This window comes from Micromys minutus, assembly GCF_963924665.1.
Source record: "Micromys minutus genome assembly, chromosome: 22".
Lineage (NCBI taxonomy): Eukaryota > Metazoa > Chordata > Mammalia > Rodentia > Muridae > Micromys > Micromys minutus.
The window spans coordinates 9,516,939-9,661,117 of NC_137957.1; positions in this window are offsets into that span (position 1 = coordinate 9,516,939).

Sequence of the window (144,179 nt, forward strand, 5' to 3'; positions counted from 1 at the left end):
AAACTCTAAAATGTTAAGTGAGACATTTTCAGGGCTGGAGAGATGGGTCAGCCATTAAAGGCTAGGTTGACAATAAAAAATATAAAAAATATACATCCACATAGACAATGAAGAGCTCACATAGGAAGCATCAAATTCCTGTGGTGAAGATTCTCCTATATGAACATTCTCAGAAATCTAACATCTCTTTGACTCTCATGGTTATGTGCAGTAATATAAGCTCAAAATATCAGTTCATGTAACAACAATGACCCTTAACACTGTGCCTGTGGCCAATCACAGTTGTACAGAGTGGGCCGGGATCTGCAGAAGGTTCTGATGGGAAGTAGGGCATACGGTCAACAGGGACAGATGGGTGAGAACCCATATTCTAGGGCTGACACTATATTAATCTTTCAGCTGCCATATCAACTTAACTGCTTTACCCTTTGGTTTTATTATATGAAGTGCATAGTGCTTATAAATTCAGATGAATCAGTAATTGAAAATATTTGAAACATTATTAAATGTATTATAATCAAGATTACTCCCACTGTATTTTGCCTACCATGTACCTCATCTCCCTTTTAACACCCCATATAGAATGCTAGATTCAGACTATACTTTCTAGGAGAGTCACACATGTTGTTGATGATTTTGCCAGATCATCTAGAAACTTTCTTTTGACATCTAGGTCTTTGTATCATGTAGTAATGTCAACACCCTGTCCATAAATTATTTTGTTTTATCAGTATATATCTGGCACAGATTTCTTATGGTGAATTACTCCCTGTAATTTCTTTGCCCTATGGACTGCTCATGCTTCTAGCTGAGACCTTTGCCATTTATCCATTCCTTGTTGAATGTTTCCAATCATGCACCTTGAGAAAAGACAGTTGACATTTGTGTTGAGGCCTGTTTCATGCCATTTAGTAAATTGTAATGTTGAAATGCTCACACTTGGAGAGGGTTGGTTAGAAAGATAAAGATCTTTCTACTAACCTTAACTGTCTTTTCTCTAAGCAGTCACAAGAGCTGGTAGAGGTCTAAGTTACATGATTGTTTGTAGGAATCACAATTGCATTGTTTGTAGAGCTCTACATTCCAATATTTACTGTTCCAAGTTTCATTCTGAGAACTAGTTGCACAGAAATGATTTGTGAGGCTCATCCCTCTACCACAGCCTCTGGTTTAAGGTTTCTGTGTCCTTGTTCACCAGTGTTGCTTTACTAATGTGAGGTTCTGTCAAATGAGTTCTCAGTTCACTAGAGATAAATATTAAAAGATAATGGGAGAGAATAGGAGGATTGTGTTAACTGAGGGGAGGATTATACCCAAATACATATAACGTTACAAGAGATAGTTAAACTGAGGGAAGGATTATACCCAAATACATATAACGTTACAAGAGATTGTTAAACTGAGGGAAGGATTATACCCAAATACATATAAACGTTACAAGAGATAGTTAAACTGAGGGAAGGATTATACCCAAATACATATAAACGTTACAAGAGATAGTTAAACTGAGGGAAAGATTATACCCAAATACATATAATGTTACAAGAGATAGTTAATGATAACAAGTTAAAGAACTTTTAATGCTGATATAGACAAAAATATCAATCAAACAAACAGACCCAGAGCATTGAACTTGAGTTCTTTTAAATCTATTGAGGCTTTAACTAAGAAATTAGAGGGTGAGCTAGTATGTTAGTAATATATTAGAATATTTTTAATGGGGTCTGCTCAGCTAGAAGGGTGCATGGGGAGAATAGAGAAGTAGCAAACAGTCTGAGGATCTTACAGCTAAACTTGGCTATAGATCATCAAAATATTTATTTCTCATTTATTTCTCATTTATGTATTAGTTGAAGTAGAGTTAACATCACATTTTCTCCCATTGTCTTCCTTTTTGTTCCTCCCAGGTGTGTGTGTGTGTGTGTGTGTGTGTGTGTGTGTGTGTGTGTGTGTGTAAAATCAACTCTTTGTTTGCAGAGTATTTTGTTTTATTGGTATAACCCTGGCATAGATTTCTTATGGTAAATTATTCCCTGTAATTTTTCTGCATACATACCAAAAGTCAGTAAAACAGGCAACTTCACTCTCAATACTGATCCCACCAGAACCTCTTTGGAACATTGAAAATGTGATGAGTCACCCGCAGGGACAGGGATAACTTCAAGTTACTTATTCTATGATTAAGACAACCCCTGGCCAGGGAATGTTGCCCTTTCTACAAAATGCTGAAGAATCTCTTTGGAGATCTTTTCTCTGTAAACAGGAAGCTACACAATATAGTTACTGACATTCTTCTTAACTCTTAAACCATTGTTCATTCAGCACCACCATGACCAGAGAGGGTAGTCAGAGCACTCCTCAGGAGAACCAATAGTAGTGATGGGTTAGACAGTATTTGCAGGGTGAGACAATGCAAGAGCTTTCCGGAAAGGGCACACTCCCGTGGGCAGGCACAGTAAACAGGAGCCTGCTTCTTTGGAGCCTCTTACACCATCCCTATCCCCAGCCCGAACACAGCAGTCCTGAGGATGCCTAGGTGGGAACATCCTGGGAACAGAGAACTTTAACACAAGAGAGAAGGAGAAAATGAGGATCTGCAAAACCACGCATGCCACCACCCTGATGACCCAAGTTCAGTCTACACAATGGTGGAAGGAGGGAACTGACTCCCCACCCTTATCCTCGACACCCACACATACCTGTTCCAAAATGAATAAATAATCATAAAAATTAAAAAAGAAGAAGCTGAAGTTCTAGAGTGAAAACTCACATAAGATGTGGCCCCAGGTCTTCATTTTAAAAGTCAAATTCAGTAGTATGTAAAGATTCAGACTTACCATGTAACCTTCAGGCTACAAGTGAAATAAATATTTGAAACTCAGGCATCAACCCATTCCCAAATGGCGTGAAATGCAAGATGACGCAAGCATATTTGGAAAGTATTCTGTGCTATTTAATTACAGCACACAAGTCTCAAACAGTTTCTACGAGACTGATAGGTGATAAGGAACGTGCATTTCCTGTTCAAGCTTTGGTACTTTACCATGAGACCAACACCGAAGTTAATATAATAAGCATACTCATGGCTCCTAGTGCTTTAACTTGGCTCTGTGCACCCCCTTCTCTTGCTCTCAGTCCATCAGCCACACAATTACTGCTGGGCTGTCCATGTATGCAGCCAGCCGGTGTTTTGCCATGTTATATAAATAAAGTCACATGCTATTTATCCCTGACCATGTCTGCATTCAGCATAATTTTTTTTGAGTTGTGTGTTTCTTCTCCCCATTTTTCTTTCCTTTTCCCAATTTTTCTTTCTTACATCCTATTCTAATACCCCAGTTTAAATGTATTTTGTAACCACTAATCTGATGTTTATTTGTGTCATGTCCAATCTTAAATGAAATGAAACTGCTGTGAAGACTCATGTAAATTTGCTACAGGTAGAATTCTTGTGTTTTAAACTGTAGATCCTAGAGATAAAAAACTTGAAGGTAATTCTTGAGAACTTATAGACCATGTGCTCCTCTATGGGAGCTTCTCTGGTGTTTTTTCTCTGTGACTGTATCTTTGGCCTAAGGAAGGTATTCACATAGTTCTCACCGGCTGAGAGTAAATAGAAGCCTACATTGGACCCTCTTGTGTGTAAAAATGAACCTAAATTCTAGTAGTCACAGTTAGAAGAACACTGTGATATTCCCTATGCTCAGAGCCTCTTCTAAGCGTTTATAATAAAGATTCCCAAGCCTGGTATGAAAAAAAAATGTTGGAAAGTAATCATGTCCAAATTATTTCCAATCAAATTTTAAAGTCCCATATGTTCACATTTATAAGATGTTCTGAAGGACCTGCTTGAAATGCATAAGGTTTAAAACATTGAAGATTCATTATATACTATTTTCTGAAACAATAGTACTGGGAAACAAACAGACCATCAGAACCACATCTTAGGGAATCAGTGAACTTTTTACAAGAGGGAATTGCAGAGTCAGGATTCCCTGAAAGCTTAATTGTCATCCACTCCTTGTGGCTGGCTCATTGGTCCCCACGGAGTTCACTCTGCTGAGTAGTTTTCTAGCAGGTCCCCTGCCAGTCAGAGGCTGGAACAAACAGTGTGATTGAAGCTTCGGTCCCAATGCAAATCATCTCTACAGGTTTTCAAATGGCTTGTAGATTCAGAAAGCCATCGAACAGTTTCATGATATATTTGTTACTCGTGATGATAAATGCAGGGTCTTTAGTTCATAGACTGATCAGGATCCCAAAGGTACGTACAAACAAGGATTAGTCCTTAGCATGGTGCTATTGGGAGGTAGGGATATCTTCAAGAGTTCCAGCCTAGTGTGTGTGTGTGGGGGGGGGGTCATCTGTCTCTAGATCATTGAGGATAAAAGGTCCTTGGGGATTCTAACCCTTTATTTCTCTCCTTTTGCCTTTCTGGCTATTTGATGAACAGTTTTGCTCTGACAAACCCCCCTGCTGTGATGGGCAACCTCAGTTCAGGCTTTAAAACGGGGCCACCTGATATGGACTGAAACATCTGAATGGATGTGACCAAATAAACCTCCCTGCTTTATAATTTGATTACCTTGTCATTTGTTATAGTAACAGAAAATCTGACTAAGAGGCAATTTCAGCTAGAAGGACTCATTTTATCAAAACAAACCAGGAACCTGTAAAAATGAGAAATATCTGTCTTTGGAGAAATCCAAAATCACATCTTTGGCTTTTCTCTAACTAAACCATTGTGTTTATTTACTTTAGCTTAGAGCTGCTCTTTCGGGCAGACAGAGCAACAGTTTGCTTTAGATTAAGTGTTCTTTGGGAAAGTCATTGATCTCTTTTCTCCTGCCCCACTACAGCCTTTCATCTAAGGCGTTTGCTCAGTATAAGAGTTCCACTACATTTTTTAATGTTAAGGAAAGAGAAGGAAGTTTTTTTTAATGATATAGTGATAAAGTATAAGCTTTGAAATCTGAATGTTGTGTACTTCCTGAACAAGCAGGCATATATGAATTTATTCTTTAAGGCTCTAGTTTCCCGGCAGATTACATAAGGGGTTCTCTACTGTGTTCAGTCTAAAGGGATGTTTATGAAGAAAATTATGCATTGTGTGTGGCAAACAGTTCTTCCAGGCATATTATTATTTTCAGGTTCATTGTGTGTGTGTGTGTGTGTGTGTGTGTGTGTGTGTGTGTGTGTGTGTGTATTAGATAAAGGGAATGCACCATAGGGTCAAATATGTTCACAGTATGTATCTCTGTACCTCATTTACTTATCAAATGTATATACAGGGGCTGTGGGAAAATGGGACTATTGCATAGTAACTTATAAATGTGTGTGGGGCAGTGGTGGGCAGTGAACAGTGCCCTGGTTCTCAGTCCAGATAAGCGAAGCCCCAGGAACATTAAGTGAGACCGTAGGTGCTTCCTAGTCTCCTGAGAATCAGGCCTCTTTGTGCCATAAGCACCGAACTGCCACTTGGGGCACTGACCACACCTCAAATCCCTCCTCTGCAGGTGAAAAGGAGGCCACAGGTCATGTAAGCTGCAGGCAGAAGCAGGACCACACCCCCAATTATGTAGACAAGGTTTTCCCAAGCCTCTGGCCAAGCCAATGGGAAGCACCTGTTGTCAGACTTTGAACCATTTCAAAAACTGTATATATAGGTGCGGGGGTGGGGGGCTACTCAAGAGTAAAAGTGTGCAAGAATCATTCCGTAGTCTGAGAGCTTCTGTCATAAGAGTTGTTAACACTGCCATTCCGGAAGAGATCTCTCCAGAAGCTTTTTGCGCCCCTGCGCCAGAGCCTCCTGCTGGCTCTGTTGAGCCTGGCTGGGTGCCTCATGGCCCCGGTGGAATACCCACCCAGCCAGACCTAGCAGCAGAGGCCGCAGAAGCCATTGCTGTCTGTGTGAGTTTTCTGGTACCCAGCCTGGCCCAAAGTCCCACAAGCATGCCGTCAGCAGAGTGTGTTTCAGAAACTCTCTAGAATAGGCATTGCGGATCTCCATATGTGCACAGATAGAGGAGGCCGGCAAAGGTGCTGGCGTCAGCAATTTATGATTGGATGCACAAAACTCTGTTGTCTTGCTCAAGTTTGCTAACCCATTGGTGAAGGCACATGGTGCTGTAGAGATCAACTTATACATGCATGTCACATGGTTAGAGAAAAGGGCACGGATCGTTGCAACTTTATCGGACATTTTACTTCTGATTCATGCTCACATTTGCACAGCTGCCCGGGCATGAGTCTCCACATAGCAGCCCCAGAGTCAGAAACAAAACTCTGTAGTCAGTGCTGACGGACTCAGCATGTTGGACCTTTTGGGGGTGGTTATGGTATTATGGGGAACTCCTTGTGCAGAGTTAGCAACCCTGATAAAAGTGAGCCAGAGGGTTCTGGCCTTTCAACAAATAAATGCCACAGAGAAGCACCGTCTGCCAGTCAGAGTTGACCTCCCTGGATAGGGTGAGTGGCTACTTTGACTTTTGACAACTTTTGTGATGCGCATCATACTTTGTGGAAACTGTAGAAAACTTGGTTAACTCAGCGGCGCCCTCATGGGCACGATGCCGAGTCCACTTAGCCAGGCTGAGCCAAGCTTTGCAGGCTCCGGAAGTGTTTGTGTGTATGTCCTTATATACAACTGGTTCTCCACCTCCTGTCCATATAATTTAAGATGGTGGCTTACAGGTTGAAAACAATTCCAGACTCTTCACTACACATGGGAAATACCACCACTCAAATCTCTGCTTTTAAAAAGCTGTAAAGCTTATGGTGTTTGTGATGCCAATATATAGCAGATATAACCCATGACTATTGAAAATGTAATAGTCCCTATTTTAAAAGTACAACATTATTTCACATTTCAACAATTAGTAGTGAAAATATATTCATAGTTAGCACCTTTGACAAATTTTAGATGTTTTGTGATAAAACTAATTTGCAATTTTACATCATAGGTCTCTCATATTGAGATTAATAGATGGTACTGGCAAAAGTTAAAAATCTGGTACTCAAAGAATGGGACATTGGTTATGTGTAAGTATAATCTTAGAATATCATGAACGTTTAGATTTTACATTCAAAATGTCCCTAAACACTTCACTTCATGGTGCATAATTTTAAATTTAGTTTGTAACTGAATTTTAGAATGCCTAAGAGTTCAAATTGTTTCTTGCATGACTGTCTTTCGTTTTACATGTAAAATTTAACTAAAACAAAATACCTATTTCAATGTTAAATAATTAGAAAAGAAATGAAAATATGTCTGTGTTCATAAATAATCTTTTTAACTTGATTCTCAAGTGTCGGGTAAATTCCATTTTATCCTTTATTGGGAAGCTTTTAATAGACTTTTATTGAAAAAGCTTCAGATGCTTGGTGACTTACAATTTCAGTTTTTCTGTGAGAGATTCAGCTCAGAGAAGCTTAAACAACACGGACAGAAGTCACACACAAACCACAGCAAGGGCTCCACCACCTCAGTCAGTCTGAGCGTGAAACAAACACACAAATACTGAGTCCCAAATATGGTGACATTGCTAAAGAAATCCAGCCCGGCCTTTGCCAGACAATTCTATCTAGTGTATCAGAATTCTTTCACTATGGAGGTGACATTTCCTCCTATATTACTGAACATTATATATTCTGATAAAATGACTTCATTGGCTATAAAACTAAAGCCCAATTATTTATGGTTATTTATTCAAACCAAGATCACTGATAGAGAATTGTTTGTAAAAATGCCTTTGGATCTATGATGTGTCTGTGAAGAAGGATTACTAAGTAAAGCTTGTGTCCTCTGACAAACCGATAATGCCTTTGGCACATTTTCCCAATAGCTACATTGTGTCGCTTAAGGAGGGAAAGGAGAAGTAATTCTCAGCCCAGCTTCATCTGTTCAGATCTAGGCTTTGAGGGAAGTCTTTACCAATAGCAGTGGAGTCTGCCTTAGGAAGGCTTCACTGGGAGGAATCTAACCATGCTTTCTAGCCTACACAGAGGCCTCCATGTGGACAACTGGAGAAAGAATTAGGCAGTGAGAACAACCTGGTTCACTTTTTGCTTAATCCTAGTGATGGCTTTCTGTGGAATACAGAGATTTTCCTGGATATCTCTTTGAATACTCATCCCCTTGTGTAAACACTGCACAGAGAGCTGCTTTGATCTAGTCTATGAGTCCTAAATGCACCAAACCCAAAGACTTTCCAGGAATGAACCTGGGGATGACCTGACTGGACAGTGACTTGCACAAGCAAGCCATGAAGAAGAGTGACAATGACCAGCTGCAAATGGGGAGTTGAGCATCTTTTCTTCTTCTGCAGAACAGACACCTTACCTGCTTCAGTTTCAAGGGCCACATTAAAGAACGACCAACAGATGTGGCTTAGATTTGAGCAATTCAGTAATGGCACACCTGGATTATGTACTGTGTTAAATTTTACCCTACTTAAATCCTGCAGAGCTGTTTTGAACTGTTCATCCCTTCGCTTGGTTTGATGGCCATGTCAAATGCATGCTGTTCAGCCATACTCCACTTTGGTGCCTTACATGTTTCTCTTCAGTTGCAGAACGCAGAATGCTACAATCTCATACTTCAAATTGCAATAGTCTCTTTTAGGCACAGAGGATCTGTTCCAATTATCCATGAAATGCTTGAAAACACCATCGAACCTTCAAAAATAATATTTTTTCCTATACACATTTATTAAAGACAGTTTAAGTTGGTACAGTAAATAAGAGATTAAATCCAAACTCTAACAGAGCAATCAGAAACAATATACTGTTTACCAATCCTGGGTGTTTGTCTTTCCAAAGTGTATCTTAATCCCCCATTGCACTACACAAATAGTTTGTAACCCCATTGACCAGGAGAAACCAAAACCAGAGGGCAGGGCAGGGCAGGGCAGGGCGGGGCTGGGATTGAAACTCCAGTAAAACAACCAACGTTCTTCCCTAGTAAATAAGGAACATGACTTGGTAGTACATTGAGCCACCTCCTTTCTTGTGAGGAAAGTCATTTTTGAGGTTATGTGTTGCAGTATCTCAGTTTTCTTCATAAGACTGAGCCCCAATTTTCCCTGGAGGCCACAGTTAATCCACATCATTTATGGGTCCATCTGCCTTCCATGTTTCATGATATCCTCTCAAAATTTTAACAGTTGTTCAAATTTCGGAGAACTAAAGAGCGATTGGCTAAGCTTACAGACTTGTTATGATATGAAGGACCACATGCTGACTGGAGTTGCGTGGTGTCTCCTGGGAATATTCAGGAGGTACATTTCATCCCATAGGATCTTGGCTTGGAACAAGTAGTTCATAATCGGTCATCTTTATCCTTGGTCGTGGTGCTTTTCTGTGTGGTTCCTATTCCTGAGCCACAAATCATTTTTTTTCTATAAACTTTAGATTTGGCTTCCTTAACTTAAGTATGCATCCCTTTTGTCTCCAGATTATGGTGATGCTGAAAAATGTAACGGATGCTGTAACAAAATGAATTGACACCAGGGAGTAAGAAAAAGAATGTGCCTGTGTCTGTGGGCATCTTTCAATCTAAATTCAAAATATTAAATAGTGTTTGTGCCGCTGAAGAAGGCCGAATGGAAGGAGATCAGCTGGGTAGCTATCTTATTTAGAACTGGCAATTTTATTCCTACTAGAATAGCGAATTTCAAACCTTCATTTTCACTCTGCTTCAGCGTGGTTTATGGTCAGTGGACTTTACACTCATTTATTTGAAAACTCTCCCTTAGAATGAGATTAAAAGAAATTTATGATGTGTTTCACAATTCCACTTGGGGTACTAGGGGACTCAAGAAACAGTAAAAAATGGAAACTGTTTCTGAATATTTTTTTCTAAGTACCACCACAGGAAGACTTCTCCAATAACTTCAGTTTTTTTCTGGTCAGTCTTGAAGCCAGAAAAAGCCTATTGATTTTGGAAATACTGCATACAAATACTGTGAATTTTATTTGTCAATAGGTTTTGTTCTACCCTATTTAATGGCAAAAAATACTTCTTCAAATAATTGTTTTAAAGGAAAATATATAATATTGCATCAACCATGAAATTAACCCAATAACAGAACATTTCCTTCAAAGACAATTTTATTTAACACGTAATTAAGGACTTACTAAGTGCATGACGCTGAAGTAAACTTTAATGTGCTGGGTTAATGAAGGCAGTTTGCATCTTTTCGATTTGACATTTGCTGACACTGTACTATAAAAGGCTTAGTACTAACTCCTTTGCCATTTAAAAGGAAATATGCCTACCTGTCCGACAAGCTTGATGCCAGCTTTGAATGGAACAATCCATGAAATGTCAAGTAATGCCTTGGGTAACAGGCTCAGTGAATATTAGATATATTTGGATTCTTGGGATTCAAGGTTGAACAAATAAGACATGACTTATTTTTTTAACTTTAATTTTTTTTGTGGTAGTGGGGATTGAGCACAGGACCCTGCTCAATGCTCAGCAGAGGTTCTGTCTCTGTGGTACAACTGCAGCCACTTCTGTGTTTTTAAATTTTGAGAGACAGTCTAACTAGGTCACTCAGTCTGGCCTTGAATTCCCCAGACAGACCTTGAACTTATGATCTTCTTTCATCAGCCTCCAAGTACTCAGAATGTCAGACCAGTACCACCAGATCCATCTCAGTTATAAAATCTCACAGGGATATAGGTGGTTAAGCAAGCAATGGTTTAAAGCAGTGTGAGAGATGCTATCATAACCAAAAGGGGATGTTTTGTAATAACAAAGGGCCATCTAGAAGAACAGACTGTGTTGCACTGAGGATCAGAAAGTTAACGCAGGTTGGGTAGGGGAACAAAGGATTTGAGGATACAGAATCAGGAAAGAAAGAGAAGAACAGCCTCAAGAAACTGACGTCATCTAAAGGTTGGGTGTAAGGTGGAGTCAGGTTCACACTGGTGGCTATGTCAGGGCTGCTGCTATTAGGGCCCTTGGTCTGTTTCACACTTTGAAGGAAACGTGTAACAGACTGATGGGCACAGCCTTGCACAATCAGTCATTCGGCCATTTGTAACACTTCCCATTCGCTATGCTGTTTCATATTGGCCTCTTCGGAGAACCATGTAAGTGCTGACAGGAAACAGTTTCCTTCTGGCAAACATTACTTTCCAGTGTTCACCTGGAAGCAAGATACTCTATTATGGGCAAAAATGCAATCATTTTGGAAAAAAAAACCAATTTATTTTCTTTGAGAAAAATGCCTTCAAATATTCATTTCTGAGCCTGTTTGGCTTTTCAGTCGAGTCTTATAAGTACTACTGGTGTTGCTTCAGCCATGTCTCCAAAAGTCTTGTTTCAGGAACATCAAATGATTTCCTTTGAGCCATTTTGAAATAAATAAAGAAATTATAAGTTACTCTATCATCTATCAAATATTAGAGGATATTATTCTTGTCTAATGATATTTTTGAGACCAGTAATCACTGTCCTTCAGAGTCTTCCCTAAACACTATTTCTTTCCCTACCTCCAGAACTTAACAAATTCAACTAAGAATTATGAAAACAAATCAGCGTCCAATCTCATGCTGTTTTCTCAAATGGGGTAGATGGCCGCCCAATCTTGTTTTGCCCCCTGTGTCCTAAAAGAGAAATTTTGTGAACAAAGAGAAATCTGAAGGAGTTTTAGAAATCTTGTGACACCTGTTTTCTAGAGATAATTGTATCACTAATCCAATGGTATCCAGAACCAGGAACATAGGCATAAAAATAATATGTAGTTATGTGGTTACATGTGATTTTTCAAGCTCCATATGTGTGATATATTGTTAAATCCAGGACAAACAGACAAACATATCTACCTGCTACAGTGTCTGTCCTGTAATTGAAGTACAGGCATGGTAAGCCTTTTCTTCTAGCTTTGTGAACACACATTATTTCATCTCTAATCACTCAACTGTGCAGTAAAATGTGCATCTTCTCTCTCTGACCTCACCGTAAGCAAGATGACATCGACCAATCTCTATCTTTTCTTTCCCTTTGCTCTCTTCCAGCTTATGTAACTGTCATTTTACTTCTGAGACCATGATTATTAGATTCCATATGAGTGAAGTCATACGGTATTTTTATTTCATTTCTGGCTTATTTTACTTAGCATAACCTCTTCTAGAATCTTTAAAGATCTCAAACCTCAATAACAATAACGAAAACCATCCTATTTGAGACAGACAAGAAATATGTGCAAATGCTGCTCAAAAGAGGACACACAAATCACATATAGGCACCTGATAAAAACTCTAGAAAATGTGCATCAAAGTCTAGTGCAATATTCCCTTAACTAGTAAGAATGACTGTCATTGAACAAAACAAAAGTAACAGGTTTTATAAGGATGCGGCTAAAGGGATCACCTGCATACTATTGGCTGAAGTGCAAATGACCACAGAGGTTAGAAACTTCATGACAGTTCTCAAAAATGACAAGAAAGGCAATTAAAATGCAGTCCTGTATATATCTCAAAAAAATCCCGGTAAAACTGGCATGTTTAAAAGAAATTTACATCTACTTTTATTTATGAAACACTATTTGTAATATACAGTCTGAAGAATGGGTAAGGAAATGTGCCATAGGCTAATAAATTGAAGTAGTATTCATTCATACAAAGGATGTTATTCTGACACCTGTTACAATGTGGGTGTGGCTAGAAATGTATATTTTAAATGGTTATCTTTAAAAATTATATTTATTTTATGCTAATGATCTTTCTAAAATGCTACAGGATTTGTCACATAGAATATGGATTCCTGTGTTCTACATTGAGTTTTTGTGGGAAGAATTGAACTTTATAGTACAAAGGCAATCCTAAGGGTGAAGAGGCAGCCCACACCCAAACTCTTCAGGCACCTCAGCTTTCTTGAGAAGCAAAGTAGCTTGAAAGCTACATTTCCAGTAGCTCACCCGAAGTCAGTTTAAGTTTTGAAGTGATTGTTAGACACAATGATTCATTAATCCCCTTTAAATGCTGTGATTTTATGATTAGAAAGTTAATTTGATTGTTTAAAATATAAAGGCCTCTACGCAAGTCCAACACATTGAAGTGTTTCTGGCACATGAAGACGGACCTTGAGCATTATGCTCACACAGTGGAGCTCAGAGCCCCGGCCAAGGCTGTTCTCGGGGATTTTTGTTGTATTTTCCACTCTAATCCCACAGATTCTGACAGAACAACTGATTCTGGAAGGAATTTTTATTGGAAGTTGATCTGGGGAAAAGCATGTCTCCAAATAGAATCTGATCAGGCTTAAATGGTGATCAAAGCTGCGCACAAAACAGAAACGAGTTGTCGAACTTTGCAAGTTCGTTATGTGATAGAAATTTGTGTTTTGAATTGTTTTTGAAAATGAATTCATGGGGTGGAGAGATGGCTCAGTGGTTAAGAGCACTGACTGCTTTTCCAGAGGTCCTGTGTTCAATTCCCAGCAACCACATGGTGGCTCACAGCCATCTGTGATGGAATCTGATGCCCTTTTGTGGTGTGTCTGAAGACAGCTATAGGGTACTCATACACATAAAATAAATAAATTCTCTTAAGAAAGGGAAGTAAATTTTGTTTTATTGGTCTAGATAGCAGGACATGTTTATGCTTCATCAATTCTTTCCCCCTTTTGTCAGCTTAAAGTGTGTGAGAGACAACATATTCTAACAGAGATCTTACTTAAGATAAACTGAGGGCTTAGCCACCTGGGGATTAAAGTACATCCTAGTAGCTGGGTGTAAATGCTCCTGATACACTATTGGAGGGCATGGTTTTACACATTGCCCCATGAACCAGAAGGAGATAAAGAAGACTGACAGTCACAACTCTCCTTGCTCAGGTGCAACGTCATCATGCCTGGTTGTGATGTCCCTGTGTTACATGTGCTGATTGAAAGTACATCAAAGGAAGACTCACTAAGGTGACATATTTACATCTGTTTGGCAGTGAGGTGAGAGTGGACACAGACCTCTGCAAGGTCAGACCTGAGCAACCACGGGCTTATGGCTTGCATGTCCCCAGGCTCAAGTGGACTATGAGCTTCTTCTTCCTGGTTTTGAATCACTTCCGATTTTTTATTTTGTAAGTGGGGAATAGAATATATCGCCAACCTAAAAAAATATAAAAATGTAAGGTAGATATGTGTTCATTTCAATATAACTTCACCTACAGTTAAATTAATATGGAACCATTTGATTTACCCATTAGTCTAGAAACAAACGCACACAAGTGTGGGATGATCATTGATTTCATCATCATCATCTTCTTCTCCTTCTCCTCCTCCTCCTCCTTCTCGTCCTTCTCCTCCTCCTGCTTCTCTTCCTTCTCCTCCTCCTCTGCCTCCTTCTTCTTCCTCATTTGGCTCTTTAATTGAAAATATCATTTTAATTACATAAAGTATCCTGAGTATAGTTTTCACACCCTCAACTCCTCCCAGAACCTGTCCATTCCTTCCACACACACACACTTTCTCTCTCTCATTAGAGGACAAACAGGGCCATAAGTGATAATAATAAAATATAATAAGATAAAACAATAATTAATACATTGGAATTGGACAAAACAAACCAGAAGAAGGAAAAGAGCCCAAGAGAAGGCATTAAGAACCACCTCCCACTCATTTGCACACTCAGGAGTCCCATAACTCTCTATACCAGAGGCCATGACATATACACAACGCACCTGTGCAGGCCTTGAGCATGCTGGCTTAGTCTCTGGGAGCTCAGATAAGCAATGGCCATGTTGAATTTGAGGGTCTTCTTTTTTCTTGGCGTCCTCCACCCCTCCTGGCTCTTACATGTTTTCTATGTCCTCTTCTACAAGGTACTCTGAACTCTGAGGGGAGGGATTAGATGGAGAAATCCCATGTAAGCTTGATCATTTTAAGAACTCTCATTCTATGAGCATTTCCTTGCTACAGGTCCTGTATTTGTGCTGAGGAAGGAATCTTCTCTAATGATGACAGATCAAGGCATTCATCTATGAGCATAGCAGAGTGTCATTTGGAGTTATTCTATTGCTACTTTCTTTTCTTTTCCCTTCTGTCCTTCCTTTCTCCCTTTCTCCCCCTTCCTTTTTTTCTTTCTTGTATTCATCTTTGTAGAAAAGTAGTAGTTGGTTTTATCCTACATTCCCTACATAGCCTTTGTATCTATGTTGCCAAGCAATATTGGATATAGGGTCCATCATGTGTTATGGGTCCTTAGTCACTGCAGGTGTTGGTTGGTTACCCCCACAGGCTTTCTGTCACCATTGTACTAGCATATCTTGCAGACAAGACACTTTTGCCATCCAAAGTTTTTCTTTTTTTTTCTTTTCTTTTTTTTTTTTTTTTTTTGGTTGAGTTGGTGTTTTATAGTGTGGAAAGTGCCTTCCTGCACCAAAGAGCAGGTAGAGATGAAGGCTCTATTTAGTCTCCATCTTGACTTTTCAATGTTCAGTGACTTCTGCAGGTGCCTTCAGCAGTGAAGACTTTCTGTCACTTTCTAGAGAGCAACCTATAGCCTTATCAATCACTAGTGTGGGCTCTTTTGGTGACTATCACGGGATACCTATAGCCAGCAACTCAATTAGATGTTACCCAATTCTGATACTGACGTTTCATTTAGTGGCAAGAGATGGCTATTTGGAACTGTCTCTCTCATGATTTGATGATATCCATAAGGTCACCTTTATATGTGTGTATATTTTAGGAAGCTTGACCAGTATTAGGTTTTCATATGATCCATCAAATAGCCATTAACTTCAGTTGTCTCTCCCCAGCTTTCCATCTCACACAGAACTAAGCTTATAATATTTTGATGTTGAGTAGACAAAGCAAAATCTATTTAAACCTGAAATAAAACTGTGTTTTATTAACTAATAGAAACATATAAAAACACATAAGAGGACATACATTTCTGGACAAGAAAGAGGTATAAAGAGAGGGAAGGATCTGAGAGATAAAACGATGCCCACCGGTTCTATGAAATACATGGAGGTGAACTCATTAGGGATTTAGAAAACAATTCTATAAAGAAACCAAGGGCTTCTTTTATTCTCTGTTCTCATCATTTCTCCCCAACATTTCAGATCATTTCAAGCTCAGCAAACCCGCCTGAAGTGGCTATTGTGTCTCTGTGTTTTCAATCCTTTCTCCTTTTCTTTCATCTTTAGCTGTGTAGAGAGAAGTCGAACTATTGTTTAAAGAACAAACAAACTGATGTGAAGTTCAAAACCACTAACGACTGTCACATTTAAGGGATCACACCTAAGATCAGCGTATTACCCGTTCCCATTAGTGGGCGCCATTAGTGGGTGCCTCTGTTTTAAGACTCCCTCTTTTGATCTTTGTTATATACACAATACCTGGGCCTCAGTCTAAGCATCGTCTAGCTTTGCCTTCAGACCAGACATTTCTGGGTTTTCTCACTTGGGCTTTTAGTAATTCTCTACAAATCAATACTTGCCTGTTTTATTAAAATACAAGTCCTTACATGCAAGATACTTTTTGTTATGGCTTCTAAATGAACAGCCTGTCAGCTCAGAGTAGAGGTAATTCGAATGCTAAGAATTAAAGAAAAAAGTTGTAACGATAAGGTGGTATTTTCCTGATGTAGAAATTAATCCAAAAGTATTTAATATTTGATGTAACTAAAGCCCCACTAGAATGCTTATGGAGATCAGTTCTGAGCACGTTAATTTGTGCACAACTGCATTAATAAGATCTTGAGAGTTTGCTTTATAAAGCCCAAATGAGCAAATTGGATATGTCCTGTTTATAGTCACCTTGCTCTCAGTCCTTGAAGCAAAAATTGTACAGGGAAAGTTAAACCACAGGGAAGACTTTATTTAGGTTATTACAATAGGAGACCCAATTTCACTTCTAATGAAACCTAAGGCGAGAATAGTTTGTAAAGAGTGAGGTGTGTGTGTTCCTGAAACACTTCCACTGGCTAATGTTATGTACTCTAGTAGATTCTCTAGTATGTTTGCAACAGGAACTAACCATACAGGTGGCAGCTAGATGCCCAGGAATGGATATGCTGTCCTCCTCACTCTTATGTCTTTAAGTAATGGTTCCTAGCTCCTTAAGAAAGGAATCCCTGTGTTAAAAGACCATCACTAAGAGCATGAAGGGCGTTTAGATACAGGTGTGAAGGGGTTCTAGAGGTGTGGTTTTAAAGCAGATGCTCTGAGGCAATGGCCTAACACTGCAGCTCTCAATACAGTTCCTCACATTGTGGTGGCCCACCAGCCATACAGTTCCTCACATGGTGGTGGCCCACCAGCCATACAGTTCCTCACATGGTGGTGGCCCACCAGCCATACAGTTCCTCACATGGTGGTGACCCACCAGCCATACAGTTCCTCACATGGTGGTGGCCCACCAGCCATACAGTTTTTCACATGGTGGTGGCCCACCAGCCATACAGTTCCTCACATGGTGGTGGCCCACCAGCCATACAGTTCCTCACATGGTGGTGGCCCACCAGCCATACAGTTCCTCACATGGTGGTGGCCCACCAGCCATACAGTTCCTCACATGGTGGTGGCCCACCAGCCATACAGTTCCTCACATGGTGGTGGCTCACCAGCCATACAGTTCCTCACATGGTGGTGGCCCACCAGCCATACAGTTCCTCACATGGTGGTGACCCACCAGCCATACAGTTCCTCACATGGTGGTGGCCCACCAGCCATACAGTTCCTCACATGGTGGTGGCCCACCAGCCATACAGTTCCTCACATGGTGGTGGCCCACCAGCCATACAGTTCCTCACATGGTGGTGACCCACCAGCCATACAGTTCCTCACATGGTGGTGACCCACCAGCCATACAGTTCTTTTCATTGTTGCTTGATAACCATATTGTGCTTCTATCATGAATCTTAGGGCAGACATCTGTGTGTTTTGACGGTCTTACACAACCCTGTGTTAGGGACGCTTGATACCCCCAAAGGGTCATGACCACAACTTAACCAGAATTTGAAACAGAGGGAGACAGAACAAGGGCAGAACTCTGACTTCACAACTTGTATGCATCCATGTTTACTTTTTCTATTGAGTCCAGGGTGATGTTTTTCTTTCACTCTGTGAAAATCATTCTGATTACTCACAAGGAGAAAAGAGTCATTTCTCTAAGATTTGCAAGGGTAATTATTGTTTTATCATCTTTTATAGGAAAGATAGTCCCAATTAGAAATAATAAGTCCAAGGGTTGAATTGTTTAATATCACCACCATAATTAGCAATATGCCATACAACAATTAGTGAAGATATTTGTTAACTTTTCAGTAGTATCTGTGGCATATGCTTTCGTAGGTGAGGTACAGGGTGTGAATTAAAGATGGGATGATGTTAAGCATTTCAATAACACTACAAAAGGCTGAAGCTCAAATAACTAAAATCTGTCTTAGGTGTTACTATGTCCTTGGTTAGAACAATTTCTTGGGAATAGGGTGGCCATCCGTCAGAAACAATGTGGAGAAAACACTTGGACATATGTTTAAGTAGATATTCAACATAGAGTTGAGAAATTTGTAGATCACAATTATTTTTAAATTAAAAATTGTACATTGGGCTAATTGTGGTACATCTTACACTTACCAAACACTGAAAAGTGTACTTTGTCTATACCTTTACAAGTTTAAAATTCTGCAACTATAGCTGACAACTGCCCAAATGTATATAAAATGGAAATTCTAATCTTGAAGAAAAGGAGTTTATAGAACCATTTTAGAAAAAAAAAAAAAAAGAAGCCACTTTGAGTGACCCTTTTCTCTATAGATCTAGACTGCTCTTAATTTGAATTGAATGGATAATTAGCAGGCAGAATTACCTAGAGAAAACAACTTACCTTCAATTCTCACATGGGAATTAGCTCATAAGGGCTCATCCTAGTGTGCAGAACATCTCATTCAGATCATTGTCACCTAGAAACATCTCATGTCTGAGCCTAAAACTGCGCTGTAGATGTGTTTAGGGGTGTGGATGAAGTGAAGTGTTTGTATGAGAGAAAGACAGTAGAGTGAAGTGCTCTGGATATAAACCTACACAATGTCACAATGTCCCAGCCGTGTGCTTAGTGCTGTTTCTGACCTCTGCCTTTCCGCTTCCTAAGTGCATCATAGGGACATCAGTAGCAAGTCTACAGCTGGGCACTGTTCTAACTGAGCTGAGGGCCGCGCGCATCATCAAGTTACCTTCACATGAGACCTAGGAAATCCATCCCAAGGTAACACTGATCTCGTTAAAAGCAGACGAGTGTGGATGGAACAAAGACATCACTCCTGTATTACTCCTGTGACAATAATGTCATTGCCCTGGCTGCCTACTGTCACAAAGAGAGACAATATTGCAAGACTTCAGAGGCCAAGGAGGAGAGAGCCGATGTTATTCATAATTTTCAAGTTCTTTATGGGTATGTGAAGATTGTGATGGGAACCCTAATAGAAGATAGAGATTGGATGGTAGGTAGATGTACATAGGTCACTATTAAATAATTTGAATAAATGTCTGAAGAGACAGACCCACCTCCCATAGCCTCACCTCACATCGCAGTTACACACACTTTCTGCACAACTATGTTGTGATACCATATTCTCTAGGGAAAGGGTTTTGTTGTCTTGACTTTGTGGAATTTTAAGTATTTCACCCTACATTGACAGATTGTGTGGTAAGCTATTTCAGTTGTCTCAGAAGGGGACATTTTATAATGACCAGTGGCACTGGTTCTCCCTGAGCCAATGTTCTGCTGAAAACATCACCTCAAAGTCTTAAGAAGCTTACAGAGCCTTCTGAATAACATTTAAAATCCCCCTGTGAAAGTTGCCCTTGAAGAGCTAAATCCTCGAAGTTTATCATTACTGTCTGCTTTTCAGAATTCATTGTATGTACCCTCTAACAATTTATCTTTGTCATCGTCATTCTCACATGAAGAGATTCGTGCTGCTAACAGGAGTTGGAGTATTAAGGACAATGCTGACAACACACATATTAGCATGCAATCATGTGACATTACTTCCATGTATTTCCTTACATATTTTTTTTGCATTTTATTGGATATTTTATGTATTTACCTTTCAAATGTTATCCCTTTTCCCTGTTCCCCCTCCCACTCCCATTCTCCCTCCCCCACTCACCCTGCTTCTATAAAGGTCCTCCCCCTCCATTTACCCCCTTCCATCGGACCACCCTCGAATTTCCCTCTACTGGGGAAACAACAGAACCAAGAGCTTCCCTTCTATTAATGCCAGACAAGGCCATCCTCTGCTACACATGTGGCTGGAGCCATGGGTCCCTTCATGTGTACTCTTTGGTTGGTGGTTTAGTCCCTGGGAGCTCTGGAGGATATGGTTATTTGATATTGTTGTTCTTCCTGTGACATTGAAAACCCCTTCAGCTCCTTCAGTCTTTTATCCAACTACATTTTTAAGTAAAAGCCATAAAAATCGAAACTTGTTCAGACCTAGGCTGAGGAGATGGAGCAGTGGTTAAAACCTTTCTGTACAAGCAAGTTGAACTAGGTTCAGATCCTGGGTTTGGTGGCAGTGGTCACAGGCCTGTAATTCCCGCCCTCAGGAGGTGTCCTTACAACGCAAGACAGCAAACTCTGTGTTTGGCTGAGAGATCCTTCGTCAGTGAACAATGCAGAAGAGTGAAAATGATGCCCAAGTCCTCACAGGTTTGCTCACAATGTACACCCAAAAGCGTGTGAGTCCGCATGTATGGAGACCAACAGTGTACACCCATCAACATGTGAGTCCGCATGTATGGACACCAACAGTGTACACCCATAAATGTCTGAGTCCGCATGTATGGAGACCAACAGTGTACACCCATAAATGTCTGAGTCCGCATGTATGGAGACCACAAATGCATACTCACAAAGAAGGAAAGAAATTATCTGAATAACATCATCACATAACATAAATTAAAACCTCAGCATTTCCTCACGTGATTTTCTTTAATATGTTTTTATGGTTATGTGTTATTGACTATTGGTTCTTCACGCCATTTAAAAATCATTATATTGAGGGATGAGTTGCAAGAAAGCAAAAGCAGTTCATAATTGGTGGGGCCATTTCAGCCAGGTTACCTTTCTTTATATCACTTCAAGCACGGCAATATTGATACTAAAATAGAAAGAGCTCATATTTCCTTGAAAGACACTTTATACGAAACTCATCTCAAAAAAATTGGCATGCACTTGTATTATAAAATATTTAATAAACATGATTGAAGAATCAAGAATGACTAGTATCTATTCCTTAAAAAATAAATGGTTACTAATTGAAAATAAAATCTTCTCTATTGACTTTTTCCTTGAGTTATGAACAACAGCAGAAATCTCTAAGAGGCTTAGAGAAATTATATTTTATCTATACTTAAAAATAAGTCTCCATGGGCCAAGAAAGACAGATTTTTTTCCCCGCATTCTCATTTTTATACATGGTCGGCTCATCCTAAATTATAGCAATGTTTCATTACCAACAAAATCTCCAGATAAAATCCGTAGCACAAGTGCTTGCTAAGCAAAAGGGAGAAACATAAATTGTATCTGTGCTGAGCAAATGGATCTGGAGGCTGACTTTTATTTGGCTCAAAGCTTCGGTTGCAGAACAAAGTTTTGCTGATTCTGTCAGGATCTGGCTAAGGCCAAGGAAATCGAGTGATGGACACTCCACTGGTCTGCAGCACAGCTTTGCCCAAATAGACTCTTTGTGTATTGTAAAAAATGGAAGAAAGAAGAGCCATCTGATTTTCAAGTGAAATACGACACTTTTATCAGCTAAAGACAAACCTTCTGTAACTGACATTATTTAGTATTATTGCAGACACACAGGGAAACTACTTGTGGGGTGTTCCCTATTTGTAACTAAGTAGTTTCTTAAACTTCTCCAGGCTTGATCTGTAAAACCTAACTGCATATATCAATTCTTTTTGAAAATATATTTGATTATTTATGCATATTGCCAGCATGATTTTATGCACAGCAAATGCGTGAGGATGATTGTGGGGACCAGAGCAGCCGCTGGGGGGCCCAAGAAACCAGAGTTAAAGGTGGTATGAGCTGTATGATGTGGATGCTGGGAACCAAACACAGATCCTCTGCCAGATCAGCGAGTGTACTCAACCACTAACCGTTGTCCAGCTTGTACCCCAAACACACTGAGTGTTTTATCAAAGGAACACTCTCTGTTTATAGTGCCATGGGTCCTGACTATCGTTACACTGGTTCTAGCTTTTTAACAAGATCCCTTCTGGATGGATGATGACAGGAAACAGAACGCGTGAGAGAAAACAGAAAAAGAACATGTCACATACACATTTAACCATCAACATGATCCCTGTGTTCCCCTCACAGGACACATTTTCAGTCTCTCAGTTTGTGTGTGTGTGTGTGTGTGTGTGTGTGTGTGTGTGTGTGTGTGTGTGTAGTGTGCAAGAAGACAGGTGATCTGTAGTTACTTTTGTGCAGTTATGTCCAATCTTGAATTATTTCTCATGTGTTAATTGCTGATTCAAGCAAAAGCAGTTTTGACACAATAGCATTACCTCAATGCTTTTTATTGTTGTTACTTATTCAGTGTGCAGGTTTCTAAATCCTACTGCAAATAATCTTATGTCACCTATTGTCAGCTAAAGGGACCGAAAGCAGATGCTATTGGCTGCTCTTACATGAACTGGAGTCTTCCTTTACCTCTTGTGTATGAACAAAATATCTCACTGATCAGATTCACTGTTCACATTTATCTAGGGTCTGTTACTTCCTCTCATTTAATAGAAAAAGGGATAGTATCCAATGACCAGTGCAAATGTTGGCAGCTTGCTATACACACTCATCAGTCAGTGACAAGTATGGTGACTTTATGTTATAAACACATTTCTATGGGAGTAGTGCAAACTCAACATGGAGGATAGAATGTGTGTTTATTTCAAGTCCTTGGAACTCCACTGAAATATAAATAAAGAGGTTTTTAAATGGCATGAAATGTCAAGGGCAAACTGAGTAGATGTGACAAAGACAGCCATGACATTTGAGGCTGGAATGCAAAAACAGTAAGTGACACAAATCAGCTTCACACACACTTCAATTTCTCCTTCCTCCTTTTCTCTCCCTCCCTATTCTTACTCTGCCATCCCCCAACTCTAGTCTCTGTCAGAACACGATTTAATTGACAGGGCATGATTTCCCAGGAGAACATAGAACATATGTTTTCTGTTTTAGGATCTGAGTTCCCTATTTGCCCATCTGGCAGATGCTCACTCTGAATATTGGTGCATTTATCCATCCCATGTACTGTATAGAATTCTCAACTTTGTTCCTGTTATTCTCCGTCTTCTTATTGCAAAACACAGGAAAGAAAAACTGTGCGTGTGTGTGTGTATTCATGTGTGTTTACATGCCTGTATGTATGCGTATGTGAGTGAGAGTGTGTGTGTGTGTGTGTGTCTATGAGTATGTGAAGATGTGTGTGTTTGAGTTCATGATATGTAATCAGAAAGAAGCTAAGACTTTTTCCTGTTTTTTTAATTCAGAGTTTCTTGTCTATATGCTACACCATATCTAAAGGAAAGCATTTTTTTTTCTTGGTCAAGCAATCATAAGATTTTCTAAAGGTCTTTATGTTGCCTACAACCTTAACTTTGAGCCCAGTGTAGAGGCGCGTAAGAACAAGAATGTGTGGGTTACCTAAAGGCACACCATGGCTGCAACTGCCATTTAATCCTTGGCAATCCATTTCTATATGTTCTCTCTCTCTCTCTCTCTCTCTCTCTCTCTCTCTCTCTCTCTCTCTCTCTCTCTCTCTCTCTCTCTGTGTGTGTGTGTGTGTGTGATAAACACAATCTTCTCAGTCCAGCATATTCCTTATACATAAGTATTTTCAGGTCTGACCTTCTGACATTTAGTTTTGAAGGAGCAATGTGCTCCCAGAATTCTAGATTCCTGTAGTTCTTCACCCAGGGTGATGCCCCCTAGAGCTTTGTGTTGAATGACAGAGTGCTCCCAGCATCCTCACTTCCTGTTTTCCTTGCCCAGGTGAGCTTTCCTCCCTCTATTGTCTTTCCTACATCTACTATCCTTGCTCAGGCTTAGTTTAGACCATATGTTGGTGAGACTCTGGGTAAAGGGTCTGACATTTCTAGGATATGCAATCTCGGAGCAAACTTCTTATAGCCTGACTCTGGTAATCACTCCACCTGCAATGCTCTCTGAGCCCCTGGTGCAGGTGCATGGACTGTAGCTGTAATCAGCTGGGGATGGATGCAGAACTCTGCTCTTTAATTAGTTGTGGTTTTCAGAACTGATCTCTGTTGCAGAAAGCAGATTTTTGGATGACTGATGGGGACTACACTTACCAGTGTGTATAAGGACACACTAGAAGGCATTCTACCTCAAATGGTTTCTCAAAAGAGCCCTTTGTTAATGCTCACTATTCTTCCACAAAAAGGTTATGGAGAGCCTGAGTTTGTCATTTCTTGTAGAAATCACAGACCCAAACCAGAAGACTACTTATTTATCTGTATGTGCATGAATAAAAGCATTTTCCTGTGTTCAGTAGAATTGGTTTCAGTTTTGCTTTGCTTACGACTTATGTCAAATGTATTTGGCAAAAAGGTAAAATGATAGTAAATTATTGCATTCATCCAAATTGATTTTGAGCAATCATTAAGACAAATGTTATCTTAAAAATGCTAGACCCATTCTTAATAAGTCCTCAAAGCCCTAAGCACACAACCTCAAAAGACAAAAGAAAATCCTGTACTCTCTTAAGAGATGACACTTATGAACTTGTAGAGTTTGTGTCTTTTTGTTTTTTCCTTTCTTTTCTCTTTATTGCATGTGAATAGATATGTGGTATTCATGTGTAGATATAGGTAAATGTATATGCATATTCGTATAAGCATAGGCTTAATATGTGGACATGTGTATACTCATGAGTATAAATGCCTAAATTTGCTATTGAGTGTCTTTCTTAATAACTCTTCAGTTTTCTCCCCGAACCTGGAGCTTTCTAGTTCCAGATAGCCTATCTATCTAGCTTGCTCAGAGCATCCATTCTTCCTGCTTCCTACATATTAGGATTAAAAGCAGCTTACAGCTTTCCTAACTATAACATAATTTCAAAGATCAGAACTCTTGTCTCTGCTAATGCAGCAGATGCTTTGTCCACAGACCCACCTCCTCAGCGTTTGCATCTTACTTTTAATTGACAAGTAATAACTGCGTGATAATGGAGCAGGACCCAAATCTTGTGCAAAGGCACACATTTTGGAATGAGTAAACCAAGTGACTTAGCATAGGTATTAGCTTCCATATCTATCAGTTCCTTGGACTGAGAACATTTAAAATGTTCTTTGTCAGTAATATTGTAATGCCTTATAGAATACATTATCACATTATAATTAATTGCAATCGTGTGTGACATGAAGCACAGCACGTGCTATTCTCATCCAGGTAATAGTCAACCCTTTGGTCAGTGTTTCTCCTTCTTCAGGCAAATTCACATGAGCTGCCCATCAATAGTCTGCTCCCTACTCCCGAGAGTTTCACTTCTCCGAATGCTTCAGTGGCCTGTTAAAATTCACAAGAACCAGTGTGAAAATGTGTTGTTGATCACTACGAGGAAGCACAAAGGCAGCCTCACATGAAGTTTTGTAGTGACATTTCTGTGGATGCTGTAAGAAAAAGACTTAACATAAGGTTTGCTTTTACTTATGTATTTATACTTGATAATATGAGCTGATAGATGAATAATATTTAAAAATAAAGAATCAATAGTTGCTCATTCACATGTAAGTGATTGGATTTAATTACTCCTTTTCCCTATTTCTATATTATTAATCAATCTATAACAAACTTTTTCTAACATTTTCATTCTATTTATCTTGGCACCAAAGCACACTGTTAATTTAGAATTAATTTTTCTGTTCCAAAAAACTTTGGTGATAGAATTTATGAGGTTCAGTTTTGTAGAGGGATTTTTAACCTAGCAAATGGCTGTTTCGGGAAGGGAATATATCCAAAGTTCTGGTTGGATTGACATACCTTTAATCCCTCTGTACGGAGCACATACACACTCTTAGTACACACATTTAATCCCAAACAATGCAGGTAAGGTTAGTGTGTTAAACGAAGTAGCCATGTTTGAAAGTGACTTCTAATTGCTGGGCAGAGTGATGAATCAGAGACAGACTTGAAAGAAGGAGTCAAGGACAGGACATGCCCAAATCTCAGGTTGTGTCAGTGATATCAGCTTAGCCCCATGTGGTTAAGCTCAATTCACTTGAGAGCAGTTCATTGTGGAGTAGTTCAGTTCCTGCAGTTAAGTGTGTAGACTTCAGAGGCAGTATTCCCAAGTAGAACAATTCACTCAGAAGCTGAGAGAGGCCATGAGCTTAGAGAGGAGATTGAGCTGTGTTGAACAAGCCAGCCAAAGTTCAGCAAGGATGAGCTTACTCAGCAGTAAGCCTCTGAGATGATGATTACATCTGATGGATAGAAGAGTAGTTTAAACAATTCAGGCACATATTAGCACACATTTCTCAATCTTTTCTGCATTCTTTTTCCTCCATACTCTGACCTGTTGGTTGTCTCATAATTAGAATGGTCCTAGCTGTCTAGACAAAATGTCTGTAGTTCATGATCATGTTAGAATTTACAATATAAATATTTTGCTGCATTAAATATAACATGCAGTGTATCTATAAATTGTCATCTGTTGACTGAGCTCACTGAGAACTGCCTTCCACTTAAAACCTAAGCATGCCAAAACAACCAGGGGATGAAAAATGCCAAATAGAGGAGCGGTAATTGAAGAATAATCCAGAGACTGCCTCACCTGGGGATCCATCCCATATGCAGCCACCAAACCCAGGCACTATTTATGATTCCAAGAAGTGCTTACTGGCAGGACTCTGATACGAATGCTTCTTCAGAGGCTTTGCCAGAGTCATACAGATACAGTTTAGGATGCTTGCAACTAACCATTGGGCTGAGCACAGGGATCCCAATGAGGGAGCTGGAGAAAAGATTGAAGGTGCAGAAAAGGTTTGCAGTCCTATGGGAAGAACAACATTATCAACCAACCAACCCTCCAGAGCTCCCAGGGACTAAAACACTAACCACTGAGCATACATGGAGAGACCCATGGCTCTAGTTTCACATGCAGCAGATGGTATCTTTGTCTGGTATCAATGGGAGAAGAGGCCTTTGGTCCAGTGAAGGCTTGTTTTCCCAATGTAGGGGAACGCCAGGGAGCTGAGGTAGAAGAGGGGTTGGAAGCAGGAAAGCACCTTCATGGAAAGAAGTGGAGGGGGAGGAGACAGGGGAGTGGGGAGAAAGGGGATAACATTTGAAACGTAAATACAGAGAATATCCAATAAAAACCAAAACAATAACAACAAAACAAAACAACAAATAAAACCCCAAACCTAAGCATGTTTGTTTCAATGTTTCCTCCTAGGTCTCTTGTGTAGGGATGGGTTTGTCCTCCTAACTTTGAGTTAAAGGGGGAAAGAAAACTTTGATGTTAGCCTAAGAGTAAAACATTGTGTCCTTAAAAGCATCTGTAGAGTAAACCATCCTCAGTACATTATTGTTTTTCCCATGATATACAGTTGCCTAGAATGGAAAATATGGACGTTTGGCCATGAAGTATTCATTCATGAGACATCTCAGTTCAGGGCTATGACTGGCCGACACAACTTCCCAGTCACTGTCTGTAGGCTGTTTGTAAGCAACTAACTTGAAGTTTTCTTTCAGTCATTATTTTCTCTCTTACTTGGAATCCTCCTTGAGGGGATGAATATTCTGCCATGTCCTAAACTCTTGATTAGGAAGCACAGTTAACCTAGCCAGTTTCTGAAGATTCATTACACTTTATTTGATTATATTTTGTTCATCTATCTTTTATCTATTTGTATCAATGGTTCTCAACCTTCCTAATGCCATGATTTTTTAAAATACAGTTCCTCAAATTGTGGGGACCCCCAACCATAAAATTATTTGGGTGCTACTTTACAAGTGTGATTTTAGTTAGGGGTTACTATTGCTGTAATGAAACACCATGACCCAAAACAAGTTGGGAAGATATGGGTTTATTGAACTTATGCTTTTACTTTGCTGATTATCACTGAAGGAAGTCAGGACAAAAACTCAGGGCATGATCCTGGAGGCAAAAAAAGATGTCCAGGCCATGGAGGGGCACTGCTTACTGGCTTGATCATCATGGTTTTCTGAGGCTTATTTCTTAAAAAATCCAGACCACCATACCATTTTCTCCTTTCATATGACTTAGTTTGTGTCAACTTGACTAATACAGAAAAGAAAATCAAAAGCAAAACAACAACAAGAGCAGCAAAACAGCTAGTACACTAGGTAAGTCCAGGTACCAGTCCCTAGAAGTGCCATTTCCCAGCATTGTAACCCTAATAACCAAGCTCTACCACATAAGCTTTGTGAGAAGAACACACAGGCAATCCACAGTAGTAATGTGTGCTCAATATTAAGCAACAGAAGATAGTGGGCAAATGAAATATACGTTGATTTAAAATTCCAATTTCAACCAAATTTTCCACTTCTTTACTTTTAGATTTTTTGCAATGCTACCATTAGAACATTTTGACAGGGGAATGTGTATAAACCCGAGACTCCAGCAATGTGGTATGGCAGAATGAATATATTATGTCGTGTGCTTGATTTTAACACTGTGTTAAAATAATGTAGTGGGAGGATTTGACTTTGCCAGTAAGCATAAACTGAATAATTTATTTTGCAATATGAATTTATCCATTGAATCAGTGTGTAGTATTTAATCACTTTTTCTGTATTTAGTTTCCATTCGTGGCATAAATTTTAATGGACTTTTTAGAGCAGTTAGATTATAAACTGTAAATTCACATGAATGATAGATAATGCATACTCATATGTAAAAATTGATCAGAGGAGTTGTAGAGTGAGAATTTTTCTTAAGGGACATTTTGCACCTGCTAATTAATTCTAAATCTTCAATTGAATATATTAGTTATTTAAGACTAATTAACAGAAGGTTTAAGAATAGAATAATACATTTACTACCTAAAACTACTGGATATGTACAAAACCAGCAACTTTCCTGCTACAAGTATAGTCTGTGGGTCAAGGAATTTACTAGGATATACTATGAAAATTTTATGTATAAATTGACAAATTTCATGGTAATTTTAGCTTTTTGAACTGAATATAAACATGTATAAACTTTTTTTATAACTCAAGGCATTTCATGTTGACATTAAAACTTTCAAAATCTTCTGTAGGGAGAAAACCACATTCAAAGTCCAAAAGTAAGAGCTCACTGGCAACTACCCAAAATTATCATTTTTTATTTCTTGAGAATAATAGACGTGCATGTAATACATTGATGAAATCTACTCTAATCTAAAGCCTATGTAAACATGGATGTTAGACTGTCTACTTGATCATAGATTGCCTCCCTTGAGTTTATCACTGATAGAACCAACTGTCCTGCCTACTGTGTTGAGTTGCTAATAATTCCCTACTTAAAGATATGACTTCATGGGAGCTCTGTTGGGAATTTGACTGGCTGGATCTTGTGTAAGTCTTGTGCATGAATTTCCTGGCTCGATGATCTCATACTGTGGCAAGGTGAAAGGCTTTCTGCTACTGATGTTTACTGCCTCTGGAACTTATAATCTTTAAAGCCCTCTTCCCTGATGATTCCTGAGTCTTGAGGTTGAGCACTACCGAGTCTGTTATTCTTTGACAGAAGGATGGATCAGCATGATATAAATGAATAAATATATTTAAGCTGTGATAAATGTAATAGGAGAATTTAACTTAGCCAGAAAGCATGAAATATATATTTGTATTTTTTCAATATGAATTTAACCATTGAATCAATGTGTTTAGTTCTTATTTCGCTACTTGGTTTCCATTCATATCATAGATTTTCAAAGATTTCCACAATTCTCCATATGCTCTCTCTGCTTGGTTGAGCAATCAAGATGTCTTCTACCACATCTTCCCTCTACCATCATAGTCTGTAACTTTCTGAAACTATGATACAATTAGATATTTTGTTTCATGGGCTCCTTTGGTCTTCATGTTTGTCACTATAATATAAAAGTATCTAAGGCAGGAGGTATACAAAGAAGTAAACTATTGCTGTGAAAAATGTGATTGTGCTGATCCTGAACAGGATATAGCCTTAGAAATGTAGACTGAAAAGAGTAGGTGACAGTATAAAGGGAGTTTAATGGACCATTCTAGTAGAACCTTCAAAGATGGAGTTATTTGTCATAAGAATATACTTGTGACTAAATTGAAAGGCAATAGATTTAGGGGGAGGTGGAGGAGATTTTGAGACAGCCAAGTACTCACTCTGTAATATATATGATTATTAATAATTGCTCTTAGATAGGTCTACAATGAAAAAGAGCAAGTAAGGAAAAAAAGTAGTACAAAATATACAATTTAAAGAGAAAAGGAGCACCAGAAAATTTAATGTTAGAATCAAGCGAAGAGAAATTTTAATCCAGCAACATGGCTTATAATTATGATCTACTTTTATGATCAAGCCAGAATGTAGACATGTCCTGGATTATGGTATAAACTGGGTAGAATATAGGCATGCCCTAAGTACACACCTCTAATCAATAACAATGAGGATATAGTTAGTTTTTAGGAGAAAACAGGCCATGTTTGAAAGTCACATCTAATTGAGGGGCAGACAAAGTGATAAATTAATAAAAGATTTGACAGAATCATTAAGAGATGACATGCCCACTCACATGGGAACAGTACAGGAAGATCAGCAAGAGAAAGAAAGGGGTGTTCTGCTGTGTGTGTGTGTGTGTGTGTGTGTGTGTGTGTGTGTGTGTGTATGTGTGTATGTGTGTGTGTGTATGTGTGTGTGTATGTGTGTGTATGTTTGTGTGTATGTGTGTGTGTAGATGTGTGTGTGTCTGTGTGTGTATGTGTGTGTGTATGTGTGTGTGTGTGTAAGTGAGTGTGTGTTTGTATGTTCACATGCACATGCATGACAGTTTTATTAGAAGAGTTTTACAGAGACAGGTTGTAGAAACAAGACACAAGTGAATACAGAACCAGCCAGAGAATGAGAAGGATCCAGAACATTAGAACCTATTGCCAAAATTAGTATGCGTGAAAACAGAGAAATTCACCCAGAAGCATAGAACATCTTGCTTGACTCTGTCAGTTTGGAAGATTAGATCGTATGGAAGCTAAAAGTCTTCTAGGCCTAGGCCTAGGTATAGCTAGAGCAGAGAAGAAAACGCTCTAGGCTTAGCCTAAATGAAGTATTCACACAACTTGGATAGGGCTCTCATTTTATTCTATCATCTGAGAAAATAAAAGCGACATTTACAATCAAGTTTTGAATGGAGAGCTGAGAGAGACAAGGAGATGAAGGACAGACCTGATCTAAGATGGAATAAACAAAATAGGTCTGATCCCAGGGAAAGACACAACCTAGCTAAGCCAACTCATGAAAGAAAAGGGTCTAAGTGATTTTCTACTCCTACAAAGCAACTCCAAATCAAAACCATTATACAAGTGATGTTGAGGTTGCCTCTGTTGAGGTTCAGGAATCACTACACAAATCATATGAACATCAATCCCAGTTGAGCAAGAATAGTTTATTGAATACTGCCTCCCACCTCCACCACCCCCCGAAAAAACCTGAAAAGTCAGGTTCACAAGAAGGACTCAGGAGCCTAAATTTGGTATCAGTCTGTCCTTAAAACAGGCTTTTACAGAGAAAAATAAGGTTCAAAAGCTTACAAAGCCAGGAGTGGAGCAATACAACATTTTGGTTTACTGGACTTAGTCTTACCAGTCAACTTTTAAGCTGATTGGTCCTGAATGAGGCTAGAAAGGTGATGGACAGGTGGAGAACAGAAATTTCAGAACACTGAGATAGCAGAGCCTTTTTAAAAATAAAATCTCAGTGCCAGCTATGGATAATTGATTCTGACAAGTAGAGTGTGAGAACCTGAACTTAATTTCACCTTATGAGGAAATTGGAGATTGAATACAAAATGGCTGCCGTTATGTTAGAAGGAACAGGCCTCAACAGAATCATGAAGGATACTCTAATAAAGGTATTATGAATCTCTCCTCTGTGGCTGAGAATTGAAGAGGCAGGCATGGGGCAGGAGAATGGACATCATTGGAAGTCATTTCATGAAGATATGAAGAGAAAGTTTGGGTTGCAGTGAAGACCCTGAAACCTTAGAAGTATTTGAATGTGGGATATCTTCAAAAAGATTTGCATAGAGTGGAACCAGTCCAAGAGGGAGAACCATGTTTCAGGCAGGATAGAACCTTCTAAGCATTTGTAAGTTGAACTTGGCTCTATAGGACTTGGATCTTTCTCTGCTGTGTTTGGTATTGTTTGGGCTAGTATTTCCTCACTATGATTCATTCCTTCTGGAGTGGTAAGACATAATCTGTGTCACTCTGTTAGAAGTATGTAGTTTGTGTTTTGACATTACAGAGAACTCAACTAATTGATTTGAATATCATTAAGAGTTCAGATTTTAGAATCTTAAACAGTGCTGAGATTTAAAAAATGAAAACCTTTGAAGTTGCACATATGTGATATATTCACAAAGTTATAGGGGCCAGCTTGTGAAATTTGTGGTTTGTTGTTAAATTCTTACTCTTTTTTGTTGAATCCTAAAGCTCTTTTGGAAATATTAGGAGATGTGGTTGTATTGAAGGACAAGGATCACTAGTATATTCTTTGAGGTTTCAATAGACGATACCATTCCCAGTGTGTTCCCTCTGCCTCCTGCTAGTGGATCAAAATGTAACCTTTGAGGTGTTGCAGGTGCAGTGCTTTTGAACTGCCACCATAGACTGTCATCTTCTGAAACCATAATGTTCAATGAAACCCTTCCTATTGCAAATCGCCTGGACCATAGTGTTTTCTTCTGGTCACTAAGGAACAAAGGCACCAATATTTTCTTAAATGGACAAAAACTCAAAGTAACCCCATTAAAATTAGAAACATGTCAGGACTGTCCAGGATTTTCATGCTCTGTCTTTTAGAATAAGGCCTAAAGAATTAGCTGAAGCTGTACGATCTGTAAACCAGTAAGAAAAGAAGCCAAATTTCCATTATTTGTAGGAGACCTGATGTTATATACATGAGAAAACACGAATTGCACAAGAAAAGTAAATTCAATAATTTTAGCAAAGTTGCAAGGGGCACAAAACCAACTTACAAAACATGAGTAAATTTTCTATACATGAAATTAAACACATTTAGAAAGAGATTATGGACATACTCCCATTTGAAATAGTACCAAAATTAATAAGGTAGCATGGAATGGAATAGACAAAACCCTCATTTAGTTGTGCTATAAATATATTAAAATATGGAGATTTTAAATTAATTTTTATAAAATATTAATATATATCAGTTTTCACATGTTCTTTCTATGGATATTTAGATTAATTTGTATGCTTGTTTCTGTCTTTTTAAATTGTTAAGATTAAAATGGAACAATTTTTGGTAAATAACATATTTCATTCATCCACCATATGATATAGCATATATATGATATACTTAATTTTTCCTGCAGGATATACAGTAGATAGAAAGAAGCCTATATAGTTTTTGTTTTATTACTTTTACAGTCTGTCCTGACCTGTAATGTTAGATTTAGTTCTATGCTCTACAATTTGAAGGGTATTGATGAACTTTAATGGATTCTGGTAAGAATATAAAATGTGATAAAAGTGAAAAGAAAGGTAAGAAGAAAAGGACATTGACAATAAAGAAAAGAGCATTTCCAGTCTTAGGCTACTTATCTCAAAGAGTTGAAGGTTTGTCATATGGTAGAGAGATTAAATTTACATTTCTAGCTCTATTTAGTAGAACTAGCAATAATATGACTTCAGAAAGACATATTTTTGTTCAGCAAATGACATTATCACTGTATTTTTAATGATCAGATTTCCATAAAAGAAATTTCTTTTCTCTCCCCAAGTTTTTTCAAAATTTATTTATTGATTTTTGGTGTTTATATTTATTTTTCATAAAATCTTTACAATGTATTAATCTTTCCAATAAGGCCTGGAAGCAGTGTGTATGCTTGAACATGTGTGTGTTTTATGTGACAAATTTTCTACGGTAGTTTTAAAGGGTAAAATTCAATATTTTGAGGAACTATAGAACAATAAACATTTCTCAGGAACTGTGGAGAGTGGGAAGTATAACGAGAAAGGAGAATATTATATATAATCATGACTAAGATCTTTGCAAAATTAATTGCAGTAAACAAGCTGAAGATCAAATTAACCAGGAGTAGAGTGAATAAAACACAAGCACCTACTTTTATAAATATTATATTTAAGAGGCAAAAATAAACCCCATTCAAGGGAATTTTCTCAAAGAAGGAGGAGAAGGGCTGAATAGTTGATATGATTCTAATAAAACACAGAATAAGATTGCTGTCACTACTTTATCACTCAGCAAATTCCTGAGAAAATTAACCTAAAGGGAAAATATGAGCCAGACTTAAATGGGTCTAGTATGAAATATCTTGGGAAAAGAAACTTACAGAGGCAGGGCGCTGTCCATTTGAAATCCCCCGTCTACAGACTCATCAACAGATATGTAGACTTTTGGAACTGTAAAGTCCAAATAAACCTTTTCCCTTTAGATGTATGCTTTTTATAATGAACTATCCCCCCAATTCTTACTCCCACACAACACTTAAAAACTGAGAGCAGGGGAGGTTTCATGCTCTGGTGGGTTGTAAAATCATAAAGATTTCAGTTTGAGTTTGGCCTTTGAGATGCCCGAGAACTTACATGGCCATTCACTTTCCTGCAGGGCACTTTCTTCTTGTATTAAAAGGGACTAATGATTCTAACTTTTGAAGGACTGTGCTCCAGTCTTCTGGACAGTGATACTTTGGATATTTTTAAACGTGGTGAATTAGCATTAGTACTGACTCTGAAAGCTGGCTTCAGGTTTGAAGTCTGGGTAGGTCATGGAATAGCCAGGAGATCTAATTAGCTTCTTTGAAGTCAATCTCCTGATCTATAGAATGGGAAAAAAAATAGAAACCTCGTTTTATAGATTGAAGTATCAAATAAGAAATCACAATCGAGGCTCTTTAAAACGAAACTTAGTCAGCACTGCTGCTACAATTATTCTGATCACAAAACCCACACACAACTCTTCCTTGGGCTCTACTATTAATTTACTATTTTTCTCTTGTGAAATCCAGGATCCAACCAAGGGCCTAGCACATACTTGGAAAGGTTCTACTATAAAGAACTACTCTTAGACACCAATTCCATTAGTTCTTCTCATGCCTACATGTATGTTTTACACACACACACACACACACACACACACACACACACACTCACACACACACACAAACACACTTCACTTTGATGAGCTTTATCACACCCCTTTTCCAACAAATCAACTACCATTTGGTTTCACCCTTCCAGCACAGAGCAGAAAGCTTTGTCCCGGGTGACCATGTGAATTTCCTTCATTGTGCTAGTTTTAGTCCCCTCCCATTACATACAACAGCCTCCCCCACACATGTTCAATAGCAAACAATAAGCTTCCTCCGTGAGCTTATCAGAGCTCACAGCACCTAGTCTCTGCCTAGACTTTCTTCTCTGCCCTTCTTAATTTTTTATTTTTGTTTGGGCTCTAACCTTTTGTTTAGAGGCATTAAACCCACATCGAACCTGAGCTTGAAATATACTCAGCATCGCATTCTTTAGGTCTTTGAGGTTTTCTCCCCATCAATGAAGTAGAATCATTCTAGTGACAGTAACTGTCTTCACATAATGCATCCCTTATACTTTTACATTATAAATCTAATTTACATTTAAATTTACAATGTAAAAATGTAAATTAAAATTTATGCTGTAAAATATTTTCTGACTTTACCAGATCAGATTTGCAAATCCATGCAATCGAGAGACTACCCAGTGCATTTGTTTACAGAATTTGGACTTCCTTCTCAAGATTGTACGTGATGTCCGCATGGTGGTTCCCTTTTCATGACTCTTGTCTAAATTTTCCTCACAATCAATCTCATCCTCAAAGTGTTCTCTTAGTTTTAGAAAATAAATAAAAGTTACAACTCCTAGTAACAAACTATAGCATTTATTAATCTCTGTGTGAATAGTGGTTTTGGAAATTACCTCATTAATTTTGATTATTGTTATCATTTTTTAAAGATTTTATTATTTGTTTATATATGAAAACACTCATTGTATCTGTCTTCAGACACACCAGAGAGGGCAGTGGATCCCATTCCAGATGGTTGTGAGCCACTATATGGTTGCTGGGAATTGAACTCAGGACCTCTAGAAGAGCAGTCAGTGCTCTTAACCTCTGAGCCATCTCTCCAGCCCAATACTTATTACTTTTGTTTTATGCACTGAACAGAGGTGGTATTTGGAACAGAAACTAAGAAATGCAAGAAAAAAAAGTAGAGACCTAAGTCAGAAGATTTATGTTTTGTAGATATATCTTGGCTTTATCATGCCCTAAATATATGAATATTAGTGAAAACACGCACTCCCTGAGACTTTTGCACTTTTTATAAAAGACAGAAAACAATCCTACCAAAAAGTGCAAACCCTCTGGAGATGTTATTCTCCCTACTATAGAATTCCTAATAGTGCCTGTCATACAATAAATACTTACAACTTTTATTAAATAGTGTTTGTCAGGATGAAAAATGTTAGGGCTTATGAATGTGTTCTGACCAGGCATTGTCTATATTTGTAGAAAATTGTGTGTGGGCTCCTTGAGGACAATCATTTACAAACATGTCCCTAGAGCTTGCTCATGGGAGGTATACCACTGTGCTGACTCCTTAGACTTGTTTGCCACTGGCTGCCTATACCATTTCTTCTTATAATGCTGTGCCTGCCACAATTGATGTGTGTTGGAGAGATTACTTGCGCCTCTGTGTGAGAGTTAAGTGCCATGGAAGTAGAACAGAGACAGACAAGGTGTGTGTGTGTGTGTGTGTGTGTGTGTGTGTGTGTGCTTTGCACATACATATTTAAGTAGTTAAAGATATTAAAGTTCCAGAGGCAAATACATACATTTGTCCCCTTTATAAAACCCAATGCATTTATCATTCTTAAATGTGATAAATTTATTGTACTCTTACTGTTGGAAAATAAGTGGACATGGACATTTACATTCATTTTTTACACTAATTGAAGGACTTGCTACGGAATTATATAAATGATCCAACAACAGAAGCCCACTACCACAATTCCCATTCAACTGCAATATCAGGCCATCTACAAGTACTTAGGATACCTTGCCTGGCCCGCCTCCCTCTAGAGCTATAAGAAAATTTATTTTGCCAACTTAAATATTATTTTACATTTTATTTGCCATTAAAGTATTCTTTCAATGGTTTAAATCATACAGGAAACCATGTTTATAGTACTTGGTAGCTGAGTAGATAAATAGGGTAATATATTGTTGGAACAGAGAATATACATTCTGGGAAGTAATTAGACAGTAAAATGAAAAATACGTAAGAAGTTGTAGGTCCCTGAGACATTTCTCAAAACTAGGGAAACTCAGAAGCAAGTCAGAGTCAACACAGAGATAAATAATCAATAAAATTATTAATAGATATAAATGAGTAAGAACAGCCATGATGCTATCATAAGAATAGCAACTATGAGGCTTAAACATTTTAACAGCTGTGGATTGATCAGCACCATGAGCACTAGCTTCTTCAGTCTGAGAGTCAGGCTTCCTGCTGCACTCCTGAAGCCTGTGGTGTATGTCTCCTGCATTACCACTTAAATGCTGCATTGTTGCAGTATCCCTGTTGTTTGCAGTAAAATGTTACTAAGTCACAGTTCTCAGCCACCTTCTGTCCTGTTTACTCACAGTGGCAGAGTTGCTCCTCAGTGAGTGTCTGGGGAAGGAAACATTTACTTTCCCTGTTTGTTGGCATTTTATCTTCTACATATTACTGCCTCAAATCCTGTAATTGGAATGGATTCAAGAGTTTCTGGTTCCTCTAACATAGCTATCAAAATCTGTGGACTCTCAGCTCTGACACTTAGGAAAATTGTCCTGCTCTTTGTGTCTGATGTGTCCTTCCAGTACATCCCCATGAAGCAAGAGAGGAACTCGATAACCTTGGGCAGAAGTTCACCATCAAAGTACTGTTAAATTCATCTCATCTTCAGAGCAATAACTTCACCCCTCTATAAGACATTCTTCAGAAAGATCTATATGTGATATGAGTCATCTTTCCATTAGCAAGTCGGTAGGTTAAAATCTGTGCATATGTGAACAGTGCTGAGGGGAATTAGAGCTCCAGGGGCCAATTAACTCCATTCCACCTTAAGAATACCAAGCACGATCTTTATCTTAATGAATCATTTTGTCAGCCTAGACTTGTGGTCATAGAGGTAATTAACTACAAAATTGTAAATCTGATTTTTTTTTTAAGAGGAACGAGAGGACAAAGTAATAGAGCACAGGTATGCTGATTTGTGATTTAGGGTCCATAGTTTGAAGCTAAGTGAGTCTGTCAGAGGAAGGGATGTGTACATTGTTGCATTGGAAGAAATATGTACATTGTTAAATTTCAAGAATGTGCACATTATAACACTGGAAGAGAGTATACATTGTTGCACTGTGAAGATTTAGTATTATTTCGCCCAGCCAGACTTAAAAGATGGGAATATGAACATTAAGTCAGTGTCTTTCAAGTATCAGAATGGGATAGTATGTTTGGTAATACAAACTACCAAGATACTTTCTAATGTATGAGATCATGTGCTCTGGCTGCATAAATATATCATTTGGAGAACTTCACAGGAATAAGGGTAAATGGGAATGGGCAGGTTACATCAAATATCCATGTCCCTTTTCCAAAATTTTGGTTTCATTGCTCTGTGTTTGACTCGCCCTTCAATACAAAATCATAACTCCAGTGAGATAGCTTCTTCCTTCCAGGTGATTGGAGTATGAGAATCTGAGAACAGGAGAAACATTGAGGGACTCCAATGACATCATGCCTCTCAGCAGCCAGCCTCCTCCTTCATCAGGAAAACAGAATCTGCTTTCAAAGCCAGAGAACATAGCAAAGGAAGAGAACAGAACAATTTCCATTTCCAAATGAGAGCTGAGGATGGACAAATGTGCAGGGAAAGTATTCGCCTTCATAGAGAATTTCTTCAGCTTAGAGCTTGGTAGGGCTTTTCTCCTGCAGTTTGAAACTAAAAGTTAAAAGCTAAACTTATCCTGGGAAATGGTTTATTATCTGATGCAAAACTGTTTGCTGGGGCACTAGTAAGCACAGGAAGACTGCAACTCACAACTGGAGAATAAAAAAGCTGGGGTATAAGAAATAATTATTCAGCAACCAATACTCTGTAGAGCAGGGACTGGAATAGGCCCAGCTTATCTTTTGACACACAACTTGAGAATAAAGCCAGATTTGAAAATTTCTGCTTTTTAAATCCAACTTTAAAAATTTTTAAATTTTAATGTTTTAAATATTTAAAAATTGTAAAATGAAGAGTTTTTATTTGCAGGAAAAATCTGTATGCATGGTGGGTTTCCCAAATGAAAATGTACAAAGCAGCTGTCAGAGATAATCAATGGATCATGAAGAAGAATGAAGAATTAGAGAGGAATACCATATTCCTAAAATATAATGTCAACAAACCAAAGATGCCTGTGAAACAAATTTATGATGTTAATATCCTAAAAATTTCAAACTTTCTGATTGACTCCTGTGTACAAGACTTTGATAAACAAATCCAAGTCCTTGTAAACAAATGTTTGCTGATGTTTACTTTCTATAGTTTAGTAGTTAGTTTCCAGTTAGTTTTCAATGGTTCTTTGTTATTAGAACAACATAACATACAGGTTACATGTCACCTTTTCAAGTCCCCTTTATTAGAAAACATTACTCCGGATTTAATTGCGTTGGGGGATAGAGAAGTAAGGATGGATTTGAGAGGAGTTAAGAGGAGTGTAGATCAAAATAACTTGTGTGAATTTATAATGTGGTGCATTAAATTATCAAATACTTGATAATATGTATTGAAGTTACATTTTCACTTTACCTCCCAGGATCAGCCTCCATCTCTTTCCCCACAACCCCCATCTCATAGCTCCTCCCCTAACTGTCCTCTCTCATTTTCCTCTGAGAAGGGGAACCCCCTCACCGACCCCCAGTATCACTTCCTCCCACCTCTCCACAATCAGTCACTGCAGGACTAGGCATATTCTCTCTCACAGAGGCCACACAAAGTAGCTACGTTAGAGGAATGGGATCCACAGGCAGGCATCGAATTATCTAACTCAAGTTGTTAGAAGACATGCATGAAGACCAAGCTGAACGTCTTCTACCTATGTGCAGGTGGAAGTGGGAGGGGATGCTAGCCCGTGCTCACTCCTTGGTGGCTGGTTCAGTCTCTGTGAGCCCTTAAGTGTATGTGTATACTTGTGTGTATGTGTGCATATAAAATTATTTTGTTTTTATTTTAAAGATATATTTATGTGTGAGATCTCAGAAAATAAACTCTTTTGAGTGATTTTTTTTTATCCAGGCAATTAATTTAGTGCCTGTACAGACAAAAGTTACAGTAGTCAGCTCTTCTAGACTGTTTGGAACTCTTCTAAACTCTCTTTACAACCCAGAAAGAGAGTGTCAAAGGAGAAGGAAAGAAGCAAGGGAAGACTGGAAGTAACAGCCTGGAGGGAGTTGGTAAGGCAGGAGGGAAAGAAGCTGAGAAAATGCCTGCTCATTTTGTTGTGAGCATGGAATGGTTTGAGTGGTTTCTTGGATTTGGGCAGGTAAAAGGACTTCTGAGTTCATTGATAAAATGCCCGCATTGCATGTCTTCAGGTCAATGAATGAATGAAACCTCTTTGACCTGGACATTTTCATTGTATCTTGATAGTGTACAGTTGAAGTCAGGTAGGAACCTCTCCACACACACAAAGGGCCGCTAGTCTTTCTGAGAAGAGAATGAGGACATTAAGCTTTCAGGCACTTCAAATATGTAATGCCATCCTTTTCTAGGTCCTTTCTAAATGCTTTTTCTAGAAGAAATCACTTCCTGTACTCTTCAGCAGACAGTGTTATCATATCACTTCCAGGAGTAAAGCCACAGTCTTGGCTGCAAGAGTTACTTATTTTTGTCAAAACCAAGCGCTCACCTGCTTTGTCTGAAAGGTGCACATTTTTGTTTATAATTCTATCATTCAATTATCCATCACCTTTTTTATTTTATCAATCTGACTCCTCATTATAGTTTCAAGAGGAGTCTAAGATGACATTTTCAGAAAATGAGATGTTCAGTTCCTAGCTGGATACATGTTTCATTCAGTCCTAAATGCTGTTTTAATAACATGAAGTAGAGCTGTCATCGCCTAATTTATTTCCGTGCCAAGCCGTTTAAAGTCTCCAGAGAAACTTCTGTTTAAGCAAGAAGTGCTTGACCAAGAAAGGTTGTCATGTATTAACTGTCTCTGTGGGGAGTCGATGTTAAAGGAATAATTAGATCAGTGGAGGGAACAGGAAATAAACTCAGCCGTGCTCAGTCATAAGGTCAGTTGCTTGTCTCTGCTATGAACACACGCAGTCACTTTTTACTAAGAGAGTGCCACCACACACAATTAGTGAACAGAAACTTTCAGCATATTTTCTACCCTGAGGATAATTTTTTTTTTTCAAAATAAGCTTTCTGATAGGAGCCCAATGCTTAGCCTGCAAACAAATGTGTGGCCAACTCTCATTTTCTCTGTCACCAAATAATCAGGTTTTCTCATTTATTTATTTATTTTTAATTTCCCAATACCCGAGTACACTGTCTCATGGTTCTGGCTAATTCAGAAGGAGCACTTATGCCACAAGATTTCGGTGACATCCCTGGCTGTTTACGGAGGCAGAGTGTCCATACTGCTGACCTAAATCCAGTTATATAAAGGGAGAGACACAAAAGGAAACCTTAATTTATGTGCAAATAAAAACTCCTGCAAGCTTGTGGCCCAAAGTTGCAGTGAGGCTCTGATTTCCCGTGGAAAGACTACTGCATCCCGTCTGAAGTGTCCTCTCTTCTTTCTCACACAGCCTCTCTGAGCAGCCATAGCTCCAAACGGGAAAGAGCCCTTCAAGCAGTTCTGTCTTATTACCCAGGGCTGATACTGTGAACTGTGAGCATTTGTGACCTATTTACTTTAGAAAATGTTACATTTTGTCCCTGACAGTGTAATTTAGTGTTCCTACTGCTTTCCCAACAACACTGGAACTTAGTAACTTTTCAGATTTTGGAAATGATTATTTGTGCCAGACCTGTACTCTTGCATAATTTTCAAAAGGAAAATTTTAGTTGTAGTGATTGATTGGATCCTTTGACTTTTGAAAGGATATATAGACTGTACACTATTCCTTTAAATTACATAGGTTTAAGAGTAGCCCAACATGCAAGAAGTTATTTATTTATTTATTTATTTATTTATTTATTTATTTATTTATTTATTTTTGTTTTAAATTTGTTTTAGAGACAGGGTCTCATTCTTAGCCAAGTATGTCTTGGAATTCACTCTACAGTTTTTAGGTTGTTTGTAGATGATATTGTACTTGTGACATAGGAATGTCACTGGAAAATAATTTCTTGAATAAAGGAAAAGACTTCAAATATCTTGCTTTTCTCAGTAATGATTAATTTTTTCAATTAAGAAAATTATGAGAATTTTATAATATAAAATATGAATTTTTTAAATGCTATTGTAAAATTATTCTACTGATTTAATTATTAAATATTTTGTTGCATTATATAATGTTATTTTGCTTATGAGCATTTAAAATATATGCTTAGAAATCCTTAAAATGTAACAAACTGTTACTATTATCACCATGTTACATAATATATTTACAGACCTTAGGCTTCTCTGATTCCAATTTTATAAATATTGAAAAAGTTCTCCTCTCCTTGGACACAGGGTCCCACTCTGCTTCTCTGGGTTCAACTCTTGGATTTCACATACAAGGGTGGAAAATCATATGGCACCTGGTTTTCTGTGCTTGGCACCTGGGCCCAAAAGATTGGTATTGGTACCCCAGTAAGCAAATGGAGACCTGGAGCCCATATCCAGTGACTGGCCTAAAAGTTGGGTCCATGGGAGCTAACACCACACTAAAGCATTGTTATACTTTATGATAGAATATTTGGGTTAAAAGCCGTCTAGAGGATGATATGATTTCTGTGGGCTATGCTTCTAGATCACAGCCTCTCATTAAGAGAAATCACAGGAGAAACTTTGAGGACTAGTGCTTGATTTCTAGCTCACGGGCCCACACCCATTCAGTATGTTATAAAGCCCACGATGTCAGTGGTAATGCCCACAGTAGACTGTGTTCTCCTTTCTCAGTTAACAATTAGACCTGTAGCATAAACCTTCCCCTATGAATATAGATTTTGGGGGACCAATCACTGGGTGAGGAGTAGGCAGGACTTCTGGGTCAGCGGAGGGAAGAGAGGAGGAGAAAATGGACTTGAGGCCTTTGGGGGGAAGGATTTGGGGGTACAAGATGTAATGAACTGAGGCTCCTGGTGAGATGGCAGTCTCAGGGGAAAAGAAAGACAATGGAGGAAGAGAAGGGCAACCCAGATCCATGTGACAATCTCATAAAGGATGGATTATTACAGGACACGTTGTCCTATCTAGGTGGCCAGTTTCTATCAATAGCTATTGGCTCTGAGTTTATTGTGTGGATGAGAATTTACTGATATAGATCTGATTCATAAATTTCAAGCCTCTAAAGTTTTGATTTTACTGGGTAAAATTTAAGACAGCAAACCATGAGATGGGTAGTTACTGCATAGGGTTATCTATCTACAGAGGCAGCAAGACTCCTGGGGCCAAAGAGTAGGTGTCTCTTGCATGGCTTGATGCCTTTTAAAATTATTTATTATTTAACGCAATAAAATCCCCTCCAACAGACATGCCTACCAGCTTGATCAGATGATCAAGAAAATTTCTCAGTTGAGGTTGTCCTCTTAGATGAATCTAGGCTGTGTCAATTTGACAATCAATAATACATTGAACTATTATGTCTCTAAGAGCTAGCTGGATCCTGAAATGACTGTGACTGAGTTTGTATTGATGAGTTTGGAGTCTGACTCTGTGGGGGCTTTACCTGTGCTCAAAGAGACTGGTCTGTGTCTTGGATCAGTGAACATTTTCCCAAAGCTTAATCTGTTGAAACAGGTCTGATATTGAGGGCCACTGATACGGAACATAGCCCCGTGTCTGTGGGACTGTGAGGCCATATGGGTTCTCTTCAAGCATGGGGCTTAGATGCTCATCTTGACAAGATAGTTTCTAAGCACAGGTGACAGACAAGTGCCTAAAGCCCTAAAGCCAGATCTTGTGTTTGAGTGGAAAAGATTGTCCTGTTTCATGTGGATTTAGCTGATCTAAATTCCCAATAGTTTTAGAGTGAAAGTAGACAAGAGCTACTTGCCTGGCAGGGGAAGTAATAGAGGTCATAATGAAGGTGGCTGCTTGGGCTCATACTCCACATGTCTTGTGGGCTGGTGACTTTGGCTTTCATAGCAGTATACTGTAAGGGCAGGGCCAAATCAGACTACAGGGCCCACTTAGTACTAGAGGTAATCTGATATAGACTGTGCTAGAATTATTCTGACCCTGAATTGTGTCTGGGCTTATGTCTACAGTTACTGGCCTGAAAGTCATGACCACTAGTATCAACATGATGATTCTAAGAGGTCTTTTCAAATTGGCAGCTATGGAGGCTGAAGTCATTCTATCTAACCTGAACCAAGCTAGGTACGAAAGTTCAAGTTACAGATATTGCTTTCAAAGTTGTATCTGCAGTTAACTAGGGACGTGCTTCTTGCTGTGATGCACCTAGAGTTTAAGACTCATGGGGTCAACTTAGTGGTTAGAAAAACATAGTGATCTTGCTGGCTCCTGTGTGTTAGAGCCAGGCTCCACTGGCAGTGTGTCTGACACTGCTTTGACAGGGAAAGACAAGCTTGTGAGACAATTTAAATATCTCTGTCTTCTCTTCACATGTGGGTAAACATCTCTTTTCATGGTATGCTTCCTGGAGTTGTTGAATAATCCATGCTGGTAATATAAATCGTTCATTCCTGACTTAATCAATGCATTTTTATAAAAAACTTTCTGTGCTGTGCCCAGACATTATGATATCTCACTGGGTTTCCTTTGCTCATAGGCACTTATTTATGTGCACAAAAGTTGTTCAAAGCAATGTCTCTGTAGGAGGTGTTCTTTCCTGCTACCTTGATGCTCTATGGGGAAAACCAGCTCCGTCTCTGCTGTACGTCTTAGCCTTGCAGACTCTCAGGATCAGAGCTGAAACCCATTACAATCCCTCAGCACTACCTCGCCCATCTCTCTGCTTCATGCTTCTTACTGTGGCAGTTTCACTCGGAATACTTGATCCCCAGTTGGTGACGTTTAGGGAAGTTTTTAAAGGTTTAGGAGGTAGAACATTCCTGGAGGAAGAAGGCCACTGGGTGCTGGGCTATGAGGATTGGCAGTCTTGCCTCAATACCTGCTTCCTATACTTCCTCTGTGTGGACAAAAATGTGGTCAGCTAGCCCCTGTTCCTGCCCACCATGCTATATCTGCCCTGCCATGAAGGAGTCCAGCCTCCTAGAATTCTAAGGCAAGAATGACTCTGTTCTTTATTTGTGTTTGTTTGTTTGTTTTGTCCTTTGGCTTGGCGTTTTAGCAGAAGAGCAGCTAATACATTACCAGCTGATTTTAAGTAAGAGGCTCTGAGGCTAGGGGTTAAAGAACATGGATTTTCCAATCGTTATGAAATGTCACTTGCAATTGAAATGCTTTCCTGATTTTGTCTATGGAAAACCCGAGAGCTTCATTATTCACTGAAACAAGTTATCATATGTTCTTTTATAAAATAATTCTGAAATTAAGCTTGGCTGCTAATTGAAAGGTGAATACTGTTTCTGGATGACTTTTACATAGGCTCCCCATTACACATTTATTTCATTAGAAAACCTTAAATTTACTATCACGTCAAAAGAAATGAGTCTCAATTATTATTCATATTTTCCTAGTCTGAAGAATGCCCCACATATGTGTAGTTAAAGAAGAGATAGTGAGATTTTACTTTTACTATCTCAATATCTTTATCCAATTGCTGACCTTCTTCCAGGATAAATGACAAAAAAAATTATGAATTAAGATTCTGAGTTACTTCACTCTGGTTATTTTCTAGTTCCATTGACTTTTGTGAAAATTTTATGAAGTCATTGTTTTTAATAATTGACTAGTACTCCATTGTGTAAATGTACCACATTTTCTATATTCTTTCTTTGTTGAGGAACATCTGGGTTGTTTCCAGTTTCTGGCTATTATGAATAAGGCTGCTGATGCCAAGAAGTGCTTGCTGACAGGAGCCTAATATGGCTGTCCTCTGAGAGGTTGTGCCAGAGCCTGAGCAATTCAGATGCAAATGCCTGCAGCCAACCATCAGACAGGAACCCAGATGGAGGAGTTAGGGGAAGGACTAAAGGAGCTGAAGGGTTGTAACAGTCTCAACCAACCAGACGCCCCAGAGCTCCCAGGGACTAAACCACCAACCAAAGAGTACACATGGAGGGACCCATCACTTCAACTACATTTGCAGCACAGGAAAACCTTGTTGGGCATCAATGGGAGGGGGAGCCCTTGGTCCTGTGGAGACTGGATACCCTGACATAGAGGAATGCTAGGGTGACAGGGGTGGGTTGGTGGGTGGGATAGAGGGTTTGTGGAGGGGAAGCCAAGAAGGGGGATAAAATTTAAAATGTATATAAAATAACCAATAAAACAAAGAATTGTAATCAGCTACCAGAACAGAACTTGGATTTGGACTTTAAAACTGATTTACAGATCATAACTAGGAAACTTGCTGTTCCTTATTGTGTGAGTCAAGCAACTAATTCAAACTTGATGTTTAAATTAAATTTTAACTTGGTATCATTTTTAACTAATGATGCCCTTTAGTTTAAGTGTAAAATGAAGAGAAACTTACTAATAAACTTGGGCTTATGAGGAACTGAAATACAAGTGGCCACTATTGGCATAGGAGAAAGGAACCTTCTGATGGATCAGAATAGTTGAATTTTCAGTTTGTTGGGAATTAAGATATAGTGATCTTTAAGATTCTATTTATCATGTTAAAAAAGTATGTATGTGTGATATATGTGAATGTATATATGTATGTATGTATGTATTTGTCTGTGCATATATTATGTGAGAGTGTGAATATGTATGTGTGATTGTGGGAATGTATGTGTTTGCATGTGAGTATGTTGGATTGCCTTTGTGTGTGTGCTTGTGTGTGAGTTTATGTGTGTGCATGTGAGTATGTATGAATATGCCTGTGAGTATGTGAGTATGTGTGTGTGAGTGCATGCACATGTGCATATGTGTGCATGTGTGTTGTGTTTATGTGTTAGCACACATGTGTCACAACATTCATGCATGGGGAAGTAAGAGATCAACTTTGCGGATGAGGTTCTTTCCTTCTAACTTTGTGTAGATTCCAGAATCAAACTCAAATCATTTGGCTTGGCTGCCAGTGCTTTGCCTGCTGAACCACCTTGAAGTCCAAGGTGTCATGTAACATTTTGTAATGTAAGAAGCTGGCCATTCACTTAACTCTCCTAGATTCATAGCACATTTGCATGGGTGTACACGGTACATTCCACACTTACTATAAGACATTCCAACTTCCTTTAGAAATCGAGTTCAACTTGAAATAGAATGCTATGTAATACAAATGGAAGAAATCAGAATGGTAAAATGCTCCTAAATATTATCAGACAGAAAGATACCAACACTTTTAATGTCAAGCACGGACTGGCACTAAAATGAGGGTTGGATTCCCTTGCCTCACTGATGCTGTCCTCCATTACTGAAATGCTTCTTCCTTTCAATCAAGTTAGGATTCTCTGCTTGGCAGATTGCAGCTTTACTATTTCTGCCACTAAGTTATGACTTAATGGCCAGTCACCCTGATCATTAAGTAAAAAACACAATTAAGGTAGTTTAAAGGGCCTGCTTCTTTGTCATAGTAACTACACAATAGTTTGGAATGTTAATAAGTCTCATTTGTATTTAACAAATGAACTTTAACTGGCTTAAAATCTCATGGCCAAATATGATTAATTGTAAGTAACTTTGCGTCCAACAATGGATGCACAGGCGTTACTGAAAAGTGTTGAAAGTAACATGGGTTGAAAATGCACATCAATCAGGTGCGCATGGGCAGTCACACATTAAAATACAGAAATGTACATCGGTGAGACATGCATGGACATTTACACATTTAAGCACAGATAAGGAAGAGAGGCAGAGAGTGCACTGAAGTGCTTTGTGTGCTTCTGCAGATGCTCAAACTCTCAGTGGGGCTGAGGTTCCTCAGAAAATTAGACATAGTACTACCTAAAGACACAGTTATTCCACTTCTGGGCATATACTCCAGAGACACTCCAACATACAACAAAGATACATTCACCATAATGTTCATTGCATCTCTAATTATAATAGCCAGAAACTGGAAAGAACCCAGATGTCCTTCAGTAGATGAGTGGATACAAAAATTGTGGTACATTTACACAATGGAGTACTACTCAGCTATCAGAAACAATGACTTTATGAAATTCTTAAGAAAATTGATGCATATAGAGAATATCATCCTAAGTGAGGTAACACAGTCACAAAAGAACAGACATAATATGCTGTCACTGATAATTGAATACTAAACCCAGAAAGCTCTGAACACCCCAGAAACAACTCACAGACTATATGAAGTTCAAGAAAAACAAAGGCCAAAAAAAAAAAAAAATTGAAAAATCATTATGCTTAATCTTTACACACCAAGAAAACCTTGACTATTTTCAGGTTATATTTTGTTTTACGTGCACTTTATGCTCATTGTAACTAGTAAGATTTTAAGGCATACTATCAAAACTTTAAAAAAATCAAAGTACTGACAAAAATGTATTCATATACTTTTATGCAAAAATGCTTTTTAAAATCTATACCTTTATCTCTGTTTTTTAAAATAAAGTTGTTCAATTAAAAAAAAAGAAGCCTGTCTTACAGTACAATTGTGATTCGCAAATGAACAAGCCCTGTTTATATATGTGAGAAAGCTGTAGGTGATGTTTAGATCCAATACATAATGCACCTGTAAATGTGAGAATAGATCCAGAAATATTCACAATTTCAGAAGAAGAGAGAAAGGAAGTCAAGAATAAATGCTATTTTTCATAATAGTTTACTCACTTCATGGATGCAGATAGGAAATGCCTTACTCTAGAGCAGCTTCTCCAGGACACTGATCCTGTGAATTGAACATATATTATAGAAGTTATTAGTGACTGCAAGTCTGAACCTCCAGGTAGAGAGCTTATTAGATAAATGGTATATTTAAATCTATAGGATAACTTATAGTCTTTCTAGCATGGGCATCATGGGAATTTTGTGTTGATTTCCTGGCATGACAGATTAGAGAGGCTTAAAGCTAGACTCATACAGTGAGTTAGTTTACTTTACCTATTTTGGACTGTTTTAGTTTTCAAAATGGGTGTGATTTTGAGTCTTGTGGTTATATTATTTCTCTGGGAGAAAATGCCAGATACAAGCTTTTCTGGTGGCAGACTAAAAGACATGCTATTTCGGAGAAAAGAGGGGGATTAGACTCTGGACACCTTCTAGAGGTATATGGATGAGATCTGATAGAGGGAAACCTCCTGAAAAACTAGATTCAAAAGAATAAAACAAGAAGATATCTTGATGACACTAAAGTTTTGTTATGAGGTTTATATATTACAGGATGTTCAGTTGTCATGAGTCACACCATCAGACATGCTGAACTGGCCTGATTGATGTCCTGATCAGGAACTTTCAGCCTGGATCTAGTCAGGACAGACATCAGAGAGTACAACAATTGTTGGTGTGGCCTTCTTAAGGCGAAAATGGCTTCTTCATTTTTTCCTACCCACCCTCAAGATATGTCAATGCCATATTCAACCTGAAGAAGTTTATGAAGAGTTGTAGAACCAATGTTCTTGTGGGCTCAAGGTGGTTATTCTAAGGTTGTCTCTCTGGGGAAATTAGAAGTGGTCATGATTTAATAGGTGGGAATTAGCTAAAATTTACAGCCATAATCTCATTTAGTAAAATTCTCTTATAATCTTTCATATTGGTACAGAATTTGATACAAATTTAAGATTTTTATTGGTATGAATTTTTTATTGATATAAAATTGAGCTTAATACTGTTACTCTCAGGCTGTTTAACTTTGAGAGAGCACATTTAATTGGATGGTTTTCAGATAGTATATAAGCTAGCCAGGACATAACCTATACATTTTAAGCCTTTCTTAAGCTGAACTTGATAACAAAATATTCCATTTAATTGACAAATTGTTGGACAGGGTGTTAGGTATATTTTATACTTTATAAATTGCAAAATGGTAATAGTTGTGCTCAGTTTATATTTGAGAGAAAAGTTTTTTAAAAGTTATACAGAATAGATAAATTGTGGTTGATATGCAGGGGAAGGCAGACACAAGATAAAGCAAGTTTGGTGATTGGGCAGTGAAACAGTAAGATAGGTACAGTGTTTTGGTAAGGAAGGAGAGAGAAGAACCCAGGAGGAAAGAAACCAAGATGGGGGAAGAAGAAAATGATTCATTTCTGTGTTGCTATGAATATCTTATATAAATATCTTATAATGGATGGCTTATTTATAGGGCAGTTTGTCTCCTCCAGGTAGGCAGTTCATACCAATATCAATTGGCTCTGAGCATATTGTGTGGACACTTTGTGTTGTGAGAATTTATTGATATAAATCTGATAAATTACAAGCCTCCAGAGTTTTGATTTTGTTGGGCTATTGGGAATTATGGCAATAATCACAGGGGGAGGACTTAGAATGTGAGCAGAGTTTAAGTCAGGGGGTGGCAATTGCCAGGAACAGAGAGAACAAGGTGGGAGCGTGCTGTGGTGCACTAGAACAGATATCCACTTTTAAAATATTTATCACTAAAAACAATAAACAACTCACTTTATTATTTTGGCTACAAATGTAGACAAGATTCATATTCATCATTTAATTGCCAAAATTTTGAGAAAATTTTAGTAAAACAGAAAAAGAATGTTATAAAGCCTCTGTATCTTTCTTCCAATCTCCCAATCTTAACAGTTCAGTTTTTGATCCTTAACTAAGTGCAATGTACCTTTCTTTAAATGATTTTAAATGATCTGCTTAGCTATTCAACAGGGTCTTTTGTCTATTGATCATAAGAGAAGTTTCAATAAACAAAACAATCTTAACAGTAATTCAGCTGCAGATACAGTGGCAAAAGAGAGAGACTACAAATTAGGGGGAGGCACAACTGCTTATTGGTATTAGCAAGCATTTGAATTTCATAACAGTACTGATTGCACAAAGCCTAAGCCTGTGCTCCTCAGAAAGACGGGTTATTTTAGGAGGCAGAAATAACTGTCTCTGGTATATACTTGTAGTCTACACTTAAGGGTAAATTAATATTACAAAACAAGTGTCCTATGAAAATATGTTAGCAAGGTAGGATGGTTACCATTAAAGTTCAACCTCAGAAAATGTACTCTTTCTGTACATTTTAGTTCCAAATCACTTGATTATTTTACATGTTTAAAATATTATCAAATAAAAAGAATCAATTACTTAGATCATGTAGGAATTATAATTGAGATGTTTTAACTCAACTGCACAGAGACAAATGTTTTTAAATCTGTTTAAACTGCTATGTATGCCAGAAAACAAACTCTAAAAACTGAAAAAAAGAGCAGGAAAATATGGAAGACAAATCTTTCCATTCTTTTAATCCCTTCAGCATATGCATGCATACAGTGTGGTAGTTACATAGACCAAAAAGTGACCATATGATGTCTTTCACATACAATAAGTAAAACACAACTAATTATGTACAACCTCTTCTACTGTTTGATGTGCTCCAGTGGAAAGGAGAGAATAGAATAAATGTGTATTAAACCGGGATTTGATTGTTAGCTTATACAATAGGTAAATGTCTTAGTTAGGGTTTCACTGCTGTGAACACACACCATGACCAAGGCAAGTTTTATAAAAGAATATTTAACTGAGCCTGCTGGCTTACAGGTTCAGAGGTTCAGTCCATTATAATCAAGGTGGAATCAGCATCCAGGCAGGCATGGTGCAGGAGGAGCTGAGAGTTCTACATCTTCATCTGAAGGCTGCTAGCAGAATACTGACTTCCAGGCATCTAAGATGAGGGTCTTCAAGCTGACACCCACAGCATAATGCCTTTTACAACAATGCCACACCTACTCCAACAGGTCCACACCTTCTAATAGCACTGTTCCCTGAGCTGAGCATATATACACCATCACAGTAAGGTAGTTCAACAATGTCTGACTTACCACTACAGAAGCTGACAGCCTGCTCACTTCTCTACCATCTCTACCATGAGGCTACATGTCTCAGAATTTCCAACCTTGCAATGAAGAACTATGAGGTTACTGGAGAGCCCCTTGTCTTCCATCTGCTCTGGGAGGCTGAAGAACCTGGTCTCTAATGTCTCTGAAGAAGGGCTGCAGTGGCAGCAGCAAGATACCATTAGAGTGGATAAACTGGCCAGTGCCTGTGAATGCAGATAGACAAAGAGCAGGATCTTCCCATCTGAAAACTTCTTTTGTCCTCTGGACCATGACATCCATATTTAGAGCACGTTGTTTTCCTACTCCAATTAAACTGATCAAGACAACTCGTCACAGGTGTGCCTGAAGGACCATCTGTCAGTTCTACATCCTGTCAATTGACCACCAGAATGGACCATCACCCAGTGTCATAGCCCCTCGAATTTAATCACAGCTTATGTTTTCATTTATTCATTTTTAAAGTAAATATATTCCCTTTGCAGCTTGAAACTTATTAAACACTAATATGACTAATTTGCCAGTCTAGTGGGGTTGTGTATTTCCTGTATGATAATCTGTGACTTCTGTTCCCAGGAAAATAAGGGAAATATTGGGCAGATACAGAATTATTTGTGCCTGTAGAAAATTCTTTGCAGTTATGGTACCTCGTTTTGGAAAGAGAGGATGATGGATAAATTAGAATCTTGACACAAGCAACTATTTCTCAAGATATCGATGATGATAGAATTGTAAGTTATAAGAATAGTTAATGCTGTTGAACCAAATCAAATATATAGGGATTTAAAATTCACATACCTTCTTAGATGCATTTAGGTGTCAGCTGAGGCAGTAACCCATTGTTCTAGAAAATTAAGAATAAAGAGAAAGGTGTGGGGACAGCTTTTGGTGTTGGGTAGTCAACAGTTAACAAGACAAAGTTTTCTTTATAAAAATGCTCACGGGTAATACGCGGAGGTGGAATGATAGAATTTCTAAATTACCATTTCACAATCTCTAATGGAATAATGGATCTGGGCAGTGATCAATAGTGAATGCTAACAGCGTTTGGTGAGAGCCTGATGGGGAATTTGTAAACGAGAACAAATCTGATGAATTTGATTTCTACTGCTGCCATAATAAATTACCACAAAGCGAGTGGCTTAAAACAACACAAATTTATTATCTCAGCAATAGGTGGGTCATTATCAGAGCACTGTGTGGCTTAGCTACTTCTTTGGTCTGGTTTTTTTCAGGTATCAACCCAGTTAGCAAGACTTTGTGTCTGGAGGCTCTGAAGATGAATCCCCAATGAAGCTTGCTTAAGCTCCTGGCAGGACTTAGCCCCAAGTCTACTTCATGGCTGAAGTCCACTAACTTACAGGCTTATAGCTGAGGGTGCACTGGGCTTCCTGATGCTGTGTTCATTGTTTTGGTATAGGTTGATGTCAAGGTGATGATACATGACTGAACAGTAGAGTGTGGGCTAGGGACAACGTTTCTGTAAAGGAGAGGAAGAAGGGGAGAATCAACGTGGAAGACAAAGATGACCCATCTCCATCAACATGGCTCTGAGTGACCACAGGTAGATATGTATACTTTATAAGGATGGATTTCTACAGGTCACTTTATCTTAGCCAAGTAGGCAGTTTATAACTTTGTCACGTGGTAGAGAAATAGACCAGGCTCAGATCCACACTGGTGTGGCTCCAATGGAGTGGGAACACCATGCAGAGTGAGGGCGCATGAGACCGGTAGCAACAGATTCTTTTTAATACTCACCACAACATTTTGGTGCAGCTTTTCTTAGTCTATATAGTGAGTAATGCTGTGTGATCTCTTCTTGGATTCAGCATAACCCAACTCCTCCTTCATCACTCTGTTTCCTCTTCTTCCTCTGTATTTAAGGACGGGATCAGTTGTTTAGCATTGTTTAGTCATATGCACAATCCCTTCACAGCAGTACCAAATTAGCAAAAAATACTGAGGCAACAATCTTGAGTGGGAATCTCTAGAAGTCTACCAAGTATAGCCGATAATAAAATTCCATTGTTACCATTTTGTTTAAAGTGGGGGAAACAGGCTGACACAGGAAAAGACACTGACAATGTCAACAGTTTCAGCTGGGGATAAATTTCTGACCTTTATTTGTTACTATAAATATATTAAATATAATTATATATTTATTTGTTTGTGTGCACTGCCTTCCTGAAGAAAGAATAAAGGTATATGTAACCATTCTAACATTATAGTATGATCCCCCTCCTTTATCCAAGAGACACAGATCATATTCCATTCAAACTTCTGTATTCTTTCTTATCCCTCCTTGGTACAGTGTTATACAGTGTTAGTGACAGGTTAAACACTAATCTAAACTTTGGGACCAGGAGAAGAGGACTCATCTCCTAGTATTTAATTAGTGATTAAAGGTCATTCTCACCTATTGTATGTGGCCCAATGACTGGTAATGCTCAATGTATAATGCTGTAGCTACAGCAAACTAAGAACATTGCTTGTGCCTGTGAATAAACTGTTGCACTGAAGAAGAAGCACACACTGAGGGAGAAGCACACACTGAGGGAGAAGCACACACTGAGGGAGAAGCACACACTGAGAGAGAAGCGCACACTAAGGGACAAGCACACATATGTCATGATCTGTTGCTTCTTGACTTGTTCACATTTGCCAAATAGGTCATCTTTTATTTTAGTCGTATTTATATTTATTTATTTATTTATTTATTTATTTATTTATTTAGTCATTCATTCATTCATTCATTTAGTGTGTGTGTGGTGCAATAATGTCTTATCATATAACTTTAGTTTGTCTGGATCCCCACTATGTAGAATGGAATTGCCTTAAATTTACAGCGCTCTGCCTACCTCTGACCCTCAACCGCTCCCATTAAAGCATGTGCCTATAATATAATTTTTTTCTATCACAAATAGAGGGTGATTAATATGTTAAAAAGTTAATTTTCTTAATAAATATTTATGTTCATGCTCATAGACCTGGCTGGGGAGCTTTGACTGTTTGTCAGAGAAGCACCCCACTCAAGTGGATAGCCATTAGCAGAGAGGTACACAATTAATCAGCCACATGAATTAAGGCTCAATTCTACTGGAGAGCTCCTACTACCACTACCACCAGAGCTCCAGGAATGCTGAAGAGGAGGCAGAGGAAATGTAGGAACCAGAAGCTGGGGAGAAGGGGTGTTCAAGGCTGTTGTCTAGATGTGCCACATCTATGACAGCATTTATTTCATAGCAGCTGTGGTGAAGTCCCGGCACAGGACCTATATGGAATCAGTGTAGACAAGATCCTAGAACAGACATGATGGATGATCCTTTGCCCCATCACTTGCTGCGGAGTTGCTGACATTGGATAGTTTCCTGGGAAGAAAGAATATTTCTGTTTGGAAGGTGTGGCCACTTGTGGGGCAAGTGGGCTGTGTTTGAAACCCTGATAATTGTTTGAGATGGTAGAAGCCCAAGGAATGATAAATGAGACAACAGGAAGCTTCCTAATGTTTTGAGATTCAGGAATCTTCACACTTCCCTAAGCAGGGCATGGCTCCTCAGGGTGGTGGCCATGCCCCTAAGTCATCAGGAAGATATGACTTAGACTCTAGTCAGATCAACCACACCCAAGTCCCTCCCCTGCAAGTAGACAAAAAATGCAGGTCACATAAGCTCTAGGCAGAAGCAGGACCACCCTCAAATATGTAGACAAGGTCTTCCCCAGCCCTCAGGCCAAGCCAATGGGAAGTACCTGTTGTCAGACTCCAAACCATTTCAAAACTGTATATATACAGGAGCTTGGTCAAAAGTAGAGACACCTGCAAAAATCATTCATACTCCTGAGATACTTTGTTCTAAAGTGCTGATGATACCACTGATTGGGAAGAGATGTTCTCTCCCTGCGCTTCTTGCATCCTGTGCCAAAGCCTCTCTCTGGCTTTGTTTAGCTTGGCCTGGTGCTATATACCATGGCTGCTGCATCCTGCTGAGACCATCATCAGAAGCAGCAAAGTATGTCTCCTGATCCCAGCAGGGAAGCTGTTTGCCTGAGCTCTAGAGTATCAGCTGAACCCTATCTCTATCTTTAGCCAGAGCTGTGTGGGATGTCTGGTACCAGGTCCCATAGCCACTGGTGGGCCTCCAGTGTTCTAATGAATCAATAGATTTGCCTTTGCACATGGGCAGTCCTAGCTTGACATAGTGGGTTATCATAGGAAGTAAAACATACAAAGTTGGGAGGGAATTGTACTTGGAAGGATATGGGAAGAGTTGAAGGGTATGAGATATATGAGATCTATCTATCATCTATCTATCTGTTTATCTATCATCTATATCGATAGAGATTCGATATAGATGTAGAGATAGAGATAGATATAGAATAGAAGTAGATATGATATATAATATATAAATATATATTATAACAACATGTAACTAAATATATATCAATATATAATATTTATATCTGTATATATATCTGTATATATATATATATATATATATATATATAGAGAGAGAGAGAGAGAGAGAGAGAGAGAGAGAGAGAGGGGGGGGGGGGAGGGAGAGAGAGATGATAGTTTGTATATGATTGGCCCAGGGAATGACACTGTTAGGATGTGTGTCCCTGTTGGAGTGGGTGTGTCACTGTGGGTGTGGGCTTTAATTGCCTTATCCTAGCTGACTGGAAGTCAGTATTCTGTTAGCAGCCTTCAGATGAAGATGTAGACCTCTCATTGTCTGTATTTTAACATCATGTGGTAGAAAAGCCCTAACCACTGTAATTTATCTCTTCCTCAAGTCTGAATATTTCTCATGCTTTTTTGTTGCTTATTTGTGATTTCTTACCATCTTTCCTTATAAACTGGAACCATTGCCACCAAATATTCTGCAGAGATTTAGTCATTGGGCTACTATAAACAAAGACAATGACACACAGTAAATTAAAAAAAAATAGCTGGTTTTCTGTATCAAGTTGCTTCACATCTCAGCAGACCCTATGGAAATAATCTGGTGTGTCAGTCCTGCTGTTATAGTTCACTGTCTGTCAAGTTTGTGTTCACAATTGACCAAGAAGAGCCTATGTTAGTAAATTGCACCTTTTCAAGCTTGGATCCGGTATGCCTTGTCAGAATTCCCTGAAAAAAGTAATTTAGCTGAGTATTAAATAATGTGGTCAGAATGAAATGCAAACAAAACAAAACAGCAACAACAAAGAAACAAAAAACAAAAAAAAAACTGATTTAAAAATATTCAAAATAAAAGTAATCTGCAGTCCTTTACTTTAAAAGTGGAGGAAGGATCAGATAGTTTTCAGAGTCCTATTAGAACCTTGGGTTGCCCTGTCCTTTATCTTTCTCTTTGCCCCAAGACAAAGGCAGAATTACTGCTCAGCTGTGCACCTGGATGTATTTCCATAGCAGCCAGCAATTTTATAGTAGGAGGGAAGGGGTGATCTGCTGAGCCCTGAGAAAGTACAGGAAAATATTCCCCCATTTTAGCTGGAAATAGGAACAGGCTAATGAAGCCAGGAGGAAAAGCAGAAGTCAGGTGCGAGCATTGCTGTTAGGAAGCAAATATCTGAGATTGACATATTAGCAGTGTAGTCCTGGAGGACAAGTTTTGACACTGATATTGTATCATCTGTTTATACAATGGGTACAACAAAAAAAGGTAGCTTGTTTCCATTCCCCATAGTATCTTTTTAGTTTTATTCTTACTCCTTTAGCTTGGTGATATGTACCAACACAAAAGGAACTCAACACTTCACATTCCACTAACTATTCATACATCTAAAGTATTTGGAATTTGCTTCTTTTGAGTATATATATCATACCATGACCTTGTACACTTTCTGTTATAATATCCCTACAATTAAGATAGGCTATACTTTATTTCCTCTGTGAAATTATCATAGAACAAGGGCTTCCAAGAAGTCAGGGAAGCCAGTCTTCTCAGGTTAGTTCTACAGGTGGAGGTACCGAAAGGGCCAGGCAGGTGAGAAGGCCTATGGGACCAGATTAGAAGGCTTGACATTGATTTTTGAGCAAGAAAAGATGCCATGTGTGCTGTTCCTGAAAATTTACTACATTGGATGGGAAGGATAAATTATATTCTGAGAATCAGAAAAGAAATATGTTCAATTCTCACATCAGCACTATTGAAATGCAAACTAAGAACGTCAGCTCTGTCCCTGTTTGCTGGACTGATTCTCCATGGGCATGGTTCTCTTTAGGAGTGAGAACTGAATTTTGAAGAAATACTTAGCACCAATTCTAATTTAAATGTACAAACCACCCATTTTAACCCATAAAAGTTACGTCTTTAGTGCATTTCGATGTTTTGAATTATCCACTAAGCAATTCAATTTTTGTTTTGAATGTTTGAGTAATTCTTATAATGAATCAAAGGAAAAAAATTAATTTGATTTTCACATGTTATTTGACAAATGAAGAAAATAGGGGGAAATTAACAGCAAGCAGACTGATTATCTCTGGTGTGAAGCTTGTGTGAAAACAGTGGTGTCTTTAAGAGTGCTAATATTCCTGTTTTATAGTATTTGATTGATCTAATTTAAGACTGCAGGCATTCTTTCTTTTCTTCCAGCATCCTTTGCTCTAGGAAAGATATATGATATTATACCCTTTCCCAGTGTGATTCCTTGTGGCATACTGTGAAATTCACTGTGAGATCCACCTTCTCGCCCTGCCCCCAGGCCCTGCCTTGTACTTTGTAATGCTTCTGTCCTTTACATTGTTTTAATGGTATATGGTCCAATCTCCTAATTTAGCTACCTTACCTCATCTCTAAGATATAAATGTCTTCATAAAATGTGAATGTTCATTTGCTAGGTGAAAACATTAATCACAGGAAAAAAAATCAGACTCATAATTATGGCATAAAAGTTGACTCCAATTTGACTAAAGCTGAGTTTTTACCCTCAGCCCCTTGTATTCTATTCCATCTCAATGTGCTTCAAAGCATCTAAGAGCTTGTGAGCTTTTTACTGTAGGTCTGCACACACATCTGTATCTCTATCTATCTCTATCTGTATCTCTGTATCATATCTATCTATCTATCTATCTGTCTATCTATCTATCCATATATTATCTATCAGTCTATCATCTACCTAAGTATCTATTATCTATGTTTATCTATCATCTATTTATATATCTGTCTATCCTCTGTCCATCTGTCTATCTATCTATCCATATATTATCTATCAGTCTATTATCTACCTAAATATCTATTATCTATGTTTATCTATCATCTATCTATATATCTGTCTATCCTCTCTGGCTCTGTCTGTCTGTCTGTCTATCTATCTATCTATCTATCTATCTATCTATCTATCTATCTATCTATTCCAAATTCAGCACAACTTATTCCATGTTGTGATAAATATTAAAAAATTGACGACTGGTTCCAATGTGTCATTGCTCCATGCTGCCCCTAGGTACTCTGACACAGGAGGTCTGACCCATGTTAGTTCGGCACCAGAGATCCATATAGAACTAACATTAATTCATCTCACCAGCTTCATGCTGCCCCAGGTACTCTCTGGTCTGCACACTCTGTGAGCAGTTCTGGCGTGGCATCTCATCACACTGCTCCCTGGTGTTAATTCAGATACCTTAGGGCCATATAGAACTAACACATATTTATCTCAGCAGTGGCCTATCCCAGCAGAGGGCTAGCTTTGAACTCTACACATACTCCAACCAGACTGACAAATTCAAAGCTGCAGACACTTGTAATTTTAACAATGGTTATAACTCAGAATTTCTCAGTAAATTTTATACTCAGCAAAACATCCACACTATAAACTCATCTAGACAAGACAAAGCATTATATACAAATTCATCCCTTATAAAATATTCATAACAACCTGTATCTATGTAGAAACACACAAAGGGGATCATCTGCATCCTTCACCACCTTCTCCTCTTTCATTCTGGCTTCTGGCCCTGGCTTCTCCCTCTCTTTCTCAAACTTTCTTCTTGCCTACCTTTCTTCTCATCCAATGATAGGCCTCATTTTTTTTCTTGTGCCTGTCCTTGCTCAAATAAAGACAGCAACTTACAACTCCATACTTATTCTGATGTAAATTCTTTCATATTATCGATGGTAATGATCTCCTACATTTTAATTTTATTAAACCATTTTATTAATAATTTTCTCATCAGAGAGGAAGGCAAAATAACCTTAACCTCATGCATGTGAAATGTATTACATTGTTTCCCTATTTTGTTTTGTAAACATGTCTTTAGATAGCTGTGAAGACATTTTAGAACTGGCATGTTTCAGATTCATGTAGAGACTGTTGTAATTACAATTAAAAATCTAAAAATATAAGGGATTAAAAAAATCTGTATGAACACTCTTTTGTAATAGATGCATATTTCATAGAGGCTGTTGCTCTGTCCATGAGGCTGTAGCTGCCTGGGTTCCTCCCTTATCTTCTTTTCTAGGCTGCTGTATCTAGTTTTGTTTATGCTGCTGTTTTGTTCCTAGACCTCTGTGGTATGTTAAGGATGGTGATGCTGCAAGAGTCGTTTGTGCTCAATCCCTTTGCTTATTATGAGATTCGGTTCTTACTGTATGTATAGATAATGAGTTTCTGTTTCTGTGAGGACCAACATTCACATTTCTATTGGGACTGTGTTGAATCTGTAGATTGGTTTTGATTGTGTACTCATATCAAAAATATTCAGTTCATTTAATTCATGAGCATAGGAGATATTTTCATCTTATAAAATCTTATTTAATTTCTTATTTCTGAGTGTTCTGAGATTTTGATGGTTTCTTTGGTTAAGCTCACCAGGCTTCCAGATAACAGCTTAGATATGCACCTTCTTCAGAGAACTCTGTTGCTCAAAGATAATGCCAACCATCGACAAGTGGGATTTCATGAAATTATTAAGTGTCAGCACAGTAGCAGAAAAAAATATTTGAGTGAAGAAATAGCCTACAGAATGGGATTAAAACATTTTTAGTTGTATTTCACAGAGGACTGGTATCTAGACAGTGCAAATTACTGAAAAAAAAAGCAACTAAATAAGGGTATGGTAAACAATCCAATTAATGAAAACTCTGCAGGAATTGACATAGAGCCCTTAAAGAAAGTACCAATGGCCAGTAGGCACAGAGAAATGGTCTAATTACTATGTATTCTAATCATCTTAGTATTTCTGTAATTAAAAATAATCCTCACAGAAACAACTAAAGGGAGGAAATATATATGCTGCGTCCCATTTCAGGCTTTGGTTTTTTATGGTTTGGAAAGGTAATTAGAGCTTGAAACTGCTCACATTGGACCAATAGTGAAGAAACAGAGAACAGCTAGTGCAGCCTGCTGCCCAGCTGCCCCTTCCACCCATATCATGTGGAAGTTATTTTAGGGAACAGTACTGCTCTCAGAGATTGTGCATCCAACTCATGTGATTAAAATAATTTCTACATAACTGGAGGCCATCTTCCATGTGATTCTAGATTCTGCTGGTTTGATAACACCAACCACCATACTAGCCCCCAAGGAAAGACAAAAGATTACATTATGATTGTTTTCTTGCATATGTCATAATGACAGTCATCAGAAACAAAGAAACAAATATGAGAGAGGAGGGATATATAATGAATAAATTATGTAGGAGAAATAAATGAATATCTGTACACAACTCATGGGAAGGGAAACTAGAAGAGCCACTACAGAAACAAACACTGGTTCCTCAAAAACCTGAAAATACAACTAACCACTGTAGGATTGAACTATAGCATTTTTGGATATTTGTTCAGGATCCAACTCAACATAAATAGAAACACTTGCACATCAAATGTTTGATGGAGTACTATTAACAACAGCTAAGACATGAAACCAATTTTGATGTCCAAACACATAGGGGTAGATGAAGAAAATATGGCTTGACATATATAGATTGTTATTCAACCATAGGTAACTTGCATTGTTATCTGCCCAAAAGTAGACAATACTGGACGTAGACATATTAAGTGAACTTTTACTCCTAGAAACAAAATGCTGTTGTTTTCTAATTTGTGGATCATATTTTATATAAATAGATAAAATCATGTATGTTCAGATGTCATAGTAAAACCATCTAATAAAACATTAAAGTTTAGGAGGTAAGAGGTGAGAAATAGGAGAGTTATAGATGTAGTGTTTGTTTCTGTAAAGCTGGTCAATGCCCATCAATAAGGAGATCCTATGTCTTTGAGAGAACTTACTGTGTTCTTTTGCTAAACTACCTGGTCATGCTGTCATGTAAGGTAAATCTTACGCATTTTTTCAATATTAATGTATCTCTCATCATTGTCTGTATGCGTGCATCTGAGTGTGGTCATGTGCACGTTAGTGCAGGTGCCTGTGGGGGACGTGGGTATTACATTTCCCCGGAGCCAGAGTTACGGGCAGCTGTGGGCTGCTTGATGTTGGTGATGGGAATTAGACTGTGGTTCTCTGTAAGAGAAGTATGTGTCCTTACCCACTGATCAATCTCTCTAGCATAACATTTATGGGTACATGCCCATGGATTTATATTGCTGTCAGCTTTGGTCAGAGAAGCTGTTTTTGCACTGAGCAGTGGTTAATAAAAGAATCATAAGTGGTCAAAATACTAAAGCAGAGTGAGTTCCCTGTTGTGTGAGTCCTTTATATCAACACAACCCATCCCCTGCCCAGGGAACATCATGGAAGATGGCTCCACAAGACTAGTAGGAAAAGGAGATCTGTAAAACACTTTCCTCCTGAAATAGGGCCATAGAACCCACTCATGCAGAGCAGCTGTCTGCCTGCCCAAAACCTGCACAGGACCAATCCAGGCCAGCATGGATGAGAAGAGGCTTCCAGCACCACACTTCTGGCAGGGGAGATGCAAGCGATGGGTGGATAACGAGGAACACAGGACCCTCTTCTTTGGTAATGTGGCCATTGAGAAATTTCCTACACCCCAATGGATGGCCCACACGGATGGATATATGGTCAGTACTATTTGAATTTATGGGGTAATTAATGATGATGATAATGACACTGATGATGAGGACAATGACAACAGAGCAGGGACATAAAGCCAGAGTAAGACTAGTGTCCTAGGGAAAGATGGATCAAGGATGAATATGACCAAAATTCATTATATATGCATAAATTCTCTCTAAATATATATATTTATATATTGTGCATATATGTCCCTTTGTCTCTCTCTAAACACACACACACACACACACACACACACATATATAATTTTGTGATTCCTAATGGAAAACAGAAGCAAGAGGGAGTTGGAGGGAGTTGATCTTGATATTTAACCACATGTAAAAATGGAAAAAAAAATCATAGCTTCACAACTACACTGACGTGAAAGGAGAGAAGATACACATTGTCAAGCTTTAGCAATTGACTTTTTTAACTAGAAAAAAAAAAGGTAAGTACCCTCAATTACTATAAAGACAAGTATCTGCTCCTGAGGTTCATATACAGTTCTGTGTGCTTGCTCTTTCTATGAGTTGAGTGTACAAAGATGGGTGTACAAACCCAGGTGTCAAAGCCAACAGAGCCAGTTGAAGTTGAGCAAAACCACCATGGGCAAAAGGGAGCTGGCTTCTGAAACGGCTAAGTGTTGCTGCTCAAATGCTCACGTGACTATCGAGGCAAGGAAATCACTTGTTCCCCTCATGATCGCAAATGAAAGCAGTGAGGAAAAATTAGTGCGTTTGATCATCTGCGTATCTTCTGTTAACTACACAAGCTTGACTATGCTCTTCACCGTCTTCAATCATCTTTCTACAACGTCCCTCAACATTCTTGACTCTGAGAAAACCTGGGGCAGAAAGGTATTCACATCGGTCCAAACTTCCGTTGTCATTTCTTTTCACTATCAGTTTGCTATAGTGGTGACAGAGATATTCAGCCGAATATAGAAATTCAAATGATTTTACCCAATAGAAAGGCAGAGGCGGTTCAGTGCATCAGATGAAAAATAATATATAAATGAGAGCCCATGGGGGGGAGGCTGCATCCTCACGACTTCATCCAATTCTAACCACGTTAATTAGCTCAGCTCCAAACACTACTCAGTGTCAGTTTGGGGAATTAGGTTTTTCATGATTTTTGGAGACATATCCTGAACCAAACAAAATACAGCTTTGTGAAGTTGTGAATTCTTTTAATGAGGCAAAGCAAATTTGCCTTCAGTGTACAAAAATGTGTGTGGTAGGACTTATGTTATTGGATTACATTTGAAACTCAGTGATACAATCACTAGACACAGGTAACACAAGTGAGGATAAAGAATCTCCGGGCTTCAGAGAGATTTCAGTCCCTCACCAGGAGAAAGCCATAGCAGAGGGGCCTAGTCTGTGTACAGCGAGCCAGGTAGGGACAGAAAACAGGCTGGTCCGTGACCTTCAGAGTTCCACACCGACGGCCGACTTTCTAAGTAGGTCTAATCTCCCAAAGGTTTCTCGGCCTCTCCGTGTCGCTTCACACTCTGGCTAATAAGCCAAGGTAGTTTGAACCTCCCGAGAATATTGCAGATTCAAAGCAGAAAATGTCTTGTGGCGGTTAATCTGTTTTGTCAACTCGGTGGGATTTGAAATCATGTAAGGGACGCACTGCCGGGTTTATTTGCGAGCACATGTCCAGAGTGGTTTAATTGGAGGTGAAGACCCATCCTAGAGTTGGGTCCTAGGTTGAATACAAAATAAAACACTTAAAAAAATCGAGCTGAGCACCACTTCCTGTCTCTTTCTGTTTCCTATTGGTAGATGCGAGGTGATCAATCAGCTTGAAGATGTGAGGTGACCAATCAGCTCATGCCTCTCCCCCCACCCTGCAACCCCCTGTGCCCTCCCACTGCCCGCCTGCCTTTCCTGAGGTGACCAATCAGCTTCTGCCACCGTGCCTTTCTCAGCATGATAGAGGATCTCTCCTCAAACTGTGAGTTCAAATTAACCCTCTCTTCCTTACTTTTATCCTTGCAGCAAAACGTTAGTTAACAAAGAAAAACAATGTGCCAAGATGTGTGGCTATTCCTTTAAAATGTGACCGAGTCTTGTAAAAGTCTTTGAAACTTGATGTGAGCGCGTTTGGATCTGCAAACTGGGAGCCGAACTGGATGGGCTAATTTGTGAATACCTGAATTGCAGAGAACTGTGGATGATAGAATCCCGTATGGTGATGTTTCAGACGGGGACATGGGGTGTCTTATGAAACACTGAAGAAGCCTCTCTGATTGCTTTACTTCTGTGCCCTGAAAGTTTTCCGATTCCCCACTTTTTTAAAAAAAATTAAACAACTTTATTTTAAAAACAGAGATAAATGTACAGATTTTTAAAAGCATTTTTGCATAAAACTATATGAATATATATTTCATCAGTTCTTGATTTTTTAAAAGGTTTGATAGTATGCATTGAAAACTTACTAGTTATAATGAGCATAAAGTACATATAAAACAAAATGTAACATAGAAATAGTGTTTTCTTGGTGTGTTAAGATTAAACATAATGATTTTTAAATACCAAGGATTACCACAAGGCTGCATTCTTAGCTTCTGAATTATTAATGATTTAAGGTCTAGGTGTACCACACTCTGAGAGGGTGCTATACACTTTTTTTTTTCTAAAAAGGACCGAGGCTTCCACATTTTGCCCTTCCTTCTTTCTGAGCTTCATATGGTCTGAGAGTTGTTTTTTGGATATTTGGAGTTTTGTGGGGCTAGTACCCAATTATCAGTGACTGCATATCATGTCTGTTCTTTTGTGACTGGGTCACCTCACTCAGGATAATAGTTTCTAGTTCCATCCATTTGCCTAGGGATTTTGTAAACTCATTGTTTCTAATAGCTGAGTAGTACTCCATTGTGTAAATGTACCACAATTGCTGTATCTATTCTGAGGCTTAACTCTAATGTGATGAACTATGCTGTTCCGTGGGAAATTGTTATGGCACAATTGCATACCGGCCGTGACATAGACAGATATATGTGAATGTGTATTTTCACTGTAAATGAACTCTGAGGAAGTTTAAGATTTCAGCTCTGTCTAGTAACGAGATGTAAAACCTACCTTGAGCTTTGTCCTGGGACCATAGCAAAGATACCTCAAAGAAAATGATCCACTTATTAAAGACCCCAACTCATGAAAATGAAAATGAAAATTCACTCTAAAGGTGAGTGTAACTGAAAATGTCTGTGAATTGAGTTCCATGCTCAAAGCCAACCCCTAGAAAAGTTCTTTCTCAGATTAGCTACCTAAGCACATAGACAACTATGAGAAGCTAACAGCAGTATCACTTGCATGGTGCTGGGTTTGCAGGCATTTCAGAGTACTGGAGACTCTCAACAAGTTCTGGAACATACTGAAGGTGGCAAATGTGCCCTGTTTGTTACCCCAAAATAACTGGGGTGGAAGAGATACAGTTGCATGCCATTATGTGGGGCTGTGAACATATAGTCCAAATTGCAACAGATCCCCAGGTGTTTAAATGCTAGGATGATGAGGACATTGAATCAGGAAGATTCAGGCATGGCTTGCATTAGGTTTAGTTCTCCTTGATGTGCCTCATTTCTGTTATTCTGGAAATGGAACAATTATTCTTTTATTATTCTTTATTCTCGAGAATTTAAGTTTTTAAAATTTTTATTGGATAATTTATATATTTACAGTTCAAATGTTATCCTCCTTTTCCCCTATCCCATCCCCCTCCCCTCCCCTTGCTTCCATGGAGATGTTCCCACTGCCAACCCCCCACTCCCACCTCATCACCCTGGCATACATGTGTGTAATAAAATGTAGACCTATTTATGTCCCACTTTTCATTTCTAACTTTCCCCTTATATTCTACAAAAAAGCGTTATATCCCTCTTGCAGTTTGGATAACTCACAAACTCGAATTTGTGCTGGCTGTATGTACCTCAATTTAGGTCACCCACTGTTGCATGGGAAATCCACAGGCAAACATATTCTCCATGAAAGGATAATTATTTCTTCCCCAGCAGAGTCACATTTAGAAGCTCTCCAGCAAGGCCTAGGACCCAGAGCGCAGCTCTTTCTCTATGCCAGAAGTTTGAATGATTTGATTTTGTCCAAGTGTTGTGTCATTTCATAGACCTTCTCACAGTCTCTGTCCCATACATACATCATTTCCTTATCCTCCTCTGTAATGTTCTCTGAACCTCAGTGGGGCTCAGAAGAACGATATTGATAAACATGTTTCATTTAGGGCTGAGCTTTTCTGGCGCTTGTAAATGCTATACAGACATTCAATGCCGGGCGCTGCATATTACAATCAAAACCTGCCTGGCAAAAGATGAACCTATTGTTACAGTAGTGATGAGAGTATTATGGGTAACTGATTTCTGGTTGGAATATGAGGTCAGCCTCACAGAAGATAATTTCATGTCTGGTACTGTTATCCTAGCCAACATTTTACGACAATGGGGACCATAGATCTTAGGCTAGAAATTGTAATTGTTACTTTGTTCAGTGTTCATATTATCAAATTGAGTTCTAGGTATTTATATTTATACTCATAAACCTGGGATATTTTCAGGTCAAAACAACCCCCTTTCCCTGGACAGCAACCAATAGAGATGCTTAACTGGCCAAAGAGCAGAGAAGAAAAGGATGTTTATTCTGTGCCACTATAAATCAAAAGTCTCTATTTTGAACAAGTGTTCATAATTAAAAAATTTATTCAAATCCCAGTATAGATTCCACACATTTCTGAACAGTGCTGGTACTGGTAAGATTTTTATGGACTTTTAGAGACCAATAACTTTTGCATGTGAAATGAACATATGAACTTAAGGGCGAAGAATGGTCTGCATTGACTTAAAATAGTATGTTTGGGTATCAAGTTGAAATCAAATGGGTTTGTGATGACTGATCATTTGCTAATTTTTGTTGCTGACCTAACAGGACTCAGAGTCACCTAAGACGTGACTTTGGGCATTTCTGACCCACTTTGAATGGGAGTGGCTTCGTCACATGAGCTGAGGGTCCAGCACTGGGGAAATAAAACAGGAAACAAGCCTCAGTTCCGTGGATGGACCGGCTTAGAATAGGTTATCTCATTTCTTGAATGCTCGGTTTTATGAGTTTGTTATTCTGGTTATGTATGATTTTCAGGGATAGCCAGCAAAGGTCTCCTCCCATGTTCTGGCTCTGTTCCCATAGCTGGACAGAAGCACTTTACTTTCACAAGACCCCATTGTCATTTGTTCCCGTGATAGAGTCCTACTGAGAAGTCCTCCTATGTACACGTGTATGGAAACGTTTTTAATCCTATCCATCTCCAAATTTGTGGTCTTGTGTCTAGGGTTGTAATCCATCCAGTGTACTGTTGTTCAGAGTGAGAGACAAATGCCTGTCAGCTGTCTACATGTTGATTTCTCTGCACTATTTGTTAAGGGTGTTACCTTTTCTCCCATGTATGTCATGGGAGGGACCAGGGCAAAGGCATCCAATACTTATCACACCATTCAGAACTCCGTCAAGGGCCGTATATATTTAATTGTTGGTTTTGAAAGTTTATATAGGATCGGAGCAAGACCAGCAGTTTGGATGCTGGTGAGGTTGTCAAGACCATGGTGGGACTCACCTGAGTTGGTGCTAGAACTGGCCCAAGAAAGTTTAAAAAACTTCGATGAATGGTGGGATAGGGAATTGCTGCAGTCTGGGGATTGTCACTTTGACTCCTACTGTTATTACAGTTGGAGCTGCTCTTCAAAAAGAAGAGCAGGCTGCTGAATGTGGTAAAGACTGGCATATTTATTCCTATCAACTGTGGACCCAACAAATGCAGACTGATAGGGCAATGGTTGATGAAACCTCTGAATTCAGACAAGATGTACTACTCATTGGTAAACAATTAGAATTATTGAGAGAACAAATAAAATTGATATGTGACTGGAATTATGCCTTGAAGATTCGTATCATAGGGAAAAGTTAAAATGCATTTGTCTGGTCCTCCTAATTCTTCGGAAATGATTTGTGATTTGTAGCAAGAAATAGAAACATTTTCAAAGAAGCTCACTAATGTAACAGGGTTGGATGACATAGGACATTGTGAAAATGTTGTAATTTCATTTCATCCCATGGCTCATATTGATAAGTTTCTTGCTCTTGAGATCTTGATAATTCTCTTTGGGGTGATAACTTTGATTGGCTTTGAAATTTATGCTGATTTATTTCCAAAAAAAAAAAAAAAAAAAAAAAAAAAAACTGTTGACAACTAAATAGACAGCAGACCATATTTACTGTACAACTCCAGAATTCAACAATAGTTCTTAGCCTATCAGATCTGCTTAAAACAAAAGGGGGAAGCTGTAGAAAAATGTATAATAAAGACTTTGTGCCTGCCTTTGAGTGAAATGTTTCAGCAAAGACTTTGCTATGTTTGGGTCAATCAGTAGAGACTGAGAAATTGCTATGAGACTATTTGATCCTTGAAGAGATTCTCTCTGGGTGGTCTGTATTTGGTGCCACATCAGAGCTTGAAGTTGCATTGGCTTTGCTCCTAAAACACTGCTGGGAAACCTGGAGTTCTTACATTTGATTATGACTAGCCATGGGCAAATGAGACTGAGATATGAGTGGCTCGTCTGTTCTCATGAACAGCAAAGGGCAAAACCTCTCCAAGCCCCGGTTAAACCAGTTAAACCAGTGTAACGTTTGAACAGTGTAACTGGAGTGAACTAGCTAGGTGTCAATATCCCTCTGCTCCTATGGAGAATGAAGACTTGGCATCTTGGTGAGCTTCTTGCTCTACTGTAGCACCTGCAACCAACATCAATCAATAGATACACATTGGAGGAGGGAAAATAAAGACACGGACATGTGTGATATATAAACATAGGAGCAAAATGTGCTGGGCTAGAAGTTCTGTAAGGATGAGGTAGGGAAGCAAAATTGAAAATGGTGGAAGGTTATAGCTTCAAAATATACAGGATACACACATAAAAGTGTCAAAGAACAAATCAAGTAAGGGAAAAAATCTCACTGTATTATTCTATTTTTATGTATTTGAAAAATTTCACAAGATTATAGTATTTTCATTAGGTGAAAAAGCTGTAACATAGTAAATAATGTGCAGAAAGTTAAAAAGCAACTGAAATTTAGGAGTAAAAAGACTGCAACTTTAAGAGAAAATTATTACTGCCCAATAACATTGATATTGCCTATAAACAAATAAAACACAAACCAAGACAAAACCAAACAAAACAAAAACAGCCAAATAATACTACAAGCCATTTCACAGAGAATATTGTAATACCTGGCTGAAATGGCTATGGAAATAATTTCAAAATCAAGATGAAGTGCAGTTTGATTGACCCACTGAGGTTGTTTTTTTAACTGAATGAATGTTGTGCACATGGGCAATGAACACCTTGTCTGTTTACTATGAGTTTTCTTTGTTGTGTAGGTTGTCCATAGACATCATTGCTAGTTTTAAAGTTCTAGTCTCATACATGACGATTACTGCCTCTTAGTCTCTGTCTGGTAGTTATAAACACTGACAATGCAGAGGAAATGGATATTCACATTCAGCCACAAAGTGCATCGTATATTTTGAAGCATAGCATGTAAGTGGAGTAACTTAATTGTAGTTTCAATAATCTAATTTACAAAAAAATCAATTTGGAGATGCTTCCTGTGTTCATCTTCTAAGAGGAAAGTTCTCAGAACTAGTTAAGATAGAGTTAGAAGCTCAGCATAGAAAGTCTTCCTGATGAGTAAGAGGCTCTTGTCTGAGGGCATGTTCTAGAATTCCATTTTAACTTTCAAAAATTCAATGCAATGCCTTTGGACGTATCTGCATATATTTAACTTTGGGTATATAAGCAGTTATTCTGTGTTTATTATGTATACATGGTAATGCATGTATCAGTACATATCTGTATATTGCACACATGTAGATATAAGTTGCATAGATTATTGGAAAAAAAAGGGATACCATGAGAGCCTGTCAGAATAATTACAACCAGCATGGACAATATGGAGGTAGTATTGAGGGTTTCTTTCACTAGATGTGTGTTATTTGAAGTACTCACCAAAACTGCTCAACTGTCACTCATTAAATGGAAAAAGAATTCCTATGGGGCTAGGTAAACTTGAAAATGTCCTAACCTTTTAGAATTTCTGCACCAATCCAGTTTTAAAGCCATTCATATACTTTGAAAATTGCCAATTTGGACTAGATGTAAGAGATTATTATATTTCTACAGCTCGTGAAAAGAAACTCCTTGAGGGAGTATAACATTCTCTATAGGAACGAATAAGTGTGTCTAGCATTCTAGTTAAGCACTATCCGTACAAGCAAGCCCACAGATACACAGAAGACAGAATCTTTGTTCAGAAGCTGAATTATGGGACAATGAATAGTGGCTTAGGTTACATAAGTGAATGACCTAGTACTGGGGTTTAACTACCTGGTTGTATATTTTTGTTTGATAAGAGTTTGTGGTTCCAATTAAGTGGCCAGCATCCAAATCAAAAATAAAACCCAAAATTAAATGACACCATTGTTGGCTTAATTTTAATGATGGTATCATGACTACATATGTCTGAAGTCATTATATTATATATATCTAGTATATACATTTACATATATCCATTATATCAAAATATAGCTATCTAAGTTACATTTCAGGATAAAATATGATTTTATTTATCTTTGTTATTTCCAGCCTTTACTTTAAGTGGAAAATATAGCCACACTATTATTAGGACACGTCCAGCTAAATAATTGTGTTTTAGCAAATTTTTTATTGGGTTCCTAGACTACCTTCAGTGTGGTACAGAGGTATGTCTGGAGGAGTCTCCAATTCAAATGATGATTTGTTCTCAATCCTTCTTGCTATACATGTATCTACAAGTGGAGTAGTTAGTTCTTTTGATAACAATTCTGTTCACTAGAGTAACAGTCCTATTTAGACTTCATATATGTTTTAAAATCCTATGCAAAGAATGATGAAAGATGTCTTTGGCTCCAGTTCTGTTTCATTGCCAATCTCGGGGCATTGGAATAACATGTATATGTCTCTGAAAATGAGAACATGAGCTATCCCAATCATCAAAATGACGTGCCTTGTCCTCTGTATTAGCCAGAGTTTCCTTGAGGCACAGAACTGATAGAATTAATCTACAGGTAAGGGGGTTTATTTGAGTGGCTTGCACGCTGGGGGTAGCTTGTTCAACAATGACTTTCTCTTGATAGAAAGTTCAAGAATCCAGTAGTTGTTCAGTCTGAGGCTGGAGGCCTCTACCGGTATTCAGTGAGCACTCTTATGCCATAGATGTCGGCTCCAATGCCACAGAAGGAGTGAACTTGCTGTAGAGAGTGAGGGCAACCATGCAAGGTGCAAAGCCTTTCTTCCCCTGTGTTCTTTAGATAGGCTGACTTCAGAAAGAGTGTCTCTGATTTAGTGTCCATATTCTGACCTCAAATTATCCAGTCAAGACAAATTCCTCCCAGGGTACCCAGCTTGGGTATTAGTTAATTCCAGATGTAGTCAAATTGATGACTAAGAAGAGCCATCATACAGGACTTATGGGAGTGTGTGTATGTGTGTATGTGTGTGTGTGTGTGTGTGTGTGTGTGTGTGTGTGTGTGGTGCCATTTGGAAGTGTAGTTGAACACCAAATATGCAAGATTGATTTTAATAATTCAATAGTTACTCACTTTTTACTTCAAGGCATTCTTTTACTTATATTTTCTGCTACTCTCTCCTCCTCTCCTAAACACTGAATAAAAAAAAATCCTAAGTATGTCAAGCCAATTGAAGCATTTCTACCCATGTTACAGACTAACAACCTATAACAAATTTTATATGCTCTTTGTTTTAAAGTTGGGTTACCATAGCTATTTCATGGCTGTTACCATTAGATAAATGTTATTTAGATTGTTTCATAGATGTCACGTTCCCTCAGATGTCAGCATGGCCTATTGTTTAGGTATTTAAGGTTTTATATAATAATATACATTAATAGGATTATGTTTATGGATTGTTTCTCAACTATGTGTTTCTCCACATTAGGTGGTATAATTTTGTCTATGTTTTATGAACTTAAAAATTTATTTAATAATGTATTCAGAATAAAATCAGAAACTTCTAAATAAAAACTCAGAAAAATGTAAATGCTATTTCTTATGACATTACCTTTCCAAAACAATGTATATGCATGATCAAAACTTTATGTTCTAATAATTTTCATAAATATGCTATTTTATAAAATTATTCCACTTATTCATATCATGTTTCTAAATTCCTATTTCAAATCCCCAATTTTATTTTATCATTCCATTTTTCCCATTTACTGGTTAATATTATTTATTCTCAGGCCTAGAGAAAGTGAAAAATTTGTAAATGCACATTTACTTATTTTCTAAATGTGGTTTATTATACGTTAAAATGCAGCCAGGAGAAATTTTCCACCTAGAATATTTTGATTGTTGAATGAATAGTCTCCATCCCTCTCCTTTCATTCTGAACTTGTCATTCCCAATTTCTCTGTGAAACTGTAAAGGAAGTATCAAATATAACCCAAATGACAGCACACTGCTTTTCTATTTTCTCTATGACCAGTGCAGTTGTGTGAGGAGGAATTTAATGTGCTAGTTCCCAGAGACAACAGTGAATCCTTGTGTAAATGTCAGGACTTGATGCATGGGAACCCAGTGTCTTCTTCACTGGTCTTCTCATTAACATCAAATGCACATAGTGGCAAAGTAACATTTCAGCCCAAATTAGAAGCACTGAATTACCAGGTTTCCCTTTAAAATTGAGTGGCAGTAAGTTATGTTCAATGAGATAATTCCACCAACAAATATGCACCAGCCAGAGGCTGGATTTCTAGACACAATTTTTATGGGAAGACTTATCACAGGCATCCTGCTGCGTTTTTAGGTGGTTGGTTTTCCAAACCAGTGGAGGGGCTGATGGTGGGCAAACAGATGCACACTGTGAACTCAGCCTAACTGCTGAGAAAGGATTTGAAGGAATGGCTTGAATTCACATTGATCTTTACCCTACGTAGAATTCCACATTTTCCATATTTTCATCTCATTTCATTAGACAGTGGCTCACAAATCTTCAGTGCTGTCTTAGGAATGACAGTAGCATCAACAGTGATATTCAAGCCATTTATTCTGGTCCACGCACTATCACACATTAAAATTTACCTAGGTACATTTAGAGAAGCCATATATTATATAGAGAAAACCTACACAGGCAAAGTTTTTACTGGAAAGTATTTCTTGCTAGGAATGTTCTTCATCTTACCACAATTTGTTAAGTTAAAAGCTAATGACTAATAATAATTTGTTACTTAATAATGATAATTTGTTCCTTAGGGTTGAGCCACACACTTCTAGTTGTGGGACTTGATCTCTCTCACTTTCTCTCTCTCTCTCTCTCTCTCTCTCTCTCTCTCTCTCTCTCTCTCTCTCTCTCTCTCTCCTCCCCCCCGTGCTATTTTACTTCTTTCCTAGTTGTTTTTAAAATTTATTTATTTAAAATATTTAAATAATTTAAATTTAAATTAAATTCATAATATAATTTTTCTCACTCTATATATTCTGATTATGATTTTTCCTTCCTCTACTCCTCATGGTTTCTCTTCACCTTCCTTCACATCCAGATCAAAGCATTTCTCTCATTAGCAAACAGGTCTTTTAAGTACATAATATAATAAATATAATATAATATAATATAATATAATATAATATAATATAATATAATATAAAACATTAGTATAGGATAAACCAAAGCAAATGAACAAACAATAACAAAATCCAGAAGAAAAAGAGCCCACGAAATTTACAACTAACATGATTATTATTAGACAAGGTCCTCTATAGTAGCAGATCTTGTGGAATGAATCCCGAAGAAGCAGTCTCTCCTTCTAGTGAAGGAATGGACCTGACAGCAGAGAGAGTAAACAGCTGAAGAACAAACGCTTCCTTCTTTCATGTGCTTACATAGGCTTTCAGAGAAGGCATGGCGCAGATAAGAGGTTGGTCTATTCAGCTCAGAAGATGGAGTCTAAGGGTGTGACATCCTATCTCAAAGATCCAGACTAGAAGTTGATCTTCCAGCTTCCAACTAAGTGACACCCCCTCACGGGTGTCCCCCACTTTCCATGTGCTGTCAGGTTGACCATCAATAAAAGCCATCACAGAGACAGACATGCTAGCATTCTTTCTCTCCTCCATCATTAATGTCCACATGAGTGCATGATCTTCACATTGCACATTTAATGGGAAAGCCCAATGAGTGACAATCAAATGGTAAGGAAGGGTGAGAAAAAAAAGTGGGAAGGCCCCCAGTGCCTCAACTACATGTCTTAGCACCTAGTAACCTACTTACAAGGTGCTTGCCAATTTACTATCACGCAAAATACTGTATATCACACATTTTGTTAATTGGACCTAAAAGGATAGCCCTGTGATAGACCTGGCGATCACGAGATCTATTGAATAGTGCCATGTTTTGTTAAAAGAAACATGAACCTTGACATCCTTCAGTATGCCCATAGAATAACCTGTGGTCACGATTCTGCACATAGATTCCTATCTACACAGAGGAAGGGAGGAAACTGGGTGGGAGAAGGGATAGGGAGGAGGAGGCAGGATCAGCTCTGGGGAGAGCCAGGAGAGAGGGCCAGAGGGCAAGGAGAATGAGTGGAAATGTGCAGCTGCAGGCTGGGGTGGGAGTTGGGTTTGGTGGGGGATGGGGTATATCTAGGAACTCTCCAGAAACTTGGGATAGGAGAGGCTTCCAGGAGTCAATGAAGGTGACCTTAGCTGAGATGCCTAGCAGAGGGAAACACCCCCACTCCCAAGGTAGTGATATGGACACCAACCTACTCATAAAACTTTCAGCCCAAGATTTGTCCTGTCTAAACGCAATGCAGGGACAAAGAAGGTGCAGAGACTGAAGGAATGGGCAGCCAACAACTGACCCAACTTGAGACCCATCCCATTGGGAAGCACCCATGTCTGACACTATTATTGATACTGTATTGTGCTTATAGACAGGAGCCTATCAAGGCTCTTCTCTGAGATGCTCCACCCAGAAACTGACTGAAACAGTTGCAGAGAACCACAGGCAAACATTGAACTAGGTCAGGGACTTTTATAGAATACTTTGGAAGAATATTGAAGACCCTGACGGAGATAGGAACTCCACAAGAAGATGAACAGAATTAACTAACCTGAACCATTGGGAGTTCTCAAAGACTGAACCAACAACCAAAGAGCATACTTGGGCTCGGCCAAGACCCCAGGGACATAGGGTGACTTGTCTGGCAGAAGTCCTACAGGATGTGCCTAACCCTGAAGAGTCTCCATGTGCCAGGGTGGACCACACCCTCTCAAAGGAGAAAGGGAGTGGGCATGGGGGTAGGGGTTATGGGAGAATAACCCTGGATGTCCTGGGATGGGGGACAGCATTTGGGATGTACATCATTAAATGAATTAATTTATAAAAAAAAAATCTTTTCCTTGTGTCAGAAAAATACATTTCTTTGAAGAAAACAATAGTTTTTGTGGGTTTATTTCCAGTTTGTTGTGGTACACGCAGTATTTTATGCGTGGTGATTTCTGTCTATGTAGGTTCATTCGGTATAATTTTATGCCAGTCACCAACTGTATAGAAAATCACTTTTCTAATTAAACTTTATTTTATTTTTCTAGTGGATATTGTGTCTTGTCTTCAAGGATTGACATTTGTCTTGATTGTAATGACATCTTTGAGCTAGTGCTTTGAGGACTGAAATCTGATTTTGCAGCTAATTATCCTTGGCTCTTTGGTTACTTTATTTAATTAGAACTTTGTGAGTGAATGGCTTAAATTATACCTTGAGTTTTTAATTTCAACAACTATATTCTCTACTTTCTGCTGGCATTGTGACAGACTAGGCTGTCCCCCAAAAGAAAAATACAGTGTTTCAACAACCTACATATAGTTTCTCACAGATTTTTAAAGCCTGAACACAATGTTTTTTTCGTTTGTTTGTTTTTAGTTTGTTTTACTTTTTTTTGAGACAGAGTTTCTCTTTATACCAGCCCTGGCTGTCCTTGTACTTACTCTGTAGACTAGGCTAGACTCAAAACTGCAGAGATCTACCTGCTTCTGCCTCTATAGTTCTGGGTTTGAAAGCATGTGCAGTTAAGCCTGGCTAGAGTATTGTTTTATTATTATTTTCAAAAGATTTAATTTTATTTTTAATTATCTGTATGTGCATGCCCACATGCCTGCATACACACACACACACACACACACACACACACACACACACACATACACACACACAGGAGAAGATGCCCAAGGAAGGCAGAAGAAGGATTCATACTCCTGGATCCAGAGATACAGATGATTTTGGATGTCCAGGAGGTACTGGGAGCAAATCCTGCCCTAGAAGAGCAAAACAAACTCAAACTTCTGCAAGCTCAGGAGTCACTCCTAACTGTCCCGCCTTCCCTCCAGACCCCAAGCTTACAGTCTTTTTTTAGGAGAAAAGACAATGGTTTATATAGTTGTCTACTAGATAAAAAAGAAGTAATATATTAGTAAACATTTTCATTATTTTAAAATTATAGCTGCTATTTACTGAGAGACTGTAAAAGCATATGACAGGATTTATTCAAAATATTAGATTTCCTTCCCACGGCCCCCACATATTTTAACTCTACATATATCATCAACTACAATCCCTATTTTCCTCCTTGAGGAAAGTTGTCAATCTCAAATACATTTTTTTCAGAGAATATTATTTTCAGCAAATGACATTTAAAACATGAGGCTCTAGGTAATAGGGTTATGAATGATTGCCTTTAGAATATTGGGTGTGAAGCATGAGTCATGCCCATCTAAAATATTTAGAGGAACTAACCAACAGTTTAGGAAATTGATCTCTAAATCTTAGTGACGTTAAAAAAAAAGAGAGAGAAAAGAACATTTCTACTTCTACCCAGACTATTGTCACTTGATGAATGTAAAAGTTGCAGGGTGTGATAGTTTATATATAGTAGGATCAGGTATTGGCACTATTGGAAGGTGTGGCCCTGTTCAGTAGGTGTGTCACTTTGGCTTTAACACTCTCCTCCTAGCTGCCTGGAAGCTGGTATTCTTCTAGCAGCCTCCAGATGAAGATATAGATCTATCATCTCCTTCTGCACCATGCCTGCCTATGTGCTGTCATGCCCCCACCTTGGTGATAATGGACTGAGCCTCTGAACCTGTAAGCCAGCCCCAATTAAAGGTTGTCCTTATAAGAGTTGCTTTGGCCACAGTGTCTGTTCACAGCAGTAGAACACTAACTAAGACACAAGGTACTTAGAAATTTGGCTTACTTTAGCTTCTTGTTCCTGCTATAAACAGCTACTCTTTCCCTGTTAATGTTAAAACATATTCAATGCTAAGTTATTTAAATTCAATTTTAGTGCTTGAAATTTTAAGCAAAGTAGGCCATTCAGAAGTAAATCTGATTACTCGATTGTTGAAAGGTAATGTCAGTTGCAGCTTATAGTACAATCCATAAAGTAATTCTTTTAAAAGGATATGAAATTTTAATTATATGTGTATGTAATTTCATATTATTATCTAAATTATTGCACACTCTACATAAAATTCCAATTTAGTTTTAGTCTTATTTAATGTGTCCCTCAATTATATTTTAATGTTTCTCAACTTTAAGTTTGTTAACATTGCTAAATGTTAGCATTGATGGTATGTGGGCTCACATTTATATTTATGTACCTTATTCATCCCAAATATTGAATGTTGCTACGTTTTCTTTCATAGATACTGAGTAATACTCAGAGATCTGATACATCATTTGATACTATATTAAATTCTACATTCTTTTGCGATAATGAATTCTTAGTAATGCCCATATCCATTTTATGTTCTTTATCTGAGTAAAAATATAAGAAATTCTTCTGCCTTCCCTCCACTCCAGTGGAGTCAAGTAACACTGCTACCAATATCCATGAATAAATGCTCTCATCTTATGTGGGACCTGGTCCCAAGAGTCCCACACAGCTCTCTGGCTATAGATAGGGCAGCCACTGAGTCTGGCTGCAATGCCTGAACTCAGGCAAAGGGAAAAAACCCAGCTTGGCAGCAGCTTTGCTGCCAGGTTTGGGGAGACCCGCTTTCGCTGCTTTTGTTGCTGGGCTCGGCCAGGGCTCATTTTCACCACTGCCACGGGGTGCCAGGCCAAGCTGAACTGAGTCAGCAAGAGGCTTTGGTCAGGATTCAAGAAGCTTTGAAGAGAAACTCTCTTCCCAATCGGTGGTGTTGTCAGCTCTTTAGAACAAAAGATCTCAGGCAAAGGAATGATTTTTATACATGCCTGTTCATTTTGGACCCAAGATCTCACATATATACAGTGTTGAAATGGTTCAGAGTCTGACAATTGATACTTCCTATTAGCTTGGCATGAGGGCTTGGGAAGACTTTGTCTTCATATTTGGGGGCAGTCCTGCTTTTGTCTGTAGCTTCTGCCTAGCTTAAGTGACCTGCCTTCATATCTATCTGCAGCAGAAGGACTTGAGGTGTGGCCAGTGCCCAAAGAGGCAGTGTGGTTCCTATGGCAAGGATTCCTGATTCACAGGAGTCCAGGAAGCTACCTGCTATCTCACTAACCATTCCTGGAGCTTCTACCATCTCAACCAGGAATCAGGGTTCCTAACACGGCCTACCTGCTCCACAATCTTAGCCCTCAAATCTAACAACAACTAGTAGCCACATAGATTAATCCTGAGAAGTTTTATTTTTCATGACTTACACATCTTGTGGGTAAGCCATTGCCACTTTCAAATATTCCGAGAGTAGCTGTGAGAAGCAATAGAAATCTCTACATGTAAACTATCTCCTCAAGACTCTTCTACCCAGTCTTTGTAAGCCCATTATGGCTGGCACTATGGTCGACTTACTGAAATGATGACGTTACTTGGCATTGTTAGTCTCCTCTTCTGTGTGCTCACATTTTCTCTTCATGTTCTTTTGGAACTTCACTGCAATGCATATTTTGAGTTCTCCTGAGCCTATCACGGATTCATAAATGTGAGCATGAAATATCAATACTTGGGATTTTAAAAAATAAGATGTAACTATATTTCCTTTACTGCGACCCTACAAGACACGTGCTTTACCTCCAATCCATCAGATAGGCTTGGGCATCTTAATTTTGGCATAAAAAAATTACCTAATGTTAGGATCAGAGAATGACTGACATCTTGGGACATAGGCAAAGATCTCCATTCATAGAGTGCTCTGATGAACATGAGAGATTCCTTGTGACTCCTGATGGCTTGTAGTTTGAAGGAAATTCATTAACCATGTGGCATACTGATTCAAAGCAGATAGAGCCACTGAGTTCCAATGATTTTGTACTCTTGCTGTTGTATGTTCCTCTGTGGCTAAAGACTCTTGTTCTTGGGGTTTGGTGGGAAATTTCACATGTTGATGCTTCCAGCCAATGACAAAGATGAGTTCAGTCTGTTTAGACCCAGCTCCTTCTGTCCAGAAAACAAATGCTGTTTGGTAGGGAGGCTGGATGGAATCTTGTTGCAGAAAAGAAGGAAAAGGAGAACAGGAAGATGGGGACAAAGAGAATGAGTTTGGTGGAGGCAGGAGAATCACTGGGAGTGTGCTCTTGGGGCCATCACTCTCATTGGTGCTTCCTTATTTCCATTTTCTCTGCTTCTTCAATATCACAATACAAATGGCTTTGTTACCCCACATTCTCCACTATGAATGAAAAGTATCTGAAGCTAAGATCAAAACGATTCTTTTCTACCTATGTTGCATCTACTCGATATTTTATCACATCATTGAGAATAATAACTTGGTCCTCTTTGGCATTAACAAGTATAGAAAGTCTCATTCTAATAACTGAGATTGGTGCTTTGCTAACAAATGCAATGGATATAGCAGTCATTTCACTAAAATATCTCACTGCCAGCATAACATTCTAAAGCAATGATTGACACATTGAGATTAAGCCAACTCTATATGTGCTAAAATTAATGTCGCATAATTGGACCAGGCCTTATAATTAGAAAGCCTAATTGAATCCTCATTGTGGATTATAGGAATTTTACTTCTCTAATTCTAATTATGATGACATTTATATACAATGTTACTAAAATTACCAATTGCATTCCATCATGAATTAGTAGACATTCTGCAACTGTAAACACAGTCTTCTTGTCTGTTCAGTGATTGTCTCTCAACTGCAGTTTGCCATCAGCATCAAAAAACACAATGAATTTTTAGATGGATGTCTGTAGTATACATTTTTGGCCTAGCATTGCCACAATCTTTTCTGGAAAGATCATCACTGCATCCAACCATCTTTAAAGGAACAAGTAGGACATTAACTTGATTAAGCTTTCTTCAAGAAGCCTGATATGAAATACTAATTCAAGCCATAGACAAATAAAGAAACAAACACAAGTTGCTTCCTGAGGATGGGATGAGTCATTGATTCTCTCACAGATAAAGCTGATTGCTTTTTTACCCCCAATTGTAGAGCAGTATCAGTCCAGGGTCTGTGTATCACTGACATGAACAAAGCTACCAATCTGCTCAGTGTTGACTAACAACACAAATCAGTTGACTTTTAGACATGATGTATGGATGTGTGTGTGTGTGTGTGTGTGTGTGTGTGTGTGTGTGTGTGTTCTGAAGGCCTCCATCATCTAGACTTTTCACTTGAGGCTATTTACATTCTTGAAGGTCAACCCCCATTGAATATTTGCTCAAACAACATCCACCTAAACCACAATAAAATTTTTACTCTGTGCAATAGTCTTTCGATAACCAAACACTGCAGAGATATTCATAGCCTCTTCTTGTAGATCCCGGAGTCTAGCAATCAAACAAGTTGGTTATTAGGTTGCCCTAAGATTTCTGGAATTGAACAACAGCAATCTTTGCATCTACTCTACATATCCTCAGAACAAGGATGATTATTGCATGCAGGATCCATACCACCCCTTGGTGTATGATAATATGTAGTCCATTCTGTGCAATGCCTGAATAAAAACGGCATCCTCCATTCCTTGAATATTCAGCAAGTTCTCCAAGCTAAAGGGATAGATAGATGATACATCACCAACAAGACTGAGACAGATCTGCAGAGGCAGAGGCCTTCCCTATCCTCTGTCTTGCCAAGTTTGGTTATTCTGGGGAAGCTTGTCCTTCCCCCTTGCTGCATTTACATTTCCTACTGAAATAGGATGAATCAAGAACAGGAAATTTTTATTCTTTACACACAGTTGAAACCTCAATTCATGTGACAGAATTGGCTGGAGAGTTCCTGTATGCCATGTTCTGGTTAGAGCACACATTTTCATGGAAACAAAAATGGCCATGAATGATTGAGACTCAAGCATATATCTTAAGATTAAAGAAGCTTTCTACATGATCCAGAAACTCATGTCACAACTAGAGATCTGATGTCTGGTCTAGAAAATATTGTCACCATTTCTTGTCAAATATTCTCATTTTGGAATGAAGAAGTCTAGGAAACACATGTCTCATAGACACACTGTAAATAATTCTAAGTCATTTGTGTTCCTGATCAGACAGAATCTATTCTACTAAGCTCCATCAATAGACCTACCCCTTTCTGAGACACAGGGCTGACCAGATGACTCATTTCAGTTCTGAGTATGCACAGTATATGAGTTCTTGAACAAGGCATCATGAGGAAATTTTACCTCCATCATCAGAAATATACTATGGATCTCATAGAATCACCGTGAGTGACTTCAACTAAAAATGAAGAAATAGCAGGTTTCAGTCACTGGTCACCATGATTCACTGGATAACAAGTCTAGATCCACCGAACAGTATCTGCTAAGGAGCACCTTCACAGGTTCCTATTCTCTCTTACTTTCAGCCTCTCATCTGAACAATTCTATTTAAAAGGCAGTCTACCCCTTCTCCAGACTGTTTGCAAACTGGCATGGGAGCCCATCCTTCTGCACGCACCCAAACTTCCACTGTGTTACTAATGATATTTTTATACTTCCTCTATGTACATCATTTGATTGTGTAAACCAAATTTGATTTGGGATATCTATTTATATTTTAGAGTGCCTTTCCCAGAAACATTGCATATCAAATTCCTTTCTTCTCTTTACAAAGTTCATAGAAAAGAAGAGCTCATTTTGTATTACATCCAAAACAGCAGAATCCACAGTGATTTAGCATCTTACAGTTTCAGAGATTCATACATTACCAACGCAATGACTGCTGCTATTAGTTAAGTTTTGAGATATTTAGCAACAACAAGAGTGTCCTGGCTGGTTTTGTATGTCAAGTTGACACAAGCTAGAGTCATCATGCAGGAAGGAGCCTCAGTTGAAGAAATACCTCCTTGAGATCTAGCTGCAAGGCATTTTCTCCACTACCAATCAATGGAGAAGGGATCAACACATGGAGGATGGTACCATCACAGGGCTGGTACTGTTTGGTTTCATGTTTTTAAAAAGTTGAATAAACAAGCCATGTGAAGCAAGACAGTAAATAGCACACCCCCCATGGCCTCGGCATCAGCTCCTGTTCTCAAGTTCCAGCCTTTTCTTAATTCTTGTCTTGACATTTTCCAGTGATGGACTGTGATCTGGAAGTGTTAGCTGAAGAAACTTATCTTCCCTACTCATTTTTTTTTTTTTGTTAAAGCAATAAAAACTCTAACAAGACAGCAAAAGAACAAACTAGCTTTATTACCTTTTTACACATCTACCACACCTAACGATTAGAACAGAAAAAACTACTTTCAGTGTTTCTCCATTTTGGAAGTGGTTGGTTATTTTATTTCTAAGTACATAGTATAGAAGCCTGAAGGCATTCATTTTTATACTCATTTCCATCTTTGCAATTATTATAAGAAATACAAATATGATACTTGAATAATAATTGTGTCTATTAATGAATTTCGACCCTGTGAAATAAACACTATTTGCATATCTATCTTTAGCATAATTTCCATCCACTGGTTAATTGCTAATCAGGTGGACCCATGGGGACTTTGTATCCAAAAAGAAGAGGAGAACAAAATTGTACTGAATTTTGCTTATCATAATGAAGAGAAAACAAAGAAGCCTTCAAGGGCAAAGTGATGTTTCTATCAGTACCCATACTATTTTAATTCACAGATGACATTGAAAATAATGACTATTACCCCATTCAATAAATTTCAAAGTGTATCATTTCACACTATTTTCAAATTTTATGTTCCTTCCTAGGGACTATGTGTGTTCAATGGTGAGACAAAACATTGTAATTTTCCTTACCTTGATAAAATAGGAATTCAGATGAACTAAGAATGTGTTCTTTGTTTTTCCTCAATGGCCAAGAGTTTCGCAAAGAGTCAGTTAAGTTTTGTATCAAAGTCAACTTATGGATAAGTGAAATCTATGTAAAATTCCAGCCATTTTCTATTACAACATAGCATATTCTGACCCATAAACAGTTACTGTACTTGAAACTAGTGTCTAAAATAGGGTTCATCTTCCACCCTTGCTGTGAAATTATTCTCCAGTCTGCAAAGGAATTTCTGATGAAGAATCAGGATATCTCCCAGGCAGCATCCTAGGAAGAATTTTATGTAAGGTCCTAATGTTAAATATAAAAGTTCGTCTTTACTCATAGTGCCATATTGGAGGCAGAACCTATCTACCCGGTCAATCATATGAGGTCTCTGACCTGCAGTGCCCATCATACTCATACCTGAAATAGGCTGGCTGGCTCTACCTATTTCCCCCTTCTTAACCACCAGCCTGATATCCTTCCTCTCATGGACCACTGCAAGATATCTTGTATCTCAGAAAGAACTGGTTAGAAACCACAGATTAGAGTTAGTTACAAACGACTCAATATTACCTTAAATGTGAAGGCAGCCAGCCTTTCTGTGGAGGAGACTACTGTAACTGCATTGTCTGCTGAACAGGGTGATGGAGTTTGTCTCATTAGATTATCTGCACAGGGCAGGAAAATATATGGTGTGGTGTGGGAGGCAGAAGTAAGAACTAATATTATCTGCATGCATTTTTCTTTCCTTAATTTTATTTGGAGGGAAGTCATTACAAAGTTCATTGCATTTGGCATCTCATCGGGAGAGCCACGTTGTTCCTCGAGGCTGACAAGCACCTCCTGTTACGGAGCCCAGGAAACTTCATTAGAGTGGTTTATGTCCTTCTACACCACTCTGCTAAGAGTACTATTAAAGGTCCTGTCATAATTTTAGTTTATTGCCTCTGAGATAATCAATAATAAAGAATTCCATCTCATCTTCCAGTGTGAAGTACTGATTCTAACTCCTAGTGCATTCTGTACACCGAGGGCATGTTTGTGGAAGACTGTGTATAGTCTTACTTAGATTTTTTAAACTTTTATTATTTATTTTTTGATTGATTGATTTTAGTTAGTTATTTGGATAGTTTACGAGTTTTTATTTCAAATGTTATCCCCTTTCCCGGTTTCCCCCTCTCCTATTCCCCTCCCCTGGATTCTATGAGGACACTCCCCCTCCCACCCACCCACTGGCATTTCCCTACACTGGAGAAACTAGCCTTTACAGGAACAAGGGCTTCTCTTTCTATTGATGTTGTTCAATATCATCCTCTGCTACATATGTGGCTGGAGCCATGGGTTCCCTCATATGTACTCTTTGGTTGGTGGTTTAGTTCCCGGAAGCTCTTGATGGTCTAGTTGGTTGAAATTCTTCTTCTTCCTATGAGGTTGCAAACCCCTTCAGCTCCTTCAGTCCTGTCTCTAACTCCTCCATTGAGGTCTCTGTGCTCAGTCTGATGGTGAGCTGCAAGCATCTTATTCTGTATCAAAAAGGTTCTGGCAGAGATTTTAAGAGAGCCATCTGAAACTGTAGGGCTCATGATATTGCCTTATTAATATGACAGTTCTATGATTTAGAAGACCTTTGGGATTGGTGAGATAGCTCAGTGGATAAATGGACTAGAATCTATTCTAACCAACTGAGTTTGATCCAGAAATCTACATGGAGAGAGAGAGAGAGGAGGAGAGAACCAGTTCCGACAAAATGTCTCCCAAGCCAAGGTGGTTCAAAATGGCATGTGTGCCTCCAAATAAGTAATTGTAATACAAATTTAAAACTGTTTTCTGAGAGGGAGACTGGATAGCTGTTGAGTTTCACTGTCTCTTTTCAAGACGTTTGAAAGAATTAATGAATGTGTGGCTCTGAGCTTTTGATGGGATATCATGGCAATGATTTGGTTTGACGATTGTTAAGTTAAAAGTCTCGTAGTGCTTGCTTCTGATGAAAAATGTTTCCCAGGCAAATTTAAAGACAAATTAGTGCTATGTGAACCTTTTACAGTAAAATTAACATCAGTTACATAAGAAAAGACAGAAAAAAAATAAATCTGTTACTTCAGTGAGTTTTTATCTACTTAAAGGCAGAATGTCATTAATAATTCATGTTGTTACAATCATAAGTTGATGATAATAAGATTTAGTTTGCTGATACATTTTTTTTTATTTCCCAGTGGATCAATTAGACATTCTTATTATTGGGAGAAGGGATAAGAGTGTGTTCTCTACTATTAACCACTCTGTGATTTGAATCCATGCTTCTGTCTCTGCAATGCATGTGGGCTTGCAGTCTCTCTGTCTCTGTCTGTCTGCAATGCCTATGGGTTTACGGTGGCATCATACAGTGTCCATTTGATTTGTCATTGTATTTCTTCATGGTTCTCACTTTCTTCCAGTCTGTACACTTACATGTGTTGTTCTTCAACAGATTTTCTATCCTCACACATTCCAGGCCCTTCCTCTAGCCACATCCTCATCTCTGCACAGCTCAGTTCCCAGAACAGAACTTTTCTAGTGTTCCATCACCCTTGTCCTAAAAGACAAGTCTGACTTTCATAATTGAAGCTAAAATATATTTTCCAAATAACCAGACTTAAGTTTATTCTTTATATAGCATAGATAACCCTCAATTTCATGCTAGCTATTTATATTTTTCATACAACCAGAAAAATACATACAAGCTCTCGACTACAATAATTGTGTGTTATCCAGATTTGTGCCTATCAGCAGACCTAGCACAACAGAACGCCAACATCTTATATTTGTAGAGTGTCAAACAATTCATGAAATATACCTTTTCCACAAGGGGGAGTAGGGTTGACAAGATGAACCGTTAGGGAAGGGAACTTGATACCAAACCTGAAAACTTAACTTAAAATTCTTGAATCCACATGATTCAAAGAGATATCCGGGTCCTGAACATTGTCTGCTGACCTCCACACATGCACTGTGGAAAGTAAACCTCACACTCACCCCTACAAAGTAAATAGATAATTTAAACAATTGAATTGAAAGGAGGAAGGAAGAAAAATATACTGGACGAATAGCTTTCTAGAAATGCTTTGTAGTTCAAACTACCCCCCACAAACATGTAAGCAAAGACAAGCATCCAAGTTCCAGGGCTGGGAGATGGATCAACACATATCAAAGTTTGTTATGAAAACATGAAGAAGAAATAAAGAAAACATGAGGAGTAGAATTTGAGTTCTCATCTCTCCATCCTCCCCCCTCCAATAAATGTCGGCCAGGTGAGGTGGACTGATGATTCCAGTAATCCCAGTGACTAGAACAGGAAGAAGAATCCGAGTTGGGAAATTGTCATAGCGAACTGGTCATTCAGAAGAGCTGACATAGTATGTTCTCAGTTTACCGAGAGGCTCCGCCTCAATATTTAAAATGGAGAGCGATAAAGGAAGGCACAGTACCTTAACCTTAGAACTCCTCTTAATTACATATATGTACCTACCCATGTACAGGCACATGCACACACCACACCCTCACACATGTAATATACAATAATAGGTTAATAGATTTTAATTTTCATATACTTGTGGGCTACAATAGCAGAAGTAGATTAATAGACTAATGCAGACTGTATAAAGTTTATATCTGGTACTAACATTCTAAAATTTTGACAGATTAGTAATATTTGTATAATACAGTATGGTGTTTCAATACATATATTCATAAATGCTGAATAAATCACAGCAAATGAAGAATTTTCTGTGTAACATTGTCTTATAGTGATTCATAAAATGCTATAGTTACCCCAATCTCATAGGCACTGCACTGTAACTTACTTATTTTTACTGTTTTACTGTTTTTCTGTCTTCTCCTTTGTTTTCAAAATCAGGGTCTCGCTCTAGAACTCTAGCAAACCGGGAATTTGCTACATAGATGAGGCTGGCCTCAGACTCGCAGACACCCCCCAGCCTCTGCTTCTGGGGCACCTCTATTGAAAATCTGAGCGACTACTTCCAGCTACAAAACATTTTACGTCTACAGGAATGTTTCGGTACCAGTTATCAACTTCCTTCTACCTCGCTTTCCTGCTGGTCTCCTAGCAACTGTTATATGTATCAGTTGACATATTTGTCATATCTGAATATGAGAGAAGTCATAGAATGCTTGTCTTTCTGTGTATAGCTCCGCCATTTAAAGTACTGCACTTTCTGCATTCTGCTTGAGAGAGTATGGGATAATTATTTCTTGGATATTCTAAGGAACAGTTCCTTGTGCATATATAGCAGTATCTCTTCTACACCTGTTTGTCATCAAGAATCTAATTTGATCATATAGTTTACCATCTGTGAGCAGCTCATCAATAAACATAGACTGATGGACTCTGTCTTTTTATATTTTTTTTCATTGTTCCATCTTGCCTTCTGCATGCATATTGATATGGGGAATTATTGAATAATTTGGTACTTCTAGTTACAGCATTAGATTTTTTTTGAGGTAACCCGCGTACTCTTGCCATAAGGACCTTACCAATCCACTCAAAGCAGTGTGGAGAGCAGATTTGCTTGTGCAATCTCACTGATGGCTGCTGTGCTTTGACCCACAGTTGAGTCAAAAGTCCTCTCACTGTGATTTTGATCTGTAGTAACCTGATGGCAGATGAAGTTGAACACCCTTTTTTCCAAATGCATCTTGGCAATTTGAACTTCTATTTCTCTTCCTCCTCCTCCTCCTCCTCATTTTCCTCCTCCTCTTACTCCTCCTCCTCCCCCTCTTCCTCTTCCTTCTCCCCCCTCTTCCTCTTCCTTCTCCCCCTTCCTCCTCTCTTTCCTGTTCTTCCTTTTCAGTACTCCTTGTCATTCCTCCTGCCTCTTCCCCCTCCTTTTTATCTTCTGCTTCCTTCTTCTTTTTTTCCTTTTAAGAAATGTTATCTTTGTGTAGCTCTGGCTATCCTGAAATTTGCTATGTAGACCAGGCTGTCCTGGAAACCACAGAGATGCTCTTGCTTCTGCTGAGTCAACACCACCCACTCACACTCACTGTAATCTTTAGTGAGGCAGGGTTGGAGGCTTCATCATTGTGTTCTTACATAGTATAATCACATATATTATATCCTGCATACTAATCCTTCATCAGGACTTTTTTTTCTATTCTGGAGATGGTTTTGTATACATATTTTATCTTTAGGTTGTTGACTTCTCTTTGCTTTCATTTTTTCTAACTTTGGTATCTATTTTTTTTTTAAACACGGTTATAAAAGATGGCTCCCTGTGTTCATCTGTCTGCCCTGTTATTGGCATACATGGGTGAGGCCATGAAACACCTGGGTCCTGAAATACCTTAGGCACTCATAATGGGGAAGCTCAGCCACTGAAGTAATAGAGATGCGTCGGACACCTTCCCTGCAGGACTGAGCCCAGTCACAGGTGACCAACACCACCCATGAACAGCCTGAAAGTTTTTCTGCAAACTTTCTACCCAGGAGGGAGAAAAACCTATCTAATGCTAAGACCCTGTTGCTGGCGGCAGCTCATGGTCCTGGGAAGAGATGTATGGGAAGATTCTAAGGGAGGAAGGGGAAGCAGGAAATAAAAAAAATAAATAAATTGTACTAATTTTTATCTAATTTGATTTAATTTTGTTACATTTGCTAATCAGTTTTGTTAGACATTGAATGAAGTCTTTAGCGTTCTTTATACAGAATAATGTCCTTTGCCAGCAGGGATAATTTTTTCTTCACCTTTCATAATTGCTGGCGTTTACTCTGCTCTTTTTCAATTTCTCTAACTAAACTTTCTAGTGTTCCATTAAATATGTGTGCCCAGCATCTTTTCCTTGTCCAGGTCTCTGAGGAGAATTTTTTTTTCTATTTGGGTGTGAGGTAGCTGTTAGCCTTCAGCTACTATTTCCCCAAAAAACAGGCCAAGGAACAGCAAGCATGTCGCAAATCAACTTAAATGTTATCTCTATTACCAACTCACTCTCAGAAAGAAAAACAATGGGCTACATCTCCTTTTAACTCTTCGCTCAAACCTGTCCTATGAAGATACAGCCAAACCTGATTGATTGATATAGAGCCAAATGATAAAACACTGTGACCTTTGGGTTGCTTTCTCATTGTTGACTGAAAATTGTTTCTGTTATTTGGATCATCAGAGCTTCTATTTCTTAGGTCTTATACTTAGATTCACCTCTGGAGTTCTTTGTGGTGGGCTCATTATTCTGGGTTGTCATGAATGAGGGGGAAAAAAAAAGGCAAATTCAACTCTGAACCTTAGGATGATGTTAGAAGAAACAAAAGAGAAACTGGGCCAGTACCATGATGACCACAGACACATGGATACATTTTAAGTAAAATATTCTACTGTCTGTCTTAGTCCCTCTACTTCTGTTGTGAAGAGACGCCATGACCAAGGCAACTCTTGTAAAAGGAAAGCATTTGACTGAGGTTAGCTTGTAGTTTCAGGGCTTCAGTTCATTATCAGCACAGTAGGCATATGTGCTGGAGGGTAGCTGAGAGCGCCATCCTGATCTGCAAGTAGGGAGGAGGGAACTTTGTGAACCTATTATCCCACACACCTGTTGTACCTCCTCTGATCGGTTGTCTCCTAATCCTTACAAACTTTATAAACAGGGCTACTCTATGGACTATTCTGAGGAATGAGCCTATTGGGGCCATTCCTAGGTAACCCACCATACCATGTCTTACATTTGTTTTGCCCTCTGATATCTTCTTTTTGTCCTACACATTCGGTTGCTGATCTCTATTATTTTCCCTCCACCGCAAGGTTTTCTCCCATCTCTCGGAGAACATTTGAGCTGTCAGGAAATTCTGTTTTTTGCACTTTTAACCATTTAACTTTTACTTTGGAAGAATTATGTTTCCAGATATATAGATCTAGGTTGTGATTCCTTGTCTCATTTTAAATTTGAAACCGAAAATATTTTACTCATTTCACATAGTGCTTCAGATTTTTGTGTGGAATCCTCCTTTAAACATTAATCATTTCCTGTAGAGAATAGTTCATTTAGCTAGCTCTTTTTCTTTTGTTTCCTCTTAGGTTACTTTTAAGATATCATCTCTATCTTTGGTTTTATGATGTTAAACCTGATATCATTTGACAGAGACCTGAGATTGTGGTTTCTGATAATTCCCTGAACCTAAAGGGCCTAAAACATTAATTTTTTTTCACCTCAATCAAGTTGGGTTTCTGTTTTCTTTTTGAAGCGATTGCCCTGTGCAGTCTCCATGTTACTGCCTAATTGGCATCCAAGTCTGAGCCAACTCTGCAACCCTCTGACACAGACAGAGAGCTTACATCATAAGGACATTGACTATTTCCCCAGAGAGGACTTACCTACAATTGTGGGGTGTCATTCCTTTCTCTGTGTTGATGTCCCACGTCACAGTCCCAGAACTCACTGATCAGTTTCCAAAGATTTTCTCTTTGTTGTTTTGATTTTTCTTTGTGAAGAAGAAAGAGTAAATGCTCTGCAATCGTCTTAAGGATGCTTAGCCTTTTACTTTACATTTTTTCCAATACGGTTGAGATGTTTTCTTTATTTTTTATTATTATTAAATGTAATCCCAATCTTTACAACTTTACAAATAGTGCTACTCTGTTGACTAAACATTCTGCTGTATGAGCCTATTGGGCCATTTTTAGGTAAGCCAAGAATGATCAAATCAGCAATAAATATGTATTCTTCAATATTTACCATTTCTGTGGTAAAAATCACCACACCCCCTTTTCTTAATGTCTCAATATGTGTAGTACTTTAGCTCTGGTCTTCACATTGCACAGGCCACTGTGGATTACTTCTCTTATATAAATGTATGTTGGTAGATGTTCATCACCCGCATGTTCTGTCTTTTCTTGATACCTTGAATGCCTGTGGAAACCATAACACCATTCCTGGCTACCTGGAGATCAGCAAGTTTAGATCCCATAGATCCCATATCATGTTATATTTCTATTTTCACATCTTCCTTATTTCACTAACGTTGGTTCCCCCAGTTCTATTCATGCTATTAGATACCATGGATGGTATTTCATCCCTTTTGAAGCCCTCCATTTTATAAATACCATACTTAATCCTGGAGAGCATGTGCAATGTTCACATCTTTCCTGTTAAGAACAGCGCCTTAGTGAGCATAGGAGCATAGACGTGTCTTCAAAACCCCGATTTTCTTTCATTTTGATATATATATATATATATATATATATATATATATATATATATATATATAATATATACATATATATAATATTATATATAATATATACATATATATACATATATACATATATATAATATAATATTATATATATATATACTATAGAGCAGTTGCTGGTCCCTGTGATGGTTAAATTTCCTTTGTGTAAAATCTGTTCTCAGTAGCCAGTGTGTCATTCAGGTTCTGTTTCGGTGGCTTTGCTGGAGGATTATGTCCTGTTTTACTTGTGCATTTTGTGGTCACATATTTATTTCTTTTCTATCATGGGTACCATGTTTGCTCCTCATTTAAAATACGTTGTGGTAATGACACTCATACAGAGGTAATGTTTGATCCACACAGTTGCAAGCTCTATGTCTCAGGGTCTACCCACCAATCTTACAGTTATTCATACCACAGCTTCAGAATTCAAATTCTGAGCGTGCTTTCTCACTCTTATGTCTGATCATAAACAACTATCAGGTAAACCTGTAGGTATAAGTTATGTTTCTTAAAAACTGCTTTCAATTTTTTTTTAGCAATGATTCTTTTCATCTTGAAGGGTTATTGATTGTGATTTATAAAGTCAGACTTAGGTCCTGAGAAGGAAGGGATGTTTAATATCTAATGGCTATGTGCTCCTTGTCATGTGATGTCATCTATTGGGTTAGTGCACTTTGGACATTTTAAGTGAAAACACAATTTTCTTCTGGTGGTACGTAAAGAAAAGGATTTTAAGGTATTTATTTTTACTATGTAGGGCTAAAGGTCTCAACAATTTAGTAATTTCATAGTTATTTTTATTTCAAATTACCTTGCCTGTTTATGGCTTCTTATGTAGATAAAATATCCTGGGGTCTTATTCTGCAGTGAATATGTGACAGTGTGAAGCTTTCTAAAAGTTACTCGTTGGTATGTGTTGACCTTTAAACCATTAAATTGCTTATAAATCACAATAGTTTGCCTTTTTCTTTACATGGAGTGTGTTTTTCTGCAGTAGCTCGGGTCAGCTTTGTGATGCCTTTCTGTTTTTTTTTTTTCTACTGGGTACCATAGGAGGGGCTCTATGATGTAACTAAGTAGAGGTGAGGGGTTTTCTTTCACTGTCTTCCTCTCTCCCTTCCTCCCTCTTTCCCTCCCTCCCTCCCTCTTTTTCTGTTTCTTTGTTTGTTTGTTTCTTTCTTTCTTTCTTTTTACTTCATTTCTTCCTCTGTCTGTCTGTCTGTCCCTCCCTCCCTGTCTCCCTGCCTCCCTCCCTCTCTTCATCTCTTGCATCCCTTTCCTTCCTTTCTTCATCTGTCTGTCCTTTTCTCCATCCCTGACTTTTTGCCTCCCTCCCTCTTTCCCTCTTTTTCCTCCTTCCTTTCTTCCTTTGTCTGTCCTTCCCTTCCTTCCTGTCTCCTTGTCTCTCTGCCTCCTCCCTCTCTCCCTCTCTTCCATCCTTCCTTTTTTCTTTCTTCCTCTTCCTTCTCTTTCTTCTAACTTGTTATTGTGAATGTTCTTTCCTTCCTACCACAAAACAACATAATTAGATGCCTTGTCATGCTCAAACTGTAAAACACCTTTCAAGTTTTGAATGGAGAAGGGCAGGTTTCATTAATGCTATGTGTTCAGGAGCATCTCTTAGTGGTTTCCAAAAACAGAAAGTGTAGGAACACTGGCCTGGATATGAAGAACTGAGAAGAGGGAAAGAAGATCATGATGCTACATGTGTTTGTCTGTCTATTGGCTGACTCACTGGTTTCATTAAGATAGATAGAACAGAGAGAGTGAAATATCCAGACTTTTAAGTGTATAAATTCAGTGGTTTTAGTCCAGTGTATGCACAGTTTATGTAAGCCTCTATGGTTTTGAGCATCCAACCCCATTCATTGCTTTCTAGTTGGCATTATTTTGTTCCCCATTTTGATAAGTTCTGCTATGGTAAAACTCAGTATTTCTCATTCCAATAGTCTATAGATCATTGTATGATTCCTTATGAAACTTTGGGGTCATGCTGTTATTCATGATCTATAGTTTCTAAGGTCCTAATCACACTTCACTTGCTTAGAAAACATATTTTCTTCTTGGCATGGCTATCCTTGTAGCCAGGATAAGAGAATTTGGTTGGGAAAAAAAATCACACTGTGTATTTTGTATTTCTTCCTGGAACCACTGGTAGCAAAATTAGAAGTGTCATATAGTAGGGATATAGTTTATCCAAGTGGACTCAAGTGTATGGGCAGTCTCCACAGGGTCACTAGTGATAGTTTTCTATTGCAGAATTCTGGGCACCTTTGCCCTACTGAGCCCTAGGATGTGAGAGTAAACTGTTTTTCCTTATAAATCACCAATCCTATTCACTCCTGTGCACACATCGTGATTTAAACATTACGTCTAACCCCTCTGGCTAAAATTTAGTTGTTCTTCCCATTAATATTACAAATATCTCTTGAACAAAGATACTTCTTAAGCAGGAAAAGTTAAGATATTCTTTGGCATTGCAAGGTACAATATAAAATTAATTTTTCTTATTGCTACAGTTACTGTTATAAAAAAACTCTTGCTTAAAATTCTCTAATATTACTCTATATGTTCCTCATGAGAATGAATTAACTACCTAAAATAATCTATTATATATTCCCTCATGCCTAGAACCCAGCCCCACCTCTCCCTCTGGGCTTAGACCTTAATTAAGTTTTGTTTTTACATTCAAATGAGCCACTTACCTTCAAACTTTAAACTCTAGAGATTATGTTTTAAATTTCTGGACCACCTTCTCTAAAAACAGCAGTTCAAGTGCCATTTATACCAACCCTCCACTCCCCATCCAAGACACTACCCTAGGTCAAACATCTTTGCTAGGTAGAATTCTCAAAGTAACTGCATCTGTGTCTTTCAAATTTTGTATAATAATATTAATTTCACATGTTCTGTTTGCACAACAATGTGCATCATATACCCTTGACCCTGAGCTCTTAGGAATAGATACCCTTGGCCCTGAGCTCTTAGAAATAGATACCCTTGACCCTGAGCTCTTAGGAATAGATGTCCTTGACCCTGAGCTCTTAGGAATAGATACTGTCTGGTTTTACAATATTCTGAGAAAGTAGGAAGTTGTAGCAGGACTCAAGCGATTTTTGATTTATCAGGTTTGTCTTATTTGTCTTAAATTAAGGAATCCATTGGACTCATACACTTACCTTTGGTTAATTAAACTTTAAAGCATGCCAAACAAATCTAATTTGTTCCAATTTTCTGTCCTCTCATAAGTTGAAGGAGCATATCTTTTTGTTAATAACAGACATTTAGAGACTGCAAAGCTATTTTAAGGATATAAGACAAGAGTAATTCTGGGTCCTAAATTTGAGAAAGGAAACAATTGGAAACATTACCCCTCAGAAGAATCCAAACTAAAATTACAAATACCTGAACAAAATTTGTAATAACCAACTTGTCTACTAAATCTGCATGATATTTCAAATCACATAAAATGCACTAAGACTCACAACAAACAATATTTACGGAGGTAAAAGGAATTTCAAAATTCTCTTTTCAATTGAAATGTAATAAAGATAAATTTACAAACATGTCAAAGCCACAAAAATAGAATGTTTATAATAATGAGATCCTTGATTACTTAGGCAAAGTACTTTTAATGCTTAATACAGAACAAGCTCTGTTGTACTGACAATCCCACAGTCCTCAGGTGTCTCAAATCCAGGTCCTGGTTTGGGTAAGGCATTGATTCCTTCAGTGGGTGGGTAGCAGAGGAAGAAAATCTCATTCCATCGCTGTCTTAGTGAATAGTAGCCAGACAATTTGTCTTGAGAGGAGCTGTGTTATTTAAAATTGAGCTACCTTGGGGAACATACGGTGTTCAGAACAGGGAATTCAGAGAACAGAAAAGAATTCTAGGAAACTGATTCAAAGCTTCCATAGCCTCAGAGACATTCTTAAAGGGGGGGGTGGTGTTCAGATCCAGAATCCTGGAAGCTGAGAAGCTGAAGGGTAAAGTCATTAATAGTCTCTACTTCAGTATACAGGGGAGAACTAAACAACCGAGTGTAGCAGCAGCCTTTGCACTTGAGGTCATGTGGTTGGGCAACTTTGTCACTACACATTCCCTGCTAAAATGTCTAAGAACTCTGAAGTTTCAACAGAATAGTGGACACTCACCACTGCACTATCCTGAGAGGGTACTTACTACTTAGAAGGTTTGGAAAGAGCAAAGACAGACCCTGCACCTGTAGAGAGCTTCATGTTCTAGCTTCTCTCTACTCCCCTTCTACACATGGGAGACAACCTACAGTTCCAGTATTGCTCACCTCAGGGAATGGTGCTTGCTACTCTCCAAATGCAAATGTTCCCTCCAAGAAGTATACAGAAACCCTCAAGACTCAGGAGACAGACAAAATCTGGGGAAGCAACATTTAAAACTTATTTTCTGAAACCCATTTCCTACTAGATAAGCTCTGAGACATTTCTCAGATGTGTTGTACTGTCTGCAGATTGTACAGAGTTCTCCAGAGTTGCTGCTTTTCTTAGTGTCTGCTCATAATGGGGTGGGCTTTACAGTAATGCATCTACCTCTGTTTGTCCATCCATCTGTCCATCAGTCTGTGTGTGTGTGTGTGTGTGTGTGTGTGTGTGTGTGTGTGAGAGAGAGAGAGAGAGAGAGAGAGAGAGAGAGAGAGAGAGAGAGAGAGAGTCAATCTGTGTGTATGATTTTTCATGCATATGCACACAGTATCCTTCTAGGAAAAGTCTGTTCAGTGACAAGATCAGCTGTGTAACTGACAGCAGAGGAGTCTCAGAAGCATGGGGAACCTGCCTGACTCAAATTGGAAGGTGCCATTCAGAAGTCTTTTCCTTGTATAGAGAAAGGGATGGCACTATAATCAAGAGGGTTCTGGAACACAGAGGACATTTTTACAAAAAAGAGCACTAGAATAAGTCCACAGTTTCAGCTGGTCTACCACTGTCCTGAACATGGCCAGTTCTCTCCATTTTCCAAGTTGGCATACACTCACACACACACACACACTGCACTTTTTGCTATTTTTATTTATTTCTACTCTATTAGTGGTGTTTTTTAATATTATATGTTTTTAGAAACAACCCCTGCCCCCTAAAAAGACCCCACAAAAGTAAAAAACCATGTAATTTTCTCCTTAACAAATGAGTCTAATTTAGTCTGTGCACTGTTTATAATATTGGGGAAACTTTTTTCCTTTCTTTCTTTACTTAGTCTTTTTTTTTTCATTTGCCTCACATTGCTTCTTCCATGTTTCTTTTTTAATCTTTTCCTTCTTTCACATTGACCCTAAATAAACTAGAAAGTCATAGCATGTTCTATGGCTTTGGCATTTTATGCTTTATGACAATTAGTGATTCATTAATATGTTATTTTCAGACTTATAAAATGTATTCTGTGTGTTTGTACATGCGTGCTAGTGTCCTTCATGGCACATATATATGGTAGTCTGAGGAAAACATGTTTTGGAAGTTGGTTTCATCTTTCCATTTTGTTTTGCAGCCAGAATATCTCTTGTTTTTTTCTACCACAGCATGTTAAACAAGAGCTTTCAGCTGATATTCCTGTCTCTGCATCCCATTTTCCCTAGAGGGTTGGGACTACAGACATGAACCATCTCATCTTTCAGAAGCTAATGGTGCTTTTCTCTGTTTTTTTTTTTTTTTTTTTTTTTTTTTTTTTTTTTTTTTAGTGTGATGTTGCTGCAATTTTCACCCTTAAATTTTCATCCATTAAATCAAGGAAGTAGTTTTCTAAAAAAAAGATCCTCCTATAAAACAAGACTTGATATCCACAGTAACAGTTGTCCAAATTACAACGGAGAAACAAGAAAGGGCTTGGTAGCACACACAGTATGAAAGATCAAACCTCTCCAGCTATTAAATTAAAAAATAATGACACAGAAAAATTTCAGAGGGATAGTTCACAAGGTAGTTGTAAAAATAATCAATGACCTCAAAAAGAGTACAAAAATGCAGACAAATTCATCCCAAAACTTTGAGAGAAAAACTAGAGAAATGCAGGAAAAAGTTGGCAGCACAGAAGAAAGTTTCATAAGAACTTGGAATAAAAATTGAAATGTTTGGAAATCAATGACTCATTGAGGCAAATAAAATACGCAGTAGAAAGTATCTCACTCAAATATCAACAAAGAAACAAATTACCATGACCTGAGCATTCAAAATATGTTCAATAAGCAAAACCTAAACTTCCACAAGAAAGGAGGAACTGAACATGAAGTTATAGAGAAAACACTTAATAAATAATAGCAGAACATTTTCCAACAAAAAGAATGAAATAAATATATGCAAAGTCAATAGACATTTACTATCTTCATATGGGACTGAAGAAGAAACTCACCATGGCAACTTCAGTCAACTTTCAAAAATATCTGAAAAAGGTTGCTGTTGCTATTTTTTAATTGTATTTAAAAATATAATTTTCTCTTAGTCTTCCTTTTGAAATTATTGCTGTGGGAAGGGTTGTACCGCATGGTGCATGTGGAGGTCAAAGGACATTTTCATAGAATTGGGTGTCTTGGATATAGAACACAGATTTAAACTTGTGTTTGCAGATATATAGATATGCACGTGCTCACATGAAGTCATCTGACTACGTATATACTTGTAAATATAACTGTTATTCACCTGATCTAATTGTCATCTCTGGGGCTTACTGTCTCAAGCTGCTACCCTAGGTTAGTCCTGGAAGCTTCTAGTCTCCTTACAACATTATCTAGGCTTAAAATCTTTCAACCTGTGAGATTTACTGCTGAGTAAGCCAATCCTCCATGTTTGTTTCTGAGCTCTGGATGAATGGTTAAACAACTTTTCCAGCTCAAACTCCCCTTCAAGCTGGCCAGTTCAATGTGGCTTCTTTCCTGGCCTCTGACTTTTGCTCTGCTTTGTCCCAAACTAACTCAACCAGTTCTAATCTTCTGGTTTCTTCTTGGTCTCTGCTCCTCCTTTACCAATGTCTAACTTGTTCTGCCTCTCTCTATCACTGTCTTGGTAAAATTGCCTCTTGTTTCTTCTCCTGAAAGTTGGGCATATCCTAGTCTTACAACTTTCTCTGATTAATCACTTTGTCTGCCAGGCAATTAGACATCATGGGTGACTCATTTTATAAACTAACTTTACCTTTATTGTTTTGGATTAAAGATATGTACTAAAGGTGTGCCCATATTTCAATCAGAGGGATTAAAGGTGTGTTGTATTAAGGATGAGTCATACCACAGCGGGGGGTGGGAGGGGAGGGAGAGAATGGGAGAGACAGAGAGAGGGAGGGAGAGTTGAAAGAGAGGAGCTGAGAGGGGGCAGGAGAGTGGAGAGAGAGGCAGAGAGTGGAGGAGAAGGGGAGAAGGGAAGGGAAAGAGAGGTCATACTTGGCATGGATATTGCCAGGTAAATATGAAAGGTGTGAGAGAACTGAGCAGCTAGAAGAAGAGCTGATAGGGTGAGTAATGGAATACACATCGCTTGATAACAGACAAAAGAATTGTATATTTTCTGGAATGTAGTCAGTCACAAATGAATAAGAACCATGTGCATACATGTATGAAGATGTCACAATGAAATATATTACTTCATATATTAACTAAAATATTCTAAAAGTTAATAAAGAAGCATCATATTTATACAAATCATAATCCCCTACTTTTAAAATCAAGTTTTAAATATCTATTTTAAAGTATGCTTAACATTTCTGAGTTAATATACTTTCATCTTCCAGTATATTAAAGAACATACACTGAAGTCCCAAAATTTTATTTTCACAATTAAGAACAAATTGGAGGTGGAGAAATCCTTCTAGGTGTTGAAGTTTTGAAGCATCAGTTTATATAAACTTGAACTTAGCTCCAGCAGAATATGGAATCCAGCAGAGAATTTTTGTCTTATTTGCTGAGTGGTCATGGGCTCAATGAAATAAACTTGGTTTATATAAAAGAAAACTTCTGATGGTAACCAGAGCTACACGTTTCTCTAGAAGATATTAAACCAACAAGCCATCTGCATGTGAGTCTAAATCATAGCATAAATTATAAAGTGTACATTTTCAGACTGAAAGGAATCAAATTTGAAAGATTCCATGATATCTACAGCCATCAATGAAAATGTGTGAGTGTGAGTATGTGTGTGTGTGTGTGTGTGTGAGTGTGTGTTTATGTGTGTTCACATCTTAGAATCTGAGCAAGTTTCATCAACTTGAAGCCTATGCAAACTCCCAGCACTAGAGAACTGAATGCTTGAAACACATCTCAGGAACACAATAACAACACTGAAAATTTTCCTTGTAAGATTTTGAAAAGTTGAATTGATGTAAATTTTCTTCAATAGACACTGGAAAGACATAACGTTTTGAAACTTTCCTTCTTGGGTGCAAGTAGAAGACCTCTATTTGAACCTTTCTTCTCATAACCTGAGGGTCAGCAGAGGACAGCCAGGAGGCCTAATGCAAACCCTCAGCTGTTTGTCTAAATAATAACACCAACAAAGCTTTTAGTTATTGTTTGCATATTTTCTATAGTCACCATTATTTCAAAAAAACATGGTTGACCAGTTGCTACAAAATTAATCTAACGGACAGCTCTTAAATATCTATTTTATTCATTGTATTATTTTTAATAACAGCTTCAAAGAAAATCATCAGTCAGAGAGGAGATGCTGTGGAAAATGAATGTCTTGGGGAAAATGTGTGTATATCTACTACATCACCAAGTCTTAGACACTCCTTTCTCAAGAAAAAGAAGAAAACCTAATAGTAATAATGGCTTTGTGCTTTGAGTGGAGTGCAGATTCAGCATAACATCTTCCAGACTCAAGGGCAATGTGATCTTGAATGGAAGAACAAAGGCATTTCAGATGTGCACATATAACAGATTTTCTTTCCAAGTCAATGTTATTTAGAACATTAACATGTCCTGATGTCAGCTTGCCCTCCTCATATATTGCCATGGGCATACATGTGTTAAGATGATTAGCTTGGTTGAGAAAAAAAAGAAAAGCATTGAGAAACATAAGGATTTTCAAAATAACCAGGGTGCTCCTTACAGCATTTTGAATACTCTGATGATAAGTCATAAATGATTTTCATGGGAAGTTTTATTTATTATACAAACTGAGAGACTAATGGAAAAACAAGATTTCTACTCTTAAATAGATGTTTCTCTTTGTTATTGCCATGGAATTCTTCACCCTTGTTTTAACTTGTGACACAGAGTTTGAGGTTAATTTGTTTTGAGTCCTAATTTTACTTTTCTCCATCTTGTCTATGCTGTGAGTGTAGTACTTGGTGGCCTCTTCGCTTGTTGATTTCATTTCACACACAGCCTGGCCTTGTACTTTATGCTGTCCTCAAAATTGAGGTCCTCCTGCCTCATCTTCCTGAATGCTGAGCTTATAGGTGCACAGAATCAAATGTGGCTCTTAAATACAGTATCTTGTTTAAGGCTCCATATAAGAACATGTACTATATTAATACACTTGCTTTCATACTAGGGTAGAAAGGCACAGTTGGTTAAATATATTCAGTGTCTATATTTTGTGAGATATTTGTCCTACTATCAACCCCTGAGAGGAGTTAAAAATATGTCACAAAGTTTCCACGGTCCTCCCAATATTTTGCCTTCTCTTTCCATGTATGTCTAATGTATCTTCATTCTTCTACCTTCTGATTTGAATTATGGAAGGATTCCTAATATTTCAATTAATTTCTCTCTCTCTCTCTCTCTCTCTCTCTCTCTCTCTCTCTCTCACACACACACACACACATGCACACACACACACAATTCGTTTTCGTTTTCCCAGCTGGTTAATTATAAACACTTCATATAAACAATAGTCTAAATATCATTGTGTATGTATTTTACAATGGTAACAAAACTCTCAGGTCAACTAATCTTAAGACAACAGATACTATCTGCCAGGCAGGACTGAAAAATCTGATGAGTTTTCCAGAACCCGTGGATGGAAGACAATGAGGAGGTCAGTAGCTCACAGAGCAGAAGGATCACCTGGTTGCCATTGTTGCCGGAGAGATAGAACAGATTGGGTGCAAGAAGGGGCAGCTGCAATGAGGGTCAGGGTCTTTAGTTGGAAGCCAATGAAGAGACAAGGACAACATCCAGTTACTTCAATGAGAGAAACCCTGTTCACCATCTGAAGGATATTAGCTTATTCTTTTTCAGACTCTAAGTTAGATTATACCCCAGCACTACCAACACATAGTTATTCTTGGTTTCACCTATGGGGAGGGTCCCATGCAGCCCAAAGGAGACCTCTAGATGTGAAATAATTGGCTGTTTTGTTTTCAATCTATTATGAGCCTTGCAAGTTTCTGCTTCCTTTTCATTGCCATATTCTTAGTGTGTAGCATTGGGCCTGATACAGAGACAATACCTAGAAACCTAAATTATATCCTACGCATTTTGTAAGCAGTTTAATTATATACACTAAGAGCATAAAAATAAATTTACTTGATTTTAAAAACCAGATGGTAAGCAAGGGGTTGTTGCGTGTGTCTTTAATCACAGTTCTCAATGTTCAGAGGCCAGTGATCTTTGAGTTTGAGGCCAAGCTGGTCTACGGAGTGTGTTCCAGGAGAGCCAGGGCCACACAGAGAAACCTGTCCTGAGAGAGAGAACAAAGGAAAGCAGAGCAAGCAAAGAAACAAGCAAAAGCTTGAGGGTTAAATATTTGGAGATTGTATCTAAAAATATTGTACAATCTCTTCCAATTTTTTTAAATGCTTGAATGGAGTCAGCCACATACCTACAAATGTATCAGTCTTTTTTTTTCCAAAGATGAATTGATTATCAGACACTGAACACTTAATTTCCTGCATGTTTTACTGCACTTTATGTGACACAAATTAATTTGCAGTAGAGGCAGGGAACCTCTCTCTAAGGTAATTAGTCATGGTCAAGTGTTAATTATCATTTTACACAGGAAGACAACCGACTTTTAAAGTCATCTACCAAGCTATGATTGTGTGATCCTTGATCTCATTTTCTAGTAATTTTTTTTTCCATTGAAAAATAATTCTTCCACATGGATCTTAACAACAACGACTGTGAAATAACTGTGGTCAGTTTTAATAGCGCCACAATTTTACTCACCACAAGGTCTTTCCAAACGCTACAGGGTTTTCTTTTGTTTAATCTGTTTTATACTTGAAAGGTGAGTTTCCAAGATACTAAGAAGTTCTAAATCAGGACATGGGAGTTGGTGGCTCTACAGTTCTGGTGTAACTGACATTGCAATCTTTCTGTCTTACTAGTAATATATTAGGCAGAGATGTGTGTGTAGATTATACGTATCCACGATGGATGTTTGCAGAGTCTGATAAAGAACAACAATTTTATATCAGAAACCCTGTTCAGATGGCAGGGAAGGAAAAAAACGGAAATCAACTTTGCAAAGCAAATGAAAGAGAATTAACTTTATAAAAACCAAATAAGATATAAGCTGTTCAATAAGAACACACGACATTTAAATGGTTAATATTTGTATAATTACCCTTTTCCTTTTCAGTATCTCACTGTCAATCAATATCCACTTATCCACTTACTGAGACTATATCACAATCTGGTATGGAGCCCTAAAGAAACCATGAAGGTCTTTACGTTGTTTTTGGTTTCTTGTTTCTTGTTTTGTTTTGTTTTGCTTCTCTACATATTCTGGAGGGTATTTGGAATAGGATTTGAGTGGAGCTATTGGTGGGAATTAGAGACTTTCAGATGAGTAGTTGTTGCCTCGTGCAAGACAGACTTAAAGAAGAAGGGGTAAGGGTCTAGGAATTTTCCCCTCTGAACCGCGTGAGTCGATGTGCGGGTGGTGGATGAAGATGGCAGTGCCACCTGCTTGCCCGAGGAACCAGGACAGGAACAGACAGCACTGTGAGACACAAGAGAACCTTGCGTGGTTAACTGAAGGTACAGCAAGAGAGGTGACAGAGGGTCACAACCGTGCTTGAGGTGACCATTAGGCCACATTTTATGTGCTGTGACTGAAAGGGAGTCCCAGTGTGAGCTTTTTATGGGTTGCTCCAGGTGTGAGCTCGTTACATGTTCATTCACTAGTTTTCATGATGCTCACTGAAGTCTTGTTTGAGTCCTGTGTGCCAGACCCTGGCTTGTGGGTGAGATGCCGTAGACCTTAATGAATTCATCATTTTCAGGGCCCTTTTCCTCCTGGAGCTTGTTACCAGGATTGATGGTTTTGAAAGGTCATCCTGGTGTAACATAAATAAAATTTGTAGCAAAAAAAGAGACTGGACTGGAGTAGCAAACATATAGGGGCGACTGCCTGAGCCGGGGACTCAGGAGCTAACAGGATGTCACTGTTGATAAAGAGGACGTATGCTGGGTATTGGAGGCATTTTGACCCAACTTCTCTTTGCAAAGCTCCCATGAGGACCCACACTAGATCATCACCAGTCTGTGTCTAGTGCTTTCGTAGCAATTTAACTTTAGCTGTAAATCACTACTTCTCCATACCATTGATCCGGGAAGCATATTTTTGTTAGACAGGTTCTCCCGAACCCCAGTCTGGCTTATGACTAACATGCTCAGTGTGATTCTGATCTTCTTGTCCTCTTGCTTTGAGCTCCTGAGTGATGGGAATCTGGGTGGGCACCATCAAACTCAGTTCTACATGCTACGAGTGCTCTTGCGGCTAGTTAAGGGGAACCAGGGTTCATGTACCCACCTGATACCTACACCCCTCTGTAATGCCGGTTCTGGGGGATCCAGTACATTCTTATCAGGCATTTACCTGTGAACATACAAACATGCAAGCAAACATTAATATACATGAAATAAAAACAAAATAAGTATTGTTTTTTGTTGTTGTATATATTTTAATTTTACATTTCATATGTTATCACCATTCCCAGTTTCCCCTCCGGAAATACTCTATTCCCTACCTCTCCCCCTGCTTCTCTGAGGGTGCTCCCCCACCCTCTCCCTCCTGCCTCCCTGCCCTGGCCTTCCCCTACACTGCGGCATTTAGGCTTGACTGGACCAAGAGCCTCGCCTCCCACTGATGTCCAACAAGGCCGTCCTTGGCTACATATGTGGCTGGAGTCATGGGTTTCTTCATATGTACTCTTTGGATGGTGGTTTAGTCCCAGGGAGCTCTGGGGGGTTAAGGTTGGTTGATATTGTTGTTCTTCTTATGGGGTTGCAAACCCCTTCAGCTCCTTTAGTCCTTTCTCTAATTCCTCCATTGGTGAACCAGTTCTCAGTTCAATGGTTGGCTGTGAGCATCCGCCTCTGTATTTGTCAGGCTCTGGCAGAGTCTCTCAGGAGACACCTGTATCAGGCTCCTGTCAGCATGTACTTCTTGGCATCAGCAATATTGTCTGGGTTTGGTGGCTGTATCCCCAGGTGGGGCAGTCTCTGAATGGCCTTTGTTTCAGTCTCTGCTGCACACTTTGTCTTTGTATTTAAGAAGACAGTCCTGATGCACACTTTGTCTTTGCATTTAAGAAGACAGTCTATGGGTTGATGGGGGAATGCCAAGGGCTTTATGCATGTTAGATCAGCAACTACCTTATGAGTTATGGGGAAAGTGATGGTTTCCAGCCGATGCTTAGTTGCTAGGATACCATGGAGATACATTCCTGATATAGTATGAGCCCGCATTGGAACTTTACAAAGACAAATCAGGTCAAAAGGCCTTCAATGCCAAACATAATCAATGTGATTTCAGGCATTCTTGATTCCAAAGTACTACCCATATCTACTTAGCCAGCAATAGTGGCTGAGTTTTGGTGAATTTTGGGGCATTTTTCTGATATTTGAAATTTAGGAGAACATTTTTATATGTGTAACAGAACTTTTGCTTTTTAGGACATTTTTTCTACATGGGAACAATATCTTCAACAGTAGGCTATTTGTCAATCCCTATTCCATCCCTGTGTCCCAGGAGAGCTTGTCAGCCACCAACCCAATGATAATTCGCTGGTCTGTGTCCTAGGTGAAAACTCATCCTGTGCACTGAAGTGCATTGTACCTTGAGATTTGGGGTTGTTCAAGTATTATATATAAGTAAATATCTCTTTGACACCTTAGTATGTTAACAGTACATACATGTTTAAGTAATTGCTTGAACTATCTTTTCTTTGAAAGAAAAATGTAAACAAATTTATTCATTATTTTATTTTCCCAAGTATTAAACTTTCACAAGTAAAATTGATTTTATTAGTAAACGTCATTCCACTTAGTTCTAGCAAAGAATTTGTGAGTTCTGAGAACACAAAATTACCTATGGTAAGGCAAGAACTAGCCCAGCACAGTGACAAAGACAGTTCTCCACCCACAATATCGGTGCTCTGGAAGTGTTTTCTTCGATCTTCTCTCATGGGCTGCTTCTCTGGTGATTTTGATGCAGCCTAGAGAAGGGACATCTCTGGGTGCGCTGATGAGCTTGACATTTGTGAGCTGAGAACATTCACCTGCCCCCAGCTTCCTGAACCTGACATGCACTGTGGTATTCTTGTGTTCCTGGACGTTAAACCTGTTCTGGTCCTCCTACCCTGGCCAGGACCACGAGCACAGCAAGTGTGAGTTTCACTTGGAGAATCTAAGAACTGTTTCCTAAGTTCACAAAGAACAGTTACCCCGTTTCTGACTCACGGGTCACCACAGTTCTCTCTGGTTCAGCTTTTCCTGGTTCATTACATACTGTAGCCAGAAATGGCAGAACCTATGCTGTTTATAGACTTCTTGCTTTGACCTCCATCTTGGTTCTTCCATAAAAACTACCCTCTTGTCCTCCCTTGGTGCTGAACTTTCTCATCACATTCCTGAAATGAAGCTCAAAGCAAAGTGGATCCTTCTCCCCCAGGGCTGCCTTTCACTGCAGTCTTCACAAGTTTGTTGATTTGATGCTGCCATTCTTGGAACAAGAAATGTCCAAACTTTGTTGGTCCCAACCAGCCCTGAACAGAGCATTTTTTGGTTTGTTTTTGTTTTTGTTTTTTTGGCTTTGTCCAGAATAAGAGCATTTGAATTCATGAGGCACTTGGGCACCCACTGGTGTACAGGAGGCTTCTCTTTGGCTGGGTCCTACCTGGACCTGCCTATGCCAGTTCTGGATCTTTGCAGCCCTCACCTGCCTTAGGAGGGTTTTTCCAAAACATCGGGGTACCCAACATACAACTCTAGAGACGCTGGCCCCGTCCTTGCAACTTTTTTCTGTCCGTTTTTGAAGATGTATTCCTCGGTCAAGGTATTTGCTTGTGAAGTGACAACGTTGCTGGTGATCAGGAAAGTAAACACATTAAAAATGTATTATCATAGGAATAGCATATTCTCGTCAAACCAAGTTATCCTGGTCTTCCATTAAAAATGTTTTATGTTATTTTTTAACTTCATAATTTCTTTAAATTAGTAACATTTTATGGGATTTTTGAGACATATTTCATTTTGGTTGATGTTGCACCCCATTGACCCTCATTGGCATATACCCCTTCCCTGGCTCACCCTTCCCTCACCAGACCTCCCTCCTCTATCTGTTTTATTATTTCCCTCCCCTCCCGTTAAGACGTTTCCCCACTCAGTGTCAGATTATTATGAATTGGGTATAAATTTAACAGTACCCATAGCAGAGAGAGAAGGTATGCTATTCATCTTTATGGGACTGAGTTTCGTTGCTTAATATAATGTTATAACTATTTTTATAGAGTAATAGTATAGTTTGTTGATATATGTAAATATAATGAGTGTTTCATTCCTTTTTAAGCAAATTTCATAATTTTATTTTTCTCTATGGTTGAATAGCTAAAATTTTAATGTGTGTATAATATATCATATATATATATAATATATATGATATTTTATACACACATATACACACATATATATGTGTGTGTACTGCATGTGTGTGTATATATAAATTATATATAACAGTAATACACACACACACACACACACACACACACACACATTTTCCATTATCCATTCATCTGTTGCTGGATATCACTTCCACTGTCCTGCCACTATGACTGTGTGGCCATAAGCATGTGTATTTAATTATATGTGTAGGAGGAGGCAGAGTCTTTTTGTGCCCAAAGTGGTGTATTTTCTTTCTTTTATTTCGTTCCTTTCTTCTTTTAAAAAATTGGTTATTTTACTTATTCACATTTCAAGTGTTTTCCCCTTTCCAGGCTTCCCTTCTGCAAACTCCCCATCCCGCCCCCCCCTCCCTTTGCCTCTGTGAGGGTGCTCCCCCGCTCAACCTCTATTCCTGCCTCACTGCTCCAGCTTCCTCTTCCTTTGGGGAGGGGAGGCCCTTGGTCAAGAGTGTTGTATTTTCATAATGCTCTTTAAACAAGAAAGAGACCATTTACTCTCACCTTGAATTTTACTAGCCCACCCCTCAAATAACAGAGAGTCAAAAGTTTATAACTTTAAGTTTTGGAGTCTCACAGAAATATCTTCCAGCCTGAAGCTCCTGGCCATTTTAACCTGTCTGTTGGCCATGTGATACCTTGCTCATTCTTTGACCAAGTTCGTGTCTAATTTTTGCTGTGCAAGGTTTATTTGAATTACTTTGGCTCACTCTTGTTCTTAGGCATGAGATTTTTCAAGCTTCAATTGTATTGTTCTGTAAATTAAGGAGGATGCATTTGACAGCTTTGGAGAAAGCCATACAGAATTATTTCTTCAAATTGTCACAGCCTGTTAATTGTTTTAAAATTGTGTGAAAACTTGAAATATGTGACAGTGACGCTTAACCCACTTTATGTTTCCCAGGGCTACTCTTGTTTCACATTTGATAAATACTTTCTTCAAAAAATTACTGACTTTATTTGATGAATCAACTTTTCTCCCGTTCCTTTTTATTCTTTGTGATCTTAGCTGTTTGCTTGATGCCATACATGGAAAATCTTAAAGAAAAATACTTACCACCTCCATTATGACCATTTCAGTTACTTACATAATTGTCTTAGTCGGGGTTTCTATGTCTATACAAACATCATGACCAAGAAGCAAGTTGGGGAGAAAAGGATTTATTCAGCTCACACTTCCACACTGCTGTTCATCACCAAAGGAAGTCAGGACTGGAACTCAAGAAGGTCAGGAAGCAGGAGCTGATGCAGAGGCCATGGAGGGATGTTGCTTACTGGCTTGCTTCCCCTGGCTTGTTCAGCCTGCTTTCTTATAGAACCCAGGTCTACCAGCCCAGGGATGGCTCCACCCACAATGGGCTGGGTCAGGGATGGCTCCACCCACAATGGGCTGGGCCCTCCCCCCTTGATCACTGGTTGAGAAAATGCCTTACAGCTGGGTCTCATGGAGGCATTTCCTCAACTGAGGCTCCTTTCTCTGTGGTAACTCCAGCTTGTGTCAAGCTGACACAAACCCAGCCAGTAGAAAATGTAACATATACAGATGCTCAAAGACCAACAATCAACAACTAATGACCACCATAAGCGAAGGGATTACTACTTAAACTATTTAAACGCCATAAATGAAGGGATTAATACTTAAACTATTTAAACGTTTTTAAAATATTCTCATTTGATAAGATTCCCAAAATGCTGGCGTTTTTATTGTAATTTTCACAACACCTTTCTCACTTTGAGAGAAGTAATTCTAAGCTGTCTTCTAGAAAATGCACAGGTGCGTTTAGAGACTGAAAAAAATGAAGCAGAAATATGTTTCTTCCAGACATGCTGTTATCTAACCCTCTGATATTATTCCTCTGATCAAATCTGTCCTGCAAACATTCCTATATACTTCATCCAGTCTTCCACTATCATTTTCAAGGAGATAACTCAATGACTAAAACCAATAATTTATGCTCATAGCTGCGTGTCAAAGCCAAATATTTTCCACAACTTAGAAGCTCTTTAAATGTTAATTGCCAACTCAAATATCACTGCTGATTTTAATACCATTATATCAGGTCTTCGACAATTCTTTACAGAAGTTTACTTTCTTACCTATCAAGACTAAGGTGTTCTTCTCACCCTTAGGAAGCTGACTACAAAATTGACTAGTAAGTTAAGAAATTAATCTCACCTTCTGTCTAAAGATTGATAGAAAGTAGGTGTAAATAATTATCCAGTCATGAGACATAACTCTCTTCTACTGGCTTTTTAGCATGGCTGCCGCTGTCACTTTACTGAAGTCCTTGCAGTGCAGATGGAAGCTCCTCTGAATGCTACAACTGTGTTCTCTACTTTGCTCTAAGTCTATAACTCATGGATAGATTTTCCTCCGTCTCTCCATGAATATCTTGTTAAGAATGTTAGTGAGGCCCCTTTCACAGATCTCCATCCATGATAGATGCAGGTGGGGAAATGAACATGTGAAAACATTTGGTGAAAATATTCGATTAGGAAGATCCTTGCCCACTGAGGCCAAACAAGACAGCCCATTTAGGGGAGCAGGATCCTCAGGCAGGCAACAGAGTCAGGGTAAGCTCCCAGGACAGTGAATTAAAGGGGTCAGTGTGGGTTGGTTCCCTAGGAGGTAAAGAGGATGGGAGAATGTCAGGGGGGCATGAGAGAGGATACTGGGAAGAGAGGGGCTTGTAATTGGGATATAAAGTGAATAAATGGATAAATAAATGGAAAAATATCAGATGATAATATACGTCATAACATTTCTGACATCACATTTAAATCTTAACACATATTTTCATGTTTTGTGGGGAAAGTGAATAGGAATCACTAGACATTATGTATAAAGTATGGTGGTAACTCAGATATCTCCCCTTTGACACTCTGGAGATGTGCCTTTGCCACATTCTTGCCAGGATGTGTAAACCTCAGTATTGAGTCACAGTGACGCATAATGATTCTGCCAATATTTAAGGAAACCGCAGTCAGTTGCCTTGCTGTCCACTTCTTTAAAAATAAATGTGGTTTGGAATATCTTAATCACTATAGTGGTCATTACATTTTTATCTGCTGATCTTGAAAATCCTGAAGGTTTCTCATCTAACAGAGTAGTATATTAGTGATGCTTTTTGTGAAAATGAGAATATTCTGAAAAATATTAAATTTTCATTTGGAAATAGTTTTCACTCCTCTGGCCTAGTTGGTCTTTCTTCCCCTCTGCAAACATTTGCCTCTTCATTTCTTCATTGTTTCCCATGTTAAGTACTCATGAACCAGCTCAGCTAAACAAGTGTTAGCATGCAGTGTATGTTATTGTAAAGATGGGAGGAGATATAAGCATGGCTTATTATCTGCATGACTGGACTTACTATGGTTTGAGGAAAAGATATTTCCATGAGGCTCATGCATTAATTGCTTGATCCGAAGCTGGTGATAACAGTTTAGGGATTATGGAAGCTGGAGGGTAGGACCTCAGCCAGGTCACTGTTGTGGTCACTCCCTGGGCGCCAGATTCCCACAGACATCCCAACTCTATGGGGGGCAGGGAGGCTTTATGCTTTCCATCTCTACTCTCTTTAAACTCAGTTAAGTAGTCAGATCAAAGAACAACCAAATTGCTCTGATCCAATGGACATAATTTGCTAACCTTTATAAGTCAAATGATTTTGTACAATTCCATTCCTTATAAAACATACATAACTTTATATATGAAGAGATGCACCAAGAGAAACATACACATCTACCTCCAACTTCATTCCTCCCTAAATCCCATCTCTCTTACTTTTCCATTTCCCTAGCCTTTTCCCCACCTACCTCTCCACTGTCCAGTCATGTATCCCCTTAATGTCAACCCACAGGTCACTGTGGTCATATCCTTGCTGGTGACTTATGCTTGCATCTGTGTCTTTTCTTTGTGTTTCCTGTGTACCATGAACTGAGATGGTTGATTCCACCATACGCACCCCACCGGGATGTGCCTCTTCACTTCAGACACAAAGCAGGACAGACAGCCCACCGAGGACTGACATCTCGGGAACTGGGCCATCACGTATCTCCTCTTCTGTGTTTCTCTCCATACGTGTCTTAGTGACAAGGGCTGATCTGTAATACCCTGTGAGGAACAGGTGTGCCGAGGCCTGTAAATGTCTTGGTATATTGAGTCACACCTATCTCTTTTCCACTACAGTTCTTCCTTGTATAAAGTATAAAGATACATTCGGAAGATATTAGTAGGACATTTGAATTCCGGGATTACTCTAAATGTTTAAAAGAGGCAAACTTGTTCACTTGTATTAGACAAGTTGAAATAATGATTTTTAAAATGATATAAACATTGGCATTTTCATAGTTATATAAAAGGTATGGAAATTCATATTATTCTGCATATTATTCCTTTATAACCTCCCTTCCTGGACATATTTTCATAGCATAGTGCATATGTACTGGCTGTTTTAGTGTGTCAACTTGACACAAACTGGAGTTATCAAAGACAAAGGAGCCTCTTTGAAGAAATGCCTCCATGAGATCCAGCTGTAAGACACTTTCCCAATTAAGGGAATCAAGGGTGAGAGGACCCAGCTCATTGTGGGTGGTGCCATCCCTGGGCTGGTAGACCTGGGTTCTATTAAAAAAAATCAAACTGAGCAAGGTAGAGGAAGCAATCCAGCAAGCAGCATCCCTCCATGGCCTCTGCATCAGCTCCTGCTTCCTGCCCTGTGTGAGTTCCTCTCCTGACTTCCTCTGGTGATGAACAGCAATGTGGAAGTGTAAGCTGAATAAACCCTTTCCTCCCCCACTGGCTTCTTAGTCATGATGTTTTGCACAGGACAGCCAGTGCCCTGGATTCTCTCGGGTCTTCGTGAATGATGCAGTAGAGCAGGTCCCACACCACATGCATTAAATCCGCATCACTACTACTGACTTCTGCTTAACTCATTGATTTTGTACACAGCAGTTAACTAAATATATAACCATCTACTTCTCATCATGTATTTTTTCTCTGTATGAGTTTTATATCTCTCTTCTGTAATGCAGTTCTACTGAAGCATGAATGATTGCTGTTTGGTCACTGCTATAGCTCCTGCCTATAGAAAGGAATTGTAATCGATAAATACAAATTGCATGACCGAACCGAACAGTCAAGTTTTGTCCAACATCAAGATAAACTTTCCTTGCAAATGGTGTTGAGATTATGTGACTTATAGCCAGGTGAACTGGTATTTAACATGTTGGGATAATGTTAGAGAGACATTGAAATCTCTACAGACTCTCTAAGAAAGAACTGAATTATCAGGACACTACTGAACAACTGAATGTGTGATAGAAGCTTAAAGATGGGTGCATAGCTTTCTTTTTATATTTTAAACACTTATTTTATTAAATCATTGAGAATTTCATATAGTTTATTTTGATTATATTCATGCTTTCTTCCAAACTCCCACCATACCTAAGTCCTATTATCCACACAACTTAATGTCTTCCTTAAAAAAATAACCTTTTGGGTCCAATTTGTCCTGTTCATATATTGCTGGGTATGGGGTTAGTGCATAGTTAACTTACCAGGGAAGCTCCCTTGTAGGAAACTGACTGTCCTCTTTTCTACAGTGTCATCTGCTATCAGTACCTCAGCTACAGGACCGACTTCACTCTGACCTCCATTTCCTTGCTGGGCTTGTGTCCAGCTTGAGCTTGTACTGGTAATGCACATTTCTTCTAGGTGCTCAGTTAAACTGTCTGGTTGTGCTTGGGAAACTCTGTTTATACAGTGGTCATCCATTTCCTCTGACTCTTACAGTCTTCCATGATGATCCCTGTGCCCAAGGAGGAGGGATGCTATCTACAAATCCCATTTACATTTGGGGACTTCATAGTCTCCTGTTCTCTGCACAGTGGTCATTTAAGATCTCTGCATTGTCATATACTGCAAACAACAACAAAAAATGCTTATGTGAGGATTGACAGGTGCACTACCCATGGTTCTGATGGTAAGTCATGAGAAGGTGGATCAATTCTGTGTCCACTTTGCAGAACAATTATAGTTGGTTCACTCCTACATCCTATGACCTGTCTAGCCACAGATTCTAGGTTCTAATGACTGTCAGGTCCAGCTTCCATCCTGCCGGACAGGTCTTAAATAATAATAATAATAATAATAATAATAATAATAATAATGATGATGATGATGATGATGATGATGATGATGATGATGATGATGATGTTGATGATGATGATGATGATAAGGGTGGTTGGTTATTCCCAGGACGTTTGAGCTACTTTTTCTCAGGCAGGTATATTTTTTTCAGATCTGTTGTTATTAGGTCACAGGATTCACACCTGGGTATGGTTAATGACCACATTTCTCTTCTAATAGAATGAAAAGCACCTTCCAGTGCTATGAAAGCTAGACCTGTCAACCGGAAGCTTCAGAGTCAGTATTACCTTGATCTATCCATGTTCTAAGACTCAGGGGCATGATTTCTTCAGGGCCTAATCATCCTAATCTGGAGGCTAAAGGATAGCACTGGCAGTAGCCTGTTGTGTTTGTGGTATCTGTGGGACCCATGGCTAAGAACCCCAAAAGAGATAAGCCTTTCCTGTCACTGACTCACTGGCCATTTTATCTGTTAGCCTGTAGCATCTAAAGGGGCAATTTCGCCTTTTTGTAGTCAACTCCAATTAACTTCTCATATGTACACAGCCATGTATCTTATGAAGTTTCTGCAGCCCTAGTTTAAAGTGGATGAGTACATTTTTAAATGAGGGGAAAGGACATTTTGCCCAAGTTCAGTCCTGATTTAAATGCACTTCTGATGATCTAGGAGCACACGACTTCTTAGCTGAACAACAAGATGGTTCCATCTTGGTATTTGTTGCTACTATAGTAAGATTTATGATCTTAGCCTCCCGGTGAAAGTGTGCTTTTCAGCACATGTGCTGGAAAACTCTAGTGCTCGCATGGCTATGCTCAAATATTAGTGTTTCATTATCTCTGTTAAATAATAATAAAAAATTCTTGTCTGAAGTGATGTATTATAAATAGATTTTGTGACTGCCCTCTTATTCTAAAGAGCCCTCTTGACTTTTGTTAGAAATAATGGCATCATCATCAGAGTCTGTCAAAAACAGAAGGATGATTATGAACAGCGTTCCGCTGATTTACAACATTCTCCACCCAGGAAAGCTGTTTATTTCTCATAGCACACTTTCATTCTGTGTATTATTCCTGTTGGAACCCCTACAGTGCACACTTCAGCACTTGGAATTTTACATAATTGAATAATGCTTAGTGATTAGTAAAAAAAAAAAAAATTAAAGCAAGTGACTTCCTCACTGGTAAGCTTTCAAAACCGCCTTCCAAAGCCTGGCACAAGCTGGGCCTGTGAGGATCCCTGTTGAGGCAAGGATTCAGCTTTACCAAGGCCAGCTGCATGCAGGCTGAAGAGCTTGGCTTTGTCTTGGCTCCATTTCTCTTAGTGTCCCATTTACTAACCATGTAAGTTGCTAAACCCCCAACGTCGCAACTTTCCCATGACTAAAATCATTCCCACTAAAATTCTGAGATTTGCTTTTCAGAACTAACTGGGGTGAACATCTGATACATGATTGCCTTGTGTAAAGCCTGTGTAATACATTTTATAGATACTTTTTACTTCCATGTAGTTTGGAACTTATTGGAGAAATTAAAAATTCCTATTAGCAAGTAGTAATGTTGCATATTTGTGGGATATATTGTGACTTTTTGTATATGTGTTTAGATTACTTGGCAGTTGAATCAGGGTAATTTGCATTTCTTTTTTTTCTTTTTATATTCCATGTTTATATCTCCTATACTTCGTCAAATCTGTGGTAGAATATTGTTCTTCTATTTTGATCACTTTGCTAGTAAGATTATTGTAAATATTTGTATAATTATAACTCTATCAAAGTAATTAATTATACAAACATTGGTAAATGTCAAGAGGTTATCAGTGTGGGAGTGTGGCAGCTTCCACGTCTGTTTCTGATAGATGAGCCCGTTTGCCTTTCTTTAGCTCCTCATTAACATAATTTATTAATGGTGGCTGTAGTTTCAGTGTATACTGCAGTCCAGTTGGAAAGTTGTGGCCTTTGAAATGAGGCCCTCGTTACAAGTTCTCACTTCGTATTGTGTCTACGAAAGGCAATGGGACACTTCAGTGTTGTATGATTGTATATTTGGGGTTCTCTAGAGTCACAGAACTTATGGGAAGTCTATATAGTAAGGGAATTTGTTGATGACTTACAGTCTGTAGTCCAACTCCCCAACAATGGTCAGCAGCACCTGTGCATGGAAGTCCAAGGATCTAGCAGTTGCTCAGTACCACAAGGCAAGCAGGCAAAGAAGGGAACATCTTTTTTCTTCCAACATTCTTATTTAGGTCTCCAGCAGAAGTTGTGGCCCAGATTAAAGGTGTGTATCACCACTACTGGATCTGGGACTTGCTTTGTCCCAGATGATCTTGAATTCAGACATCTCTTGGTCTGGGATTCAATTCATAGTCACTATGCCTGAAGATCTTCTTGCCATGATTCAGGTGAGAAACTTGTATCTCCCTGCCTCAAGATCAGAATTACAGGTGATTTTTCTAATTATTGATTGTAGCTCATTCCAGATATAGTCAAGTTGACAAACAGGAATAGCCATTACAATGACTATTGAAATATTCTGTTAGGAGGAAGAAGACTCAGAAGAGTCACAAAGTTCATGAAACTGACAAGGCTTAGGAAATCCATAAGATTACAGGATCCTCAAAGGCACTCCACATGGTTATAGAACTATAAAACCTCACTAATGAGGAGGGACCTCTCTGTACAGTAGAGCTGACAGCAGCTTGTGTAGAGAGAAGCAGGGGACGCAGCTTTTAGGACGTGTCAGCTCTGAAGGGAAGTAGCCCTTCACTCATGCTCGCATAAGAAATCTCAGTAGAAAATTTGTTTCACCAGATTAGAGTTTGGTGGAATTGTTTCCTTGGACATCCTTGGGCCAGGAGTCTTGAGTTACTTTAAAAGGAAGGATGAGGGGCTCAGCAGTTAAGAGCACTGGCTGCTCCTTCAGAGGTTCTGAGTTCAATTCCCAGCACTCAATGGTGGTTCATAACCATCTGTAATAGGATCCAATTCCCTCTTCTGGTGTATTGGAAGACAGCAACAGTGTACTCACATACATAAAATAGTCAAATAAATCTTATTATTTTAAAGGAAGGATGAGCAGGGATGTTTAATAAGCCAACAAGCAGCAACTTGTGTGCTTCTGCTCCAGTTCTTAGCTCCAGGCTCCCTAAGTTACAGCCCTGACTTCCTGCACTGATAGATTGACCTTAGAGTTGTAAGGTGAAATCAACTCTTTCTTCTGCCTGTTACTTTTGGTCATGGTGTCTTTTCCCAACATTAGAAATGCTAACTAGGACATGTACTCTGGGAGAATAAAACTCTCACTTGAGTTTCTGTCCATGCCCTGATACTCATGTTTTATAAATGATTTTTTTCTGCTGGACAATGAAAAGAATCAAAATGAAGAAAAGAATCAAGATGAATAAAATACACATTGTTTGTGTTCCTTACAATTTAAAGAATGTGCATTCACAATTCTTTCTCATCTTTTTTTCTTTCTGGAGTAGTCTCCTCATTATGTTAGCCCCGACTAACCTTGAACTCATGATCTTGCTGTGTTAACCTCCTGTGATATGTGATCACAGGCGTGCACTGCTATAATGAACCCTGACATTTTTTTCTATGTTTGCACATGCACCTATTAGATGTTAAATACTCGAAATAGAGATTCTAAGTTGTCTACTTACTGAAGGTGAGGCATGTAGAGAATGCAGTGCCAGGCCAGAAAAATTCAGTTAGTAATTGTTTTCAAACAGAAATTGTCGGTGCTGGTCTGATCTTTGTTTTGAATTTTGGTTCATGGAACAGGGTGGTCCAGGTAGTGCTTACCAAGAGCTTTTTTCTCTTGGTTTTGCATCCAATTGCATTCATTCGTCAATCTGGCTTTCGGGGGAAATTTCTTGGAATAGTGGAACGGAGATAATACTGTAATAATCTTTTACTACCAGTGCTCTGCAGTAGGATGCTGATTTGAACATCCTTGATACTCTGATCAAATTTGACATATGAGCAATAAATTAACTGATGCAAATATTTAAGTGAAATGTTCCTTAAGCTTGATTTTTATACTTCCAGAGTTTAATATAATAGCATGTTTTATGGTATTACTTGATTTCTTGCTCCTGATAACACAAGTCTCGTGAATATTTAGCATTCTGGATTTTTTTCCCAGCTTAGAGAATTCATCTCTACCCTAGCAGATTTGCTGCCTCAGGTTTCCTGGCAACACTAGCACCTCATAATCTATTTTATCAATAAAAATAAGTGTAAAGACACCTGGAGCAACTGTTAAAAGAGCATAAATTTAATCATTTCATAAATAATTTGAACATCTTGGTTTTCATATTATTTGTATAGAATATTTGTGCACAAAGGTAAACAGTGTGCTTGCTATGGTATGATGTTTATGCTGTTCCAAATTTTTGTTAACAGTTCGAGGAAAATGGGACATATCAAAACTAAAAAATAACTTCAACTCTCAAATAATTGAGTAAATCGAAAAAATTGTTGGGCCCTTAAGTGTCAGGCTAATGCAGGTGTTTATTTCTGATTCCCTCTGTAGAGACTGTCAGATGTGTCGGCTTAGCGTTGTAAAAACATTGGCACTGACTGCTATAAAATTAAAGATCATCAAGAATATTTCCATAAATATATACATTTCTAGATATAAAGAACAAAAATTAAAACTGGAAGAGTACACACAAAGTTAGTATGTCCAAAAATCATCGACCATAAAACAAGGCAGACTTAGTGGGTAAGTTAGGCTCAGAGCACAAAGGCATCCAATACCAAGGCACATGGAAGGAGAGCATGGTGAGTGACAGAGGGCTGGTAGGTGATCTCTCTGATTATTGATGGGCAGTCACACATGTTGCTAATGCCAACTATAAGCATTGCCGACACACTGGTGTAGATGGTGACACGGACATTGATGAAGTCCTTGACCAAGGCAACCACATGGGTCTGTGACCTGTGACAGAAAAATAATTGTTTCAATGCTTTCTTCTTAATTGACAATACTTCTCACAGAAATATGGAAAAGACATACAGTAACCAACATAGAAAGGTTTTCTGGGATGGCCAGATGTCTCTGTGGACAAAGAATCTTGCTGCCATGCCTGATGGCATGAGTTCATCAGGACCCACATCATGGAGGAGGAGACCTGGCTCCTACATGTTGTCCTCTGACTTGTGCATTCACTCTCCCACATTTTCACACACACATGCATGCTTCAGATATATAAAAAAACATGAATAGATGTATTTTGCAGTGGTGTTTGTCTTTCTGCCCATTTGGACAATTTGGTACAGTGCACATTTAAATGGGACCAGCCCTATAACTATGTTCAAACAACAGTAGGTACTAGGGGTAAGGCACATGTATGCCCTCAGACTATTACTTCGCAGTTTGAGAACATTGCCATCTGAGTTACAGTGAAATACAGTGCAAGGCATGAGTAGCCATATGTGAAATCATAGGTTGACAATAATGGCTCAATCTCTAGTTGTTGAAGGAAATCATTTATCAATCATTTGTTCGGGGCCTTGGATCCCATGAAGTATTATAAACAAGAAGCAATCAATCAACTAAGTACATGAAATCAGGATATCACAAAACATGGCTTCTCCACAAATGGTTGCTGTTAACACATTTTGCTATTGAGTCATGTACCATGAGATACAAGGAAGAACATTTCCACAACTACAAGGAAGCTTAGGTCTGTGGTTAACATGGGGTAAAGGAAATTGAAGGAACTGGAAAGGGAAGAAAAGGGCTTGAAGGATAAAATCAGATATATAATGTTAAATGATGAGCACAGATATTACCAACTTTTGTTTTCCCCACTCCATCAGTGTAGAGACATTGAAACCTTTAAAAATTAGAATTCGAGCTTCCAAAACACAGATGCTGCAAATCATCTCACAGCTGTGACAGCCATAAGCTGCAAAAATGACCTGTATGGCATGACACTCACAATGGTGGATTAGAGGCAGGCAGCCCTGGGTGTTCAGCAACCACTCTCTAATTGGACTTAAGCCTCACTCAACAAGAGGGAAATCAGGCCCAGCACTAGAAATGTTGTCAGTAGCACAGGGCAAGTGAAGTTGTGGACATTGTAACAGAACCTACAACTGCCTCTTTACTAAATGAGCAAAATCTCTAACTACACTATCTGTCTTTGTGTCTGTCTGTCTAACTGTCTGTCTGCCTTCTGCCTACCTATCTACCTACCTACTTACCTACCTACCTACAAACCTACCAGCCTATTGACCTGCCAACCTACTGGCCTATCAACCTATCAACCTATCGATCTATCTGTTTCTTACCCACAAATAATTATAGTCCTTATACCCAGCATGAAAGATTCTCTTTTCATCAAATGGAGAACATTACAGAAAACTGCAACCAGTCAAAATGCAGAGCTGTGAAGCCCAGTTCCAATGGAGACATTTGTAAAGCAGATGCTGCACCTTAGGTACAGGACACATTTCAGGAGAGGGAGCAGAAAGATTTTAAGAGGCAGAGATCACAAAGGATTGTGTGGTACTGCACGGTCGCTCCTAGTATCCTCAGAAGCTACACACAGTCTCAGCAACAGGCTTGCCCAGACAATAGCTGAACAAAGACAACAGCAGACATGCCAAAGTAGAAAGGGAAAGCTTTGAAGGACTTGGTCCTACACAGAGAACTGCATGGAAAAGCACATACATTTATTATCCAACACCCAAGGGTCAGACCTGAAAATGTGTGTGTAGTTAAAATTATATAGACCAAAGAGGTCATAATTATTAATACATCATATAATATGTAAATTATATATATATATATTGGTTTGTATATATGCATCTAATAAGAGCTGATGAAAGAATAGGTTGTGGCTTTGAAATAAAGGAGGGGTACATGGGAAGGTTTGGAGAGAGAAAAGGGAACAGGGGGATGACATAATCATATTATAATCTCAAAATCCATTTAAACCTTTTAATTCATTTAAGTAAAATACAAATTGTTGTCTAATAGGAAAAGATTTTAGAAAGTGTATAAAACATTTACCATTAAAGTTCTCTTTGGCATGCTATTTTGGTTTGTGCATGCGTGCGTGCGTGTTTTCCCTTATAAACCCGAAAATATTAATAAAATCTTAACATTATTTATTTTAAGGATTTATTATTACAAAATATCTATGCGTTTTGTTTGGACGTACAGTATTTTTTCACCGGCTTAATGCTGATCCCTTAGATGTTTCTTCATATTCTGGTGACTTCCAACTACCACATTATTTTTGTTGCTACTTCATAACTGTAATTTTTCTATTAAGAATCTTAATGTAAATATCCTATACGCTGGTGATCTTAGACAAGCACTGTGAAAGGGTTGTCCAATCCCCAAAGGGGTTATGATTCACTGCTTCACAGCGACTAATAGAGTGATTTTTTTTGCCATCTAATGTCTCCTTTATTAAACATTCATTTCTTAATATCTGATACAACATCAACTTAAAAACCTTTAAAATTTTCTGCTCATAGAGATTATATAAACAGGAAGGTTGATCTTAGAACTCTTATTTTTTCCTTTTTGTTGCTACTCCAGAACAGCCTTTCTTTTCATAAATACATTTTGGGTTTTTATAATGTATCACAACCTTTAATTAATGCACCATGATGTAAAAAAAAAAAAAAAAAAAAAGATTTATCTATTTAACTTATGTGAGTACACTGTTGCTATCTTCAGACACACCAGAAGAGGGCATCTGATTCCATTACAGATGGTTGTGAGCCACCATGTGGTCGCTGGGAATTGAACTCAGGACCTCTGGAAGAGAAGTTAGTGCTCTTAACCGCTGAGCCATCTCTCCTCCACCATGATTTTAAAGCATTTAAAAAATGCAGTCAATTCCTTTATTTTAACTGCGAACATCTTCCAGAGACAACTGTTAGATTCAAGACTTCCTGAGACAACGAGGAAATTTATCTCTGCTGAATTGAATGTTTGGCTTTTTTTTTTTTTCTTTCTTTTTTTTTTTTTTTTTTTTTTTTTTTTTGTATTTTATGGCTTGTAACTGGTTTAGGAAAGTTTTCTAACTCATTTCGAAGGGAAATGTGAAGTACGTCTCCACTCGACACTGATGTTTTGGTGTTGCCTAGGGATTCAGAGGGACGAGCATCAGTGAGGTCTATCTCCGGACATGTCTTTAGTTCCGTGAACGATGGCACTGCTGGAAGGCTCTTCTTCGTGAAAGTACTTACCTCCAGGTGTTCTTACTCAATTATCTTGTTTTGAATATTAGTCTTTGGCGTCATTCTGGACCACCCACCTAGACATAAGTACTGCAGTCCTAAGAACTTACGTGTAAATATAATGCTGCAGGGCAATGCAATATCCATTCTAATCACTATTTATAAAAGTGTCCTGGGAGAAAGGTTTGATATCACTTGTTGGTGTGACAAACTCAATGAACACAGGCTTACTCACCAAGATTCTCACTAAATTTAGTCTATTTATAATGAATCTTTGTTTCAGCACAACTCCAAGCCAGCTGCTCTTACAGGACAGTTAGAACAATGAATATCTACAAGCACATCATTTCCTGATGGCATGCTAAGCAATAATCAAAACAGGCACCTGCCAGCGTGCATTAGAGCTGACAGCAATTAAGTGAGCTCCACCAGTTTCCTATTGGCTTTTCAAACGGCTCAGTCCATTAAAAAAACATGAGAGTCGAACCTGATACTAAAACGAGGACTCCAGAGCTACCAATATTTGTAAAAGATGATAATAGGAGACTCTTAGTCAATGTATATAAAATGTGGGGCTGGAGAGATGGCTCAGCAGTTTAGAGCACTGGCTGCTCTGCCGAAGGACCCAGTCTTGAGTCCCAACATCCACATGGCAGCTCTCAACTTTTGGTAACTGTAGACTCACGGGATTGGATGATGCCTTCTCCTCTTCTGGGCTCAGCAGGCACTGTGTGCATGTGGTGTTCTGACAGTACAGGAAAAACTCAAGTACAGATAACATAAAATGAAAAATAATCCAAAAGACATATTTAATTTTATGAGATATATTCCTTTCCAATTTATATTTTTGTTATATGTTTTTGTTTTAAAAAAGGAACAATGCATCTCCAATTCAAACTTCGAATGTATTATTGCAACATCTGTGGAAATAAGAGAGAACTTTTTTGGCCATTTCTGAAATCTCCCAGTGACAGGGTGCACTGCTAAATAAGGCGGAGCCTAGCAAACTTCAGAACCGGCTATACCTGGTTGCATATTTTGATCATTTGGGCTTATAATAAAAGCTATGGAAGGATATCAAGTAGGGTCATTAAATGATCAGACTTTTGTGTGGAAAGAGATTCGGAAACTGCATGTCTACCATCTAGAATGGGACACGTTTTCTGCAGTTTTTACCTAACAATTTTCTTAACCACAGCCGAAGATTTTCAGAGCTAAATCGGGCTAGTAATCAAGTTCCTAAGAATTTTATTCTTATTTTCTAATACTAGATAATATATTATACATCAGCTATGAAAAGAAAATATATTACTTCATCTAAAACACTCTCTATATTGTTAGGATAAATTGTTAAGTTAGCAGTGAGCTGCAATTTCAAGAGTCATGATTTATCCATTTAATATAAACTAAAATAATAGAGCATATTTATTGTGTATTGTGGATACCTCCGGAGTGTTTAAATGTCCTTGGATCATACTATATGCCTAGGTAAAACTTCAAAACCCATTTTAGAACCAGTTTCACTTCATCACAGTAGGCTACTAATGGGAAATAAAAAAGGAAAAATATTTTCACACATGGCTGGCAAACCAAATCTGCTGAGGTTTTCTATAAGTCTAGCTTGCTCTTGTCTGCTATTTAATTAACCAGTGAACAAATAGAATGTCTTAGGTTTAATTTTCATTCCGTAGCTCAATACTGTAAACTATTCACAGCATAATTAAAAGTCCTGAATTCTCTCAGGAATGATATTACCAGTAAGCAACCAACCCATGAAATGGAGAAACCTGACTGTTACCCTGCTGAATTGCGTGTGCTAATAAAGCCTCACTGGTGTTCCTTACTTAATCTGGCTGAGCCAAGGAAACCTCAGCTGGCACCAAGCTACCTGCTTCTAAAACTCTCCAAGCATTGGAGCCCGAAGAGGTCATTAAAGTTAATATAAGACCGGCATTGTATTTCATTGAATTTTCTCTGTGAGAGGACTTACTCTCAGATAATACAAATTTCCTCTAATGTCACCTGCATTGTTTCTTTTCTTTTTTTCTTTTTGCCTTGAGCAGACATGATAAAAAAAAAAGATATAGAAGCCAGGCTTTAACAGATACAGTCATTAAGAAAAATGCTCAACATGTACATAATGTTTATAAAAGGCCCCTTTCCTGCCTGATTTGATGGCTATTATTTAAGGAGTGGCTATCATTTATTTGATTAAAATAAAATAACTGAAGTTGTTTTTTCAGCCCTGTACACAGCCTGACTGGTGCATGGTGCACACATCCAGCAAGTACCCAAACAGCCACAGAGACCCTAAGCATACAAATAACAGTAGTAGCCCCTCTTTGCATAGTTAATCTATGTAACCCTTCTATTCCTCCTAAAAATCAAATATTTTCAGAAACCTAGCCAATTACTCATTACACTTATACTTTGAAGCAATGCACTAAAATAGTAACATTACAGGTGAAATCTAGGGTGTAAAAGAGACCTCCCAGGGAACACGGGACTAGGTTGTCTGTTGAAGAACAGGAAGTAAGAATTGTGCAATTAAAGATTTTTTCCTTTGGAAGGGCTGGATCTTCCTTCTATTGTCCCATCCAAATGGATCTCACATTTGAGAACCATTGCCCGAATCCTACACATGTGTCTAGTGCGAAGGTGAATCTTCTCTGCAGAATATTAGTGACGATGAGTGAGAGAAGGAACAGAATTTTGCTGTGCTGCACAGGGGCAAACCCCGAGGACAAAAGGAGCCAGTCACACTGGGTCTGGGGCTTACTTACATGCTACACATTTTTAAAAGTACACATTATAATAGACTTTGGATAGATATATGTGTGGCTACACAGGATAACCAGTTTGCTGTAGAAATCTTTTGTGGCACTTTCTAACACCCCTTGAAACAGTTATGACTTATATGATGTATACTTCTTTTTTGTCTTTTTTTTAAAAAAAATGTGTAGTTCATGTATTTACATTCATAACATTTGAAGAGGATTGTACTGGGTAAGTGCTCTCATATTTCTGTTCTGCCATCCTGGATTTTAATCAGCTTAGCGAAGTCGCTCTGACGTTGGCATCTTTTCCAACAGGTGTATTAAGATTAAACCATCTTAATACAGATGCTCAGTTAAACTCATTCTTCATTGTTCCTGTCCTGGTGGTTTAATGTAGCACAGGAAGCATCAGGACTATGTTATAGAAGAGTCTTCACTGTTTCTCTGGCCTGCCTTTGTATGAGCCTGAGTTTCCCCTGCAGAGCTCCCAATGTGTGGTTTTAGTTTCCTTGGTTTACTTAGTGTTTACAATTTAAAAAAAAGATCTACTTTAGTCTTGAAATTTGCATGATATTTTCTTACTAATGAACACACTGACATCCCAGGGTTTGCACGAGTTCTTACATCACACTTTTTTTTTTTTAATGACTAAGAAGCACATGAGACTAGGACAGGGTCCGTTAGCCTATGAAGAGCAGCATCTGGTTTGGCCATGTGTTTGGTGATAGGAAGGGAGTTATGTTAACCTATGTTAAAGGGTTTAGGGAGTGATATGTTCATATGTACTTGTGTGTTCATAAAATGTCTTCCTTTACTCAAGTAAATGGCTAAAGTGGCCTTGCTGAGTCTTGTCCTAGAATAGTGTGGTTTTTGCCACATGTCTTCTGGAAGTGGTTACACCAACCACTGAGCCTGGGAAGTGTGTGAGAGCAAGCTCTGCCTTCTACCTACACACCAGACCTTGTGATTTTTATTTTTGCACCCCACACTGTGTAAGATGCTTAAGTATCCTTTCAGGTGAATTTTCACTTCCTCATCTTAATTTTTTCTGATGAAACATCCTTAACAATTTTATTTTAACCTAAAAGTTTGGCCCTTGATTTCTTGTCACAAATTCTAAATTATCTTCAAATGTTCCAGGGCAAGAATATCTTTTATTAAGAATTTTATTAAGGATGTCTTTTATTAATATGAGATCAGAAGTTTGGTAACGTCAGGCCATGGCTTGTATTTTAATTCCTTTAATAAGCTTTGCTTAAGATAAAAACATTATAGCAACAATAAGGTGCTATTTATAACCTTGTTTTTTAACACTAAAAAGAAATTTAAAATACCCACCAATCCCATCCAGCTGTTTTCCCAACAAGCTACAGTAATGACTGGCTCTACCAGATATGTCCAGTGGTACCAGCCACTTTCTAATTAGGCATGATCAGACTTTCCCTGACACTTTGGATTTTTGCAGTGACCTACAAGTTTGTGAGAGCAGTGCTTGAGCTAGAGTCTTAGTGTATTGTGGTTTCATGTTACCTTAGAAGCAGCTTAGGTTCAAATGAGAACTGGTTTCACAGATGTGGATCTGTCCAGTTCTTAAGTCTATTCCATGCTTGGTAATATCTCTACTTTTGTTCTAGTCTATATACTCTATGCTCTATGTTTATCCTCCAGTTGCCTCTCAGGGCCGTATCTGCATGGTATTATAAGTTAGACCAGTGGCAAGGGTAGGGAATGCGTCTCTCTGGATAGGAGGGACACCCTGCTCTAACTTCTAGGCATGTTCTGGGCTTGGCATTGTTCCCTGCTGATTTCCAATGCGACTCTCTATGTACTTGTGCCTCCTCATTGAGAACATTTCCTTTACAGCCTAAACTACATTACCCCTGAATTTTCTTGACAAAGAGAACATTTAACTCTATTGAGGAGGTAAGTGATGTGGGTTTCAGGGTAATTTTGACAGTTAATGATTCTCCTCTATCTCAGTAGCCACCTTCCCAGTTGGAACCTGGTAGAATTTACAAGTAGAAGATAGAAGCCTTTAAGTGGTTGCAAAAGCACTGAAATCCGTGATTCAAAATTCTTTGCATTTATATAGGTCCTCATTCATCCTTTAGAAAGCATGTTTGGTGAGTGCATGCAAACACAGAAACACACATATACAAACATACACACACACACACACACACACACACACACACACACACACTTGCTTTGCTCTATCCTTTAACTAGTGTATAAAATTTGGTAGTATCTTTTTTTCTAGGTAGACAAACAACTGCCATTCTTTCTTCTGACTGGAAAGCATTTATTCTCACACGTTTAATTACTTTGTTGGCCTGAAAATGAATTCATCTGATGTAACCAATGTCTGATAATCTCTAATGCATCATTTTCTCTCATATGAGGTTGGAATTTTTGGCTTTTTCCTCCCACAAAATGAAGCTGGAAGAGTACCAAAGCCTTTCATTTTTCTTCTTTATTCTTCTTAAACTAAGCATTTGGACTTCTATAAGATACATACCAGAGTGTTTTATGACCATAGTCAATGATATTGACACTTCTTGTAAATCTTAAAAATTAATTAATTCATTAACAGATAAAAATGAATGTGAATTACCCTCAAAATTTTATAGCAATAACAACAAATAGAGTTTTAGCCTAATGTTTACTTCACAACAGCAAAATTAAAATTTCAAAAATATTTTCATTCTTTTCACAATTTACTGTTACTTTATTGCCAGAGAAAAGCCCACCTCATCAATTTGCTTGATTTTTTTTTAATTTGATTTGTTCAGTTTTTTTTTTTTTTTTTTTTTTTTTTTTTTTACTTTGTGCACCACAGAGAACTAGTTAGGAATTCTCTTGGAGTGTGGGGAAACATGGTGTTAAGGATATGTAGCAATGAACCCTCTGTGTGTGGATAAATAAAAGATAAATGACCCACAGTACGAATGTTTTCTTTGGTAGGCTACAGAATCTTCTTCCTCCCACAAATGACTGCCCCTAACAGCTGAAATCTGTGACAGGAAAATCCATATAAATGACTGAGCTGCAGTTTCCAAGAGGAGAAAATTATCTTTGATTGTTGGGGTGTTGTAGAGTGTTGGTCATGAGAGACTCCATCAGAGAAAGACAAGCCTCTGCCACAGACAGAAATGGGGAAGGCATGAAAATGGGGAAAGTGTAGTGACTTTAGAAACAGAAGTAGGTAGGAAGGTCAGCAGCTAGTCGAATTGGGAGTAGGCAAAGAACAGACTTTCTAGTAGATGCCTACACAAGCATCACCTTAACATTGTCTTGATGTCAGCCACAGGAAGCTTATTTTAGACATCTGGACTTCAGAGTGAGTGAAATGGAGAATAGATGTCATACGTAGTTTGTGATGATATTTTACAGAAGCTGTGAGAAAGGATAGGCTATGGCCTATGTGTGGTTATCACATTTGCTAGTTACTGGCCTTTGATAAGCAAATGCTGAATTAGTGGTTGTTAATAATCTAGGGAGAAACTGGTAACTTCAGCTAATAAAGGTTTAAAATGTGTCACTGTGTGTAAATTGGCCTCTACCTGGTTAAAGGGGTACACAGTATTTTAACATGCCAGGTCTTTCTCTCCCTCCCTCCCTCCCTTCCTCCCTCCCTCTATCTCTCTCTCCCTCTCCCCGCCCCCTCTCCAACCCTCTCTCTCTTTCTTGTACAAAGATGTCTGTTCAAAGAAGCACTTTGATTATGGCCCAGAATTTGTTGCTCTCAGCAAGAATTTTACCTAAGGTCTCACGGAAGTGTGGTTTTCAAACACGATAGAGTTCAGCCTGCATTGCTTTTCCCTTTATAGTGTTGTCTGACAAGTCGACCGTGTCTCCGTGTCTATAGTGCTCGGCTTCTTTAGCTGTTATAAATAATGGACTCGATGTTTTCTTTCGTTCTGTCACTAGATACATATTCTTTGTGTTAATGAAAACATCATATCTTCTTCTACTTATTCAAAAAAAGTGTTTCTCTGTAAGTTTGAATCTCTACATCATTCCCTGAGGCATAACAAAATGTCATGACTTTGATTATTATTTTTATACTGACAAAGAAAAACCCAAAACACTTACTTATGGCTTAGATTTTTCTTTCCAACTTTGGGCAGCAAGGATGAGGTGCCAGATTGTGACTTAATCCTCACATTTTCTGAACCAAACAGCAGAGGAAAATTTTTCCACTCCCATTTGCATGCCTTTTTCCTGCTATATTTCTTTAAACGAACACTTTAACAATGTCTATGCCTTATAACAACAGTGCTTCCTTTCTTCTTCCCACTCCCCAAGACATAATGTATTAAAATAATTTCCATTTTCCCAGATAAAATATATTAAAATGTATCAGAATAGTTTATGAACTTTAATATATCCACTTCTCAACTCTAAGTAAATATAATAAATTAAGAATGATGTCAGACACACTTGATGCTAAGGACTTCCAGGAGATACCTTTAATAGAAACCAGTCTTCTGGTTGCTGAGTTAGAAATGTAGATCTGAGTCAGGGCTATGGCTAAAGATGTTGCATGGTTAGCCAGGAAGGCAGCTAAGGGAGACTGAACTATGAAAGTGTTGGACTTGGTATACAGTCTTTGGAGATAAGTCAGGGTAGGGGTAAAACATCTACACGGAGTTTCTAAACAGTCATGGTATATGTTTTCATGACATTAGGAATTAGAAGAAAATTTTGTCCAACCCATTTCTACACTTATTGATATGGTCATGTGATATCACGGACTTGTACCTAAAGAACTCCATATCATCCCATGATCGATACATTTCTTTATGTTTCAAGGATATGGGTGCATCCTAGATGTCCATCAATAGATAAATGGATAATAAAATTTGGTTTACACACCAATGAATATTACTCATCCTTAATGAAAAAAAAATTAAATTATGGAATTTTTCTGGGAAATGGGTAAGATAGGTAAATATATTAAGTGATGCTCATGATCAAAAAACACAAATTTCACATGTTCTCCTCCATATGTGAATCTTGGCTTAGAATTCTTTGTATGTGTGTATTCATGTGATACTGTGTGCAGAGGTTAGAATAGGCTCTGGAGAAGAGAAAGGGGGGTTAAGGTTTAACACGCAGATTCATAAAGACATTGCGGAGGAATGCAGCGCGTGTGATACAAGGGTAGAGAATCTCTAGGGATTTAAGGGTGTAGTGGGGATGAGGAGCAAGGAAATGGAAGAGAAGGGCAACGATGCGGAAGAAGTTCACCTCAAACTAAGAATGAGTGAAAATACTGGAGGTGTTATTTGTTTATTGCAAGGTTTTGCGGGCCGAGAGGTTCCCACCTGAGGCGCAATAATAAAGCTGTGGAGACATCTCTGTAGTATAAAGCGGTCTGTTTGCTGGGGCAGTTGCTCAGCTAGCTTACTAACTTAACCCGACTTCTCGCCCTTGTGTCTCTCCATATGGCATTAACTATTCTACCTCCCTGCTCTGTCCGACCTGCTTCTCCCTTCCTCCTGTCTGTCTGCCAATTCCTTCCCCCAGCCTCAGCTGCCAGCTCTTCATTCTACAAACTTCCACATTCTTATGTCATCCAGTGAGAGCCAATCAGCAGCAGGACAGTACCAGGTCCATCCCACTGTTGCCTTTTAACCAATCAGCAGCAGGACAGTACCAGGTCCATCCCACTGTTGCCTTTTAACCAATCAGCAGCAGGACAGTACCAGGTCCATCTCTCTATGCTGCCTTTGGCCCTGAGGGCTGCATGGCCTTGACTGCCTGCTTTTTAGCATGATAAACGCAGAGAATCATCTTTTGGGAAATCAAGGAAGGACACGTGTTTAAATATAGAAAGGAGGTAATATCAAATATTCTCCCAGCACAGCAATTAATATTTATACAGGGCCACCCCTATAGTATGTGTGGGGGAATGTTACCCCAACATTTGTCAAGTGATTAGAAAAAAAACAAAAACAAAGCAGGGTAAATAAAGGGGTTTCAATCTGTTGAGTTTGTGCCTTTCTCTTTGCAAAGTTAAAACAGGGCAGTGCTTCTTGATAGTGTAGAGGCCACATACGAATACATTTGGTACATTTCATTTATTTTTTAAAATGACATGGGCAAAAATCTGTAAAATTAAACTCAAAAAACTTTAGAGGAAAGATAATGGTCAACAATGAATGGAAAGAAAACTCACAAAGATGAGAGAAAAGAACAATGCCAGAAATGACCATTGTTAAGATTCTGATACAAACAAAAAGTATGACAAAGGGAAGTGCCCGTGTGGAAATTGGGTCACATAAACACCAGCAGCCCAGGAAGACAAGCAGAACGTGTTGGTTTGGGAACAACAATGGTAGGAATCCGGTCTTTTTGTCCTTTGACAACAATGGCATTGAGAAGCACAAGAGCTTCTGAAGGGATGAGAGAGCTCATCGCTAATTTTCCCTTTTTCTACACATGCATGTTTTTTCTCATGAAAATTAAAAACTTAAATAAGGAAATATGAGAAAAATGTAAGAAGCCCTGCAAAGCTATTAAGGAAGATGGAATCTGAACAGGAGGAGAAATATGAAATCTTATTTTGATTTTCTAAAACGTTAAATTAAAAAAAAACTCTTTTACTAGAAACTTGAGAATTTCATATAATGTACTTCAGTCATACTCATTCCCATGATTTCTCCCAGATTTAATTCATGTCAGCTGAATGTTTCCTGCCTAAAAGTCATTCCTTCCCACATTCTGAGATGGTATCAAGATAAAGCCATCTTAGCTTTTGGCCTTTGAAGAAGAACCACATCTCTCCCTAACACCTCCCAACCATTGCAAGGGCTCAAAAAAAAAAAAAAAAAGATGCCCTGTGGTTCCTCGACTCTTCTAAAGACATGTTGCCAGGAATCCGGTCACCACAGACTCCCTGTGTAATCTCTCTGCTTGAGTCAGCCTTTAGGCTCCTAGGGGAGTTCTCTATAAACACAGATCTGCTCTCCTCCCTTTCTGAAGCTCCCAGTGACACCAGTAGCCCAAATGAGTATTTTGAGTCTTGACTTTCAGCAGGGGACAAGTTTGCCTTTCTAGTCTCATCTCAGGGCAGATTCTCCTGCTCCGCAGATGTTGATTCCTTTGAGCCATTACTTATATTTTCCAAAGTAGATTTTTCTTCACCACATTCGTTATCGATATAAACCATGCCAACATTAATTCAGGGGTTGCTAGTTGTTGTCCTCAATGACACAGAGCAGAGGAAGAGCCGTTTCACACTTCTGCAAACTCACTTTGTGCAGGGCACAGGGCACAGCTATGAATTCTGTGCAGTGTTTCCTTTCACTTAAACAGTAAGGTGAAACCAACTACTGGATAAGATAAAAAACACAAAGGAGCCGCCCAGGGCACTTTGGTGTTTCCATTTTCTGTAAGTTTTAATTACTTACTTCACATCCTGATCACAGCCTCCTCCCTCCCTTCCTCCAAGCCCCACCCTCACATGCCCCACCCCTCTTTCCCCTTAGCTTCTCCTCAGACCACTCCATTTTTATGTTCAAGTATTCACTGGGACTGACATTTTAATATAAGCCAAGGGTATTCATCATGTACATTTGTATACTTTTCGTTATATGAAGTAAAATTGATTAAAATTCTTTGATGGAAACTGACAGAAAAGATATATTGACAAATGCAGGTTTATAATACACTGAGCATGAATGGATACAGACTAATTTAGAAGTTATCTACAAATATCAAACATGCAGGCCTCTGGCTGAAAAGTAACATTATTCATTGCACTGACAGCTATTCATGTAGGCACATATTTCTTTTTCTATACAAACAGGTATCAGTGCAATTAAATTATTTGAGTTTTAATGATTTTATTCACATTTTTTTACACAAAATATTTTCTTGTTTCTCTGCATGCCCCTCACATCCTCTCCACCTCCCTACATACTGAGATGATCTTTCTCAAAACAAAATACAAAACATCAAAAAATAAAGAAACAAAAAAGAGAGAAAATCAGTATAACTCCAGTAAACAAAATGCAAAGTATGTGCATGCATATGTGCACGAGCACGCACACGAGCGCACACACACACACACACACACACACACACACACACACACACACACACATATACACACACACACACAGGCCAGAATATTTCTAATTCATTTTTCTTTTAAATCTTCATTCAGTTTTACTACATGTTTTAGTTATTCTGCTCTTGTGGTAAGTAGACACCAGGGCAAAGAAGCTTACCAAAGGAAACCTTTAGTTGGACTTGCTTAGCGAGTAGGATGGTGAGTCCCTGGCCTTCCTGCTGAGACTGTGGTAGCCAGCATTCCAGGAGCTAGAACAGGAGCTAGTTGCTTACACCTGATTCGTCAGCAAGAAGGAAAAGACTGAGGCTGGCATGGGCTTTTGAAATCTCGAGCACCATCCCAGCAATAATTCTCCTTCACCAAGGCCACTCCTTCTAACCCTTTCCCAAAAAATTCAACCAAGAACCAAACATTCAAATATATGAGTCTATTGGGACCAGTCCCATTCAAACCATTATGCCTACCACTCAGTCTGTATAATGTTAACTTTTATTTGTGTTTTCAGATAAAAGAAACAACAAAACCTAACACACACACACACACACACACACACACACATACACACTGACCAACAATAAATATGGAGTGTGTTTTGTGTTGAACAACTATTCATGAGCAGAGAGCCTGCTGTGGAGTGTGGTTGATGTGCCTAATGACACTTGTGAGCTTGGATTTTCCCTTCACAGCAGCTTTGGGTCACAGATTGTTTCTTGGTTCAGAGTGGTACTTTGTGTTCATTCCCCTTCATTCTCTGGAATCTGGTGTAGGTTTGAATCTGTGCCCATCTTGTGTACAATGTCACAGTCTGGAGGAACTACTATGTGTATCAGCTAATAAGTTGTGTCTAGGAGATAAGGTTTCCTCGGAGTTGTTCAGTACCAAGGGCTCTTACAGTCTTTAGGCCTAGGCTTCTACATTGGCCCTGAATCTTGAGCATATTGTGAAGATATCCCATGTTCCCACTGTGTGTCTCTGTGTTGGTTCCTAGCTACTACAGTGGCTGGAAAGACACTAGTTTATAGGTAGAGCAGAATGTCATCAGGAGTCACATTGTTAGGCTACTTCAACAAAATATTAGTAATAGATCCCCCTCCTGGGACCATGCACTATCTAGTCTTAGCTTCTTAGCCACTTATTAGCATCAGGCATGGGTTTGGGTTATGTAATCTAGTATCAGCCTTGCTGCTAAGGAAGGTTTCACTCTGCGCAATATGCCTGCCATTCCTTGCTTTAGATTTTTAGCTCAGTGTTCGCCCTCTCTAACTATGGACCTGATCCTTACCGGAGGCTAGGGGATTCTTTATTCAGACACCTCTTAACTTGCTGGGGTGACAAACTGCCATGGTATTTAATTTCAAAATGATGTATAGGAGTGATTCTCGAGTCTTTCAATATTTCTTGATGCTTTCAGTACACAGAAGGAAAGTGAGGAGCCATGGCAGCTTCCACCATTTTACAGACAGCTAAGATAAGCAATATATACTTTTCAAAAGTTATTCTTTAAATGGGATTATTTTAAATTTAAAAGTTTCAATCTTAGTTTGGTGAGCTTAAGAGGACATTTGATATTGTTGCACATCTGCATCTGTAAGGCTCTGACAGAGCCTCTTAGGAGAAACCCATGTGGATGCTTGCATCCACACATCAGACTGAGCACAGGCGCCCCAGTGGAGGGATTAGGGTAAGGACTGAAGGGGCTGAGGGGGTTTGCAACCCCATGGAAGGAGCGACAGTATCAACCAACCAGACCCTCCCTCCAAGGACCAATCCAATCAAAGAGCACACATGGAGGGACCCATGGCTCCAGCAGCATATGTTGCAGAGAATGGCATTGTCTGGTATTAATGGGAGGGTAAGCCCTAGGCCCTGTGAAGGCTTGATGCCCTCGCATAGGGGAATGATAGGGCAGTAGGGTGGGGGTTGGGTGGGTGGGTGAGCACCCTTGTGGAGCCTGGGGGAGAAGGGGTGTAGTGGGGAGTTTTCAGGGGTAACTTGAGAGGAGAGGTAACATTTAATATGTAAATAAACAAAATAACGGATAAAATAAAATAAAATCATAGACAAAAAAAAAAGGAAAAAGGAAAAAGAAAAGAAAACGCCTACTGTGGCACACTAACTCTAGAATGACTCTAAATGGCACTGTGCAAAATAAACTGAGGGGATAAATTTTTAAAAAACTATTTTTTGAAACAGTAGTTCCATGAGTCCGTAGGCAGGTATTGAAATTGCCAACTGTCCTTTCCTTCCCAGTAGCTATGAATGTAGGTCCTTGTCACCAGACTGGCTGATACCCAAAGGGTAGGTTAGTGATTGCTTTGCAGACACACAGATACCAAATTTGGAGGCCCTTTGGTTTCAGACTCCAAGGCCTTAAGAGTAACTAATCCTTCCTTGTGTAAAATGATCCAAGCAGAAGCAAGCATACGGGAAACAATTCCAACAACTTAATTGAACAACTCTGAAATGTCCATGCCCAACAGACATCAAAGTCTGTGGGCCCTTTAAAAATTACATCATGAAGTAACGTAACAGAACAAGAAATTATTAACAAAATATGAATTAACATTTCAATAAATCAGTTTTATTTTTAGCTATACATATTGTGCTTGTGTGTGTGTGTGTATACATGAGTGCAAATTCTCACAGATGTCCTAAGAAGGCACTGGATCCCAACAGCTACAGTGACAGGTGATTGTGAGCTGTCCTATAATTATGGTGGGAACCTAACTCATGTCCTCAGCAAGGGCAGCAGGCTTTCTTAACTACAACACAAAACAAAACAGACCAAAATAAAACAAAACAAAAACACAACGAACAAACAAAACACCCTTTCCCCAGCCCAGACATTTGACATATTTCCAAGGTCTGATTGATTAAATCAAAATTTGTCAGTACTTAAAATCTGTGTGAAAGGGTCAACTTCCTGGAGAGAAAAAAATATTCAATCTTTTATGTGAAAATATGACCATTAAATAAAAAATAACCCATTTTTCTCATCTTACAAAGACACTTCACTCATTTTTGGGTTTTTTTCACTTATTTAAATATGTGTGTATCATCGAGGTTTTTTTTTTTGCTCATGACAATTTCGTGTTCAGTATTTTACAGTAACTTTTAAAAACTGTATTTGAAAGTTGTATATAAATAAAATTGTCAGTGAAATAATGGGAAAATCATATTGACCATAATTAATAGATTTTTAGAGATTTGAGAGTGAATATTTCAAAAAGAAATACATTAAGTATTTTTAAGAAAATGAATTAAGTGTACTAAGACTCTTGAAAAATGGTTTTCTTCTGTGTGTAATACTTCTTAATGGCATGGCTCTACTTTGAAATTTACAAACTTAAAAAAATTGGACCTTAAGCAAGATTCCAAGAGTTTAACTTGGCCCTGAATTAGCAGTGGAGACTCTGATCTTTGTGCTGATGGTAGAGATCTCCAACAATTCTGTAACCCTAGAATCAACAGTACAACACTTTCTTGCATTTACCTGGTCATGTTACTGTTTCAACCTTAAAAAAAAAAATCCTCAAGAAAGTGTCATTTTCGTTCCCAGGCCCAACTAATAGTCATGTTTAAATGAGGAGGAATTAGGAGGAGACCAGGATGTACATGTCCTTCATGTTCCCTTGTAAGGAGTTTTTATTTTATATTAAAGAATGAATCTTGTGATTTTAGAAATTTATTTTGTCCCCTCCCCTTCCCTTTCCTCTCCTCTTTTCTTCTCCCTTCCTCTGCCCTCCCCTCCTCTCCTCCCCTGTCCTTCCTTTTCTCCCTCTTATTCCCTCTCCCCTTCCCTCTTCTTTTCACCTCTCTTTTTCTCTACCTTCTTCTTACCTCCTTTACTTCACTTTCTTGTTTTTCTTAAATAAATAATGGCTCACTGTCTTACATCTTCTCTGGATGAACTTTTGTTGACATGTAGTAACCACACACAAAGAGAAATAAATGTACATCAGGAAATCTATTTGAAAGGTGTTTATGATAATAAGGCATATAACAGAAAAACACATTGCCAATAATACATTTTGCTACTTTAAGCAATTGATTTTTAGAAAATTCTGGATACATGTACAGCACAATCTAACACTTAACTCCACAAAATGAGGAAATGAATTATGCTTTATTTTTCGTTTTCTGTTATTGTCTTATGTGTTGTTATTTTTACACATGGATCACAGATAGCTTTTATACATTTAAAAATAAGTAGCAGTAGCACTGAATAAGAATGAGCTATTGTTTTGGAATTTTTTAATTTTTAAACGCCATTAACTACTCTAAAGGGACCCAGACTTGCCTTATATGAGATTGCCCAACGTTGGATCAGTATGCAAAAGGCAAGTTTCCTACAGCTTCCCTGAATTTATGGTGATTGCGGTCTTGGCTGTGTTCAAACCACAAGATGAAGAAGAGAGAAATTCAGGAAATGACCCAGAGACAGCTCTGATAGCAGCCAAAACATTTGCCATAGTCAACATTCAGTAAATCTACTCAAATTTTGCTGGTGGCAGCTGCAGTGTGACTCCGCTCTATTCAATTAGGTCACTGAAATTCCAAGTTGAACTTGATTATTTGAGCCAGTTTGGCACTGTAGCAGTTCAAATGGACCATAAATGTGCAGGCAGAATCGGGCCTCGGCACTAATTACGTCCTGCTTGTGTGGCACAGCCCCATTCAATAAGCTCACAGCAGCAGTAAATCTTATCACAGTTTAGAGTGCCCATTGAGGCTTATCCAGGAAGAACTGCCCTTTCTGGTAAGAACCCAGAAAAGCAGAAATCAGAGAACAGTAACCGAAAGGCAAAGGGCCTCTGCAAGGAGAGCGGGAGCTGGTCACACCTGTGGAATCCACAGGAGAGTGTGTTTCCTCCTCTGGTATCTGTCTATCTCTTTCTGACTCAAGACACATTAACGTTTCTGGGGAATGAAAATGGAAGTTGAAGGAGACTATCAGATAAACATAGGTTCTACAAAACTGTGGCCTGTGCTTATAAACTTTGAGTTTATGTTATTCATGGCCTAAACTGGCCACCCACCCATCTCAAAATTATTGATCCATAATTGCTCTCAAAAGGAAATATGGGGACCAAGAGTAGAGCACAAGCTGGAGGGAATGCCATCCAGAGACTGTCCCACCTGGGGACCCACCCCACATGCAGACACCAAACCCAGACACCATTGTGGATGCCAAGATGTACTACTGACAGGAGCCTGATATAGCTGTCTCCTGAGAGGCTCCGCTAGATCCTGACCAATACAGAGGTAGATGCTTGTAAACAACAAGCTGACTAAACTCAGGGACTCCAATAAAGGAGTTAGGAGAAGAACTGAAGGAGCTGAAGGTGTTTGCAACCTGACAGGAAGAACAACAATATCAACCAACTAGAACACCCCATAGCTCTCAGGGACTAACCCACCAACCAAAGAGTACATATGGAGGGACCCATGGCTCCAGTTGCATATGTAGCAGAGGATATCCTTACCGGGCATCAATGGAAGAGGAGCCTCTTGGTCCTGTTGAGGCTCAATAACCTAGCTTAGGGGGATGCTGGACCGGTGAGGCTGGTGTGGGTACATTGGTTAGAGAGTACCCCCATAGAAGCAGGAGGAACAGGAAGGGAATAGGGGGTTTAACTGGGAAGGGGGATAACATTTGGGATGGGGCCCCTGACCTCACTCCAATGGTTGGCTATCAGTGTGTATATCTGTCTCAGTCAGCTGCTGGCAGGGCCTCTCCGGACAGCCAGGCCAGGCTTATGTCTGTAAACACAACATGGCATGAGTAATAGTGTCAGGGTTTGGTGTCTACCCAATGGACATATCCTAAGTTGGGCCAGTCACTGACTGGCCTTTCCTTTAGTCTCTGCTCCATTTTTTCCCTGTGTTTCTTTTAGTCAGGAACTATTTTGGGTCAAAAGTTGTGTTGGGTGGATGGCCCAATCCCTCCATTGGGGAGCATGTATATCTACTGGAGGAGGTCTCTTCAGGTTCCATTTCTCCAATGTTGGGCATTTCAGCTAAGGTCATCCCCACTGAGTCCTGGGAACCGCTCATAGCCCAGGTCTCTAGGACATTCTATAAGTTCCTCCCATCCCCCACCCCTGGGCTTTATATTTCCATTCATTCTCCTGACCCTCTGAACTTCTCTCTTGTCTTTCACTTTAGCTCATTCTCCTTGTGTTTCTCCCCCCCCCCCAACACAGGTCTCTCCTCATCTCTGTCTCCCATGACTGTTTTGTTCCCCTTCTAAGTGGGGTTGAAACATCCTTACTTGGGCCTTCTTGTTACAATTCTTACAGTCTGTGGGCTGTATCATGGGTATTCATATGTTTTGGCTAATATTCACTTATCAGTGAATATACTTGTGGATCTGTGTTACCTCACTCGGGATGATATCTTCTAGTTTCATCCATTTGTCTTCCAAAATCATGATATCTTCATTTTTAATATCTGAATAGTATTCTGTTGTATAAATGAACTACAAATTTGTTTCCATACTTTAGTTGAGAGACATTTTATTTGTTTCCAGATTCTGCCTATTATGAGTAATGCTGCTATGAACATAAATTTATTAGAAGTGAAAGTGGAAAATAGACCAGAACATACTGTCACAGGGAAATATTTCTGGAACAGAACACCAATGGCTTATGCTCTAAGATCAACAATTAACAAATAAGATCTCATGTAACTGAAAGTTTCCATAAGGAAAAGGACACTGTCAATAGCACAAAATGGCAATCTAGAGACAGGGAAAAGATCTTTATTAACCCTATATCTTATAAAGAGATAATATCTGAAATATATAAAGAACTCAAGAAGTTAGACTTTATAAAACCAAATTACCCAATTAAAAAATGGAGTATAGAACTAAACAGAGAATTTGGAACAGGCCCAAAATGGGAATCTTGTTGTTCTTTATTGTTTTATATGTGCCATACTACTGCCCTTGCCAGACACACAGTGTCAGGAATGCACATGTGCACATGCAATGATCACACGCGTGCACACACACACACACACACATGCATAATTTAATATTTAAAAGCTGAACTCATGATAGCAATGGGCAGAAAAGTACAGATAATGGGACCTGATAAACATGAGGGGTTGTTATTAAAAGGTGACAAAAAATATATTATGTAGGATGAACATCTTTGGAGTCCTTCTGTAGAGTAGAGGAACTGTAATTAATAGTTCTACATTGCATATTGCTATTTACTAAAAGACAGACGTGTGTATTCTCAAAAATATGTCATAACTATGTTGTAATGGATATCTTAATCAGCGTGACTACAGTAATCACTTCATAAAAACATATATTAAAACATTATATGCCTTAGGTACAATATATGTCAAACATGTATCTTTTCTATTATCAAAAAGATAACTATAACATACATTGAATCACTTCAATTCATGATATAACAATAACAGTTCCTTCACACAACAGAAGGTATCACAAATGACTTTTTTTGCTGTTTCCACACATTTCCATATTCATGTGAAACACTGATTATTACTTTGTCTACAGAGACCTATTTAGTATTTCCTACATACATTGAATGGTTTCTTATTTAAAATGATTTTAGACAGGGGTATGTTTACAAAATCAATACAGAGTATTAATTCATCTACTAAGACTAGACACCTGTTACTGTTGTAGTTAGAGCCAGGAGAGACGCTCTTGGCCTCTTACCACTTGTAATTTGAAATTTACAGATTTATGAGGATCCACTCAAGGCATGGCCCAGAAGAGTCTTCACCTTCTTGCTGATCTACACAGTCTTCTATAATTCACTAAAGCAACCACTGAAAGCATTGCTATCCATTTCTATCAGCTTCTGGCACAAGTGTATCCTGACGATGTCCTTTGGGTGCCTTTGGCCCTTTAGTTAGTGTAACACCTTTTTTTGGTTACCTCCCCCTGTGCCATTTTTACTTAGCACATACTTTAAAATATAGTAATTGCTCAGTTGCCAATATCATATTTTAAAAATGTTTTTAATTCATTTTGTTAGTGTACAAAACAATAGAACTCATGATGACATTTTTATTCTTCATACACCCCCCCATTATTCAATAAATCTCAGTGCTTTGTGATGTCATTTGACGTCACTTCTTCATCTTTTTAACTTAGATGCATGCCATCACCTTTTTCATATATAAATCACTGCATCTTTTGTAGCACTGAGCTATGTTCTTCAAAACTGGTTATCTAGGCCCAGCTCTATTCTGTGTGAGCTATTTACACTGGAAGGTGTGTTTTACTAACAGACCCAATAGCCCTTGGGTGACATTTATTTATTTGCCTTATTTTATGTGTTGAGGTCAAACCCAGGACTTTGCTCACCCAGCTCAACCTTACGGTAATGCTTCCAATGACTGGGACATCCCAACTCTGTTGGAAGTCCTCCTGTTTAAATGCTTTTATCCTTCAACTTGGCTGCCCTCACTTTTGGGTCCTCTGTGAGATTACTCAGGTTGCATTTCACATTATCTTCATTACATTTTACCATCATTGCAAAATTGAATTCAGTCTCAAAGGGCAGCATTTTCCTATTCTTTAGCCTATTCATATGTTATTTTTTTCTGGTACAGAAGACAATTTTAATAGACTAATTAAAATATTTTGGAATAGCAAAAAAAAATCTGCTTCAAGGAAGGAAAAACTAATTTTAGATGCACAATGCCTTGCTTTAGTTCAATCCATTTCACTCTACCCCACAGTGTCTCCCATGAGAAGGCAAATGTGCTGAAGACAGTAGCTGTTTTGATTTGAATTTGTTATGGTTTCTTCTTAATTTGGCCTTGAGATATCTTAGGAGATGATTGTTAGCTCCAGCCTGCTGTGGTGGTTTGGAAGGTATGGCCCCCATATGTGTTTGGATGCTTTGCCATAGAGAGTGAGCACTATTAGGACACATGGCTTAGCTCCAGCCTGCTGTGGTGGTTTGGAAGGTATGGCCCCCATATGTGTTTGGATGCTTTGCCATAGAGAGTGAGCACTATTAGGACACATGGCCCTACTGGAGGAGGTGTGGCCTTATTGGATGAATATGTCTCTGTGGAGAAGGAATCTTGAGGTCTTAAATGCCCTAAGGTATGCCCAGTGTAAAGCACATGCAGCCTCCTACTGGAGGCCGCTAGATCAAGATGCAGAACTCTCGGCTCCTTCTTCAGTACCGTGTCTGCCTAGATGCTGACATACTTCCTGCCAATATGATAAAGAATTAAACCTCTGCAACTGTAAGCCAGCCCAATTGAATGCTGTCCTTTGTAAAAGTGGCCTTAGCTCTGATATGTCTTCATAGCAATGAAAACCCTAATTAAGACACCTGCCTTTAGTAGGAGGAAAGTTATGTTTTGGTATGTGTTCAATCCTGCATATGGGCAGGCACACATCTGTGTGGGGTAGGTGGGTGTGACTTTGTGGTGTGAATAAATAATAAAACTCAAGATACTTGAAACAGAACGGTTATTATTGACGGTCCCAGGAAGGTTAGGGGAGCTAATTTGAAATGGCAGTGTCTGGAGCTGATATACAATCTAGCAGCAAGTAAGCAACTTGAGAAAGAGAAAGGGCTCATGGGAATAAGTCTTTGCTGGGTAATGTCCTTGGATATTATTTTTTAGGTTTTCTTTGTGGGTTGAATGTAAACAAGCCTTCCAAATGTGTTCTTCCAAGGGAACTCAACTTAATTAACTTGAACCTTGACTAGGGGCTTCTTCAGGGTCATCAGCTATGGACAGTTGGGCTTTACTAAGTTAAATGAGGAGCAGTGTGTTGGAGAGATGGCTCAGTTAGAGTGTTTACAGAACCAGTCTGAGATCCTGGGTCCTGAGACTCCAGCCCCTGTGTAAATTACTGGGTGTGGCTGTATATTCTCAGAACAGAATGATCAGTAGGATTTGCTGGCCACCAGCCTGGCTCAATGTTTGTGTGATACACCATCTTAAAGAAATGAGAGAAAATGGTAGAGCAAGA